Raw genomic sequence first — 144,179 nt, 5'->3', positions numbered from 1 at the left:
CCAGCCAGGCCCCATTTTTATCAATACCAGGCACATGAGGTACATTGGCAAGATCTCACTCCTAGACAAAAGTCTGAAATTGCCCAAACTCCTTTGCAGCTAGGTTTCTGGATATGAATTTGTTTCTGCCAATTGGATGTGCTTGCACAATATTTTGAAGGCAAAAGTGAAGAAGAGGCATTGTCCTGCAGTTTGGGATGTTTGCTGCTGGTGATCATGTTTGCAGAGATGTGGAGGTTTTCTGCAGTGGAATCCAGGCTGTGCACAGGCAGTTGTGGCAGAGGCAGTGCCCAGTGACCTGTTTTGTGGGAGCTGGAAAGCACTTGTGGGGGAAGCAGTTTCCTGATCCCTGGGTCACAGCTGTGCCAGAGTGTCCTAGAATTCAGTTGTGACTGAGGGGGCAGCTCCTCCCACTGGGCAGGGAGTCTTTCCTGGGGGCCCAGCCTAATACCCGCTCCTCCAGCTTTCTGATGATTTCCCAAGCACCAATTTCCTGCGCTAAATTCTTTCCTGCCTAAAATAGCAAAGATCTTAAAACATTTTGGATCCTCTACTTTCAATGAAAACAATGCTGCACATAGTCAGGTATGAGAAGTGGGTGAGGTATTGCGGAAGTCTCCCTTCTTTGAGTCTCAGCTTCCTCTTCTGTAGAAGGGAGACCAAAGATTATCTGTTCATAGTTACTGAAGACTATGGCAGCTGTGTTTCCTGGAGATGGCCACAACATTTCCTATCCCTCCTGTAGCCTTGCCACTTTCCACCATGTCCTCTCTCTTGAAGCAGGGCTGACCTCTGCGCTCTGGTATCCAGTACATATGTTGCCCGCAGAATTCCAAGGCCAAGGCTGAAAAGGCACGGGGCTGCAGCCCTGCCCACTCTGCCAGGATTTCCATCTCTGGCCCCGCTCACAGTGCTCGGGGCTCTGGCTGGTGCGGGACCTTGCCTTCTGGCTCGCTTCCCCTCCAATCGGCGGCCCAGCACCTTGCTGCACACCATGGCTCACCTGCTGGTGCTGCTGAGCACAGCGGGCAGGCTAAGAGCCCAGGTCGGGCCTCACGCCTCCTGGCTCCAGTGTGCCACTGTCCCCTGTGCCCCGCAGCCCCTATTCCTGCCACAGCTCCAACTGGGGCCAGACGCCTGGGTGCTGTGCACAGCCCACAGAGACTGCTGTGGCCACCCACTGGGAAAGCCTCCCCACCCCATCCCCAACTCTGGCTCCCTGATCCTGGGTTCACTTCTGCCAAAGGAGAGCTTTGCCTTGCAGCTGCCCAAGACCGAGCACCACCAAGGTTCCTGGACCCCAAATTTCTGCCAACAAGGCAGTTGGCTGGCTGGCCCCACCCTGATTGGGGTGTTGGGGGTGATCCGGCCTGGATCAGGCTGGTTGTCTGCCACAGTGCATATCATAGCCACGGGTCGTTCTGGTCGTTCCGCTGTAATGGTTGCTGGGTTTTTATATATAGAGATTAGGGTAGTTTTGGTATGCTAACAACACTTTCTGGTTTGTATATGACCATACAAACATACAACTCATTCACGTTTGCCTTATTTTTAAGTGGAAACCAAATGCCTGCCAGTTCTTTCTCTTTCAAAAACACATTTAAGAAAGCACAATATTGCTCTCTCAATGCATATAGAATCAATACCTGTGTATGAATAGAAAATGTTCAAAATTCTGTTGCTTATCTGATCTGGATAACTTTCAGGGGCTATCTTCTACTCAGATGAGTGTGCTATTTGGCCGAAAGCTTAACCTTCTGGTATGAATGCCACAGGATGTCAAGACACCTGCTGGCAAAGAGAACTCCTCCACTTGACATTAAGTCCCAATCCTTTTCCAGTCGCTTCCCCCGCCCGCAAATCCCTGTAGCAGCTAACAGAGTGGATGAGAGTGGTGGTGGGAGGTTGTTGGTGAGAGGTTGGAGAATGTGGCATATTACAAAAATTGTTGGATTCCATGCAAATAGGAGGGCAACTTGGCTAAATCAAAAGCATTCAATACTCATGACATTTGACAGCCATTACAAATTATATTCTTAATCAGAGGTTGCAAACTGGCAGCCCACAGGGCAAAACTAGCCCACAGATCCATATTATTATGCTTGCAGAGTATTTTTAAAACTTTGAATTAATTGCCAACATTTACACACTGGGGAGAATTCACACAAATACTAATTTTCAACATCCTCTGAAAAATTGCATTCTGATAAGACATGCTAAGTAGTAACTGCCCTTTTAGACCAAGGGCAGTTCCCTTGCTTGTTCCACCCACTTAACTTGCTGACATCTCTTGCCTGTTCCTGAAGACATTTGGGTTTGGAACCTTCTGAATACTTTGCTGCCATGAAAAATTATTCATAATATATTAAGTTGAAAAAAGGTTGAAAACTAGTCGTAATGATAGTTTTATAAAAATGATTTAAAATATGTTTGATAAATAAGGTGGTGAAGACCTGTGAGGGGTGGGTAGGGGCTGGGAGAAGGCGGGTAAAGGAGGAGAAAATGGCAGATATCTATAATACTATCAACAATAAAAATATATTTAAAAAATTAAAAATATGCTTGCTAGAAAAATTTAGAAAACATTAAGTGTGATTATCTAATGTGTATTAAGATGACAAATTTCTTTCTGTTTACTGGCATTTTGAATTTTTCTAAAATGCATGTACATGTGCAGATGCATAGCTTATAAATAGAAAAATACTAAAAGTTACTATAATAAAAATTACTATAATATGTAATAACAATATATAATAAAAACTACTATAATGTAAAAACTAATTAAAATAAAATTTTAAATTTATAAATAAACATTTAAAAGCAAATGTTCAAAGGCAACTAAACACTAAGAAGAGTAAGTTTTACTCTCTGTAAATTATAACTTAATAAACCTGACTAAAATGTGTGGGTATACACACTGAGACACACATACATGTATATATACTAGTGGCCTGGTGCATGAAATTCGTGCACATTAAGTGGGAATTAATTAGAAGAAATATTTTAATATTGCTATTTGCCCTTTCTCTATAATAGAAGTGTTAGAGATGAAAGAAAATTAGTAAAATGTATATGAAAATCTCCCTCCTGTCAGAGTCTGGTGCGCACCACGGGACCCAGAGTCAAGTCTCCACCCACCTGTGCGCACCTCGAAATTGCGTGAGACCCAGACCCGGCTGGCCCCACCCCCATCAAGCCCCACAGGGCGGGAGGGGTGCAGCCTCAGGTCCCCCGGCCCCAGCGTGACAGCATAATGACCATTTGCATATTAACTTTTTATCATATAGGCTAGTTTTCCCAGTAGTCAGTACATGAATTTCTGTTATAAAGCATATATCTAAAAATATGTTAAGAGAAAGGCATTTGTGAAAAGGAAATTATGTAATTATAACTTGTGATAGAGAAATCACGTTTTGATAACTTAAAATAAAGCATTAAAAAATAAAAGCTCTCTTTTTAGTGTGGAATATAAGGATATTGAAGACAAAATGTTTAAGAAAATGTTGACTTTCAGTAAGAAAGAGAAACTAAGAGCCTTTGTCATACCTTTGGAGTGTCCATATTTTCTGCTGTAATTCACAGATTTAGGGACTCCGTCATTGTACATTAGATAGGCGGTGTTGTTATTCTGCAGGAACATGTTAGGGTTACAATGGTGTAAATTTTCCACTTACAAATGCTCACAACATTTCTACCAACTACCTAGCCTGCAATGCAGAGCTTTCATTGATACACATGAGAAGTCACCCATTCTCCTAATGGGCAGCTTCCCCATCAGTCTGAATTCTGGGACCTACAAGACTAGGGACAGAAAGTCCATTCACACCCAGGCATGGCTTTGTCCTGTTTGGCAGGAGCCCTATGCGTTATGATGTGTGTGAGGATTACATTTCTATTTCCCTTGGTTGTTTTGGATCTATGCTTCTGATTTGACAACCAGTGTATAATAAAAAAGTAGTTAAGTATTTGTTCAGGAAATGAAGTAGGAACAACCAGTCGTTAAGGATTACACCAGGGATTTTCCCATTGATAGTATAGGCACGATGCAGAACAGGCTGTCAGGATCTGATTTCTTCTGCCTGCTTTGTGCTCTGCTGCTTGGTCGTGGCGCTGTGTTGAATCAGGATTTCTCATTCACGGCTCCTCTACCTCACTGACTAGAGAGGATTTTCCTTCGGTCCCTTTCTCTATCGCTTCATCTTCCTAAATTGGTATTTTCCTGCTTAGAAAAAGTGGTGAGACTGAAGATGTGGTATTGGGTTTCCTCTGGTAACCCAAAATACTAATAAATTCTCTGAAATTAAGCTACTATTTTGAGAGTATCTCAGTGTCATGTTTTAGAAACTTACTTCTACTTGCTCTGTGTGGTTTCATTTTATTTGTGTCATGAAGCAGTGATCTTTATTGAATCCAATAATGTCGATATTTTTAAAAATCTGTGACAACTAAAAGCAGAAAAAGACAATCCATTTCCTTAAGAAAGGCCCTTGCTTTTCTCTTTGAAAAAAAAAAAAGTCAATAACTGAATCTCTTATAGCTGCTTAATTATTTGATGTAATCTAAAAACATTTGTAAAAAATTGTGCAGTATAATCTGCATAGCGTTCTTGGCTACTGTAGTTAGAAACATCAGGGCGGTAAGCTGTTTTCTCACCCTCATTTTCCACAGTTGACCATAGCTACCGTTGGCGTTTGCATCCTTCTCTGGAGACCTCTGACAGTTCTTCGTTAAGCCTGCAGCAAATGTGGTAATGAGGGCAGAGGTGCCTTTGGGGTGCAATGTGGAGGGGCTCTGGAAAGATTCAATGAGGAAATGTATTTTTTATAATACGATGACATGTATTATTCTAACCAGGTTTGAACAACTAGCTAAGGTTATAGGGGTTGTAGCTGTAGTTGGAATAGCGGCTCTGTGGAAAGATCATGGACTTAAGAATAGGCAGATGTAAGCATGTGCCTTTGGACAGCTTTATTCCTTTAACACATATGTTGAGTCTTATTTTGACTAGTGGATGTTGAACAAGAAGGGTCAGGTCTCTGCCTCCAGGCTAGCCGGAATATAGACAGACAGGTACAGACAACAGCAACATCATTTGGTGTTATTAGGAAGGTGTATGGAAGATTCTTGTTTACATAGGCAAAAGAAGAGAAACAATTTTAAATGTAATCCAGATATTGGTTTAGGTCACCTTCACATGTGAGATTTAAAACCAGTTGGTCTGGCCTTGCATTTTACCCTCAGAAGTTCAACTCCAGGTCAAAAGGTGGGGAATTATGTTCTCACGGTCACATAGTTCCAGTTTCCAAAAAGCACCCAATCTCACCTGGATATCACCCACTATTGTCAGTCTTCTTTTGGTTCCACACCAATCAGACCTGGAAATCAGCCCCTTTACTGTAATTTCTTCCCTAGAACCATCACTCAAGGCATTGTGTATGAGCAGGTTTTCATGAAGGTATGAACATTGAATAGTTGTACATGATCATGCTGACCTGCCCCAATTTCCCTCCACGTTTCTTTTACATTTTAATTCCCATCTACCCCTTTTTCAATATTGCACAGTAGTTTAGCTCTCTTGCCCTCCTAGGCACTGGAGCTACTTTTGAGCCTCCAAATATCATTATTATATTCTGCCAAGCTGAGAACCTTCTGCCCCAACTAAGGTTGCTTGAGAGAGGCTCAATGCTGCTGTCTCCACTCCCCAACACCCCTCCCCCACCCCCATTCAGTCTCTAAGACTGGAAGGGAACAATGTGTGTATTTTATCGCTGCTGAGTTGTGTTCTGGGCCTTCAGCCCTAGCCTTGGAAAGCAGAAGCAGCCGCGGGCGATTTTGACTTTACATAATAATCTATTCAAAATGGAGTTGTTGCTGAGATAAAATATTCTTTGTAAAGCACCTAGAGCAGTGCCTGGCACATCACAGGTGCTCAAACAGCTTACAAATAAGTTTTGACTTTGAAACTTGGCTCTGAAGGCTGGTCTTAATGGCAAGTGAGAAAAATGAACATTAGCAAACACAGTGACAGCCCTCTGCACATTTTGAATAAATACTCAGATTCACATGCACAGCAGTGTCAGAGTCTAATAGTACTGCTGGGGATTAATTAGTTAATGTGTGGAAAAGCCCAGAACATTGTAAGTGCCGAGTCATTTTATGTATTTACTTCTCTGTAAGTTGTTTGTTAGCAAATGCATACCTGAGTGTAATTGGATATTGATTATTGTTTGATTTTACTCGTCACCCCTGATGGAAAGCGGTATCTTGTCACTGAACCGCAGATGGTGCCAGGGACACTGGGAAACTGCCTACGTTGAGCCAGCAGCTTACTTACCTCACGTCTCTTTTGCTGGTTAGCTCATCGCCTGATGAAGTTCAGTTAGCAGGTTTGATCTCCATTCAGGCAACTTAGATCTAGGGTCTTGAACAAGCGTCTAGCCCTCAACCTACCATTTTGAAAAAGATTAATGAGAAGAAGACTGGGTGACCCCTTACATACATAGTAGGTCATCCCCATTCGTGGCTTAAACAACTCCATAACTAATGCCACATTGATCAAAGATCTGCATTGCATTGTTCCAGGAGCGGGTTCTTCTCCATAGTTCCATTAGAGGGATGAGATAGCAAGCAATGAATTTGGCAGCCAGAAGACTTTCCTATTTAATTAGTTCACACCTTGCCCAGTGATACCATTGGATATGGTGCTGAATGTATCAACAATTTGGCATTACTGCAGAGCAGCGATTTTCAACCTTTTCCATCTCATGGCACATATAAACTACTAAAATTCTGCAGCACACCAAAAAATATATTTTTTGCCAATCTGACAAAAAATAGGTATAATTTTGACTCATGCACACAAGATGGCTATTGTTGTCTTAGCAGTTGTCATTTTTGATTTGACAATCTAAGGAAAAAGAGGTCAGTGCCCCTGACTAACTAGTCAGGTATTGCATGTTTTAAAAATTCTTGCGGTGCCCCAGTGCGCCTGACATGGCACAGCGGTTGAAAATCGCTGCTGTAGAGCCCAATGACATATTCCCTGAGGTCTTGCTCAGATTGATCCAGATTGTGAATCAAGGTGCAAGGGTTGGGGGTTGGGTGGCTGAGCAGTTAAAATCTTTTGGAAGCTTTGGATTCTGTTTTATGCATTTTTATATGATTTAAATGAATAATTAACTATCACATACCTTGGAGGCATAGGCTTCATACAGCTGTTCTAATGTCCTTCCCAAAATGCTCCTGGTGCTGTTCATTAGCTGCTTGCTCTTCCTCCAGCTTCTGGTTGTAGAGTCCAGGTACAGGTACTCTAACCCAGTCCTTCTACTTTCCTCATTTTGCCTTTTAGGTAATTTATAAAAGGTAAACCTAGCAAAGGCAATAATTATGAATGACTGACATATATTGGCTGCTTCCCTGATGGCAGCCACAGTGTTAATCACTTAAATATATCATTTCACTTATATTTCACAAAGGCCTCTGAGTATTAGGAAAGGAATATGCTCAAGCCCTCAGCCTTTTTCCCTACCCTTATTTTTTTCTTTTTTAAAATATAGTTTTTATTGCATTCAGAGAGGAATGGAGAGGGAGAGATAGAAACATCAGTGATGAGGGAGAATCACTGATCATTTGCCTCCTGCATGCCCCCTACTGGGGATTGAACCCACAACCAGATCATGTGCCCCTGACTAGAATTGAACCCGGGGCCCTTCAGTCTGCAGGCCAATGCTCTATGGGCTCCCACCCTTATTCTTGCTTGTTCCCAGAGAAGGAAATGTGAATCTGACTGGACATATTTTAAGACATTAACAGGCCTGGTGGTGGGATTCCTACAGTGATAGTCCAGGAGTATTGAGAGTGCCTTTCTCTGTCATTTCCACAGTCCATTTTGCCACACTGGGGAGAAGGCCAAGGCCCAGGCCTGGACTGGAGACGTCTTTGATGTGCTTTTTCTCTTCTGCCCTAAGTTCTTGGATGCTCACCTTTGTGACTGGCTGACTGGGTCTGAGATTTAGGTTTGGGCTTTCAGGTAGGTGGAGGCTCCCCTGAGCCTCTGGCCTAAGCCACATTCTTCAGTTCAGGTTATAAGAATGCTCTCCATTGAGAGTTCAGGGCCAAGTTAATTTGAGCTGAGCAGACAGTGAGACAGTCTAAAGCTGCTACAACTTATTGTGAGAGTTAAAGGTGGAGTAATACTGGTTAATTAAGTAGGCACCATGCTTTCCTTCACTACTGTCTCCTGTTTGTATATCTCCTTTGGGGAGGAGAGGTGGTTGGGCCAATGTAGCATGTGGGCATGTTTGGATCATCTAGCTCAGGGTTTCTCAATGTGCTCTATTCACATTTTAAGCCTGATCATTCCTTGTGGTGGAGGACTGTCCAGTGCATGGTAGCATCCCAGGTTGCCACCAATTAGATGCCAATAGTACTCCCCAGTTGTGCCAATAAAAATTGTCTGCAGACATTGCTGAACATCTCCTCAGGGCAAAATCATCCTGGTCCAGCCAAATACTCCCTAATGGTACAAACTCCACATCTAATCCTCCAACACTCACAGTAAAGCAAACGTTGTCATGAATTTACTATTACCCCAGAACAGTGTCTCAACTGCCCATAAAAGCTTCTCACTATTTACTTGGTTTTCTTTAATCTTAGGCTTCTAAGTAAATTTTTTCCTGCCCTGACCATGCTTTCTTACTTTCAGGGCAAGCTCCTCACATGTGGCAGGAAGCAAGAAAATTATTCTTTGGTGCTGACTTGAGTAAGTTGTAGCAGCTTTAGACTGTCTCACCGTCTGCTCAGCTCAGCATTCCTCTGACTGACATTGCTAAGTAATAAGTCCATTTAGTTAGAGCAAGAAAAAATTTTAAATATTTATAACAATTTGATGCCTCCCCCTTTTCCCCCCTCCCCGCAGTGAAGGGTGTGTAAACTCTCCATTTGCCATGGCACAGCAGTTGAGAACTAGTGCTTTTACATATATTTCCTGGGTGAGCACCTCCAATTACATGTTGATGATTCCCTAAATCAATTTCTAGCCCTGATCTCTATGCTGAGGTCAGATAAATCTAAATGCAAGACTGTTCCAGAGATGCTCATCATTATATTTTTGAAACCAAGTTTGTGATATTTTGCTCCAAATCTCCTCATCCCCCGCTGTTAGGGAACACATTCCCGCAGTCACAGAAGCCAGCAACCTGTAAGTCTTTTTTAACTTCTCCCTTTCTCCTACGACCTTCAGCCATCCATTTCTAAGTCTTCTCAGAGTGTCCCCTCCTCTCTGTTTCCATGACTACTTCTCTAAGTTGTATCTACTCCTCATGTGTAATACTGCAAAGGTCCTATTGGTCCTTATGACTCTAGACCAGTGATTGCGAACCTTTTGAGCTCGGCGTGTCAGCATTTTGAAAAACGCCAATTTAACTCTGGTGCCGTGTCACATATAGAAATTTTTTTATATTTGCAACCATAGTAAAACAAAGACTTATATTTTTGATATTTATTTTATTTATTTAAATGCCATTTAACAAAGAAAAATCAACCAAAAAAATGAGTTCGCGTGTTATAGGTTTGCCATCACTGCGGCTGATCCCCAGCTGTCCAGCCGTCACAGCACTGCTAGTGGGCTTTCTAAAATATGAATCTGGCCACATCACATCTCCGCCTGAAGTCCTTTAGTAACCCTTCAAAGTCAAGTTCAGACTCTGTGGGGCTCAGCACATGAAGCTCTTCGCCTATCTCCCTAAACTCACCTCCTACCATCTCCTCACCTTCTCCGTATGAGTCAGCAATATTGAACTGCTTTCAAACGTTCCCCCTTGTTTTTCGCCTCTGGACCTTCTCATTGCTCCTTCATTGGCCTGAGAAGCCCTTGCATCTCCCTTGTTTTCCTAACTTATATTTGTTCTTAAAACTTACTTCAAAAAACTACTTACTCAGAGAAACCTGTGGACTCTACGCTCCCCAATGAGCCATCTATGCCCTTCCCACATAACTATGAGCTCATTAGGGCAAATACGTTTTGTTTATATTTGTATATTCAAAGCTCAGCACAGGGCCTGCTCTGACCTTAGTAACTGTTTGCTGGGAGGCTGAGTGAATGTGCCTGCGTTCTCCAGCCTGAAGTTTACACAATGCTTGACGCCAACCACAGTGGCAAACTAAAATACCCTAATTAAAGAGTGAGAAAGTGATCAAAGCTTTAGGGGAATCCATGATCATGATGCAAAGCTGTGTTTAGTCTCTTTGATATTGCTCAAGAGGCCACTGACCTACCCCCAACTCCAATAGCTGCTTGTGCTGCCTAATAAGTGAGGCAAACCAAACAGGACTGTGTAAGATCGTGTCCTCTTCCTCATTGTCATAATGAGAAGCTTAAGCTCCAGCGTCAGAAAGAAAGCAATTGGACTTCTCTCCTTTGTCAGACTCTAAAAGGATGCTGGAAGCGTTCTGTTAGCAAAGCCACAATGCAATGAAAGGAAATTGCCAACCGAGAGAAACTGTCAGCTCTACCCCACACCTGTGCCCACCAGGGCTGCTCAGCTCTTTCTCAGGGGGGAACTCCCTCACTCAGAAGCCTATCTGGATATTTGGCCCATTTGCACCCTTTAATTTCCTCTCTTCTTAAGGGAGAGGCGGGTAGAAGTCTCCCTGGGGAACTTCACAGTGAACCAGTTTGCCTCTACACTCTGGCTTTCTATTTGCATACAAAAAACCTTACATTTCTTTTACCTACCAATCCACAGCGTCACCTTCTTCATTTCTGCATGATATTGTCGCTTCCAGGACCCCGAAGAGGCCAAGGAAGAGCAAAGCAAGGGTTGTTCTCAGAAGACTTGCTGTCATTTTCCATCTACCACCTCCGCTCAGTGCCACAGCAGAAAACTTTCCCTACAGATTGTGGAGTCTGAGTTTCAGGTCTCTCTCAGGCTGTGCTGGCTCTGACATTTGCTTTCATTTGCCTCTGCTGTTCGTGGCATTTTCAGAATGGGACGAATCCCACATAGTCCTGTGATTCTGTCCCAACACGCTAGCGTGACTCCGGATGTCTTTGTGCTGAATTGCTGACTGGTCTGCAAAGTCATCAAAAAGTTCTGGAGAGAAAAAGGGACATAACTTAACCCTTTGGAGTGAACGTTCTATAATATAAAGTTCAGTCGACAAGGGAATTCCATGTTGATAAATAGATGCTGAATTAAATATATTTCATGTTTTTCCCCTTCACGATTGTCTCTCTATGATGTTTGTGGTTTACTCATTAAATAGAAATGACAACACCTTATGGTTTAGTAATAACTAAAATCTATCACTTGTAATATTCTCTATCTTGAGAAAACAGTTCCTGAAGGGGATTTCAAAGGGTTGTTTCAAAGTAAGAGCAAACTCAGTTGTATTTTACCAAAGATGTTTACATATGCTCTCCACCTCCTGGTTTTAGCCACTCAACATGGTACTTTAATGAGGCCTTGGTGTCCAATTGGCTGTAATGCAATCAGGTAAACATATCGACCGCTTACTCTTCAGGCCAAATAAAAAAATGTTAGAAATATCTGTTTTGCCCAAACTAGTCTTTCTCATTTTTGAGACCGAATCTGAAGTAGAAGGCCAAGAGAAAATGGCTCATTACCATAACGACTATAAGAAGGTGAGACCATTCTCTTTTTAGAGGAGGGGAGGGGTAGAGAGGCAAATGAAAAGAATTCCGCTTTGATGCTTTTGAATCAGTTATTAAAGATGCTGTTATAATAAATAGCAGTTTACCTCACACTTAGAAATCCTTGTGGCTCTGATAGTTCCTATACGCATGGATCCAGATCAGAGGCACTTCAGGATTCAGATCAAACTGGACCCTTGTGAATCAGATGAGTTCTGTGGTTAAATGGGAGTTGTTCAGGGCTCTCAGGGTTTACAGGAAAGGGAGGGCTTGGGGTTCTATTTCTCCTAAAAAAGTATTTTGTGAGGGATGTCTAGACCGTCCACTCACATTTTCCCATGGTGCCTGTGAAAAGGGCAAAATTCTGGGCTTCAACTCAAACCTGCTAAATCAGAGTCCTTCCAGTAAGGCTAAGGAGCCTGCCTTTTTCACAAAGTTTTTGGCAATGCGGGTGTACCTTAGACTCTGAGACTCGCTGCCCCGAGGCCAAGGCTATGCTGTGTCTGGTAGATACACAACCCACCAAATTGGTAAACCAAGGAACAGTTTTCTGACCATTTCTCCATAGGTACTGTTTTGTTTTATATATGTTTTTACTGCATTCAGCAAAAAAAAAGGCATCTCAACAACCCCAACCTTTTCATCAATTTTAAAAGATTTTTATAGTCTGAAGTTTACTTTTCTAAGTTAAAATAAAATAAAATTAAATTAATTTTATTTATCTTGCAATACCTTTTGGCATTACAATGGTAATAGCTGAGTATGCCTGGCTTACAATTCAGTGATACATTTAGAGAATAAAGAGAATATAAGCATCTTGTTTTTAGTTATGTAGGCTAAACATTTGTTGAATAAGATAGAAAATAATTTCTGCTTTCTCCTCATTACATGCTTAGCCCATTGCCTGGCAAATAGAAAATGATCCACAAATATTAGCTAAGATGATTTTTATTACAACCTGAGCCCTTTCTGTAATTGAGCTGGGGTACATCTGAATTAAGATGGTTTTTGCTAAATCTAATTTTATTTCAAGGTCTGGAAAAATACTGGTAGGTTATTTACTTTCAAATGTTGCTTTCAGTAAGCTTTCTTATCTACCATTGTTGCTGACGAGATCAGTCGATTTCAGTCAACAACCTTCCTTATGCAATCACTAGTGGTTGCGCACCGTATTGGATGTTGTGGGGCTCCACGGATTTCAACATCACCCTAAAGCCTAGATTCCAACGTGTCCCAGCTTTTACTAAAAATAGCAAAATAATCTTGTGGACAGAAACACAGTGAATTTGGTATAGGGAGAAAATGTAACCTGGGCAGAATGTTTTTCACAATATTTCCTACCTCTTAAGCCCAAGCAATGCAATATTATAAATATACCATCTCTGCCTCACAACATAATCACATCTAAAAAATAGTAGAAAATCCCCTTGTTGTAACTTGGCCAAGTGTATTGAACAAGAAAGAGGTCTTCACTCGTTAATGGGCTTCTTATTTTATGGTTAAAAGTTTACATTCATTTGTCCAGTAATTCTAGAAAATCTCGGTCTTGATCTCTTGGAATTCTGCCTCTTCCACATTTGCTCTACTATATATTTCTAGTACATTTTATATCTCTTCCATGCCTCCTGTGCATCTGCATTAATCCCTGCTTCTTTATTTGGATCTATCTTCCAGTTCTTTCATTCTCTCTTTGATGCCATTAATCTGTTACTTAATTTGTCCCATCCAAATAACTAATCCACTTATCAATGAATTTCTAGAAGGGTCTACTGTGTTTTTTTTCAAATTTACTTGGTCTTTTTCATGGTCCCTTGTTTCTTGTTCAAGAGAAGCTACACTCTTATCTCAAAAAAAAAGATAAATTCATTCTGCTCTCTTATGTCTATAAAAATATTAAGTATACATTTTTATACTTTATGTCTGATAATTTTAATATCTGAAGACTTGGCAAGTCACACTTTGCTATCTGTTGTTTCTACAACCCTCTCTCTCTCTCATTGTGTACTTTTGATTTTGGACTATGAATTCAAGCTCCTTGAAGCTTAATCTGTGATAACTTTTTGAGACTGAGATAAAGTTAAGTTTTTCCAGATCCTGGTCTGTGCTGGCTTCATCAAAGTTTAGTCATCCTGCCTGGTTGGTGTGGGTCAGTGGTTGAATGTCTACCTATGAACCAGGAGGTCATGGTTCAATTCCTAGGCATGCAGGAGGCACGGTCCCCAGTAAGGGGTGTGCAGGAGGCAGCCAATCAATGACTCTCTCTCATCATTGATGTCTCTATCTCTCTTTCCCTCGCCCTTCCTCTCTGAAATCAATAAAAATATATATTTTTAAAAAGTTTAGTCATCCTGTAAGGACTCCTGGCCTTATTTATTTATTTTCAATAGGCTTTTAAGGTCTGATTTACATACTATAAAGTTTATCTAAGTTCAACTTTTATTTTTGTTCAAATTTTAAAAGACTGCTGATGTATGGAGTAAAATCTAGAATGTGACAGATTGAGGGAAAAAGTTGGTGCACTTGTTGAGGGAGGAAGGGGAGGCCACTTGAATTATTTTGATAAGAAGGGATGAGACAAGCAAAAAGACTCAGATATTTATAAAATAAGGAATTGTTCCTTAGAAATGTGGTTGAAGGAGAACATAAGTGGAAGAGGGCCAGAAAAATTTTATTTGGTTAATTCCTCTCATTGTTCAGGTGGTTTTGTGAATGCCAATTCCTCCTGGAAGCCATCCTGAATCTCTCTCCAACTGGCTTAGGTGTCCCTGCAATATAGACCCAGAGCTCACTGTATTTTTTCAATTAGGGTAATTATAAGAATGTGTTCTGATTACTTGATGACTTTCCTGGGTTACTTTAGAGAGCAGAGGTCAGCAAACTCCTGTGAGCCAAATCTGGTCCACTGTCTGTTTCTATAAAGAAACTTTTATTGAAACACAGTCATACCCATTCATTCATGTATTATGTAGCTACTTTATGCTATTATGGCAGAAATGAGCAGTTGCACCAGAGATCATAACAGCTTGCAAAGTCTAAAATACTAGCTTTCTGATTCCTTACCAAAAAAGTTTGTTCTAGTGTATACTCTCTATCAGGGTAGAACAGTGTCTGTCTTTTTTACTGTTGTTTCTAGAGAGCTTACTGTGGTGTTTGTCACATAGAAGAAGCTAAGAAAATATAGGTGAATGTAGGAATTTAATGGAAAAGAGTTTGGGGTTATGTGAGTTTAGAATGAATTAAAACTAATCAGAGAAATAAATAAAAGTGGTTAGGTAGGTAAAATCCCATTATAAAGAACTTCATTGTAATGTGTCAGGAAGGCAGCAGGGATAGAATGCAAATAATCAGGCCCGGGTTCCATGCCTGCCCCCAATGCTCATTAGCCAAGTGGTTTTGACCAAATGAAAATGATGAACAGCAGCTTCCTTTGGTAAAGGTGGGATTCATGCTCTCTTTGATGCCATTAATCTGTTACTTAATTTGTCCCATCCAAATAACTAATCCACTTATCAATGAATTTCTAGAAGGGTCTACTGTGTTTTTTTTCAAATTTACTTTGTCTTTTTCATGGTCCCTTGTTTCTTGTTCAAGAGAAGAACAAGACAGGTATAGTAGAAAAAGCTTGTGACATTTAGGGGATCCTAGGCAACCAAAAAAATACCAACTGCCTCTGCGGTTGTTATGCATCATTACTGCTCTTCTCGTTCCATATTGTTAGAATTCACCTAAGTGATATTAATATTGTTCATTGGAGTGCTCCTTTCTCTTATGTTAGTTCAGGATTTTCTTCCGAAGTCCTTTTGTTCACAAATGTGCAAGAAAATAGCCAGGCAAGGGGGCAAACCTGTGCAGAGAACTGGAAGAACTTCTCCGTCACATTCCAGGATTGTGACGCTCTCAGGATTTGGTGAGATGCTGTGTGCACAGCCTCTGACACATAAACAGGAGCTCATTCAATGCTGGTTCCTTCCCACCTTGTTTCCTTTTCTTCCAAGATGCACCCACTTCTTTGTCCTTACAGATGGACTAAAACCAGTCCATTGGCAACATGGTTCCAATGACCACACATAAGTCTACATCAGCCAGATAAATGTCAATGTTTAATTCAAACATAGTGCCCTGTGGTTAAAGGCATGAAGCTCAGTTTTCATCCTGCCCCAAAGGGCAATCACCCTTCGATTCTCCCCTTACTTCACAGCCTAAATGCTCTTGCAATAAACACAGAATCCATCTGAGCTTATACTTTCCCTGTAATTAAAAAAAAATGACTGAAGTGCTAGAAAAAGTGATGTTTTGGGTGGGGGTATCTCTCAGTGTTGGGTAAGTAAAATAAAACTTGACAGTCTCAGCAAGCTTTTTCTACTATACCTGTCTGCCTATCAGCTGTGTGACTTTGGGCAGCTCATTTAACATCTCTGAGCTAGTTTATTTTTATATATATATTTTTTAAAATATATTTTTATTGATTTCAGAGAGGCAGGGAGAGGGAGAGAGAGATAGAAAGATCAGTGATGACAGAGACTCATTGATAGGCTGCCTCCTGCATGGCCCCAACTGATGATCGAGCCTGCAACCCAGGCATATGCCTTGGACCAGAATCAAACCTGGGACCTGTCAGTCTGCAGGCTGATGCTCTATCCACTGAGCCAAACCGGCTAGGGTAAGTTAGTTTATATTTAAAACCAGAGGCTCGGTGCACGAATTCATGCACCAGTGGGGTCCCTTGGCCTGGCCTGTGGGATCGGGCCAAAACCGGCCCTCTGACATCCCCTGAAGGGTCCTGGACTGCAAGAGGGTGCAGGCCAGACCAAGGGACCCCACCGGTGCATGATCAGGGTTGGGGAGAGATTCGGGAGGTTGGCCAGCGGGGAGAGGCCACAGGAGGGCTCCAGGGCATGTCCGACCCATCTGGCTCCGTCCCTATTGGCCAGACCCCAGCAGCAAGCCAACCTATCAGTTGGAGCATCTGCCCCCTGGTGGTCAGTGCGGTTGAGCGGCCTTAGTATATCATTAGCATATTATGCTTTGATTGGTTGAATGGACAACTGGATGACTGGACACTTAGCATATTAGGCTTTTATCATATAGGATAGGGAGTCTGTCCACCAAATTGCAAGGTTTTTGTGAGGAATAGATAAGATACTGTAGGTCTCATTGGGTGGGAAATTTAAAAATGATGCAGAAATATAGGTTTCTGCAATAGCATGGCCATCCCCCCTCCTGTTAGGATCAGAATGCTTTTTTTTTTCCTGTTCCTAATGAGTGGAGGGGCTTGCCAGCAAGGGATGTAGGGACTCTGAGGTAGTGGGTTCTCCTCCTGTTCTGTCACCTAGTAACTGTCTGACCATGGCAGATTACCCGACCCTAGTGTCTTCCTTTGTCAAACTTGGATAATATAACTACTTTATAGGTTGTTGTTTTTTAAATAATTAAATGAAGTAATATATGCAAAGTTCATGATGCATATCAAACCCTCACTAAATGGTTGCTAGTATTATTTTCATTTTCAAGACTTATACATTAGGAACAAAATATCTTGTTGTTGTTGTTGTTGTTAAAAATATCAATGGATATTTTTCCATTGATTTTTAGAGAGAGTAGAAAGGCAGGGGAGAGACAGAAAGAGAGAAACATCGATGTGAGAGAGACACATCAATTGGTTGCCTCCTGCATGTGCCCCAACGAGGGCTGGGGATCAAGCCTGCAACCAAGGTACGTGCCCTCAACCAGAATTGAACCCATGACCCTTCAGTCTGCAGGCCAACTCTCTATCCACTGAGCCAAACCAGCTAGGGCGAGATATCTTTTAGTGTATGCATTTCAGTAAAATTTTCTTAACTGCCTTTTTGGAGGTCTTCATCAATTCTTTGTGGGGTATCCTGCCCCCCAATTCTAGAGACATCTCAGGGCCCTGATCCAGTTCCCTCCCCTAAGGCTGCTTGGTGCCCTGGAGAGGCTGGCAAGAAAATGAGCATTTCCCCTGGCATTTAGTGACGACTCTCTCTTCTTTGGTAGCAGGCAGAAGTATGAAAATAATGGAGCACCTGTAAATAAAGTCTTCATTAAGCAGCAGGTCACCCTTTCTCGCTACCATATTAAGTGTATACATTATACTGTTCCTGGAAACATCTGCTTGACAAACCCCTCTAGGGTCACCCTCTGAACATAACTCAGGGCACATCTTCCCTTGATGGCAAAAATAAACTACTCTACAGTCTATAGCCACATGACATTTTCCACTAGATATCAATATTTTCCCATGTGACATTTAGGGGATCCTAGGCAACCAAAAAAATACCAACTGCCTCTGCGGTTGTTATGCATCATTACTGCTCTTCTCGTTCCATATTGTTAGAATTCACCTAAGTGATATTAATATTGTTCATTGGAGTGCTCCTTTCTCTTATGTTAGTTCAGGATTTTCTTCCGAAGTCCTTTTGTTCACAAATGTGCAAGAAAATAGCCAGGCAAGGGGGCAAACCTGTGCAGAGAACTGGAAGAACTTCTCCGTCACATTCCAGAGGCTGTCTCCATGCATAGTTCTTCCAGTTATCACAGCACAACTACAGCTGAATCGATATTCACACTTGGGTGATGGGTCCTAAATAGCTAGCCCTTTTGTATTCCTCTCTGTTATGGAGGGTAGAGACGCTGCTCTTGAAAGAAAATTCTAGTTATTTTAAAATTTACATTTGTAAAAGTTTTGCCTCATCGTTCCTAATATTTTTCTGCCTCAAATCCATCCATGGGGCCCTGTAGAGGTTAACAGACTCCAGGCTAAGACCCCTTACCAGTGGTTCTCAACCTTTTGGCCCTTTAAATACAGTTCCTCATGTTGTGACCTAACCATAACATTATTTTCGTTGCTACTTCATAACTGTAATGTTGCTACTGTTGTGAATCGTAATGTAAATATCTGATATGCAGGATGGTCTTAGGCGACCCCTGTGAAAGGGTCATTTGACCCCCAAAGGGGTCGCGACCCACAGGTTGAGAACCGCTGCCTTGGACTGTGGTGACAGCCTCCATCACTTTCAATATGACTTGGGAATGAGAGAACACTCACTATCTCATTACAAAAGTGAAACTTCATATGATTTACTTAAAATCTCTGAGAGTTTCCTCCAACATTACTTGCGGGCAAATAATGAGTCTCCATCCTTTTGTATTTCAAAAGATGTCTAAGAAAAGGGGATTTTTCTCATGTGGAGCCAGGAAAAGATTTACTCCTGCTGATATTTTTTCCAGAGTGTTTCTCTAGGAAATCGAGTCCTTTTGTAACCATGTCCTCAAGCCACACAGCCTGGGGCAGGATGTCCTAGCAGAAGTCAGCAGAAGGCTGACTCAGGCCTCATCACAGCAGCCGTCTTTGATTTTTGCCACCCGGGTTCTGGATTGGTGTGCAGTCTGGGAATTTATTGTTAACAGTAACCATGGGACCCTTTGATGCAAACATTTGAAATAGAATTATTATTTATCGATGATAACTATAGCTAACATTTATTGAACACTTACTATTTGCCAGACATTTTTCTAAGTTACTTGATGTTTTTTCTTATGTAATCCTCACAGCAATCCTAAGAAATGTGCACTGCTGTTATTCCCATTTTATAGATGGAGAAATTTGCCTCCATTCACAGAGCTTCTAGGTAGCAGGACAAAGATCCACACCTGTCCTGCCTGACTCCAGAGCCCAGAGCCCAGAGCCCACGCTCTCAGCCCCTGACCACGCGCCAGATGAGAGCGGCCTTTGCATTTTACTGTGCAGCGGTCTCGGATGTGGATCTCTGCGCCATACTGGGCATGAGGCACAGCAGGTTCTGGCACTTCTGATTTCTCTGACTATGGAAGTGAGGAAGCCTTATTAAAAAGAACAACGTCAGCTGTGGTCCAGGCTATCACCCGTGTTGTCAGGTCCTGCTGAGAGACCCTTGGGTGTCCCACATCGTTCCTGTTCCACTCTGTTCCAGCCTCAGAAGGTTGTGTCCTTTTTATTCAGACTCATTGCTCGGCAAGCTTGATTACTCCAGCCTTGCTCGGTGCCGAGGCCTAGTCAGGAGCTTGCTAAGGACCACTAACCTCTCTCGTGTGTGACGTGCATGAACTCTGGGACGACTGCGCTGTGCTGGAGGCGCTCTGTCTGGTTAGCAATGCGAACACTTTGTGCTGCACCGCTGACTCTGTCTACACCCAGCTCTGCCCTTCCTGGGCCTTTGTTCTCTGGCCAGCTGTGCCTGTGATCTCCAGGCTGTGGTGATCAGAGGCAAGAAGGGGCCTTCCCCACCTTCCCAGGAAGAGGAACTTCCCGATTGAGCTAAAGCAGCTCTTCCTGCATTGAAATCTTTGGGATATTTTCATGAACTATTCTGTCACCACACAGGGGTGGAGGTGGTGATGCACTATTCATTCATTCAAGACACATTTATTAAGCACTTTATTAAGTACCTCTTCATGTTCCAGGCACTGTGCGGAGCACTGGGGTTGCCATAACAACTAAGATAAAAATTGTTCCTGCTTCCATAATTTACCATTCCTGAAGAAATTAGACACAAAATGAGGCAATTGCAATACAATTTGACAAAATAACTATTTTGAGAGCGCACTGAAGGGCACCTACTCCAGACCTGACGGGCTGGGGCACATTACCGGGAGAAGTGACATCTGAGATTGAAGGACGCCTAGAAGAAGTTAGGCAGGTGAAGAGGTTGGTAGTTGGGTAGTGAGGAAGGGAAGGAGTGTTCAAGAAAGAAAGAATGGCAAATTCAAAGGTCTATAGGCTGAAAAGCACGCAGAGTGTAGGCAACCTCAGTCAGCTCAGGACAGCGAAGCAGTTCAAAATAGTGTGGCAAGACATGAAGCTGGAGAGATGAGCAGGCTGGGGCTAGGAAGAGTGGCCGTCATTTAATCTTCATGTATATCACTTAGGGACCACTTGCTTTCACAGACTAACCTACTGTACCTTGAAGATTTTGTGGCAGAGGATGGAACTAAGGAATAACATTTGTTGAGTCTTACTGTGCACTGGGGACAATGGATAATTTCAGAGACTTTGGTTCTGGATCCCAGCCCATATCACCCAAGGGCCCCAAGCCAGCCAAGGGCCTCTCTCCCCCAGGTAGAATCTCTTGTTGCTCAAGGCACATCAGAGTCTTTCTTAGCTGCTACCAATAGTGCTCTCCACTCCAAAGACTGGGCCTTCTCAAGGTCCCCTTGGCTCTCTCTGCTGCTGCTGTGCCCACAGCCAGGCCGGATGTGACCACTATTATTAGGGTTGACCTGTCTGCATCGCTAGGTACTAGGAACTGAACCAGGTCTTTCACACTCACCAGCAACCCTACAAGAAGGAGTCTCTATCTTCATTGGTACAAATGGAAACGCTGAGGCTCAGAGACATCAAATTATTTGTCACAAGCTACAAAGCTATACTAGTAAGTAGGAAGGCAGCATTTGGGCCTGCTCTGATTCCAAAGCCATTATAACTATACAACATGCCCTTTTCCCTGTCACTATTATAGTTCTCATTAGGATCGCTTAAGTCTGCTCCTTCTGTTTTCTTATTGGTCCTGTTTTTGAATTATAAGTCTCCCAACGATTGGGTCAGAGGCTTTTGAGGGGTCTCTCCAAGAGTTGTCCCTTCAATGTGTCCTTCCCACAGAGAAAGGATTGAATTCAGACACCACGCATTTTTAGGGTTTATCCCCAAGATTTAAGACAGCCTCCCATCTCATTGTGACTAAGAACATTACAATAATTTCTGATGTTGGGTAGAATTTTAAAAACTTTCCCAGGGGACCTGGTGATTTTTTATGCAAACATTTGTATGCAGCCCTGGGGTTTCTTAGCATATCACCTATGTGCCATGAGCAGGCCAGTTTCCTTCCCTGTGCCCTTCCCCACATTCTCACTGAATGTTGTTTTTGATTTACTTTTGTCCCCTTCTTTCATTAAAATTTTAATGTGCAATTTCAATGCTGAAAAAAAATGTTTTTTTGTTCCTCTGCTCCCTCCCACCTCTCCTCTCAAACACCAATAAAGCCCAGGGACAAGTCCTGTGGAACCCAGCAGTAGAGACGGACGTATTAGCTAGTGAGGGCTCCAGCTTCAGACAAGAGTACTAATGACTCAATCACAAAGCTTTTATTAAGTGTCTCTTTGCTAAAGCGTAGCTTTCCCTGCGTCAGATGGCCCTGGCTCCGCACTCCTGAAGGTAATCTGGACCCTGCCACTAATTACCCTGCTTCCTGCCAGCAGGTAGAAGAATCAATTTTCAAATTGTTTTTATTGATCACAGGACATTTTCTCCAGAATATCACTCTCTATAAAAAAGGGAATACGATTATTTCCAGTTCACATAGTCAAAGCATTTTATACAAGAAAGGCTGTTTATGTAGTGGTTAGGAGTACATAACCTGAGTGTGAGTGCTTGGCTCTATCCTTTACTAGCGGTGTGCAGGGGGGCAAGTTGCTTAAACTTTTGGAACCTCAGTTTCTCCCTCTGTAAAATGGGAATAATACTAGTTCCCAGAGCTGTTATAAGGATTACCTTAGCAGGGATTAAATAAAACATAGTCGTTTAGCCCATGAAGTACAGTTATTATTATTACTTATTATTATCAAGAAAGCCATCTACCTGTGTTCAGGCCAATCTGATATAGTTTCATTGGTTACTTGTAATTCTCCTTTCTCCCTTCTTCTTCAAAAGTAAGACATGACCTTGCTTTCAAGAATACTCTGATTATTACAATTATAGTAATTCCTCACTTAGCATTGATAGGTTCTTGGAACTACAGTGAAAAACATTATTATGTAACCAGTTTTACCACAGGCTAATTGATATAAATAAAAGTTAAGTTAGTATGGCATCTGATCAATTATACCAGAACGAGGACCTGCTGTATATGATATAATTAAGGCTTAGACAAATTGCAATTGACCTTTTGCTTTCACTTAGCCTTTATCAACAACTATGTTTTCATTGCAGAACGATGAGGTGGAGTTTGTCCGAACTGGCTACGGGAAGGATATGGTAAAAGTTCTCCGTATTCAGCGAGATGGAAAATTTCACAGCATTAAAGAGGTGGCAACTTCGGTGCAACTTACTCTGAGCTCCAAAAAAGATTATCTACATGGAGATAATTCAGACATCATCCCTACAGACACCATCAAGAACACAGTTCACGTCTTGGCAAAGTTCAAAGGAGTATGTGTTATTATTCTTAGATGCTGCCAATTATGATGCAGAATTCACTATTCTATAATATAATGATATTGCTTGCTTATTTCAAGTTCCCTTTGCTTTTAAACCTTATTTTTACATTTAAGCCATTAAAAAAAGTTTTCTTTTCCATTCTAAAGTTCCCAGTCTTACAGAAAAGCTTGGTTGTTTTTGTTTGTTTGTTTTAAATTCACCTCTTTGTTCTCTTTTCTTGGATCTCAACACTTATAACACCTTTTAGATAGAGAATCCTATTAAAGAATTTTACGGTTATCTCTTGATTAGGACCATGACAAATCAAGGTCCTGAGAGCGTTTCAGATCATAAATTTATACATTTTGTCATGCATTTCTCTGAGTCTAATTATTTATTTTTTCCTCTTAAAATTTATAGAAGAAAATACCATTTCTCTTGTCGGTGTTGCTATAAAAGAAAATCTTAAGTACAAGATACACTTTGAAATATATTTGTCCAACTTTTAATGCTTTCCTGGTCTTCCTATCTCCATGACCATTTAGTATCCATATGTGGCGGCAATTATACTCTTCCAAAGGGCATTGGAACTGATAGAGTCTGATATGTTAGCACTTTCACCTCCAGTTTCTTTAAGTGAGTGAAGCTGTGCTGGTCCACCGGCAGATTTCTGGGCAATTCAAGAAAAAAATGTTTATTTGCTAAGAAGCCTAAAAAGACAAGAAATGTAGATAGTAAAGTTTCTTTTCTCATGCTTTTTGGCATGAAATCCACACCCATGAGATGAACAAATTTAACTGAAATACAAATTCTGCAAGGCATATCTCCACTCTGAACCTTTCTCTTGCTAATCAGAATGGCCCACAAGCACAGACATGGCTATGGACAAAGGCATTGCTCTCTTAAAAACATACATTGAAAACAGGTTTTTGTACTGCACCAAAAAAGAGAGCTGGGTAGCACAGATTCTTACATTTTCTGTACTGGGTGTGAGGTGAAGAGAAGTGAAGGAATGAATCTGGATGTTTGAACACCAAATTAATTCATGTTAGATAAAATGATCGTATAATTTTTTATCCAAATCAGAACACATTTTTCCTACTTTTTTAAATTGAAATATAACGGACATACGACATACATTAGTTTTAGGTGTACACCATAATGGTTTGATATTTGCCTTGATTGCAAAATGTTCACCACAGTAAGTCTAGTTAACATCCATCACCATGCAGTTACAGAATCGTTTTTCTTGTGATAACTTTTAAGATTTCCTCTCTTAGCCACTTTCAAATATGCAGTATAGTCTTACTAACTGTAGTCTCCATGCTGCACATTACATCCCCATGATTTATTTATTTTACAACTGGAAGTTTGTACCTTTCGACTCCTTTTATTCATTTGACTTCTCACCCCCGACCCCTCACCTCTGGCAACCACCAATCTGTTCTCTGTATCTGTGGGATTGGTTTTATTAGTTTGTTTTGAGTTTGTTTTAGATTCTACATATAAGTGAGATCATACAGCGTTTTTCTTTCTCTGTTTGACTTATTTCACTTAGCATAATGCCCTCAAGTTCTATCCATGTTTTTGCAAATGGCAAAATTTCATTCTTTTAATGGCTGAATAATATTCCATTATATCAGCGGTTCTCAACCTGTGGGTCGGGACCCCTTTGGTGGTCGAACAACCCTTTCACAGGGGTCGCCTAAGACCATCCTGCATATCAGATATTTACATTACGATTCATAACAGTAGCAACATTACAGTTATGAAGTAGCAACGAAAATAATTTTATGGTTGGGTCACAACATGAGGAACTGTATTTAAAGGGCCAGAAGGTTGAGAACCACTGCATTATACATATCACATTTTCTTTATACATTCATCCATTAATGAACACTTAGGTCATTTCCATATTTTGGCTACTGTAATAATGCTGCAATTAACATGGGGGTGTATGTATCTTTTTAAGTTAGTCCTTTCATTTTCCAAATCAGGACACTTTTGAGAGTGGAATGGGATGCTATTAATAATTATTCTAGGACAACAGGTAGAATATGTCTCAAAAATGTCAGATTTATCCTGGGGAAACCTGTGTAAATAGTCCACCTTAATTATAGGAAAGCCCTAAATAATCTGTAGATTATGATAACACCATCAAACATTGCCTGGAGATTAATAGGAAGAATTTGTGTGGAAGTGAGGAGCTGCTTTATGAGGGTGAAGAGCTGAGGATGGTCAACACAAAGCCTGTTTGCAAGGCAAAGACAGCTGAAGTGACCCTTCATTAACGTTTTTTTCTCGGAAAACTTGGAGGCCTATTTGCCAGCCTCATAGAGTCCAGAGTGTTTTGGAGTATAATGTAGTACTGTACCTGGTGTAGGTGATGGCAAGCTCATTGCGAAAAGCATCTGAATAAGTTACTTTTGCTCATCTCCTGATTAACACATGTCCTACAAAGCAGGCTTCTTAAAAAAAAATGATAGTCTCACTTGGTGATGGTGATTTATTAATTACACTTAGGAGCCCTTGTGAAAAATTGGAATAACAACCAATTCAGCTCTCAAGATTCTTTCTAATTCTACATTTCTCTGTCTCTAGATAGCACTTGATTCAAAAGGGAGATCCATGGATATTAAAAATTATTTTTAAGTGGGACAAGTATTTCTGATCACTAGCATCTTGTTTCTTTTTTAAAATGTTTTTTTAATCTTTATTGTTGAGATTATATTAGTTTGTTTTGAGTTTGTTTTAGATTCCATATATAAGTGAGATCATAGAGCGTTTTTCTTTCTCTGTTTGACTTATTTCACTTAGCATAGATTTATTTTTCCCCCTATTGCTCCACTCCACCTGGGCCCTGCCCCACCCCAGGCTTTTGCCACCCTATTGTCTGTGTTCATAGATAATGCATATCTATATATATAAAAGGCTAAGTGACTGTCCAACTGTCTGACCAGCTGACTGGCTGGTAATTATGACATGCACTGACCACAAGGGGACAGATGCTCAATGCAGGAGCTGCTGAGCTGTGGTGACTTGGCAGTGGCGGTTCTTGGGTGATGCATCCCGGAACCAGAGAGGAGGGAGCCCGATTCCTCATGGGGCTGTGTGATTCCACCTTTGGCCGTGGGTTATGTTGTTGCTGGGGCACTGTCGGCCCCAAATCTAGTTTACTGTGGAGCTGTGATGACTGCAGATGCCCTTCAAACCACAGTGCCACCCAGGTATGGTCAGCCTGAGAGGGATCATGGGAGGTTGGCTCCAGGGCATGTCCAGCCCATCTTGCTCAGTCTCACCCCGCCGGCCACCTTCTAATTAATATCCTTTCCATGCACACAAATTCATGCACTGGGCCACTAGTATACACATAAGATCTTTGTTTAATTTCTTCCTGTCCACCATCCTTCCTTTCCTCTGAGAATCATCAGTCTATTCTATTTCTATGCCTCTGATTCTATTTTATTCACCAGTTTATTCTGTTAATTAGATTTTGCATTTGTTTATTCTGATTTTTAGATTCAATTGTTGATAGATATGTATTTGTTGCCATTTTGTTGTTCATATTTTTTATCTTTATCTTTTTCTTCTTCTTCCTCTTCTTAAAGAATACCCTTCAGCATTTCATATAATACTGGTTTGGTGGTAATGAACTCCTTACCATTTTTTTTTGTCTGTGAAGTTTTTTATCTGACCTTCAATTCTAAATGACAGCTTTGCTGGGTAGAATAATCTTGGTTGTAGGTCCTTGCTATTAATCACTTTGAATATTTCTTGCCACTTCCTTCTGGCCTGCATAGTTTCTGTTGAGGAATCAGCTGACAGTCATATGGGCAATCCCTTGTAGGTAACTAACTGCTTTTCTCTTGCTGCTTTTAAGATTTTCTCTTTGTCTTTAGCCCTTGGCATTTTAATTATGATGTATCTTGGTGTGGTCCTCTTTGGGTTCCTTTTGTTTGGGATTCTCTGTGGTTCCTGGACTTTTAAGTCTATTTCTTTCACCAGGTAGGGGAAGTTTTCTGTCATTATTTCTTCAAATAGGTTTTCAATATCTTGCTCTCTCCCTTCTTCTGGCACCCCCATAATGTGGATGTTGGTATGCTTGAAGTTGTCCCAGAGGCTCCTTATACTATCTTCATAGTTTTGGATTTTTTTTTTCTTTTTTCTCTTCTGATTGGGTGTTTTTGCTTCCTCATATTTCAAATCGATTTGATTCTCAGGATCCTCTAGTCTACTGTTGAATTCTTGTATATTATTCTTTATTTCAGTTAGTGTATGATTAATTTCTGACTTGTCCTTTTCCATTTTTTGGCATTCTCACTAAGACCCTTAAAAGTCTCACTAAGTCCCTTGGAGGTCTCTAAAAGATCCTTGAGTAACCTTATAACTGTGATTTTGAACTCTATATCCAGTAGTTTGCTTTTTTCCATTTCTTCCATTTGTGACATGTTTCGTTGTCTCTGCATTTTTGCTGCTTCCCTGTGTTTATTTCTATGTATTGGGCAGAGCTGCTATGTCTCCTTGAGTTGATAGAGTGGCCTTGTGTAGTAGGTGTCCTATAGGGCCCAGTGGCTCAGCCTCCCCAATCACCTGATGTGGACACTCTTGGTGCACCCCTTTGTGGGCTGTGTGCACAGTCTTGTTGTAGTTGAGACTTGATTGCTGTTGGTGTCACTGGGAGGAATTGACTTCCAGGCCAATTGGCTATGAGGACCAGCTGTGACTACAGAGGGAGAGCTGCTGTGCAGGAAACACCCTATGGAGCAGGACTTGCTTCAGTGGGGCTTTTGTGTTCACTGAGTCTGCTCCTTGAGTGTGTTATTTATGGATGTGTAGAGTTGTAATCTGGTATGATCTGACACTGGGTACACTGGCTCTTGAGTCTCCAGAGAGGAGTAAAGGCAGCCACTGCCTGGGGCCACACAGCAGGAGCTATAGAGAGATCTGCAGATTCCCTTTCTTTGTATCAGGTATGGAAGTGCCCAGATGAGGCCCATCTGTGAAGCAAGGCAGGTGGGTGCTGGTGCCGGGTCTTGGGCCATTTATTGATAGGTTTGGGGCTCCCTGACCAGCTGCAGTTTGTTTGACAGATTTTAGCCTGAGCAAGGACAGGCTATTCATATGCAAAATCTGCTGCACACCAGTTGGGTGCAGCTGGAAATTGGATGAGGCAGGTCTCAGGGAATCACCAGGGTGGAGCAAACAGAAATGGCTCTCAGTCAGCCCTGTGACTGGGGATGTCCCAGCATAAGAACAATGATCCCTGCAAGTACCTCGTCTGGGAGAACACCAACCCCGAGTTCCTGCCCCAATGCCAGACAATCCAGTTCCTCCTTGTATGTGTCTGTGTCCTGAGAGCCTTGCCCTGGCGCTGGAGCTCAGAGGAAGTGGGACCTTGCAAGTTCAATTTGTCTGCCAACATTTTAGGAGGAGCAGCTGGGTCTCCAGCAGCCTCTGTGTCAGTGAGCCCCAATCTACACTGGTTTTTACAGCCGTAGTTACGGGGACTTCTTTTCCCAGCTCTGGGACCCTGGGCTGGGCATCTGTTGTGGGGCTGGGACCCCTTGCTCCTCTGGGTGGCCTCCGCAGAGACAATCTCCCACCTAATTAAAAAAGTGGCACACGTGGGTGCTGGACCAGCCCGTTCCATGCCTCCACACCTCCTACCAGTCTCTGTGTTCTTTCTTTTTTATCTCTTTAGTTGTAGGACTTCCATTCAGCCAGCTTCCTGATGGTTCTGGATAATGGTTGTTCTGTATTTTAGTTGTAATTTTGATGTGGTTGTGGGAGGCCTATGCCACCATCTTAGTCTCACCCCCATTTTGTTTCTTTTTACAGATCAAAAGCATAGAAACATTTGCTATGAATATCTGTGAACATTTCCTTTCTTCTTTTAACCATGTCGTCAGAGCTCAAGTCTATGTGGAAGAAGTCCCTTGGAAGCGTTTTGAAAAGGTTACTTTACTTATTTGTGCTCTCAGTTTAATTAAAGAAATTGGCTTTATGACATGCTGAAATTTTATTGGAAACAATGTTGGTTTCTAATTTTCAGAATGGAGCTAAGCATGTCCATGCATTTATTCATACTCCCACTGGAACGCACTTCTGTGAGGTTGAACAGATGAGGAGTGGTGAGAAAATATTTTTCATGTTTTGATTCTGCTATAGCAATTTCAGGTTTCTTTTCTTCTAAGTTATTCTGTTTAATAGGAAACTGTAGAGAATTTTGAAGGCTTTTTAATTTGAGGTGGGAATGAGCATTGTGACTTTAATTTATATTTTAAAACAATCTACTTTTTTTCTTAAAAATGAAAAATGAAATAATAGCTTTTGCAACAAATCTGGGAGTTAAATGGAGTGGATCATTTTTATTACCAGGTTTTGAGGTAAGGAAAAAAGGCCCACGCTGACAAACCCCCAAATTTCTGATCTTTCTGACCAGTACTTTAATATCATACTGTGCTTTAATTATAATAAGTATTATAGGAAATAGCTAGTAAATAACAATCAAGTTTCCCTGACACATTATTTGTGTACTATTACTATAAAAATGAACGTCAATTAAAATAGCAATGACAATTATATAATTCTTAAGAAATTTTAAAATTAATGGTGGATCATAGTTCCAATAACCCCAGGCCTGGAAGTAGCACATAGCACTTCTACTTGAGAGCAGCCAATCACACAGCCTCACCTAACTGCAAAGGGAGGCTGGGAAAAGTAGTCTAGCCAGGTACCCAGGAGGAAGAGGAAGTAGATTTAGTGAACAGCTAGCAGTCTCTGCCACTGGAAGGTGAAAAGAAGACGGAAGAGGAACTGTGCCGTTTGGCAAATAGAACATTGGTGACTTCTATAAAGAATATGTTAGCAGAGCCCTGGAGTTGGAAGTGGGGTGGTCAAATATAAGGTTCTTCTGATCATAATAAGAAACCGGCTGCTCTTCACACCCTTGTTCTTTCTAGGAATTTCTAGGAGTTATCATCAGCCTGAATTGTAGTCACCCGGCTGCTGTAGGGTGGAAAAACTAGTCACCATAATTAGGCCAGAGCTTTTTCTTTCTGCAGAAAGCTAAAGAGCTACAGGGTATTACGATCACTGTGGCAGTGTTCCCAGAAGCTCAGCTTGACTCATCTGGAATCCAGTGCCTCTCCAATATGCCCTGGGGCTGGAGGGATCAGGGGAGGGCAAGAAGCATCAGTTGCCTCAAGAGTAGGCAGTATGTATGTGCACACATATGTGAGTGCGCACACATATCTTCCAGTGTTGTGTGTATGAAGATGACATTTGTACTTTGTACCTCTTTGGAAAGTAAGGATCTGGTGCTCTTTGGGCTGCAGGTTTTAATTCTTCATTTGTTTATTATCTAAGAGTTGAAACTATGAGTTGAGCCAATATACAATTATTGTCATAAGAAATGCCCTTGTGTAGGCTTAACTGAAGAAAATAATCATTTTACACACACACACACACACACACACACACACACACCAATCCAGAGTGAAGGCTGTTGTTATAAACCCCTAAGTAGGGCTTTTGGTGGGGGGCTGGCTAGGTTGGTGAGAATTCTGCCCCCTCAAACACATGCACTTAATCATACATTCAGCCATGCAACTCCCAAAAGGGACTTTTCCCAGCAGAATATGTAACTGGGTTTCTCTTAGTGGACTGGATTCATTCTTATCAATTGAGCAAACATTTATAGAAAGCCTACTGACTCTCAAGCGCTGTTTTGGGCCCTGAGAATTGCTGTCAAACTCCCATTGCATCAGTTAGTGTACTTTAGGCTGACTCAAAGTCTGCTAGTTCCATGGGAGAATCTGGAAGAGTGAAAGAAATTTGTTCACCCAGAGGAATGAGGACTGTTATGTTTGTGACCTCCCCAGCTCTGAGAGGAGGGCTGGACCCTGCATGTGGGGTGCAGACTGTTGGTTTAGGTGTTATATGGAACCTGGATCTTCCAAACTCTTTCTTTCATGTGTTTCTGTGAGCTCCAAGCTTAGCCATGCCTTGAAGTCACTAGGATGGTTGAGTTACTAATTTAAACTCTATTGGGCCCCAAACCTCTGCATTATTTGAATCATAACTCATCAAATTTCTCCCAATCTGACACTAATTATAAAAATTCATGGCTAAATAAAGGAATGGAAGATGCAGATGAGATCTCAACTGGCTGTGAAAAATAGTCTATTAACATGGAAACGAGTGGGAGTAGGAAGATGGTTTTAAGGAAGGGATGATGACAGGGAAGTCCTGGAGGAGAATAGATTTAAGAGATGTCAAGCTGAGCAGACCATAGACGTGAGATGGGACAAGTGGGAGACTCAGGCCAGAGACAGCCATTGCCAAGAAGGCTGTGTATGTCCTTTAGATATCAAGACTAAAGTGCTCTCCAGTTCATCCAAAAGGAGAGTTCTTGGCAAACCCCAGGTCTTTTAAAATCATCTTGATTATCACCTAGTGGTACAAAAGCCCAGTTAACTTCCTTCCTCTGGGTGATGTCAGCTCTCCCCAACCAGAAGTGCACAGAGGGAGCTTTCGCTCTCCCTGCATGCTCTAAATGGACTCTCAAGGCAAATGACATTTAATTGATCTTCATTTTTTCTAGCACTTTATAAGTTTGAGGTTTTCTACTAGAATGATTTCATATAGTTTTAAAATATTCTGCTTTTAGCTATTTGTGTCCTTTTTGGAGGTGTTAAATGTGGAAGCAATTATCCTCTTCATGACAGGATTTTTTTCTTGGCTCAGTAAGGCTTTGTGCTTTGTGACACCTGATGCGTAGGTAAGGAATTGGACTTTTCTATTAATTCCCAGTGAGTGTCTTTCCCTTGGAGAACTAAAAGGGGAGGATGTATGCTTTTCTGAGAGATATACCACAATCTGTTAAGTGTGTAGGAGGACACTAAAAGCTGGAGAAGATAATATTCTAGCAAAGTGAAATGTGAAAATCTTCCTTGTGCATTACTCCATAACCATGGCAGACAGACAAAAAAATAAAAAATAGCAAAAAATTTTAAAAAGCTGATTAAGTGGTTTAATGGGAAGTAACCTAGAAAAGGGCAGTCTTTGGGGGTGAATTCCTTCTTGTTAGTCTAAATTGGAATCTTTTTTAAAGTGTGTGAGGCATCACATTTTTAGTTGATGGGTCTATGAATTTGAAAGGCTCAAGTGCTTACCAGTGTTTAGGAAGCTGGGACACTGCCAACAGAGGAGATACAATAAGCTCTCTGATTTCATCCAGAGTCTAGTGTCTGCCAAGGGAAAAAATTCACATTCAAAGAGTATAGGTTTTCTGTTGTTGTTTTTGTTCATAGAATGACGAGTGCACTGGAGTAGATGGTTTGTGTTCTGCCAAAACTGTAGCAAATAGTTAACTGTCCTTGGGAACATGAGACATTTTATTCTGTGTGAAACCGAGGCCAAAACAAATTAGAAAATGCAACTGCTTTCTCCATTTTCTTATTCTGGCAAGAAAGGAGATCATTTCAAAGTTGCCTAGCAGGAGTGACACTCCTGGAAGATGAATAATTCTCGTCCCTGGCCGGAGGTGGGTAGTGACGGCACATCAGAAATAGTTTTCAGAACCCAATGAGCCTTTGTGAAACCTGGGGAATATTTACAGGTGGTAGAAGTTTTAAGAAGAAGCCAGTTCTGGCAAAATCATCATAAAAACCTTTATAGAGCATTTCTATGGGGCAGCCATTTTTCTTTACAAGTTTTTCTTAGACATCTGTCAACTAGGAAATAAGTATGGTTACCATCTCCATTTGACAGATGAGAAAATCAAGGTAGAAAGAGTTTAAGTAACTTTCTCAGGGGAACAGTGCTCATAAATTGGGGAGGAGAGGCACAGAGAGCGCTTAGATTTGAATTTAGAGATTCTGAGGCCCAAGGCTGTGGTCTCAACCATTATGCAACAGTATCCAGGAATCCTCTTATAATTAAGACCATTGGAGGAGCCAAAGTTTTTTTTAATTACATGGATGCTGGCAATCAAGGCCAGCTGTTTAGGAAAAGATAAAATAGATAAAGTTTGCCTTTGGTTCTCCTTCACTTTCTCTTTATCTCCCTTCAAGGGTTCCCACTACTTTTTTAACACTACTTCTGATTGCAAACCCACTTTCATTTCTATAGGATATTTTTTAGAAGGGAATTACTATTGGAAATAGATTATAGTATTAATTTATAAAGGTTTAAAGAGTCAGTCCTTTAAGGGGTCTTTGTATTTCAATAGGACATTTTTAAGGAATAAAAAGTTTTCAAGACACATAGGGGCCACTCTAAAAATGTTGTTTCACATTCCATTTCAGAACAATGGAGATGGTATTTTTTCAGTCAGGGCTGTATTAGAGGCCTCCAAAGTACACTATGGAATGGGAAGTGGCAACCCCTTTATCTCCTGGAAAGACCTCTTATTGTAAAGAAATGGGGAGAGTTAAAGGAAGGAGAAAACTTTGTGTAGACGAGAATAATCCAAAAAGGAGGAAGAGACGTATGGAATCTCAAAATGGGGTATTGATTTCAAACTCCACTTCTGCCAGTTCCTATCCAGGTCACTATGGGCAAATGATGAGAAGTCCCCTGGGTAAAATTACTTATGTCACAGAGATGTGAGAATTCAGTAAGGTAATGACTGAAAAAGATAACAACTAAACTCATGCTGATAGTCAAGACATTCTTAGAGGATATTGATGCCCTCTCCCTGCCACACTCTCTATTAGAGTTGTGGGTGAGGTGATCAGGAAGGGAAACGGTAAAGACCAATGGAAGAGAACTGTCTAGAGAAAAAGAGACTAAGTTGTGAGACACTCATTTCTTGATGTGAATCAGACATGTTGCACTCATGCATTCACTCATTCAACAGATGCTTATTGATTGCTCCTACATTTCTCTCAGATTTGGGACTTAGACTCACTTGGATCAGCTCCACATTGCATTTAGAAATGCTGATTTTTCAGAACCATGTCTTCATCTAGAATCCGATAAACCCGGACAACCTAATAGCATTAAGGCATTGCTGGTGTCCTTCTCTTGATTCTTCTGCAGATATAACTTCCAATGAGAACTTCAGAATCTATATATATAAAAGGCTAAGTGACTGTCCAACCAGTAGCTATGACATGCAATGACCACCAGGGGACAGATGCTCCAACCAGTATCTATGATGCGTACTGACTACCAGAGGGCAGACACAAGATCTGCCAAGCTGTGGCGACTTGGTAGTGGTAGTTCTCTGGTGATGCACCCCAGAACCAGAAAGGAGGGAGCCCTCTCACAATCCAGGACCCCTCAGGGGATATCAGAGAGCCAGTTTTGGCTCTATCCCTGCAGACCAGGCTGGGGGACCCCACCTGCCAGAGGGACCCTGCTCACTCCGCAGACACCCTTCGAGCTGTGGCGCCACCACAGGTGTGGCCAGCCGGGGAGGGACCATGGGAGGTCCAGTCCCACCCCACCCAGTCCTGCCCTGCTGGCCACCTTCTAATTAATTTCCTTTCAATGTGCACAAATCCGTGCACCGGGGCACTAGTGTTCAATAAATATAATTTTCAGTTTTACCACATTACCTCGGAACACTCTGGTCGGAACACCTTATTTAATCAGTACATGTTTCATCAGCAGATCTACCACTAACCCCTGGCCATTGCTTTCTCTAGTAGATGCACACTTGTGGCTAGGAAAATATCAAAATATAGTCATTATTCATCTACTTCTGAAACTCCACAGCTCCTGAATTAACTAAGGTGTTGATACCACACAGATGATGTAAACCATTGGATTATTAAAGCTGCCCTGGATCATAATTGAGGATCATGAGTTACATTCTTATTCTTCACCTAAGACCATGTAGACCATAGCGATGCCTGACACCTCCAGCCCTTGATTTATTTACTAAGCAGACCAGGAAGGTTAGATATTAATCAGGAATAACTTTAAGACTGAATAGAGGTGACCTTTGTCATCCTGCCATGGCACTGTGCTAGCCGGGATGTGTCCCCAAGTGTCCCCTGAATGTCCAGCCTCACCAGACTGCACATACAAAGCAGACTATAGTGATGTTAATTCCTGAAATTTTCTGGCCTTGTAGCTCTCTCATTACAAAACTTCTGGGCCTCTCCAGCTAAACTCTCCCACCTTCTGGCAGCCTGAGGGGCTGTCTCATGTGCTCAGGGAGAAGTTGGCACCATTGGGTACAGCTTCTGCCTCGCTGGCTCTGCTCAGCATTTGCTGTGCCAGTTATCACTGCTCCTTGGGAAGAATGATGTTCTCCACAGAGCATTGTGCCTTGGGGCTTCTCAGTGTGTCACCTGAAGCTGTGGTCTCTTTAGGCTTCACCAAACTGTTGGAGCTACAGTGTGTTCCATTTAGAAAAAGAAAATGATAATTCTTCCCTCACTAACTCTGTGCTCCACCTGCCAACTGGACTCTGAGCTAAAACTGCCTGGCGCACAAGCAAACAGCTTATTCAGATTATGCCTCTCACCCCTCCACCTCCCCCATTCGCCTCACAAGGTGACATCAGGGGCTTGGGGAGAGCCACATCATCCCCTCCACTGTTTTCAGCTCTGCACTCTGTCCCCCAGGTCCTCAGGAACCAACTTTGTCCTTTCTCCTTCAGTCAAAAAACTTAGGCAGACCTATGCCTTGCATGTCATCAGCTTCATCTTCCCCGTCTCTATTTAGGCTCAGTCAGGCTTACACTGTGGTCCCTTCATGAAGTTGTCTGGCTTTGCTGAGTTCATAACCACAAGGGAACTGAGGATCTGGTGGTGACTGGCGCCATAAGTCAGTATAGACAATCCACATGAGGACTACCCCCAAACAGGGGGTCCTAGCAGCAGACAGAACTGCTGATTAAGTCATTTCAGCATGATTTTCTGTTGAAAGAGATGCAGCTAAAAAAATAGAAGGTATTTGGACTAGAAAACAACCCTACTTGTAGCTGAGAGGAAGGTATTCATTTCTGTGGGCTTCAACACAACATGGAGTCTTAGTCTCTGACCTTCAGTTCTCCAAGGGCAGGAGAGGGCAGTGAGTCGTGGAATCCAGATGGAGGGAAAGACATACCATCCTCATCATTTGGACTTCAGAGGAGTCAGGGAAACAGAAAACATGGGCAGTGATGTCGTTCTCGGTATAAGCATAGTGTGCCATGTTTTAATGACCAGAATCCTCAGGGCGAGGGATCAGTAAGAAGGCACTGATCCCCTCTTACCTTTTTACTTAAAACAGGACCTCCAGTCATTCATTCAGGAATCAAAGATCTCAAGGTCTTGAAAACGACCCAGTCTGGATTTGAAGGATTTATCAAGGACCAGTTCACCACCCTCCCTGAGGTGAAGGACCGATGCTTTGCCACCCAAGTGTACTGCAAGTGGCGCTACCGGGGCAGTGACGTGGACTTTGAGGCTACCTGGTATGAGCATGTGCTAGGGCCTAGCGCTGGCACAGGTAGTGTCTGCCCTTGTCCTTGGGGCCTGGAGTTCATGAAGTCTTCAATATAAAGGGAACCTTGGAGGCCACTCAATTCAACTTCCTCACTGTTCAAAATCCTTTTTGTTGGACAACAGAAAGCCAATGGTCTTACTTTGAGTTGATAAATCTGCACTTGAATGTCAGATTCTATTAGCCATAGTGACCTTGAATGGACCACCTAATTTCCATGACCATCTGCTTTTCATTGATGAAATCGGTAGTTCTAAAATATTATTGTGTTCACAGAATCACAGGGAAGGCTTGTTAGGATGTATGTCACTGGGCTCACCCCGCAAAGGTTCTGACTGCAGGTCTGAAGTGAAGCCTGATAACTTGCATTTCTAACAAACTCCCAGGTGATGCTGATACTGCTGGACCAGGGCCCCATGTTAAGAACCTCGGTATCAAGTGAGGATAATGATATTTGGTTTTACTACTTCATCGTAGATGCAGAAAGGGCTAAACTTTCTGCATCAAGGATTTTTCTAATTTTCAAACTGAAAGTCTCATGTCCCAGGAAACCTCTTGGTCCCCAGCAAACGGTGACAGTTGGTCACTCTAAGCTACACTCAAAATGAGATAACATTCACTGAAGCACTTTATAAATGATAAATGCCTTAACAATATCAAGGTATGATTAAATAATAATATCTTTACAAGCTATAATGAAGCCTCTGTACCCCCAGAGTTTACTTTTGGACCAGGCATCTCATTTCTTTGCTGAAGCTCTAATTGTTCAAAACTTCTAAGCTATGATGAGCTGGAATCTGCCCCCGGTAGCTTGCTCCCACTGGTAACGCTTAGCTCTGATCCTTTGATGATGTGACAGGCTGGGAAATGCTTAAAGAGAAACTCACCTCAATCTGTGTTTCCTTTTTTATTTCAAGCGTTTCCCATGGGCAGCAGCCTGATAGATTTTTGTTGAAAAGAGTACAAAATTGAGCATGCCAGAGTTAGGGTGCTAGTTGGGCCTCCCACTAAAGAGAAAGATTTCAAGTGGATTATTTAATTTTTAAGCTCAGATTCCTCACCTATAAATTGGGGATAATAACAGCACCTGTCTCAGGAATATTAAGAGAATTCAATAAAATAATAAAATAAAATATTTAGTGCAGAGAAAAACAAAAAACAAAATAAAACACCCTAAAACAACAATTCAGGGAATCAGCCATGCTGAGCAGTAAGAGTGCTGGAGTGCTTGGAAGTCCTCTTCATGGCTTCTTCAAGCACAGAAGATTTATCCTGGAATTCCCACTGGGCCTTGGTGCCAGGTTAGGAAAATAGCCCAGTGACACCCAATATGTTTGTTGAGTGGTGTGTGTGTTTGTGTTTGTGTGTATAAGGAAATAGGAAGTGAGGTTTTTAAAATATTACAAGATATTAATCTCTTCTAAAATCAACAATAAAATTGCTTTCTGAGGGACAGGAAGCTTTATAACGCATTCCTAAAGACCACCCTATGAGTCTTCAGTTCTCTTTTCTGTGTTCTAGGGACACCGTTCGGGACATTGTCCTGGAGAAATTTGCTGGACCCCATGACAAAGGCGAGTACTCACCCTCGGTCCAGAAGACCCTCTATGACATCCAGGCGCTCTCCCTGAGCCGGGTTCCTGAGGTATGTTTTATCACTTGCCCTTCTGAGGACTGAGAGAACTTGTTGTGTCTCATGTCAACTCTGAGAAAGAGTTGAGAGTTAAAATAAGAAAGTGGGAGACACATGAAAAATGACATCTGTTGTTGTTCAAAAGCTTGTTATAGCAAGTGAGGAGAGAGGAAAAAATGGAAAAAATCTGTCCAACCTGAAAACACAGGCCAGTGCTATAGTTCTTTAGCTTTGCTAAAAATTCTTTGAGTCTTTTCATCTTGCCATATTTAAGTTTCAGGAGATCCAGAAAATGAAGGATAGATGCGGAGTGATTTTATCTATCCATCCATCCATCCAGCCATCCATTTGATATTATTGAATGGTTATTACGCCTCTGTCAAAGCATGAGGAATACAAAGATACATTAGACATGGTCCCTACCCTAGAAGATAATATCTTTCGGTGAAAGAATCATATCAGTAAACTATATGCAATAAAGAATAAATCATTATTGAAATACAGAGGAAGGCACCTAATCAGGTACAGGGGATAGGACCATCCAGGCTTTCTGGAGGGAGAGGAGTTTGAGTTGAGTCTTAAGGAACAAGTGGGGGTTATCTGGGTTCACATTCAGAAGTGAGGGAGCAGAGTCGTATGGAGACAGGAGGCAGCGTGGAACAGTCATCTACTGCCGAGGGTCTGCCGCATATGAAGCTCCGCGAGTGAAAGTCTTTCCATGTGCCTAGAGGTGAGGCAGGAGCTAGATCAGGAGGGCCTCTGTGGTCTTAGTGACAGTCTGTACTGTATCCTGAAAGCTCTCAGGAGCCACCCAGGGGTTTAAGCAGGGTCTGACGCCACCATATTTGCACTTGAGAAAGATCACTCTGAAAGAAGTGTAATAAATTAAAAGGATGACAGACTTCAGACAAGAACTGTTGAGAGGCTGTGGCAGGAATCTAAAAAATGGGCCTGAACTGTGGCCGTGAGGGGCTAGATAGGAAGAGTACTACCCTTGGACCTGGGCAGAGGGGCTCCTGCCATGACCCAGCACCCTGGAGGCTCGCTTCAGGCCTTCTTCTGGCTGAGCTTCTCTCCGCTGGATGAAAAGTCAGTAAGACCAAGGCAGGAGCCCGTGCATCCCCCCATTCTCTGGATAACTGTAGCCCAGAATTTCCTGCCCAAATAACCTGACACTAATTCCAGAGCCTGAGCAGTCTCTTCCCTAGATCCATCCTCTGGAGGGCAGATCATGCCATTGGTGTGTGTACCCTTAGGCCTGAGAGTGGGCAAAAGTCAGATGTTTGCAGGAGGTGTGAATGGGACTTGATATGTAAGCTGGGATGTCCACCCACCTGACATAAGAAAGAAGATGGGATGGGCCAGGGCTGGGGACTGACTCTTCACATGCTGCCATGTCCTGGCATGGCACTGGGAGGAGTCAGAGAACTTTAAATCTGATCCTGGCCTTCCAGGTTGCGATGAAGGTATATTTGTCAAATTAGAAAGATACAACATATTTTACAGAAAAGTTTTTTTTAGCTTGATTTATAATTTCTAAATCTTTAGACATCTGGTATGTGGGCCTCCAATTATACCCTTACCTCAGGGCCCACACATGTTAGGGAAAGGCCTGGAGCATTAGGAGTAGAATGAGGAGGGAATTAGCAGCTTGACTGGCCAGGCCCAGGAGACCAGTTAGATGCTGAAGAGGTCTCCCAGGTTTCTTTCTTTAAAAAAAATTTTTTTAATGATTTCAGGGGGGAAGGGAGAAGGACAGAGAGATAGAAACATCAGTGAAGAGAGAGAATCATTAATTGGCTGCCTCCTGCACGTCCCCTACAACCCCAGCTTGTGCCCTGACTGGGAATTGAGGTTATAGGTTGACGCTCAACCCCTGAGCCACACTGGCCAGGCAGTCTCCCAGGCTTCTGATCCAAGAAGCTCTTGCTTTTCTGAGAAGCAGGTTTTGTACATGGAGAGAAGAGTGGGCCCACCGTCTAATAATAAGACCAGGAGAGGAGAACAGTGCTGGGCAGTAGAGGACCATCAGAGGTTGTTTCAGAGATAGAGGGGGAACCTGAGTAACGGACTAGTGGGTAGGTTGGGGAGGGGGTGAGTGGTGGATGGATAGATGGATCCACAGTTGCCCAAGGTGATGTATACTATGGTGGATTCCAGATAGAAGACATGGAAATCAGCCTGCCAAACATCCACTACTTCAACATAGACATGTCCAAAATGGGACTGGTCAACAAGGACGAGGTAAGAACTTTAAAAATATTTAAAGCACATCTACCCTCCCCCCGCCCTCCTTATGAACTTGGGTTGATAATGTCACCGACCAAAACTCTTGAGAGCCATTGCTTTTGGAGTATTTATAGTTGCCACTGACTAGAGCCCTGACTCTGGGCCTCTCACTCTCTGAGGCTGGAGCACCTGGAAGTGGGTGAGTGATTATAGAAGAGGGTTGGAAGTCGCCCAGAGTGAAAGACAGAGAAAGAACAGAGTGTGCCCAGGGAAACAGCCCTGAGATCTCCTTCTCTGGAAAGTGCCACACAAGGTCACAGCTTCATTATTTTCCCATCACGAGGCGATGAGGAGAAATAAAAGGTTCCATTTTCATCTCGTCCATCATCTCTAACTTTTGATTAAGTAGTCAATTCCGTAGCATACAATATACACAAAAAAAGGATGAAAGCGTGTTTGTGTTTCTACTTGCGATCACGGAAGGCACGATGGGAAAATGCAGGTTTTGAAAGGAAAGCTAGTCTTGGAAAAAGCGCTCACCCTGGCTTATTTTTAGCCGTGGCAGACGGTTAACCAAGTCAGTGCGCCTGACTAGACAGCCCGAGGTCCCGACAGGCAACCTGTGGCAGCCAGTACTGGGAGATCAGGACATCCCCCCGCCCCCCCACCCTGTTCCCCCTCCCGCCCCCCCCCCCCCCCCCCCCCCACACACACCCTCGGACCACTTTCAGAATGGCAGAGTTTCTTTATTTGATCCATCCTTCCACAGACTTCTAGCATATGAAAAACACCCATTTTGGTAGCTTTGCTTAGTGTGTGGGGGGAGGAAGATAGAGAAGGGCCATCTATTAACATGGCTCTGCTGCCATAGACTCATATCCTTTGGTGAACAAAGACCCATGAAGGGTTGTCCAGAAGGTCCTACATTCTGCCTCCTGCCCCGGGACCCAGCAGCCTTATTAGCCGAAACCCTCCTGGCCAGGAACCTTGTTTCTCTGTTCTGCAAATCACGTCGCTGGCTCCAGCAGGCTGTGCACCACCCCAGCTGTGAGGGGAGGGGCGGAGGGGCAGCACTGGGAAGCCAAGGCCAGCTCAGGTGCCTACTGGTGCTGACACGGAGCCCTGAGCTGCGGAGGACAGCAGCCCTGACCCCACTCGCTGCTCATTCAGCTGAAAGGAGAGGATGTTGATCACAATGCCGTTAATTAGGACGGGAAGACTTTTTAAACGATTACCTTTCATTTTTTTTATTTAAAAAAAAATATATTTCTTTATTGATTTCAGAGAGGAAGGGAAAAGGAGAGAGAGAAACATCCATGATGAGAGAGAATCACTGATTGGCTGCCTCCTGCACACCTCCTACTGGGGTTCAAGCCCACAACCCAGGCATGTGCCCTTGGCTGGAATCGAACCTGGGACCCTTCAGTCTGCAGGCTGATGCTGTATCCACTGAGCCAAGCCGGCTAGGGCAAAACGATTACCTTTTAAAGGAGAGGGACCTAAGTGTAATCCTGGCCATGTCCACCAACAGTGGAACAGAAAAAGGCTTAGTTCAGAGCCTCCTGCCCCCACCCCCACTGCAGAGAGAGGTGTGGCTCCTCTGACCTTCAGGCCTGCGCTGATCCCAGCTCAGAGCCTTGCCCAAGGGCTGAGGCCACAGTGTCCTTGCTCTAATAAGTCAGACGGGAAGCTCCCTCCTGGAGCCCAGCAGGGGATCTGAAGGCAAAAAGCCCTGTGTTTCTTTGGATCAGGGCTCTGCATGAAGGCACCTGAGTGACTGAACAAGCTGTCCCCGTGTCTGTGGCTGCACTGTCAGGCCCTCACCCAGCAGGTGTGTGCAAAGTGAAGGCAACACATGAGAAGCAGGGAGTCAGGACACACTGACTACAGCAGAAAAGTGACAAATGACAGGGAGGGGAGAAGAACTCCAAGTGTGCAGCTGTCTGGAGCCATTTGGCACTGGGCTAGCAGCCATGTGGCCCTCACATGCTCCTGAGGGCCTGGCGGGTGATAGCACTGATGTTCAGAGGGAGTCATCAGGCAAAAGCCGATTATGTTCACTCCACTCCATTTAAAAAGCAGGGATATTTAATGCATGTGAGAAACATTTATATCCCAATGACTAAAATTTTTCTAAAGCTCTTTAATTTTCTGGAGAATTGGCTGATCTCTCAACTGTTGCCAGAAAAATAAGGTGTGGCCATGCTTGAAGACACTGGATTTTAGGGCACATACATTTTCCTGCATAGCAAGCTGTTGTTTTTGTCATTGATTTAATATTGATTCGTAGACTCAAGGAGAGGTCTATTTTAATGTCTCTGAAGTCCCAATGTGCTTTTTCTGCAGGTCTTGCTCCCGTCAGACAATCCGTATGGCAGAATCACTGGTACAGTCAAGAGGAAGCTGGCTTCAAGGCTGTGACATTGCAGCCACCATTTGGACTCCACTCCCAGCTGAAGACTTCCTTAGGCCACTCGTGGTGCTAAAAATCATAGTATTTTTAACCTAGTATGTTGATTTATAGTGCGCATTTTCCTCAAATATGAACAAATTCTTCTACACCTACCTCAGCAAGGTGTTTTATGATTAGTAGCTGTAACATGCTTTGGGGATACAGCTTATTTCACAAATGCTGAGCAGTATTAGAACAATCATAAATTAATATTTCTTTTTAGTTGTCTTGTGTCTTCCTATCTTAGAGAAACTTGGGAATCAATTCACAAAGAATCATGAATTAATGAAAGTGTCATATCAATGAATTTGTGCACAAGTTTAAGAAGCAAGCATTGTTTTCATTCGACTGAGGCTAAAACTTTGCTTCTGGGTACTGCAGAAAATGTAAGGACGAAATCGCATTTTGAAATATATCACCACTTTGACTTCAATTAGACTGAATATTTGAATTTTTAAGAATGTTCTAGTTTATTCTTACTCTAAAAGTACTTTTGTAATCTTAATGTACTGGCTTTATGTATTTTACAAGCCTTAGAGAATATTGAGTACACATTGGGGCTGTGAAAAAAAAAAGTATAAATTGCTTTCTTTGAATAATGCATCACTTTATCACAAAGAACACATTTAATAAAAGCTAAGTCAATACACCGATGAATGAATATACATGTATAAAGAAGACTAGAGACTCTATAGATGGAAATATCAGTGGTGATGATTTCTGGATGGTGGGATTATGAAAGATTATTATTTTTGGCCATGCACTTTTCTGATTCTTTCAAACATGAACATTTACTACCTATATAATCAGAGAAATAAATATAATTGATGATTTAAAGATGCATACAAATTGGAGTGGTGATTATATCAACTGACTAACTCTACTATTGTATATATCATAAAGCTTCATAAACTATAATTTTAGAAACCCATTATGAAAACCTGTCCACTTAAACATTCTAGATAACCTTCCTCCATTTAAAAAACTCAATTTATTAATTTAAAAAATCTCCATTTTTAATAAATGCTTGCATATGAGCACTTAATATAATCTGATAATTTTGCTTCTTTAACCTTTATAATATTACTACTTAAGGATGCATGGTATAGTGTTTAATTTCACAGGCTCATGTAAATCCTGGTTCCACCTCTTAGTAGCTATATGACAAGTTTCCTCATGTATAAAATGGAGATGAAAATAGAACCTACCTCAGAGGTTTTTGAGGATTAAAAATGGGTTAAAGAATTGTAAAGTGCTTTGATAGTATTTATGCCTGTCACACAGAGATATGTATGTGTTTGTTAAAAGAAATATCCTACCTTCTTTTTCTTTGTTATTGACCCAAATAGAAAGCCATGGTTGGATTTTGTGGGTGGGGTGAGAGATGGGAGGTCTGAGAGCAGCAAACCTTAGAAGATGCTGGAGGCCATTCACCTGCTGGAGCCTGAAAGAACAGGAGATAAGAAGGATGAAGTCATTTGATAAGGAAAGCTCTGTGCTGTATCAAATACTCAGGTTACAAAATGTGCTTCCACATCACAGACCTCGCATGGCCCAATAGCTAGTACATTTTATCCTCCTACTGATTTTATAATTCTGTTCAGGGAGGAATTTAGAGTCTAACATGATTTTTCCTAAATAAGCAAACAAGAGCAAAACCCTTTTCTCTTGATATTCTCTTGGTCACGTAAGTTATAGAAACACTGGGGAGGCTTCAGAGGAGAAATCCATGCTAGAGCACAATCCTTAGAAATGCTGGCCCATTGTATACAAAGCTGCATTTGCTTCCCTTGAGCTCTTAAAACATTTATTGTGATGGGTTGCAGATGCGCTATTGTATCCCAGATGTTGTATCACAGGTGTGTGGCAGGAAAACCTGTGGTCTGTGAATTTTCCACCAGGTTCCTGTTTTGTGAAGGATGTTGTCTTGTGGTTAGGATTGTAATCTATGTGCTGCTAACAGGCTTTGGATTTCTCTTGCTGCATTCAGGCCTGGCAGATGGAGCAGGCCGCTGAACTGTAAGTACCTCTGATGTTATTTGTAATCAAACACTTCGTAATTTTGTTATGGAAGGCGACAGGGGCTGTGTTCCAATATTCTGGGAAGCAGAGCTGCTCTCACACACTCTCCCATCTTCTCTCCCCATCCCCGCCCCCGGCCCCCCACCCCACCTCCAGTACTTTCAAGGGGGAATAAAGCAGGTGCACTTACCACCTGGGAAGCAGTTTGCATAGCACACAAAGGAGTAGCCATTGTTTGGGGCTTGTGATCTTGGCAGCCAGGCATCTGGCTAAGACTTGTTCCAAATCCTCTAAATTCCATCTCCTGACTTTTCACTGAGACGGGCTTAGAAAATATGTCCTGTTCCTTTTCCTTAAAAAGAGTCAGACTTAAGGCCATACCATTCTTTATTTTTACTAACCTGCTTGTTCTCCCTTTTTGCTCCACAGTAGAAGTAACTCCTTTGGGACAGCATTTTACTCATTTGTCACTGGAAGAGAATTAATCTTTTTCAATCACCTGCGAGGTTTAACTGCAGAAACCTTAACTTCCCTCTAACCTCCTAACCCTCTGTCCAGAAAGAGCATTTCTTTTCCTTCAGACTCTGGGCTAAATGGGGTTTGCCTTTTGTCATCTTCTTTGTAAAACCGTTGCCATTTCTGCTTCCTCACCTGCATTTGTGAGAAAACCAAAGCTTCTTTCTAAAGGCATGGATTTCAAGCCTTCTAACCAGACACGCTGGGTCCTTCCTGCTTCCAAATAATGGAAACTTAATCTCTTTGTGTTTTCATATTCTTTGTTCTCATTTCCTAAAGAACTCAGCTGCCTCTCATTCTTCCATTTGCCCAGACTCTTTCCCAGACATTCTTCAAGTCTTTTTTTGGCTCTTACTGAGGCCCTTTTGAGAATATAATGGCGATGGACCTACTTCTCAGGAGAACGCTCATTCACATCCCCAGAGGTGCCATAACGTCTGCTGAGGAAGCAGTTGCCATTCAATCCTTAAAGTATAAAGGATTCCAATAGAAATTTACCACATAAGGAATATAGTCAACCAAGCTTAGAACAAGGGCATACTGATTACCTTTATATGTGAAAGGGAAATAAGTCTATTTGGAATAAAAGAGAAGAACCCAGGTGCATTGGTGTCCCGAGGCTGCTGTAACAAATTAACACAAACCTGCTGGTGTATAACAGCGGAAATGTATCCCCTCATTGCCTGGAGGCCGGAAGTCCCAAATCAAGGTGTTGGCAGGCTTGTGCTCTCTTTAAGATCCGTAGAGCAGATTCCGTCCTTGATCTTTCCTCTTCAGCTTCTGGTAGCTTCAAGGGCTCCTTGGCTTGTGGCTCCACCACCCCAACCTCTACCTCCATGTTCACACTGCCTCTTTCTCTTCTGTCTATCAGTCTCCCCTTGGGTGACTCTTGTAAGGACACTTGTCATTGGATTTGGGGCCCACCCAGATAACTTATGGTGACCTCTCCATCTCAAGATCCTTAATTTACTGACATCTAAAAAGTTCCTCTGTTCCCCATACGGCCACATTTACAGGTCTGGCAATTAGGATGTGGATATAGGACTTTGGGGCAACCACTCAATCAACTATAACAAGTCAGGGGACAGTGAGCATCTTGAAGCAGACCTATTAGACCTTTAGCTACATACAGGCTACTATTCTGTTCATATCTGGGGATGGTGACATTCCCCTTCCAGTTTGACCAGCTGTCACACAGATGTTTATAAAAGGTTGAAGAGCAGAACTTTGGATGTAGACAGTGCTAAGTTTTAGATCGGGCTCCACCAATCTCTAGCTGTGTGACCTTAGACAACTTACCTTAAACTTTAGTGCTCTAATTTTGAAATGGGAATAATAATAGTACTTACCTCAGAGTAACAGAGGAGTAACTGGGATAATGCATGTTAGTTAGAATGCTGTTGGTTTCAAGTAACTGAATACCTAAGGGTATCTTAACCTGAAAGGACATCTTATTTACTTAAGAAGTTGAAATAGGTTGACCTAAGAATGGTTTGTCCATTTGGTGATAGCACAAGTACTCAGGCTCATTCCACCCCTTGCTCTGCCATGTTCAGTGTGTGGTAGTGTTTCCCCATGAAGTGGGCAGTAAAGCTCCTGCTACAGCTGTTTTGGTGTATCACCCAGATCTCCCTTGGGACCAAAGCACTCAGCTGCCGAAAATGTTTCCCTCTGATGGCTTATAGTTAGATCCCTGCACAGGAATTGCCCTTGGCCAAAGGAAGCTGTCTCACCCAAGTTCACACCCACTCCCCTGCTAGTCAATGTGGGAGACACAAAATCCTGACCCCCTTGATTCAACTGGGATAACCCTGCAGGGACATTCCAGCTCCAGAGCTCCTGATTGGCTGAGGCCTCTATTGCAACTGCCTCACAGTTCAGCTTCTCCCCCTGGCCAATCCTGCTTCCCTTACTGCTCACAGGCATTGTTTCAGAGATCACTCCTCAATCAACCTCCTGCATGAAAATCTCAGGGTCTCACTGTGAGCTTCACAGGCAAGCCAACCTGGGATGCCATGAGTAGTTTAGGGATGGGTTTTTGGAGCTGGACCACACATTGGCCAGATGGCAATGAGCCCATGAAATGTTCACCAGAGGTGAATTGGGAGGGGTTAATGGAGAAAGGGAATACACTGGCAGGGGCAATATCTTAGATGCTTGAGAGGTTTGGGAGAAATAATTATCACAAGGACTATGGAATTTGGATGGATGTGCTGGAAACCATAAAAGCATTTAGAAAGAATTAAAAGCTGAAGATGATTAATAACCAATAGAAGGAAAAGCATGAAAGCAAGAGGGTTCTTTGGTAGTATACAGGGTGGGACAAAAGTAGGTTTACAATTGTTCATATGGAAAATAATACAATAATAAATAATAATACAAGAATAAACCCTGTTTTGAGTACCCATAACTGTAAACCTACTTTTGCCATACCCTGTATAAATAAGACTCTATGGCCAGATGTCAGAAAAATCTTAGGATCAAACACAGGACTTGATTATAAGAAGAGTTCCAAGGAAGACTGCATTCTCAACCCTGAGGTTTTCCCACTAAAACCAGGGACCTGATTGATGGACCTGGAACCTTGAATCCTCAGATTTCCCTGAATTCTCTGGCCTCTCCTCCCTGTTGAAAGCTAGCATTGCTCCCCTTTGCTTGAAGACCAAACAGAGGCTTCTGCCTTGCAAGGAAACAGTGCCCCCTGGGATTTATCTCCACCTCCCCTCCTGGCTAACAGACCTATAATTAGGGTCAAGTCATATCATAATCCAAACAGAGATATGCTGGGCCCACTCAGGGAGGAAAGGGATTATAGCTCAAAAGAATGGCAAAGAGTCAGTAATACAGGAGCTGGAGGACATACATGAGACTGAATCCTGAGGATACTGGATAAAACCCATCAGACTTTCAAATCAAGGAGGAATGGAAGCAGTTTCCATTCACATGGAATGGACCATTGTATTCATTTATGGCCTTGCTCCTAGGACTACATTAAGTCTCCTGTTGTTGATATATGGCAGTGGTCGGCAAACTCATTAGTCAACAGAGCCAAATATCAACAGTACAACGATTGAAATTTCTTTTGAGAGCCAAATCTTTTAAACTTAAACTATATAGGCAGGTACATTGTTATTAACTTAATTAGGGTACTCCTAAACTGGCCTTTGCTAAAAACGTCCTCAATCTGATTGAGGTACATTCGCTGAGGTCAACCCCTTACAACTCTCCCATCCACACTCATCTTGTATACTTGTTTCGTCTATCTCCTTTCTGAAAACTGACTTCTGTGCATGGGCCACGAAATTTCAATGGCACTGTACGTGCGCGCCCGCACATGGTATTTTGTGGAAGAGCCACACTCAAGGGGCCAAAGAGCCGCAGGTGGCTCGCGAGCCGCGGTTTGCCGACCACTGGTGTATGGGATCTTGACCATCTAGATATTCCAAAGAACATCACATTGGTCCATTGTATCCATATATTATCATGTTAATTGGACTGGAGGAGCAAGAAGTGATGCTTGTGCATCAGAGAAACCTCTCGGGCCCACCTTCTTAGTGAAGTTTTTAGGAGTGGTTTAGGGTAGGAGTTAGAAACATCTGTCCCACCACATGCATTTTGCAAATAAAATTTTATTGGAACACAGCCAGGCCCATTTGCCTATGTATTGTCTATGGTTGCTTTCATATTACAATGGCAGTTGAGTAGTTATAACAGAGACTATTGGCCCATAAAGCCTAAAATATTTATTCTCTGGCCTATTTAGAAAAAGCTTGATGATCCCTGGTCTAGGGCATTCCAGGATATTTCTTCCAAAATAAAGAACACATTACTCCATCTCAAATGTTCTACCTGTAAGAAGAAAGCACAATGCCTGGAAGACTCTTCAGATTTTGGAGGCATCGTATTCCAATGGAAATACTGGTCCAACCCATTTTCTGGGTGAAAAGGAAGGTTTCCAGTTTTGTGTGAGGCCCAAAGCAGTAAAAGGCTGTGCCGCAGGTCCAGGCTCAGTACAAACATTCCTACTCATTGGGCCATATGAATTAGCAGACCCTATTCTGTTAGAAGTGTCTCTCCTTGGGAAAGATGCTGTGCAGGGCTCACAGCAAGTCCCAATAGGAAAATTACAACATAGACTCCAAGGGTTTGGCGCATGCTATCTGTAGCAGATGATTATTCACCATTTGAAAAATAGCTCCTGGTGTGTTACTGGGTCTTAGTAAAGACAAATGTACCTCTATGGGATATAAGGGACTTCGTGGCCAGAGCTACTTATCGTTACAGGTTTCTGTCAAACCCACCACGTGTTAGGGTCTGGTGAGCCCAGCAGGAGTCCATTGCAACACAGAAATGATAGATCTGGGATCAGGCACAAGTAGGGATAGAGGGCATAAGAAAGGTATGTGGGCTTCATCCTCCATGTCATCCAGTAGTGGCCATACAAGAGGGTAGCTTTTATGACAGTGTCAAAGGGAAATCCTCCCAATGAGTAAATATTTAGGAAATGCACCAAAAGGTCATCTACTTTGTATAGAAATAAAAGTAAGAATATATAAAAACTCATGGGCAAATGGCTCAGTTGGTTGGTCAGGCTTCTAGAAAGAGAAAGAATGACAGACTGGGGAGAAGAAAGACCCTGGTGAATGGACCTGTATGCATGAATCATGTTTTTTATTCTCTGTAGCTTGTGATGTTTTGAGATGTTGGAGGGACTTAAGAACCCAGGGAGAGATTGCCCTTCCCAGGATAGCTAATTCCTAAAAATTAAAACTTATTTGGGTACATGCCTCTCATATACAATCTAACCACTTCCTTTAGCTAACTTATATACCACGCCAGCATTTCTCCTGCCCTAAGTCAACCCAGGGCCAAGAACCAAGCAGCTAGAGACAGCCCCTATGCCCCAAAGCCTGTGGCAATTATTCAAACCAACCAATCCTAAACTGTTCACTTTGCCTTGGTTTGCCTTTCCCATGGAAACTCCAGGTAAGGCTCTGACCCAGGCTTTCCCCTTGCTCCTGATTCTGCCTCCTGACCCAAACCTAATGCTTTCCCTGTGGCCCTGCATGGTGTAGCATGTCCTCTTTTTTCCAGGCAATATAATTCTTTTTAAATGGCATTGACTTCTCTATGTTGTTGCTCAGTCACCTTTATATATGAAGATGTCACAAGTCACAGTGGGAGTGGGCAATAAATGTGAAGGTATTCATATTACATAATGTCTATCAAAGGGCATCAATGATGGAAGAGGCACTGTCCAATCAAGTGAACAGAATGACTTGGCCAGTTGATGTCAGTCATCCTTTGTCACTGGTGATCCCAATGCTGGCACAATGAGCTCATGAATGTAGTAGTCATAGTAGCAGAGATAGAGGCCATATATGGGCCCAAAAGCATGGGATTCCACTTTCCATTACAGATCACAACTGTTGCCAACAAATATCCAACTTTAGAGATCAATATCAAGCGAGACTTGATATGCCACCACCAATCCTTGAGAACACTAACCAGCTACTTGGCAGCAGGTTGAATACATTGTACCCCTTTCACTCTGAAAAGGGCAGTGACTCAACCAGAATTGGTACATGCTTTGAATATGGATTTGCCTTTCCCGCCTACAGGGACTCAGCTGGCAGCACCACCCAAGGGTTTATACAATTTTGCATAACATTGCTCAGACCAAGGGACCTACTTTAAAATAAAATGACAGTCCGTATATGACCATGTGACCTTCTGGTCCTATCACAGACTGCTCCATCCAGAAGCTGCTGGCCTGATAGAGTGATGGAATGAACGGTCTTTTAGGATATGCCAGCTTGGAGATGACACCATGTGATGATGGAGTACCATTCTCCAGGATGCAGTATATTCCGCAAATACTTGTATGATGTTATGTCGCCAGACAGTAGAACACATGGGTCTGGTAACCAAAGGGTAGACATGGGAATGGATCCACTGGGAAATTCTGCTTTTCTATCCCCTCAACTCTAGGCTCTGATTGTGGGGAAGTCCTCTTCCTAAAAGGGAGGCACTTCCACCGGGGATCCAGTGACAGTGATTTCAATTCAAACCTATAGGCTCATACAGTCAGCCGACTCAACAATTCTCAAGCCCACTGTTCCCAGCCCACTGCACAGCCAAGAGAGAATCAATCAAACTAAAACCTTAGAACATTTATGAAAGGGAAATGACATTGTAGAAGATGAAAATGCTGAGTTTTCACTGAGTGGTAAAGGAGAGGAGGGACACATATAACTCAAATAATTGCATTCTCAGAAAATCACGAACATTAACTGCTAAATATAATAAACTTATGGTTGAACTTATTTATTTTACATGGGAGGCAATTGAACCAACAGATGTTAAGAGACTTGTACAAGGTCTTACAGATAAGTCAGTAGCAGACCTGGGACCAGAACCCCGGTCTCTTGACCCTTCCACCCAGTGTTTCCTTGCTCCTCCACTGTGGATTCATAGCTCCAAAGTTTTCCTTTTTAACCACATGTCCATTAGGCAATATTAACTTACTCTGCATTCTGTATGCATACCATACAGAAGACTGATGAATAACCTACATTCTGGTGGCTGGGAGAAGTCACCTTAGCATTAAAAATTCATTGCAAAATCTGCCCAGACAATTAAACAGACCTATGTCAACCTAATTGGCTCAAATAAATGAATGCAGATCTACAGATTTTAAAACTTTATTATTTTAAATTTTTTTTGCTGTTTGTTATTTACCGAAAGGTATCAGAGGTCTCCCTTTCATTAGGCTCACAAAACTATTTTGAATGTCATTGAGTGTTCATCTTTAATTAGGGATAGGATGTATTTAGAACTTACCAATACTTCAGACTAACCTCTCTAGGTCTTTGGGGATGAATAAAAACATGCATTTTGCTTAGCACATTTCCCTTAACTCGGCATAACAATTTGTTATGGAACTGAAATAATGCAAAGTTGTTTTTATGTGCCCTTATGAAGATAAAACTCTAGAACCACCCCAAATACAAAGACCTAAGAAAGTAATTGTTGCCCTAACCGGTTTGGCTCAGTGGATAAGCGTCGGCTTGTGGACTGAGGGGTCCCAGGTTTGATTCCGGCCAAGGGCATGTACCTTGGTTGCGGGCACACCCCAGTAAGGGTGTGCAGGAGACAGCTGATTGATGTTTCTCTCTCATCAATGTTTCTAACTCTCTATCCCTCTCCCTTCCTCTCTGTAAAAAATCAATAAAATATACATTTTTTTAAAAAAGAAAGTAATTGTTTTACTGTTTAGTAATATTAAGATGCATCAAATGAACAGTATTTGGGTTCTGCATATTTGTTAATCCTGTGATTTGGCTGGGTTTGAAATGGAGTGAGATCATAGTAATAAAACCATACTTTAATTCACTTTTCATATAATACTACTAGAGGCTCAGTGCACGAAATTCGTGTATGGGTAGGGTCCCTAGGCCTGGCCGGCCATCAAGGCCAGTTGGGGCCAGGCTGATCAGGGCCAGGCCAATCAGGGCCTATAGGCCCCAGTGGGGTTGAGAGAGGAGAGCGGAGCTGGGCGCAGAAGGAACGATGCCAGATGCTGATGCTGCCATTGGCACCCCGCCACCATGCAGTTCCCCACCTCCCCACCTCCTCCTTCCCTCACTGCCAGGCCGCCATCAGGGCCTGTTGGCTGGGGGGAGGGATGGGGCCTGCTGCTGGGGAAGGGATGGGGGGGGAACTGCAGGAGGTTGGCTGCCGGCCCCAAGGAGGGAGCAGGCCCTCGGCCCCCCTGGGAAAAGGGCCGCATCTGCCGCCACCCACCCCCAGTTTCCTGTCTCAGCCTGGGGCCTGAAGGCCCCAGCAGGGTTGGGAGAAGAGGCAATGAGCTGGGCACAGAAGGAATTGACACTGATGCCCTTGTTAGCAGCCCACCACTGCACGGTTCCCACCTTTTCTCCCCCTCCTTCCCTCACCACTGCGCTGCCACCACTGCAGGTGGGTGGTGGATGGGATCGGGGCCTGCTGGCTGGAGGGAGGGACAGGGCATAGGAGGTTGGCTGCCAGCCCCGAGGCCCTCCTGGGAAAGGGTCTGTATCTACCACAACCCACCTGCAGGAGGTTGGTCAGCAGGGGGAGGTTGGCTGTGGGAGCACACTGACCACCAGGGGGCAGCTCCTGTGTTGAATGTCTGCCCCCTTGGTGGTCAGTGCACGTCATAGCGACTGGTCGTTCTGGTTGTTCTGGTCGTTCGGTTCTAACAGTTGCTTAGGCTTTTATGTATATAGATTGACTGTACGATGAAGTCCAATTCAATCCTTCATCAACTTGGGAGACTGGTGTTACGGAAGGATTGCTAGCTTCCCCACAGTATCCATCCTCCTGTCATTTAGCTGGCTACTTGGCTGCCTGAAATAAAGACCACAGTTCCCAACCTCCCTTGCAGGTAGGTACAGCCAAGGACTAAGTTCTTATTAAAGAGATGTCAGTGAAAGTGCTGTATGCAACTTTTTTTCTGTTTTCTTCTTGGCTGGAATATCGTTGTGGTAACTGAAGCTAGAGCAGCCATGTTGGACCTCACAGGAAGATGCAGGATGGTGGAGCAACCCCTCTAGGAGAGGTCTGGGACCCAGTGACTATGGAATGATCATGCCAACCCTGGTCTGCTTACCTTCAGACCTCATACACGTGTTCAGGAAACTCTGTCTTGTCTAAGTTACTGTTACTTGTGTTTTCAGCTGAAAGTGATCCTAATGGGTACGCTTGAGCTGTTCTGTTCCAATGGAGATGTGCTGTAAGTATAAAATACAGTGAATTTTGAAGGCATGAAAAAAAGATTGTAAAGTATATCGTTAATGACTTTTTTTTTTTTTTTTTTTTTTTTTTTTTTTTTTTTTTTTTTTTTTTCTGTACATCAGGTTATTTATTCACTTGATTCTTAGATTCATTTGTTGATAGATGCATGTTTGTTGTTCATAATTTGTATCTTTACCTTTTTCTTCTTCTTCCTCTTCTTAAAGGATACCTTTCAGCATTTCATATAATACTGGTTTGGCGGTGATGAACTCCTTTAGCTTTTCCTTATCTGTGAAGCTCTTTATCTGACCTTCAATTCTGAATGATAGCTTTGCTGGATAAAGTAATCTTGGTTGTAGGTTCTTGGTATTCAGCACTTTGAATATTTCTTGCCATTCCCTTCTGGCCTGCAAAGTTTCTGTTGAGAAATCAGCTGACAGTCGTATGGGTATTCCCTTGTAGGTAATTGAGCCTCTTTCTCTTGCTGCTTTTAAGATTTTCTCTTTGTCTTTTGCTCTTGGCATTTTAATGATGATGTGTCTTGGTGTGGTCCTCTTTGGATTCCTTTTGTTTGGGGTTCTCTGCACTTCTTGGACCTGTAAGTCCATTTCTTTCACCAGGTGGGGGAAGTTTTCTGCCATTATTTCTTGAAATAGGTTTTCAATATCTTGCTGTCTCTCATCTTCTGGCACTCCAATGACTCTGATATTAGACCGCTTAAAGCTGTCCCAGAGGCTCCTTACACTATCTTCACACTTTCGGATTCTTTTTTCATTTTGCTTTTCCAATTGGGTGTTTTTTGTCGAATCTTTGGTTTGATTATTGTACTCCTCTGGTCTGCTATTGGGTATAATATTCTTTATTTCAGTCCGTGTATGCTTACTTTCTAATTTCTTTATCGTAGCATCGAGGGTCTCATTAGTTTTCGTGAGGTTCTGCACAAATTTATGGCAAGCCCTCAAAATTGCGATTCTTAGCTCCATATCCTCCATTTCTGTCATGTTTTTTTGTCTCTGCATCTTTTATGCTTTCTTGGTGCACCCCCTTGTGGTCTCTGTGCGCAGTCTTGTTCTAGCCAAGCCTTAATTGTTGTAGTTAACACTAGAGGGATTTGACCCCCAGGCCGACTGGCTAAAGGGATCAGCTGTATGGAAAACGTCTGCCTTCTGGGGAGGCGCTAATCCAGCCTTTGCCTGAGGCGATTGGCAAATGGCTGTGCGCAGGCTTTGGGCGGGGCGGGATCAACAGGGCGGGCGGAGGGAGCAGTTATGGCCACGCTCAGTCCTGTTCCCAGAGGCTCTGCTTCTCAGAACCCCGGCAGCCGCTGCAAACCTCGGAGAGAAAGCTGCCCTCAGGTTCCAACTGATGCCGGATAATCCCGCTTCTCCCGTTTGAGTCTGGGTCCCTAGAGACTCACCCGGATCTGGAGCCCAGAGTCTGAGACTCACTCCCGTCGTTTTCTGTCCGCTTTGCGCGCGCACCTCGGTACCTTTGTATTTTCCACACTGCGCCGCCTCTGAGCCTCGATTTGCTGTTCTCTTTCCTTCTAGTTGTAGAGACTCTCTTCAGCCAGCCTTCCTGTGGTTCTGGGTGATGTCCGTTCAGTCTTTTAGTTGTATTTTTGAAATGGTTGTTTGCGGCAGTGGTCTCCGGTGTTTACGCCGCCATCTTGGTCTCTTACCCCTCGTTAATGACTTTTGTATTGATTTCATATGGAAGTGGTACATTTGGGATATATTGGGTTAAACGTATTATTTAATTATCCTCTTTCTTTTTATTTTTTAAAATGTGACTACCAGAAAATTTATTGCATAAGTGGCTCGCATTATATTTTTATTGGACAGTGCCAGGCTGGTGCTGCTTTGCTCTGCCTCTGTATCTGCCCTTAGAGCAGCAGTTCTCAACCTGTGGGTCGCAACCCCTTTGGGGGTCGAACGACCCTTTCACAGGGGTCGCTTAAGACCATCAGAAAACACATACATAATTACATATTGTTTTTGTGGTTAATCACTATGCTTTAACTATGTTCAATTTTTAACAATGAAATTGGGGGTCACCACAACATGAGGAACTGTATTAAAGGGTTGCGGCATTAGGAAGGTTGAGAACCACTGCCTTAGAGAAAGATGAGGCACCTGAGGCTGAGGGGAGCCATACAACTTGCCCAAGTTCCCATGTCAAGTAAAGGGTGGGGCTGGATTCAAGTTCAGATTCATCTGGAACAGCCTCAGTGCTTCTACCCACTGCACCACAGTGTATCAGCTAGTGCCCCTAAGCTCGGGCACAGGAGAGAGAAGACTGCCCCAAACACTACTTTTCAATCGTAGGAGATGCTGGCTGCTTGAAGAGTTTTACTAAGTTTCCCTCAAAATGATGTTCATAATCACATGAGTCTTATTTTCAAATGGTATATTTCCCAGCATATAAAAACAGAGTGTAATCCCCTGAAAAAGGGCAGGAAACGCAATTTATGAGATGATTCTGCCACCTTTAATTCAGAAAGAAGATGTTTAACTTGAAACCTTTGCATAGATATGGCCACAGACGACAGAGCTGAAGACCCTTATGGCAGCTCTTTCCCTGGTTGCATTACCTGACTTTTCTGGAAGCTTAAGGCCTCTAAACTCTGTGACCTAAAATGCCCCACCGGTGATGCCTGGATGATAGTATGTACTATCTTTGGCACATGTTCCCTTATCTTGTTGTTTATAGATCTGGCTGCCCGGGGCATAGCCTGCTCCACAGGTAACATGTCTGTGTAGTATTACTTACACTTTTACTCACTGACCTCTCCCCTACCTGAGCTGTGATAAAGGTGACAGGTCTGCCCATGTACTTATTCTACGGAGGAGGGGCCTGTTTTCTATTTGGAGATTGCCTAACATCCCCAGCTTTCCTGATTTCTCCTTAAAGACAACTGTTGACAGGAACACCCTGCCTAGCCGAGGTAAACAGGCATTAATTAATACAGCTACCTCCTTGCTTTACTCACAGGCTCCTCCATTAATCTGCCCCAATGCATGCTGGACACAACTCTCTTCTTGAGGGTCACAAAGATATAAGACAGCCACAGTCACCAAGTGAACTTGGATGTGATCATTTTAATCTCTTTTTCTCTCTATGGAACTGCCACTGCTGGCCAGAAATGGTACCCAAGCTATTTAATTGCCTATGGAGCTACAGCATGAAGCTAACGAGCTGCTCATTAATGCAACCATGTCTCTCTCCCTTCTTCCCGTGGCTTCTATTCCTGGTTTAGAAGTAGAATTAACAAGTTTTCTCCTCAGAAGCATATCTGTCCTACAGCAGTCAGCTCTTTGAACGTTTAACTTCCTCCTCCAAATCATTACAGAAAACAGTTAATGGCTCTGCGCCCAGACCTGACCCCTGCAGATCCCATTTGCAATGACCGTCACAGGCAGATGGATCACCACCAGTAAGTACTTTTTGTATTTGGCTTCCAAATATGGCAGCGGCTGGGCAACTGTGGGTCATTAGATTTCCCCAAATTAATTTCCTCCACAGATATATTTCACTACTGCAATGGACGGACGGTGTGTGCCCTGACAGGGTACACTGAGCTCAGAGGAACACAATTTATGCTCACATGAGATATTCGTTGAGGACAGAATGAGGAGATTGCTAGCAATGGGTCTCTTTTTCATCACATTCATCATGTCCACTAAGCATCAAAAATGATGCTCATATCTGCTGCATATTCCAATGCAATACGCCAGCTTGTTTTCAATGAAATCTACTTGCAATCTCTAGTTCCTGAATTAACTCACTCTAAAGAGGCTATGTGTTCTTAGCTTTATTTTTAGATCAGGGGGTTTAAATTTCATCATACCTTCAGGGGTCCAGGCAGTTAATGTAAAAGTGTCCACCTGCTGGTTACAAAATATTAGGAATTAAAAGATCCTAATAGCCCAACCGGCATGGCTCAGTGATTGTCAACCTAGGAACCAGGAGGTCACGGTTCCTGGTCAGGGCACATGCCCGGGTTGTGGGCTCTATCCCCAGTGTGGGGCGTGCAGGAGGCAGATGATCAATGATTCTCTCTCATCATTGATGTTTCTCTCTCTCCCTCTCCCTTCCTCTCTGAAATCAATAAAAAAATATTATTAAAAGGATTGTAATAAATGGGAGCTTTCGGCCTTGCCAGGAAGAATGCAAATGTAGTTGTAAACACTCACACATTCTTCACTGGCCAAAGGAAAACATGTCAACTTAGAGTCCACTGAAAAGCGACCCGTTTGTGACCTTGCCTTTAAATCGATTCATTAAATGTCCTTTCTAGAGTCTGAAAGGGGAGGTGGAGTGGCAAGTACTTTTTAAAACTCCCTTGTGGTTCTGATACCCTGTGGGGCCCTTTGGTTGAAAATAATCAAATTCCAACATTAGATTTTATGTGAGAACATAAAAGCTACTGGCATTGAGGCATGCTCACTCCCACTCCTGAAGTGCTTCCCCTCATGGCATGTGTATTTGTGTACTAGTCGCAGACCCAGGTCACATTAATAAAAACCCAGTGCGATCTAAAAGAGATCCCACTTCTGGGAATATACCCCAAGAAACTGGAAACACCAATCAGAAAGGGTATATGCACCCCTATGTTCATAGCAGCACAATTCACCATAGCTAAGATTTGGAAACAGCCTAAGTACCCATCAGCAGATGAGTGGATTAAAAAATGGTGGTACATCTACACAGTGGAATACTATGCTGATGTAAAAAAGAAGGAATTCTTACCATTTGCAACAGCATGGATGGACCTGGATAGCATTATGCTAAGTGAAATAAGCCAGTCAGAGAAAGACAAATATCACATGATCTCACTCATTTGTGGAATATAATGAACAACATAAACTGATGAACAAAACAGATCCAGAGACAGAGAAGCATTGATCAGACCATCAAACCTCAGAGGGAAGGTAGGGAAGGGTCGGGGTAAGGGGGAGAGATCAACCAAAGGACTTGTATACATGCATATAAGCCTAACCAATGGACACAGACACCAGGGGAGTGAGGGCATGAGGGAGGGGGTGATGGGAGGACAATGGGAGGAATAAGGACACATATGTAATATCTTAATCAATAAAGAAAAAAAAAAAGAAAAACATTTTTCTAAAATTCCACCTAGTGCTAGGATTTTACTATGTAATTTGTAATACCCTTCACCACATAAGAGCTTTCTTAACACTGAAATAAAGAATGGACTTTCATTTTTGTGCTGGAAAAAAAAATAAATAAAAATAAAACGGAATCAGACATCTATGGTTTCACTGCTGTCTGGAGACAAAGGCTGCCTACCTGCTGAATTTCAAGGACTTCCAGCCGCTCTCCAGGGCCTATTTTGATCACACTGATTTTCCCCTGGACTCGGGGTGGGCGGGGACAGGAAGGGAAGCAGCTTCAGTTTCTGCCAAGGCTCTCAGGCTTGCCTGTCAAGGCCTTCATTTTGGGTGTAAGAAAGGCGGACTGTCTTTAATTTGCCAATATTGCTTGAAAGTTGTCAATGGAGGCTGAGGGGAATGATTTGATTCTTTTTGGTTTGTTTTTCTTTTTTTTTTTTTTAAAAAAATTATTGGTTAAATACTAATTTATTGTAGGTATGGTGAATGCTGTGGTGTTGTTAAGGGAAAATGAGAGCCAAGGAGCTAATACAAAACTAGAAGGGTGATGCGTGGAGACGAATGAACTCCTATCACCTGTTTCAGGTGACAAGTAAATAGAGAGGCCACGTACCAAACCCTACATCCCATTCAGCTTGTCCCGAGGCCTGCATTCTGACTCCGCTGCTCTCCACAATTTATTGGTGTTAGGGGATGAGAATCCTGCACCCTACATTTCCCAGACAGAATGTAAGGTATTGTTTTGAGGCCCCACTGGGAGTCATTTTTCATGCAATCCTACATGGACCAATCCTTCTACATCAGCATTTCTCTGCAAAATACCCCACTGCCATCCCCTGACCTCAGAATCCTTATTTCCTAGCTGACATCAAGGTTCACAATTTTCTCTCTAAAAATATGCACTTTATCAAGCTGTCTTCAACATTGATGTTGATAATACTCTTGCTTAGAGAGAAGGCTGTGAATGTCAAGCAGCCCCCAAACGCCAAAGACGAGGCAGACTGGTTGGTTAATAAGTTTGAAAGAAAGATTAGTGCAGAAACGCAGTCCTGGACAGCAGGACACTGGGGCCTCCGTGCCCACACCCAGACACAGAATTTTATGGCTGAAGCCAGGGGTCTGCGTGTCTGGAGAGGAAGATGGACAATAGTTTGCTTTTCAGTTAATTTACGCCTCCCCCCCCCCCCCCCCCCCTTTTTCTTCTGACAAGCATTTATAAAGCAGTCCAGGTCCGAAGCTTAGTTGAATTAGGTTGGGATTAGTGAACAAAGTTTCCAATAGTGGTAAAAGGTGACTGCTATAAAAACAGGCTAAAAGGAGTGTGAGCCCAAGTTCAAATCTAGAGAAAAATACAACTTAAGGACACACATTCAGTGTCATATCCCCTCCCTGTGTTCCATGGCCAGCTGACTGGTGACAGTAAGTCATCCCTCAATATTCTTTCTCTTTTATCTGTAGAATAATGGGACTTTTGAATTTTAATTGGGCCTAGGGTCTCTAAGGAAAAAAAAAAATTTCCGCTTCCCTTGCAGCTTAGTTATGGCAATGTGACTGAATTCTGGACAGCAAGATATAAGAGGAAGTATTATGAGTAATTTCTTAGAAGGAAGGGAGTATGCACCTTTCTCCTTTTACCTCTTCCCACTGGTTGAAATTCAAGTGGTGATGGCAAGAGCCAAAGCAGCCATCTTGGGCTATGAAATTCTAGGAATGAGTATCATGCATAATAGGGCAAAAAGAAAGGTGGAGTCTGTGTCCCTAACATTATGGGGGACCATACCAGGGAATGACTGATTCTGGACATTTATAAGCTTCTGTCTTGCTTACATTATCTGTGGAGGTGGGGTAAGAGCAAGGGAGGAAGGTGTTTGTTTGTTTTTTAATATATTTTTTACTGATTTCAGAGAGGAAGGGAGAGGGAGAGGGAGATAGAAACATCAGTGATGAGAATCATTGTGCTATATTGTAAATCAGAAGATGCCTTAATCCAGGAATCCTCAAACTACGGCCCGCGGGCCACATGTGGCCAGCTGAAAACATTTATCCGGCCCGCCTGGTGTTTTTGCCACCGCTGCCTGTCCTGCTTAGCAGCCGACTCGTCCCGGGCCCGCAATGTGCATGTGTGGAATGTATGAGGGACAGTGAACTGGCCCCCTGTTTAAAAAGTTTGAGGACCTCTGCTTAATCATTAAGCCAAATTTGTTTGGAGTCCTATTCATTTTCGCTAGTGCTAGTGGGCCCAGAAGAACTCTTGCTTCTCAAATTCTGAGGCCCAATATGGTGGAAGTCTTTTCAATTTATATGTTTTTCAGCTCTTTGTTTTCCAAATTTGGAATGAGACTTCCAGACCTTCTGAAAAAAAGTCCTGTTGCTGGGACAGGGCCGTGAGACCATATCTCAAGTCCTGGCCTGGCGCCAGCACTGACAACTCTGTCTGGGGCATAGTTTATGGCCTCTCTGGATGGGGAGTAGTGTTATTTTCCCTATTAAGCAAGCAAATGTTTACAGAAGCAAGAATAGCAGGGTTAAACTTTTAAACAGCAGTTTTTACCCAAGATGGAGGTTCCTATACTTCAATTGATCGGCTGCCTCCTGCAGGCACCCCCACTGGGGATTGAGCATGCAACCCAGGCATGTGGATTGACCAGGAATGAAACCAAGACCTCCTGGTTCATAGGTCGACATTCAACCTCTGAGCCACATGAGCCGGGCTGGGGAGGTGATTTTGATCATTCACAGCCAAACCCTATTCCAAGCTAATACAGGAGGTATCAGGTGGATGCATGGAAGCAGGGCCTGGACATTCCTCAAACTATCCCTCTGAGGTAGAGGGTTCAGTCATCATCACTATTTCACTTGTGGGAAACTCCTTCAGAAAGGTTAGTGAAGTTCTTCATTCCAGCGCCCTCCTACATGAGCTCCTGTCTCTTCTTTTCCACCTTTTATGCAGTGCTCCCCTTTTATCAGTCTCTCTCCTCACAATCCTTAACAATATTCTGCCTTTTACTCTCATATGTTTCTGTTTTCTGTCTCAGGTAGACTGTGAGAACTTGGGGATAGAAAATGTCTCCTTTGTGACCCCCTCTCCTACTTACAGCGCAAAACAAAGCACTACTTAAATTTCAGACACTTCATAAACTCTGTATTCCAATTAATTTGGAATGTACCTTTGAACCCCACTCACTATACTGATTCCTGTGTTTTTCACTCTCATCTTCAGACTTTGTATTCTTTAGAGAAATGACCTCCACAGGGGACTGAATTATAACACTCAATAAAACAGTGATTCTTAACTTGAGAAGAAGGAAGAGGGAACTTCAGGAAGTCCAACCACTCCGAAAAGTTTTGTATATGGGAGTATGAGCTTTTGTCTGGAAGAAGTTTCATAGTTTACATCAGAAGTTCCCTCCAAAATCACGACCTCCCCCCACCCCGCGCCACTGACCTACAGCAAAAAAATAAAATAAAATAAAATCTTTGGCTAAAAGAACACCTAAAATATGTTGTTGGGTGGGATAAGAGAATGAACAAGGCATCCTTGGACAATTCCATTTGTAAAGAAGATAAATCCACATATAAATCTCATGTTTCTTATGTCTGAAGTGTTGCTGTTTTTTAAGGTTTAACTTTCCATGGTTTTAAGAAGTAACCTTAATCCTTAATCCCAATTGCAAAAAAGATCAAATGTACACCAGGAATAAACTGAAGCAATGCTTTATTGCAACCATAAAACACAATCCAACAAGGCATCAACACACAGAGATTGAACAAATGTCTCTTTGAACAGAGATGTAGCAACCCCACCTTTTCAAGTTCTTAAAAACAAGTACTCAAACCAGGAATCAAACAAAGCATCAGAGCAATTTTAAAAATATTACACCATCATGAAGGAATGTATATAAAAATATTCTGTGCTAGTAACAAGGCTTTTTGATCTGTAACTCTTGGCAAATTTCTTCAGAAACAAATTATTATAAATACAACCATAAAGTGAAATAATGCTTTTTTTTTGAAACAACCAATTTAAAAGCAATTCTATGCAGAAAATACCATTACCCCCTGTGAAAGCCAGCTGAATATGGATGGATATCCCCAATACACAACAGAGTTTTTCTTTTCAGAGCTATGGTTCTGCTTCTAAAGGGGCCAAGATGCATGTTCATTTCAAAAAGCGCAGCATATCCCAGTGAAACCTTAATAAGGTCAAGTGGAGGACCCTCTGTAAAAAAGGGTGTCAGCAATTCCATCCCAGTAACACAAGCTCTAAGGAGCAGAGGAACTCAAGGGAGACAGCAACCCCTTTCTCTCTCTCCCCCTCCCCAAGTCTGTAATCAAACAAGCTCATCCCGTTGAATTTTTAAAAGAATTTTGGGAAAGCCATCTATGAAGAAATGAAGAATATCCTTATGACCTCAAAGCTTTTCTGGGGAAGGGTATCTACTCATGTCAAATATTGATTTCTTTGTACTCTCTTTGACAAACTCCACAAGGAAAACCATCCTATCCACCTGTTCTCCTTGCTCCTCCTAGCTGAATTCAGGTCAGCTGATGGATTGCTTAGTCTATCCAATAGGATAACGTTTCATTTGGTTGAAATTCTTTACATATACACATGTATGTATTCTGTTTACAAAGTTTCATCACATGAAACTAAATTATGTCATTATGTATTTTTGAGGTCTGAGACCCCAATTTGACTGTACTATGAAGAGTTGTTCTTTAAATGCTTTGACTGCAGAGGTTTTACATGATACTCATAGATTTTCAGAGCAGGCCCCAACTTTAACTGAAGTCCTGTCAGCACATCATTTCTTGTCATCAATAGCAGGGATTTTCCATCAATTTCCTATAATGGAAGCAGAGGGGAAAGTCAACATGTAAGTCCAAAAGCTCAAGAATAATGAAACAAAAAGGAAGTTCAAAGGAAAAAGTCATATTATTGTCTCCAAACTAAAATCATGACTTGTTCACTTATGCCAAATGGGGAAAAATTGAATCTTCTATTTTTATCTTCCATCTTCTATTTTTTGGATTGGATACAAGAGGTAACTGTTCTGGTTTTCAAGATCACATCACAAATATCTTTAAAAACTGACAGTAAGTTTGGAATACATATCCTTAAAAATCAAAAATATTGCTTCCAAAAGGAATAATGACACTTTCCACTTATAAAATATACTAGCGGCCCGGTGCACGAAATTCATTAATGGGGGGAAGCGGCGGGGGAGGGGGGGGGAGGGGAGGTGGGGTCCCTCAGCCCGGTCCATGCTCTCTTGCAATCCAGGACCGCTTGCACCTAGCTGCTCGCCTGACTGCCTGTCTGCCTGCTCACCCCTAACTGCTCACCTGCCTGCTCGCCCCTAGCCGCTCGCCTGCCTGCCTACTCAGTGCGCATCATATTGACCAGTCATTCTGCTTGTTCCACTGTAATGGTCACTTAGGCATATATATTAGAGGCCTGGTGCATGGGGGGTCCCTTAGCCCAGCCTGCACCCTCTCCAATCTGGGAACCCTCTCGCAATCTGGAACCACTGGCTCCTAACTGCTCACTTGCCTGCCGGCCTGATGGCCCTAACTGCTCTCCCCTCCTGGCCTGATCCCCCTAACTTCTCTCCCCTCCTGGCCTGATCACATTAACTGCTCCCCCCTGCCAGCCTGTTCCCCCTAACTTCCCTCCCCTGCTGGCCTGATTGCCCTAATTGCTCTCCCCTGCTGACCTGATCCCCCTAATTGCCTATCTGCTCTCCTTCCTCTCTGTGTCCTTTGGACCTTGGCACAGGCATACTGAGAGCTCTTCACTGTGGCCTTGCCCTTGTCCTGATTGGTCATTATATAACAGCATCCTGGCCAATTTGCAAATTCCTCTATTATTAGTATAGATTATAGTTTATGCAGAATTTTGGGTACTTAGTTCCTAAAATAACTCTATAAATTAGGACAGGCAGGGATTATCATCTTAGTTTTACAGGCAAACCAAGAATCAAGATTAAGAAGTTAGGAAAGGATGGCACAGGATTTGAACTCTCATCTGTCCACAGCCAAGGCCGATGTTCTTTTCATAACTCTACCTGTTTCTCTTGACACTTAGAAGTACATATGTGTTGTTTAGATGGACCACTGGGGACTTAGGTTTTCTGGAATCTTGTCAATCACAACAGTGGACATTGGAAAAATGACTCACTCACTCTGAACTCCTTTCCTGCCCTTTAAAAGGCGAACCATCCTGTCGCAACCTAAAAATCAAGCTCTCATGCTGAGGGCCCCACCATACTTCCTCTTAATGGATCATTGAGATTCCAAATAAGGTAGTGAGGGGCAGTGCTCTGCCCACCACAAATTCCCTCCTCTGTTCTCAGAGTCCACTCTCCATTCCCTTCAAATACCCAACCAGGTATCGTGCACCTCAGCTACCCTGGAGACTACAGAGCTTTGGGGTAAATAAAAATGGGCTTCTCATGCAAGATATGAGGACACAGAGTGTTGAAAGTGGTGTGAAACTTTTGGAAAGGAAACACTGAGAATGCTGACTGCACCTTATGTTTGTTATCACTTAATTGTGGGGAAAAAGCTGACTAGCTTTTAGGGAACCTGAAAGAGATGAACCAGCTGTGCATGCTTGGTAAACCTCGACACATCTGTTTCATCATTCTACCCATGCACATCTGTACCCACCTCCCCCAGTGATGGACAGACAAGGGGACACACGTGCACCAGGAAGAGAAGACACTGCTTTCATTACTATACAATGTAGCTACATAAAACTGTGACCCCCTCCTACATCAGGACCAAGGGGGCCATTCCTTCACACTCTCTCATGTACTTTGCTAGGCCAGGCAGAATATTTGCTTTGAAGGACTCTGTGTGGGGGAGAAATAGCACTGGGCTAGGGGGCTGGAGAAACACCCACTCTGTGACCTTAGGCAAGTGTCTTGCTCTTCTCTCCTCGGTAGGTAATAGGGGATATGGGATTTGGACAGGATTCCGTGAGATACCACCTTTGCAAATGCTCCCTGAGCTGTAAGTTATACAATTACTTGTCCTTATTCCTCCACAGAACCATGGTCCTCATTTCAAATACCTAACATGAACCACAGCAAAAGGACAAGGAATTACTTCTAACTAGTCTGTGGTGTTTCTGAGTGTTGGAAACCTTTGTTTCATCATCTACTAGAAAACAAAATACCCCCGTTAATATGTAGGAGACAACTATTCAAAACCATAGCGCATAACAAAGCAATTTGTTGATAGGGCAATTGGAAAAGTAAGGACATAGGGATGGAATTTCTAATTCTAAAGTATTTTTCTTCTTTTTCAGCAGCTAGTAACCCCAAAGATGGCCCATCAGTCAAATCTGCAAGTATGAGAGTTGGCAGAGGAGCTTCCAACACCTGGAAGTCACAGGAGCTGTTCTGAAGGCACTGTGAGGTCACAGGAATCTGAGTCACAGGTCACTCCAAAGCGCATGCTCTCGCTTACGCGCTGAGATGACACAGACCTACTTGGAATGCTTTAGGAAGCCGCCAAGCCCTTCCTGCTCTCCATCTTTCCTTTGCTGATGTCTGCTCCTACTTCACTTATTACATATTTCAAACCGGCACCAGGAAGAGATGACACTGCTTTCATTGCTATACAACAAGAAAATTTCCTTGATTAACTGAAAGTGAATTTTTAAAAATCTTTGCTGGCAAGAAGTCCTACAACTCAGCATTTCTGTCAAAAGCCAAGTATGTCTGTGAAAAATGCTGAAATTGGGATTTTATTTGAGACAAAATGGAAAATCATATTCCACACTCCAATTTGATTTTCCCTTTGTTCAGTAGCCACACTGTAATTCACCTCGGACTGGGGTTCAAAAGAAAGCTCTACTTGGAAATCCTCATTTTAAAACTTTTGAAATGAATAGAGTTCAACAATAGAAACTTCCTATTAAATCAAACTATAACAGCTCAGATGAATGGGAGTAGAATTCAGCATAATGGACATGTGAGCTTCCAGGTCAAACCACAGTGTGAACCTTGTCTCCACAACTTACTGTGTGACCCTGGGTAAGGGACCTAACTTCCCTAAGCCTCAGTTTCCTCACGTGTGAAATGGAAGTAAACCCATGAAGGATTCTGGAGATAAAAAATGATGCATTCATGTAAGGCAACTAGCACAGTGCCAGACATATAGGAGACTCTCAATGCTACTAAGTGGAAATGTTCGGGCTTTGAAAGAAAGGAGATATATTTCTATTCCAAATCCATCTTCTGCTTCCTTTCTGGAAAAGTGCTCTCTACCTAAATGCTACCCTTGGCCAGAGGGATGCAGGACTATTCCTGTTCAAGTTTTAAAAATTTATTAAAATTTGCGGAAACCGGTTTGGCTCAGTGGATAGAGCGTCGGCCTGCGGACTGAAGGGTCCCGGGTTCGATTCCGGTCAGGGGCATGTGCCTGGGTTGCGGGCACATCCCCAGTGGGAGATGTGCGGGAGGCGGCTGGTCGATGTTTCTCTCTCATTGATGTTTCTGGCTCTCTATCTCTCTCCCTTCCTCTCTGTAAAAAATCAATAAAATATATTTTAAAAAATATAATAAAAATTTATTAAAATTAAAAAAATTCAAAGACTCATAAAACATTTGTCTCATAAAAATCGCAAACACAGGAATACTCCTTGAATTAAGAAAGCTACTCATTTGTTATGTAACGTGTATAAAAGTTTGCCAGTCTGTATGGTGCACTAGAATGAGCCTGAGAGTGGAGACTGGAATACAGGAGTTCTAATGCAGACTCCAGCAGTAACTCTGCACAAGGAACCAGTTCCCTGGACCCCATTCATTTAGTATAAATGAAGAGTCTGAAGTGTGACCAAATCCCATGATTCCATGTATATCATGATTAAAGCCCAAATAAAAAGATAATTCACATCTTGGGATCTTGTTCATATATCCGTGTTAAAGGGATAATCATTTGCTAGTTTCAGTGAAACTTTTTTTTTAATATATATTTTATTGATTTTTTTTTTTTTTTTTTTTTTTTTACAGCGAGGAAGGGAGAAGGATAGAGAGTTAGAAACATCAATGAGAGAAAAGCATCTATCAGCTGCCTCCTGCATACCCCTTACTGGGGATGTGCCTGCAACCAAGATACATGCCCTTGACCGGAATCGAACCTGGGACCCTTCAGTCCCCAGGCCGACGCTGAGCCAAACCGGTTAGGGCAGTGAAACTTTTAACATTACTTCTGTCTTCTGTCTTCAGGGAAGAATAACCAAGTGCCTACTGGGCAATAATATTTAAAATGTTTGCAGACTTAATAAGTTCCAGCAAGTACTCATGCATGGAAGTAAAGTTTAGAGATGACAGGTATAAATTCCCAATGAGGACAAGACCCTAGATCTAAAAATAAATGAGTAGGATCCACAGATGTTATAACTCGGTAGATAAGCATGTTTTAGAGCAGTGGTTCTCAACCTGTGGGTCGCGACCCCTTTGGTGGTCGAATGACCCTTTCACAGGGGTGGCCTAAGACCATCGGAAAACACATATATAATTACATATTGTTTTTGTGATTAATCACTATGCTTTAATTATGTTCAATTTGTAACAATGAAAATACATCCTGCATATCAGATATTTACATTATGATTCATAATAGTAGCAAAATTACAGTTATGAAGTAGCAACAAAAATAATTTTATGTTTGCGGGTCACCACAACATGAAGAACTGTATTAAAGGGTTGTGGCATTAGGAAGGTTGAGAAGCACCTTTTTAGAGCAAGACACTATTTTATTGCCTACTAGGTTGGGCCAAGGACAAGTTACTTAATCTCTCTTAGCCTCATTTTTTTATCTATATCATGGGGGGAAAGTTGCTACTGTATTTCACTATTGAAGTATTATTGAGGTAACATATGTGAAGTAGAATTCCTGACATCTGCTGAGCACTCAATAAATGCTATTAAAAATGTATGTGAAAAATCTTTACCCATTTACTTTTCACTCTTTCTCTCTGCTAACAATCCACACCTAGGTAACTCTTTCAATTGAGCCTAATTTTGGTATGGTGCATTGGAAATGTATGGTAAGAAAGATGAGGTGGGAAGAGAAGAAGCTAAGAGAAAGGCTAGAAAGAGAAAAAGAGTGATCATCAAGAAAGTGGCACAATAGTGAGGTAGAGCAGGAAAAGAGTTGAAGGTAAGTCAATGGGGTTTATGAGGGAAGGACCCTGACTCAGAAGGTCATATTCATGGTGGTGGTCTCTAGTGTCCCAAATATAGTGCAGGGGGAAAGAAGGGTCAACTTAGAATTAGAAGACTTGGTCCTAAATTAAAGGTCAAACTCTGCTGCTTCCTAGTTCTTTATGTAACATATGGCCCATTATTGTCCTCCTCTGCAAAATGAGATGTTGGGACTAAGCTGACTGCTGTCCATTCCAGTTCAACACACTCTCAGATTCCAACTCTGGTCTCTGATAAGCATCTGACTCACCAGCCTCACAGGAAAGACTGCTGTAAAAAAATATTGCAGCAACTCCTTACCAACGACGTAGAGGAAGCTGATGAAATGGACTTTCTTCTTCCACTTCAGTCTTCTCTCTCACATTTTCTCGAACTTTCTTTGTAACAACTCTCTTGCCATTCACTATCTGGCTGCAAGTGGTGACCAGTCTGAAGTTTCCCATTCCACTGCTTACAAAGGGGACAAATTTCCCAGAGGAAGGGGAATCTGGTCTGGAGCCCAGGGATACAAAAGTGGAAAATCCTGTGTCCAAAATGGGAGTCACATTAAAAAAGGAAGAGTGGAATCTCCTGGATCTACCCTCATGGCCAGTGGGGAAACAATCTCCCGAAAAGAGGTCTTTATCTTCAAAGGCATTGTGGGAGCCACAGTGTGGTCTCTCAAACCACTGTTCCTCCTTCAAATCGTTTTTGTTTCTGCCATCTCCTCTATTTTCTCTTTTGATGTGGCTCCTTCTGGACTTGTCATAATTGTTGCGTTTCTCGGCATCAGACAAGACTGCATAGGCCTCAGATACTCGTTTGAATTCCTCCTCAGCTGCCTTTTTGTTTTCTGAGTTCTTGTCTGGGTGTACCTGAAGAGCTAACTGGTGATAAGCCTTCTTAATATCAGAGGAGGAAGCATTTTGAGGCACCCCTAGTACTTCGTAATAATTCACCATGTTTCTTTAAAGGATCTTTCCTCACCAAGACAGTTTACTTTCTGAAGAGTTTCCATATGATTTTGAAAAGGAAGATGGTGAGCTACTCAAGTCTATACCAAGACACTTTGAATCTTATCACAGGGTTCCTGGAACAAAGTCTCTTTTGGGAGAAATTCCTCTTTGCTGTAGGTGTCCTTTGCAGTGCCTCCTCCCCTACCTGCCCTCTGCAGCTCACTGTGGGTGGAGTGATTGTGATGGAACATTATTAGCCAATGACTCTTGGCTGATGCTGTGCTTGCCTTGTATTCCTATTGGTGGAAAATTTGGGGTGGATAATATACATGCTGGGGAGATTTCACCTAATTTAAATATATATATATATATATATATATATATATATATATATATATATATAAATTTCAGAGAGGAAGGGAGATAGAAACATCAATGATGAGAGAGAATCATTGATCGGCTGCCTCCTACATGCCCCCACTGTGAAGAGAAGCTAAGAGAAAGGCTAGAAAGAGAAAAAGAGTGATCATCAAGAAAGGTGGAAAAATAGTGAGGTAGAGCAGGAAATTGAGCCTGCAACCCGGGGAATGTGCCCTTGACAGGAATTGAACCCGGGACCCTTCAGTCCCTAGGCCGACACTCTATCCACTGAGCCAAACCAGCTAGGGCAGATTTCACCTAATTTAAATATCCAACACTGAGAAGCTTGTTAACAGGGAGAGAACATTTGTGTGGCTCTAAAAAGAAGTCTTACCTCATTTATTAAAGTAACAGTCTGAAGCAAAATGGGTCTTGCACTTAAATCAGGCGCAGAATTTATTTTGGATCATTTGAGCTGATGCCTTCAGTGACTTAATGGTATCTTTCTGTATTATTTAATATTTGCTGCTGGCACAAAGTGGGTGATAAAAGCATTCTATCTCACAAAAAAATATTGTACACATTTTTGATGAAGGAAAAAGTATGAAATTCAGTTCATCAAATGAGGTAACTGGGTTATAGAAATGTCTGACTAGATTTTTAAAAAAGAGTAGGTTTAAGGAACAGAATTAGAAATGAATGTTGCCCATGCATGATCAGATAAAGCTTCTTCACTTCAGGTGCTTTTTTAAAGTTAGCCTTTTTGAAATTTCTCTGTATTTAACTAAGTAACAATACCACAACAAGAAATGCTTTAAAAATGGCTTTAAAGTTCAAGTGTAGCGAGGGCTGCTGGTTGCTTTTTTCCTAGGACACACAACTGCACATTTCCCAGACTTCCTTGCAATTTTGTGTGGTCATATGACCCCATTCTGGCCAATGAAGGGACTGATGTGCACCTCTTTCAGGTCTGGCCAATGAAACCACCTACGTGAACTCCTCCTTGCTCTTTATCCTTATAGCAACTAGATAGCAATACCCAGACAATCTTGAAAACTTCTGGTTGAAGATGACAGAACCTCCATCCTGGATCCTTGAATTACTATGAAACAGACACCCCCAGTATGGACTATCTATATGAGCAAGAAATAAACTTCTACTTTAATTAAGTCATTATACATGTTTTCATCTATTGTGCCAGCAGTTAGTCTACTCTAATACACCAACCATTTCTACAACTTCACCTTCACTCTTCATCAACCAGAAGAGTCCTACTTCTACAACACTGAAAGTTAAATATCTGTTCTCTCACTCCTCACTCCCATTTATGCCCACCTTTTCAATTCAACTCCACTTTCTCACAGTGGTTCTCAAACTGTGGGTCGCAAACAATGAAAACAGATCCTACATATCAGATATTTACATTATGATTCATAACAGTAGCAAAATTACAGTTATGAAGTAGCAACGAAAATAATTTTATGGTTGGGGGGTCACCACAACATGAGGAACTGTATTAAAGGGCCGCGGCATTAAGAAGGTTGAGAACCACTGCTAGGGTCAAGAGTCCCCTCAGGATCCTCTTTCATACTAAGTCTGCACCCTCTGGTTGGCCCTCTTAGGCTATTAGCCCTCTACTGTGCTCAAGCCACAAACCCCCCATCCAGGAACAATGTAGCTTTTCTACTTCTATACATGGTGCAGCTGAGGGGGAAAACCAAGAAATCATGAAGATGAAACATTGTACTTGTGCAGTGTACCAGTATCACTCGGGTATAGAATACCTTAGCAGTTCTCTTATTTATCCTTGGTCAGCTCCCTCTTCCATTTCCCTTGGTGGTCATTCTTAACTTTCATTTGCTCTCCTCTAGTTCCTCATTAAAATTCTACCCATCCTGTCCACTCTAGGCAGAGGAACTTAGCTCTTGTTTAACCAAGGAAATAGAGACTGTTAGGAGCTACCTAATGTCTCTGAGGATGAGGGCAATTATAGCTGTATCTACATACATCCTCACCTATGCCCCAGAGCATTGGAAGGATAAGGAGGATAGAGGAAGATATCCTTGTCTTGCTCAGAATTAATCCTTTCATATTCTCTCTGTTAAAAAAATAAAATAATTGAACTTATTTGAACCACCATGTATGTTATGGCTGACATTACATTGTATTGTGGTAAAATATATATAACATGAAATAGGCCAGATTAACTATTTTTACATGTATTATTCAGCATTAATTACATTTGCAATGTTGTATAATTGTCACCACTATTTTTCAAACTCTTCTATCACCTTAAACAGAAAATCCGTTAAATAATAACTGCCTCCTCCTTCTCAGCCCTTGATAACCTCTAATGTACTTTGTGTCTGTATAAGTTTGCCTATTTTAGGTATTGCATATAGTAGTAAATGGAACCCAGGCACTATTTGGTTTATTTTATTTAGCATACTTTCAAAGTTCATCCATGTTGTAGCATGTATCAGAAGTTCTTCCCTTTTTATGACTGAATAATGTTCCATTGTCTGTATATACCACATTCTGTTTATACATTTATCTGTTCATGGACACTTGAGTCGTTTCCACCTTTTGGTGATTGCTAATAATGCTGCAATGAAGGTTGCATGCAAGTATTTGTTTGAGTCCCTCTTTTCAATTCTTTTGTGTGAAATTTCTGGGTCATGCAGTAATTCTACACTTAACTTTTTGAAGAACTGCCAAACTGTTTTCTATAGCAGCTATACCATTTTGTATTCCAACCAGCAATGCACGGGGGCTTCAATTTCTCCATATCCTTACCCCTCCATACTCTTTTGACCTCATCCCTTTCCTTATCCTCAGAGAGTTTAGCGTAATTTAACTGTCCTCTATTTTATTCAATTTTAACTTGTCCAATTCTTTTGGTTACTTTCCTGCATGTAAATCAGATTGTCTCCTCTCTCATGAGGAAAGAGCCCTCATGCTTAGAGGACCCTTTAACTGGTTCTTCCTCCACTTGCCTACATCCCATGTCTCAAGTCTCAAGTCTCACTCACTCAACTTGGAGGAAAGTGTCATTCATATTCCTCCTCCCAACTCCATTGTTATGCACAAGCTCCATTGGGCTTCACCTTTTTGATGTATTTGACCCTGTTAATCACTGCATTTTCCCTGAAACTGTTCCCTTTATGAGTTTCTATACAACCTCTCATTACTGGTTCTCTGCCCACTTCCCTGAGTGTTCTTTCTCAGTTGCTTTTTCTGTTGCCTTTATTCTCCTATAAAAACCATGGTGTTCTCCTTGGCCTTTTTCTAAGATCCCCTTCAAAATGCCTCTCTCATTCTTACTCCCTCCTATGAGTGCTGATGACTCTCACATTTCTGTTTCTAGGCCTTACTTGTGGCCTGAGCTGTATACTAGATATATCTACTTACAGGCCCTCACATTTAATGCACTCAAAACTGGGGTCATGCCGAAACCGGTTTGGCTCAGTGGATAGAGCATCGGCTTGCGGACTGAAGGGTCCCAGGTTCAATTCCGGTCAAGGGCATGTACCTGGGTTGCAGGCACATCCCCAGTAGGAGATGTGCAGGAGGCAGCTGATCGATGTTTCTCTCTCATCGATGTTTCTGACTCTCTATCTCTCTCCCTTCCTCTCTGTAAAAAATCAATAAAATATATTTAAAGAACAAACAAACAAAAAAAACCCAAAACTGGGGTCATTACAGCCCTCTAAAATTTTCCCACAAACATCCTGGTTAATGGCAGTACTTTATAACCACCAAACTGGAAACCTGGCAGTCACACAAGTCTTCATGGTCTCCCACCTGTGAGCACTGAGCTCAGTCCTGGGGTTATAACAGAGAACCAGGATAGGACAAATCTTCAATCTCCATTGTTAATGTTCCACTAAATTATTCTGATTGCCTTCCTAGACTCTCTAATCTATCTCTTACCTTCCATCCCCAATGGAACTGTTATAGCATCTTTCTCATCTTTGGTCTCCATGTCCTCCAAGCCACTCTCCACACTACCACTAGACTGATCTTTCAAAAACACAAATCTCATCATGGCACTCCCCACTTACTATCCTCTCTTAGTGCCTGACAGGCACAGTTCTCTTAAACCAGACTGTCTGTTAACTAGACCCCTATTTACCTTTCAGTCCAATCCCTGGACATTCCCTGGACCACTCCTCTTACTCCAAGGTATTTGGAGTTCCCAAGATAAACTATGTTATTTCATGTCCCCATGCCTTGTTTTTTTTTATCCTTCCTCTGCCCAAAATCCTCTGTGCTTCCTTTAAATGGTTCTCATATCTATAATGGTTTCAGGTGGTTTTTTATTAAACCAAAAGAATCTACACCAATAAAAGAGAAACAAAGCAATAAAACAATTTAAAATAAAATAAAATAAAAATAAAAGAGAAACATGCAAATTTGTGTCACTCTGTTATGCCCACCAGCCAATCACAGTGACTATGCAAATTAACCCACCAAAGATGGTGGTTAATTTGCATACCCAGGTGCGGAGCGAAAACTGAAGGCTCCAGCCAGAATGAAGACTGAAGACTGAAGATGCTTGGCTTCTTCGCTGCGGCCAGACCAAAGGCCTGGGTCCCAGGTGCTGGAGGAAAACCGGTGCCAGCAGCCAAGGGAAGGAAGGCCTATTGTGCGAATCTTCGTGCAATGGGCTTCAAGTACTTACAATAATTCTTTTACTGTAACAGTCTTATATTTATTTTAATGAATGTTAGAAAAAGCTGCAACAACCATGGAAACAATATGAATAAGTCAAAGAAGCACCAGACGCCTGTCTATATCATAATGTCTTATAACTGTTCTCATTTCAAGTGAATGACTTAAACAACCTGTTAGGATTTTTGGTTTATGGAAATCTATTTCAATCAAGAATTCAAAAGATTCTTTCCTTATCAGTTTCACTTTCAATTATCTTGGCCATTTTCTTATTTGCTTTTTAACTTTTTTCTACGTTTTTATGGGCTGAAAAAACATATCAGCAGAGTGTGAGCTGACACTTCCCGTGTTCATTATGCTACAAAATCTTTTAAGCATTTCAGAAGCCTTCAATTGTGAAGAAATATCAGGTAGCAGAACACCTTGACTATTTTCAGTACTTAGTACTATGAAATGCTGATAAAGTAATAATAGTTATTTCCAATTTGTGGGGTTTCAGCTGGTCTGATTCAGAGCTAGATTTACCATGAGGCTAATGAAGCTTAAATTTGCGGGGGTCCTGAGGTGGTCTGCTAGAAATGTGTAAGCTTTAGGCACCCCTCCCCACAAAGCCTGGCTTTGTCCTGAGTCTTATTAGAAACGACAAACCTGGTGCAAAAATTCATGCAAGGGTGGGGTCCCTTGGCCTGGCTGGTGATTAGGGCCAATAGGGGTGGGGGGCAGGACAGCCTGCCAGGGTGAGGGACCATTGGAGGTTGGCTGGCTGGGGGAAGGGACCACAGGAGGTTGGCTGTGGAAGTGCACTGACTACCAGGGGGCAGCTCCTGCATTGAGCATCTGCCCCCTAGTGGTCAGTGCGTGTTATAGCAACCAGTCGACTGGTTGTTCAGTTGTTTAGGCTTTTATATATATAGATTACCCATCTGAAATCACCACAGTTGAAATCCATCTGGCCATGACTTAGAACACATGCTCAGGGTCGCTCTGACAGGCTTCCCCACTCGACTACTCCATCTGATGTGGTTAGTGTTACTTGGCACTCTGTAGCAGTAAACATTTTTACTTATATTTATTATGTCAGTGGTCTCAGAAACATATCAAAATTTAACCAAAAGTTATCTGAAAAGAAATGCCAATATCTGCATTTCAAATTAATGGCTTAAACAACCAGTCAGGCATTTCAGAGTGAAATACTGTTCTTATTTGGTTTGGGGGAAAGGAGGAGATAACAGAGAGCAAAATTAATTTGTCACCTTGCATTGCATATTATTTTGTCATGATGCTCTGAGAAAAAATTATCTCATTGATACACACTGTTCTTAAAACAGAATCACTGATGTCATTTACTTATAAGTTTGAGGAATCTGAACAATGTGAATTACATGACATTGATTAAATGGCACATCTTCTTTAGAGTATGTATTCAGTACATATGAGTATGTGAGTCAGAAAAAGGTAGAAATGACGTGACTACACTACAAATGGGCAGAACTATCTTTGTGGCTTGCATTTGGGGTCCAGTTTAAGTGATAAAGTTGCTGAACTGTACTGCAAGAATGCCTCCACTGGCCACTGCAAGTATTGTCAACAGAGGCAGCTTTACACCAAAGAACAGTGCTCATTTAGCCTTCAGAGTTTTACAAAAATGAGTCTGATCCTCATTGTTCTGGGAGGAAGGTGGCAATGTTCTTGAATTAGCTTAGTTAAAAGGTCTTCTCTTAAAAACTAATGCTCTTAGAAAAGTAAAATTTCTAAAGTTTTTTGACTCTTATATCCAGGGGCAAAAGCCAATTTGCTATCATCTAGTCATGAAAATTCAGCTGTATATACCACAGCTGAAATGGTTCTGTGCCTTATGCTGTGCCTAAAAGCATACTTCATGAGGGCAAGTTCTAAAATAACAACTGACTATTAAAGCAGGAGCTTGAGCATATTCTGCTTGGTTAACTCCACAGCCACTATAGAAATCTGACTCCTAGAAAAGCAAACCCTCCAGGATCACCCAGTGAGTGAGTCAGTCAGGAGAAAAGAAACCAACAGTCATGACTCTCACACATGCCCCTCGCCATGGCCTAACAGGTCTGTCTGTTAGAAGACACATGGGAAAACAGTCACCATACCACCATGTCTGTGGGAAAGAGAGACAGGAGTGACAGTGCTGGAATCACTGCCCTCTTTAGGAAGGGCTCCCACTGCCTCCTGCTCGATGGGCCAGTGAACACTTTGAGCACAATGTTAACGCAGCCAGTGGACCCAACTCCCTTGATGACACAAACTACATGCCAGCTTGAGAGAGAATGACATCACTGATCATAAGAGGAAACTGGCCAGAACAGTAACACAACCAAACACACACACACACTATGGACACTAGATCACTGGTATGGGTGTAGACAGGGGATTGTGCAGGAGCCTAGGCCTTCCCTTTTGACAGTTAGGCCTGTAGCTGTTGCTCACACAAAAGGCTCAAAAGAGGCTTGCCAGAAGAAAACTTCATGGAAATAACTGTACCAGAGGGAAATTTAATGGAGATAACTATCATGTGGCAGTTTATCTGCACAGAGAAAAGGAGGTTACACAAAGATCACCAGCTTATTCCAGATGCCTCTCCATACCACAGGAACATGGATACCTTTCCTGTCTTTTGGACAAATGTCACTCAATGGCCTGACATCTTCCAATGGAGCATGCTGCTAGAAAACCACATCAAGTCTAGTTGCTAAGGCAACACAGTATCCAGTTATGTACTGTGAGACCACACCATGAAGACAGACACTCTCCTAAAAGTCAGCCCATCTGAGTGGGGACATGTCTGGCATCACTGTCAGTGCAGACTGCTATAACAAGACACCACAAACTGGGTAGCTTAAACAACAGAAATTTATTTTTTATAGTTCTGGAGGCTAGAAGTTCAAGTTCACAGTAGCAACGTGGTTGGGTTCTTGTGGAGGACCCTTTTCCTAGCTTTCAGATAGTTACCATCTTGCTTTGCCCTCACATGGCAGAAAGAAGGAGTAAGCTCTCTGTTCCCTTCTTTTCAGGGCACTAATCCCATTATAAGGGTTCCATCTTCATGACCTCATCTAAATCTAATTATCTCCCAAAGCCCCCAATGCCATCACATTGGAGTTAAGGTTTCAACACACACATCTTGGGGGGACACAAACATTCAGCCCATAAGACATAGCCATGAAACTAAGCTCCCACATCATTGGCAACCATGCCACCCTCTCCGGATTTGGCCTTTTGTAAGGTCATTTAGGGGATGCTCTCCATGTGTTCCTGCTTAATCTAAAGGCAGGGCAAAGCTTTCCCTGAGGATATTTAAGGATCTGCCTGCTGTGACCTAGAAGATGTGCCTGGGAAGGTCACGTGTTTGGGCTGGGGGTGGCCTGTAGTTTTCCCATCTAGAAGGAACTTGGTGAGTCACTGCTGACTGCTTGAGGTTCATTGCCAGGAAGGTCCTTGGAGGTGAAGCACTGAAGGCCTCTGAAGCATGATGATGGGGGAGGGAGGTTAATGTGGTGGAGGATCCTAACCCTCAGTCCTCATGAAAATCACAGCAGCTACTTGTCTTATCAGCCTTTCACCCTCTTTTAATGAGCAGAGAAGGCAATGAGAACTTCACAGCAGGAGGAAGAGTTGGATCACTTCTGGAGAATAATTCAAGGCAGACTCTTTCCCCTACCCAACCACCCTTCATTGAGAATGAAGGAACTCCAGCTTCTGCACCATGTTTGCAAAACTTCAGTCTCCTGGGAATTCTTTTCTTAGGCTTCTGAGTTCAGGCGGGTTCAGCACAGTAGCAAGATGATGCTCCCCCCCGCCCCCCCCCCCCGCCCCCGCACCGCCCCAAGGACTTCTGAATGAAATGCTTTGGGAGAGTCTGTTCCCTTTTGCTTCCAAGTGTCTCTAGGGCCAGACTGATGTCATCCCTGGGATAAGGGCCTGCTCCTGAGCCAACCTCGAAGCCGGCCAGTTCCATTTCTGAGGTCTGTACAGAATCCAGAAGGCCCAAAGAACACCCCCACTTCAATCTGGGACATATGCCTCTGAGAAAGTCTGAGTAGAAGCTTACTCTGAAAAATGCTTTTGGGCAGCAGGGAATCTGGCCAAGAGACCTTTTTTAGCTAAGTCCTTTTTTTGTTTTTTTTTTGTTAATCTTTTGCAATATTGTTCAAATTTACTCAACTACAATGATACAAGTGGACTTTCTACCATTACAAACCATAATAATTTATGTTCCAGTTGACCAGTCTTTCACTTTCCAACCTGAGCTATTTTCCCCACAATTTTATGATAAAAACTTCAAATATAAAGAAAAATTTCATGTATATTATAATGAACATCCATATTCTCACCACCTAGATTTATAATTAACATTTTCTCTACTTACTACCCATCTACTCATCCCTCTCTCCAATTGTCAATCCATATTTTGACACATTTCAAAGTAAGTTATATACATCAATAAGTTATAAACTAAATACTTCAGTTTGTATGCCATTAATTTTTGAACTTTTCAAATAATTCTTTTCCTTTTGAGGTGATGTAATGCACAAATCTGAATCATTTGTATATACTTATGCATACGCAGTGACAATGCATACACCTATAACCTAAACTCTGTCAAAACATAGAAACTGTCATCACCCAGAAAGTTCCCTCATGCTCCATCCATCATTCTACTCTCCCACCTATTCAGAGGCAACCATGGTTCTGATTTTTTTCTACCACTGACTCATTTTCCAGTTTCAACCTTTATCTAAATGAGACTGCTATGGCCTGAATGTTTGTGCCCTTTCCCCCCCACCCCAATTCATATGTTAAAACCTAGTCCCTATGAGGTAATAGGGGTATTAGTAATGATATTAATAGGTGGGGCCTTTGAGAGGTGACAGGTCATGAGGGCAGAGTCCTCATGAATGGGATTACTGTTCTTATAAAGGAGGTGAAAGAGAGCTCTCACTCCGTCCTCCCTATGAGAACATAGCAATGCTCACTGTCAGGAAGTGAGCATTCACCAGACACAAAATCTGCAGCCGCCTTAATCTTGGACTTCCCAGCCGCCAGAACTGTGAGAAATAAATATTTGTTGTTTATAAGCCACCCCATTTATTGTATTTTTGTTATAGCAGTACAGACAGACTGAGACAGGAACCATTCAGTATGAACTCTTTTGTGTAAGGCTTCTCTCACTCAGCATAATCTTTTGAGACTCACCCAAACTTATATTCATCAGTAGCTCATTCCTTTGATTACTGAGTAGTATGCTATTGTATGACTATAGAGTTTGTATTTGCATTATCTTATTAATGGCACTTCAGTTTCCAGTTCAGACTATTATAAATAAATCTACTAAGAACAATTTTGTACAAATAGTTTGTGGACATATGTTTTCATTTCTTTCTGGTAAATAGGAATGAAACTGCTGGGTTATGGCATAGATGTATGAGTGTTTATGTTACACTCCCACTGACAATGTGACAGAGTGTGGTTACTCCACATCCTCACCAACATTTGGGTTTATCAATCTTTCTAATTTTAGTTATTCTGGTGGGTGTGAAGCGACTCAACCTGCTATTTTGGCAAATGTTCCAAATTTAAAAAAAAAAAAATAGGGATCAGCTTAAAAGAAATACTGGTTGAGGAAAATCTAGGGGTTGGCATATATGATATTAAAAAAGTTCAACTATCCAAACCCAACTTGAGAGAATAAGAAAGGGCTAAAAGAATATGGAAGAAGCAGGCAGACACATTCTTCAGTTCATAATATTCTCGATTATATTATATTATAAGATTTAATGCTGGGGAAATGGCAGCCTTTATTGATAGGGAGATAGCTGGCCCGGTGTGGACCACAACCTGCTTCCCCAATTTGCTTCCTCTTGGCAAAGCCCCTCAAGCACTATTCCTACAGATCTGAAAAATAGGGCCAGGGATCACCCAGACCATCAGGAGGGACCCCTGCTTCTCTCTCTCTCTTCCCAATACCAACCCTGGACCTAAGGGAAGGGAATGAACATTTGGGGGCATCGACACTGTTAGGGCCTATCCTAGGCACTGTGCACACATTGTCCTTGAATCCTCACACCACCCCCCATCAAGTGAGGCATTGATAGCTTCATGTTGTAGATGTGAAGCCAAGACTTAGAGATGTAGTAACTTGCCCGGGTTACACAGTGTGAGAAGAACCAGGATTTAACTAAATCCTCTGCTCTTTCCACTCTACTTTGCTAAGCACTGGAAAGCAAATTGGAGGGGGTTATTAAGATCAGTTGGTGCAAAGGCCACTAGTAGATAGGGCTGCATGTCTCTGTCAGATTTGTCTCTCCTTTTTCATTCTTTTCTGTTTTCTGCTTTCTAGTGTGTTTGTGTTGGAGGTAGGGCTGTTGCATCTTTCAGAATATACAGATGTAAATGAGCTTTAACCCTCCTCTCTGCAGCTGTGATTGTCTCAGGGCCTGAGTGTTCCTCTTGCACTTTTAGCTTGTCACTTCTTTTCTGCCCTTTCCCACCCTCCTGGAGTTGTTAAGGCCTAATATGGTTAGGACTTGGTATGGAGGACACGCAGAGAGCCTACGGATCCCTCACTACTCTCTGGTCCTCTTCCTCCTCACTTCCTTCTGCTTCTGTGGGAAGGGAGGTAATTGTATTCATCATGTGTTTCTCTAGACACAGTTACCTGTTCTTGAAAAGCATTAGCTTGTTCCTCAAATCCTGCTGTCCGGAAGTAATTGACAACATCCACCACAGCCCAGTCTGCAGGATCGGGTGGTCTTCCGTTATCCAGGGAACTGCAAAACACAAATCCAGACTGCTGTCAGGGCAGAACATGCCAGCGTGGATCCAGGCTCAGGACTCAGCCTCCCAATAGCAGGCCCAGCCAGCTCTTCCCTGGAGGCCCAGATCCCAATTCACCTCCCTCAGGACTACAGTCATGCTTGTGTTTCTTGGGTTCAGAAGATCATTCCTCTCACTGGCTCGGTCACTGCTTTCCTAATACACCATTAGACTTTCAATATAAAGCATTTCCTCATGTACTGTTTTTTAATCCAGAGATACAAAGAGTGGTCCAGTGATTCTGGCAGCCCACAGCCTGAGTCAAGAACACCAGACCCTTTAAAAAGTAGCACTAATGTGCCTGTCATTTTCCATCTCCTACCACCTTCCTCATCCCCCTTCCCATGCATCCTCTCTGCCACTGTGAAACTGCAGGGCTAATGCCATTTACCGGTCTGCCATGCCCTTTACAGCTCTGGGACTTTACACACGCTGTTCCAGCCACTTAAATGCCCCTTCCCATTTGTTTCTACCTGGCAAAACCCACCATTCTTTCCTAGTTCATCCCACTTCAAATGCTTCCTCCTCTGTGAGGCCTTTTCTTATTCTACCAGGGGATTGTTTTAGCTATGGCCTCCTCTGCATTCAAGAACTCTGTACAAACTCCCCTGGTATCACTTCCCATGCTGGAGTATACTCCCTGCTTATCCAACAGTCTCCCACCAGGGCAAGAGATGTGGGCTAGAGATACACATTTGGACCTAGACCATTTCTGACTTTATTGTTCCTAGTGTCAAGTGAGAAGTTAGGAACTCAATCAATGTTCAAGTGCCTAGATAGATCAAGTAATTGTTTTCGAGGGTTGGTGGGTGAGCTGCTGGGCTGGATTTTAAAAAAATTTTATATATATATATATATATATATATATATATATATATATATATATTTCAGAGAGAGGAAGGAAGAGGGAGAGAGAGAATCATTGATCAGCTGCCACCTGCATGCCCCATACTGGGAATTGAGCCCGAAACCTGGGCATGTGCCCTGACCAGGAATCAAACCATGACCTCTTGGTTATAGGTCAATGCTCAACCACTGAGCTACACTGGCTGGACTGGACTGGATTTAAAGAGGAGGAACAGGAGAAGTGGAATAGAGAAAGAATGGCAGGGACCTTCAGTTACTGTGACTCTGCCTCACTTCTCTTTGGGGAGTATTTGTCTGATATCGCTACTCCTCATCCAAGATGATTCTTCCAAAGTAAGCATCCAATCACACTGTTCCTGCTTAAAATCCTCCAAAGACTTCCCACTGCCTTTAAGATAAATTCCAAATAGATTAACTTGGCTTAGGAAAGCCTTCAGTACAGAGCTCCTGCTGACTTTCCAGCTAGGAACACACTGGTGAGTAAACAGACATGGTGCTTGCTCTGTGGACCTTCAGTCCAGTGGGGAAGACACTGATCAGTAACTATACAATTAAATGTGCAGCTGCACACTGTGGTCAGTTTAAGGGGTCAGGGAGGCTTTTCTGTGAAAGATTCTTTTGAAGTATGGTCTAGAAAGCAGCCAGAAATTAACCAGATGAAAAAGTCAGGAAAAAGATTATTCCAGGCTCTTTAAGAGGAATATACACTACAAGGGAGCTATGTAGTTCCTGGAGGCCACATTGAGGATTCTGGATTTTTGTGCACCAGCAATGGAGACTTGTTAAATGGGCTTATGCAAAGGGTATGACCTTGTAAGATTCACATTTTGAAGAGCATTGGAGAGGAGCCAGAAGAAAAGAAGGGGTGCCAGTGAGAGGTCTATTGGAGTCACCTGAACAAGAGATCATGGTGACCAAGACTAGAGCAGTGGCTATAGAAAAGGAGAAGTGTGCAGACTTAAGATATATTTAAGCAATAAAATTAGCATGACTTGGTGGTGGACTAAACATTGAGAATGAAGGAAATGTAACTGGATGAATGATTACTTCACTTAGATAACACCCTCAGGGTTAGTTGGATGCACTGAATTTAGGGTACCATCTATAGTCAAGTAGAGATTTAATGTGGGACATGAGTCTGGAGCTCAAAGCAGCTGAGTGGGCTAGAGGTACACATTTGCAAGGGAGAAGCATTTAGATCAGCAGTTCTCAACCTGTGGGTCGCAATCCCTTTGGGGGTCGAGTGACCCTTTCACAGGGGTCTCCTAAGACCATCAGAAAACACATATATAATTACATATTGTTTTTGTGATTAATCACTATGCTTTAATTATGTTCAATTTGTAACAATGAAAATACATCCTGCATATCAGATATTTACATTACGATTCATAACAGTAGCAAAATTACAGTTATGAAGTAGCAACGAAAATAATTTTATGGTTGGGGGTCACCACAACATGAGGAACTGTATTAAAGGGTCGCGGCATTAGGAAGGTTGAGAACCACTGATTTTGACGGTAATTGAAACCTTGTAGAGGATAAGAGAAGTGGACCTGGAACTAAACCTGGGGACGTTCAACATTTAGTGAAAGTTGAAAAGATTCATATTACTTTAATGGAAATCAAACATCCCAAACTTCCAAAAATCCAGGGTCTAGCTGTACCTCAGCTTCCCTTTAAGCACAATGTTTTCCTCATGGTAGGAACTTAAAATATTTGATGAAAAAAACAAACTTCTGTCCTAGCTTAAGAAAACGGAGTCATTAATAATGGCACTTGTGATCAATGATTTATCACCACAGCACTTAATTTTAAACCATTTAAAGTGAATGTTTATAGTTAGAGGTATCTTCCATTTGGGGGTTAGGGACTGTGAATCCATAAACAATGCATGCCCATGCACACATACACTTGTAGACATGCCTGCTCACACGTGTACACACACACACACATACATACATCTTTTCTACTATTAAAGAGGCAATCTACATAGGGAAAAACCTGCTTTACACCATAACATTGTCAAACATTAATTATGTATTTTAATATCAAAGCTACATAGGTTTTAAAAACATTATACACGTGCTGGGATTTTCTACCATTAACATAGCAACATGAGCGAACACTGGGGACCCTCTTTGAGGCACCATTTTCCTTCTCTTGCTTAAGGCAGGCTTGAAGAATGTTTGGAAAGGAGTTCATTGTTCTAACAAACCTTTTAAGTCTTCTAATCAGCTCACTTTCTAGCAGTGAGCACAGAGTCCCATCCGATACACTTTTAAGTGCCACAGAAAACATCTGAATTCACTCTCTCTGTGGATGGTTTCAATTAACTATAAAGAATAGTTATCTAATTACAATAACAAAGTCTGCTACATTCTAATTTTAGGGTGGGAGGCTTTCCTGATTCTTATTCTGCTGGGATATGACATCATCTCATCCATAATTCTGAAAGATTCTTGAGTACTAGCAATGCAGCAGAGAATAAGAACTTGGCAAAACTGTTGGCGGTGTATCATGAAGAACAGGAGCAGTGGGAACTGGGTGCTCTCTCATTCTTAGGGTGGGGGATTCCACGCAGAAGAAAGAAGGAGTTAGAAACCAATCAATGCTTTTAATAAGTAATCAACCTAAATTTAAGACTGATAGCTCCCTGCCCCCTCCCCCAAAATAACTTAGAAGAGAAATCACCATGTTGGATTATTCACATCCTGAAGGGAGAAACCTGTCTATCTTCATCTCTGTAGCTCTCAGCACCTGTAGCATAGGTCTGATGGTGCATAATCAATAAACAGCAAAGATCTGTTACATTAATAGACTTGCAACCAAAGAGCACTTAAGAGTCTAAAATACGCTTTTCACTCATTACTTATTATCAGCCTGCCAGCTGCTTGTGAACTGGCTACTGTATCCTGTTTTTAGAAAACTAAGGCTCCGAAAGGTTAAGACACTCGCCCAAAATCACAGAGTAGACAGAGCTAAGATTGGATTCCCTATATGCTTGCCTCCAAATCTATGCTTTTCTACTCTTCTTATCCACTGATACAACAAATATTTACTAAAAGTCTTCTCAGTACTGTGCTGGATGCAGGGCTGTGGAGATAGGAATGCATGGGCAGGCCCTGCCCTCAAGCAGCTGGCAATCTGGGGAGAGGAAGCTGGCATGTGAACAGTGAACTCTAAGTCATTCTAGCACTGAGGGGCGAGCAGGTGCCATTGAGGATGCATGCACTGGAGGGCCCATATAGTTTTTTCCGACCAGGACACTTGAAGATTTTCAAAGGCTATTTTGAAGGTTATCTATTGCTCCAAACACCCTAAATTAGGCCCTGAGAGGGGAGGCTTGCACACGCAGATACATACAGGCACATATGGTCACTTCACAAGCATGTCAAACTTGGGGTCAGCGGGCCGCAGGCCGCATTTATTTAAAGGAGGCATGTGGCCCACTGGCCGCAAGTTTGACATGCTTGTGAGCGTGCTGAATGATTTCACTAGGCCCTTCCAACAGTTTTAAGGAGAAAACTGGAGATGATCCAAGGCAACATGATGGCAGGCTTGGCGAGGCCAGAGTGCCCGGGCTGGGAAAATAATGAGAACACTGCAGAGGAGAGATTTCAGTGTCACTTTTCCCCACTGGGAAAGCCACACTTCTCTTCAAGGACTGCTGTTTGTGGCCAAACTGGGACCCTTTGTTTCCTTTTAAATGGGCCATTCTCTCCACATCTTTTCTTATAACTTGTGCATATCAAATTCCAGAAGGAATTTAAGAGTGCTGTTTAAAACACCTCCCAAATCGTGGTTCCCATTGTGGCTGCTAATTTTGCACTGATGAAATGAGATGGCAGATATAAAAGTACTGTTATCATTTAATATTTATTATTCACTAGCGTCATAGCAAAATGTTTCTTAGAATACAATGTATTAAGGTGATCAACTCCTGAATACTTTTCCAGGAATTTTACCTTATTATAAAAAAATAGCAAAAAATGTGGGCAAAATTTGTCTACCATCCCATCACTTAAATCAATGTATCCGTTTAGCCCACTCACCTTTTGGTCCCTGTGGATATGGTTAGGTACATCATGGATTGATAAAAATTATATCATGTGTGAATAAGTGACACTGGGAAATGATTATCCCTTAATTAAACAATCACCTCACTTTTAAAGAGAGCTAGAGAGACATCATCCTGGGAACAGAAATGCAATAAATAACAAATTTGGCAGATATATGCAGATTGGGACCTTATAATGAGCGTTTTCATGTTCCCACATTATAATTTTAAGTGCTGGTAGCAGTAGTCTCTGTTTCCTCTTTATTTATTAGTGAAGGCATATGGAAAATAGTTGAAACTCTTTCTCTGAATGTAGTATGTGTATATTTTACAGTACATAATGGAATTATAGAGTTTGAAGGTTGCTCAGACCAAGAGAAAACTGGATAAATACAATCCATATGTGATTCAAAATCCCATTATACTCAGTAATTGCATTTGTGCTTTAAAGTTCAGAGCAAAAGTTACTTTAGACACTGGTTAATATATTATGGTGATATATATATATCACATTACTCTTCTTATAAAGCTAATTCTCTATGTTACTTAAATTTCCACTCAGAAATGCACTCTAACTTTGTACTGCCTTGACCTTTATAACTTACTTTCAAAATTAAATTAGCTTACTCTTTGCCTGTCTTAAAATAACCTCTGGCTAAACGCAATATAATTCTGATTGTAATAAATTAATATTGATCTCTTTGCCTATGACATATCTCAAAATGTAGCAACTAAATGAGCTTTAGCTTTATCTCCTTTCCTTTCTCCCTCTCCCTTCATCCTAACAAGCAGGGATCTGGCTACAAGGCAGGCAGGCCCCAAAAGAGAATGATTCAAAGGTTTTTGACAGGCCATTTTTTATTTTTAAGTATTCAGATAAATAAACATTGACTGCATTTAGCTGCAGCGTACCCAAGCAATGAAAACATTGAAAAGGCAATTCTTCAAGCCTTCTGTATATTTCAAATCCTTTAGCTTGGTATTCAGGGATTTGATTCAGACATAACTTTCCAGGCTTATTTCCCATCCCAAGTATGTACCGAAATCCAACTGAGAAAAATCCTGGACTTTCTATGGCCCCCACTTTGGTCATGCCACTCAAAGCTCGTCTGTTCAACTTCCAGGGATTAGCACCTTACTTGTTTTTAAAAGGTACTGGTTCGCCCAGCCTGGGTGGCTCAGTGGTCGAGTGTAGACCTATGAATCAATCACGGCATATACTTGGGTTGCGGGCTCAGTCCCCAGGAGGGGGTGTGCAGGAGGCAGCCAATCAATGATTCTCTCTCATCATCAATGTTTTTATCTCTCTCTCTTCCTCTCTGAAATCAATAAAAACATATATTTTTTTAAAAAGGTACTGGTTCAATGTCCCCATAGGAATATCCCCAGTCAATCTTGTATTCCAATTACTCATTACCTTTAACCTGCCTATTATGAGCCAGTCACTTGATGAGTCTCAGAAACATTCCAGCAAAGAGGAAAGTCTCAAGTCAGCTGCGTGATAAAGAGGATCGTGTGCATTCCCTGTCTTATTCCAAAAAGCGGTGAAGGAGCAGGAGGAAGAGACAGATGGGGGAAGGGCACAGAGGTAGAAGTCATCACGGCAATGTGAATCAGGCCGTGCTCGGTGTGGGGATGAGAGGCTTTGGAGGCCTGGATCTGCAGCAACGCCAGGAGCAGGTCCCAAGGACAGAGGGGTGACTCCCTGCATCATTTCTTTCCACTATAACAGTTCTCTTCCCTCAGGCTGATGGCTTTCCTCTCAAGTGGCATAACACACTGTCCTTGGATATGTCTGCTGGGAATGTCTCCCCAACACCCTACCCCATCTTTCTGAAAAGAAAGGATCGTACAGCTGCCTCTTTTCCCACCTGTTCTTAACTTTCTAGTGCAAATGAAGGCCTCTGAACTTGTGTAAATAAGGACACTCCTCTCAAGAGGACTCAATGAACTTCCGGTTTTTATTCACTATCAGATACAATTTATGCCAAGATTCTTGCTAAGCACAAACATATGAATGTTTCATATCCCAAGCATTAATACTAAAGACAATTATGTAAAGACTAGAGGCTCAGTGCATGAAATTCATGCACGGGTAGGGTCCCTAGGCCTGGCTGGTGATCAGAACAGATCTGTGGGGTGACCGGCAGGGCAATCAGGGGCCCCCTGCTGGCACCACCTTGGCCAGCCTGGTGCTACCTGCTCGCTGGCCCCGCTTCCTACCACTGCTGCTGGTCGTCTCTCTCTATGGGATAACCGGCAGGGTGATCAGGGAGTCCCTGCTGACACCCGCCTTGGCTGGCCTGAGGCTTGAGGGCTGGGGGCAGCTCCTGTGTTGAGCATCTGCCCCCTGGTGGTCAATGCGTATCATAGCGACCGGTCGTTCTGCTGGTCGGTCTATTTGCATATTAGGCTTTTATTATATAGGGTTGCCCGAAGAACTTCCCCTCCCTGCTCTGAGCCACAGCACAGTGGCACCATTTCAGAGGACTTAGTGTGACTTCATTGCTTAGACAAACTCAGTTTTCTTTCTGTAAGGATAACAATAGCACACCAGAAACTAAGTAGAAAACAGCAACCATTCAAGACTACTATTGTATAAAAGATAAATGATGCAGGTTTGTGAATTCTGCTGGCTTGATGGAAGCTCCTATTATTTTCATACTTAAAATATGACATTATGCTTAGCTGACTGTAGTTTTATGCATTTTACACTTTTGAAATGTTTAATGTATACTTCTTTAAGACAGTTATTTGCAATGGACATACTGGTATAAATCAAAATAGTAAACACAATTCTTAATTCAAGTTATAATTTGATTTAGGGAATAATCAAACATTTATCATAAGACAATATGATAAGACTGAATGTGCAGTCCCCTCTCCAATCCCTATGTTGAAGCCCTAACCATCAACGTGATTATATTTGGAGATAGGGCTGTTAGGAAATGGGACAATTAAGGTTAAATGAGGACATAAGGGTGGGGTCCTAATTCAGTAGGCTTGATGGTCATGTAAGAGCCACATGCATGCACTGAGGAAAGTTGGTGTGAGGACATAGTGAGAAGGTGGCCATCTGCAAGCCAGGAGGAGCACTCTCTCCAGGAGCTGAATCAGCCAGCATCTTGATCTGAACCTTGCCAGCCTCCAGAACTCAGAAATAATTTCTGTTGTTTAGGCCACCCATTCTATGGTATTTTGTTATGACAGACCAAGCTGACTAATACACCATATATCCGAATGAAGAGCCAGCCATAAATTATTAAGGAATAAATTTTAGCTTCACGAAGAAAACTAAAACTGTACCAGTTACAAGTATCACTGTTAACTCCATATATATCTGTATTCAAGAAATATAGCACTCAACTTGTCCCACCAAACATATCTGCAGAAGGGTTACATCAGATCCTCATTGGAAAGGTCATTTTTCAGGTTTAAATTAGTGGCTCAGCTTTCCTCCCCTCCCCTCCCTTCCCCTCCCCTCTTCTCCCTCTCCTCCCTTCCTCTCTTCCTCTCCCCTCTTCTCTCTCTCCTCCCTCCCTCCCCTCCTCTCCCATCTTCTCTCTCTCTCCTCCCTTCCTCCCTCCCTCCCTCCCTCTCTCTCTTCCTTCCATCTGTTAAGAAGTATTTGGTATTTAGCCACTTCAAATGTCTTAGGAGTTTTATTTTGTTTTTCTCTAGAAAGAACAGCATCCCAGGAACCATCACTCACTGCATTCAGGTAGAGTGGGGCAGGCAGTGTAGTTGTGGGGTCTGGGAACGGTAGACAGAACAGATAAGAGGGGTAGGATTGGGAGATTATATCTCAGAACTACCTAGCAAACTAGGTACAATCCCTCATTGCTTTCAAAGAATATACATCTAAGGACTGCTGATTATGTATGTGATACCACAAAAGGATAGGATTAAGAGTAAATGAATGAAAGCTAGAGCCAGTGATCAGACACACAAGTGCTTCTATCAGTTTCCTCTTCCTCTTTCCTTAAGGAGCCAGGTAAGGCTTCCAGGCAAATTACCAAATAACCCATGAGGTTATTTATTCAATCCTAGAGCAATTGCTTGCCACACAAATGGAGAGCTGACTGATGTGTAGATTTCTGTACATGTGAACATTGTTAGATTGTAATGAAGTAAGTAATAGTAGCCATTGTTATTGTTATATGAAAAGTTTCTTGATGATAATTCTACATTGAAATCAGAGTTTTGGAATTTTAGCATACCAATAATAAATTCTAACTTGACCGTAACATTTTACTTTTACCTTCATCTCCTAATCCTCTAAATTCATGTGGACAAAAATGATAATTTATTTAACTTAATACTTAGCTTAATAAATGGTGTTGGAAAAACTGTACAACCACATGAAAAATAATGAAACTGGACCATTATCTTATACCATACATGAAAATTAACTCAATATTGATTAAAAATTTGAACATAAGACCTGAAATTATAAAATTCCTTGAAGAAAACATAAGCAATAAGCTCCTTGACGTTGATCTTGGTGATGATATTTTGGATCTGACTCCAAATTCAAAGGCAACAAAAAAAAATAAACAAGTAGGACTACATCCTATATCAAACCAAAAAGCTTTGGCAAAGTAAAGGAAACCATCAACAAAATGAAAAGTCAACCTGCACCCTCTCACAATCCGGGACCCCTCAGGGGATGTCGGAGAGCTGGTTTCAGCCCAATCCCGCAGGCCAGGCAGAGGAACCCCACTGGTGCACGAATTCGTGCACCGGGCCTCTAGTATTTAATAATAAGCAGCAACAAAAGCAAAAAATCATGAAAATATTCATAGCACAATTTCCTGAGCTGTTAACAACATGAGGTTTAGCAGTAAACTGACTCATACACATGCATTCTCTCCTTTGTCATCAGACAGATGCGTGACTGATCACACAGGTTATCAGCATGAAAGGATTGTCAGGTCATGAACCGAAGTTTTGTTAGACAACTGAGACATTTTTCCATCAAAAACCGAATTGTTTGAGGTGGGAGACATTCGAGAACTGAGGTTTGACTGTAATACTATATTATATATTTGAAAGTGGCTGAGAAAAAAAATTGTAACTCTGTATGGTGACAGATCATGGTAAACATTTCACAATATATACAAATAATGAATCATTATGTTGTACATCTGAAACAAATGTTATATGTCAATTATATCTCAATTTTTTAAAAAGCTAATAGCGTAATATTAAAGCAAGTTTAAAACATTATAACCTTCATTACTAAGAAAAGTTATCACTTTACTAATTATGAAAGAAATGTTAGTTCTAAAATTTAAAAAAAATCTTTCATAATGAAACAACACACTGAGCACAAAGACAGAGAAAGACAGTGGGATACACATGTAACAAAAGGCATGACATTAATAAGAAATAGATTCTTTTGAAAGTCCTTGCTAAATTGTCGTTGTGAACTTTCTATTGCAGTAGAGCTTCTCCATTGAGGGGTAAGGGGCTTGGTGGTGGGGAGATAAACTGCTTCCTGTTGAAAAGGGAAGAAGGAAAAAAAGACCAATTGATGAAAAAGAGAGTAAGATTAAGTGAATGTAAAAAACTGACACTGAATACTTGTGATTTATACAGATATAAATATACATGTAAAATACCTAGAATTGTTTTCAAAATTTAGTAAAAATTCTAACGTGGATCCAAGTATGGCCAAACATAGATTAATGATAAGAGTGTCAAGTACCAAGGTTTATGATTAATTCAAAATTTGTGCATCTGAAATCCACCAAAAAACACTATAATTCCATTTGTTCAATAAAAGCTTATTTATGTGTTCTTCGAATATATGTGTATTTTGTGAATGTACTACATATGAATACATGTGCATATATGTGTACACTGTTGTGTGACTATCTATATATAAAAAAGCCTAAGCGACCATTATGACTGAATGACTGGAACAACCAGAATGACTGGTCGACCAGTCGCTATGATGCACACTGACCACCAGGGAGCAGACGCTCCACACAGGAGCTGCCCCCTGGTGATCAGTGCGCTCCCACAGCCAAACTCCCACGGTCTCTCCCCCTGGCTGGCCAGTTCCCTGATAGGCCTTGATCACTGGCCAGGCCAAAGGACCCCCATCAGTGCACAAATTCATGCACCAGGCCTCTAGTGTGTATATATGTAGATAGATAGATACAAGAGTATTTGTACAGAAACTGTCTAGAAGAATATATCCCCAACTATTAAAATGGCTCCCTCTTAGTCATTTATTTTTCAATTTAATAAGCACTCATGAACCCACCAGGCAAAATGAATGCTAGAATCTTGACAATAACTAACCCAGCCCCACTCCCCTGACCCAAAATCATCCTCATCCTCAATCTTATACTCATGTAACCCTCCTCTTGATGTATGTGTGCAAGGTTCTCTTGGCTACATATCTGTGCAATATGGTAGCAACTAATTACATGTGGCTATTAAACATTCAAAATCTGACTGAGGAACTGAATTTTTAATTTTATTTAATTTGAATTAGTTTCAATTTAAGAAATTGAACTGGTACAAAATATGTTTCTGTTAAAAGCAACTTCATTGTTTTGGTGTGACATTTCACTTTAAACGTTGCATCACTTAGGATACTATTATTAAATTGAAGTTCTCTTATCAGATGCCTGTGTCCTCTCTAGAATTACACATATATACATGGCCAACCTAGTTGGTGTCAACAGATTGATTCAGTTTAAATGAATTTTCCTATGTACCCATGTAACGTTATAATGTGTTTGATGCAAACAGCAAAAGTTATAAGGATCTCTCTATGTTGTAATTGGAAATTAAGTTGACATTCTTCCTATTTTAAATATAATAAAATGTTTTTTAGTTAAAATTAGTTTAAACAAATTTTAAGATTTTAAAAAAGAGGTATACTCCTGATGCAGAATCAAAAGGTGATGCACTAGAAATTAGCACTAACAATAAAGAGAGAAGAGTGAGTGAAAGCATATTGGAAATTTCATGATGAATAGCAATTGCAATTTGTTGGAGCAGAACAAAAGGAAAAAAAAAAAGCTGTTTGTTATGTAAAAAATGGCAAAGAAAAAAATGGAAAATATTGAGAGACATTTTCAGCATATATAGTGAATTTTGGTAACTTTTTTTCTCAACAATCAAAAAGGAACTGATGAAGTCAAGTTGCGTGAAATAAAAATTTAATGCCCCACAAAACATTCTGAAGTGGTTTTTAAAGAATCCAAGCTTACAAATTTGTCCAGCTATACACAGATTGGTTTCTGGAATAAAAAAAGAAAATAGTTTTTTTGACGGATATGTGGTTATATTCAGATTTGTTACAATATTATGAGGAAAGACTAAAAAGGTACTTCACAAAAAATGAAAGGTTCTTTCATCAAACCTCAAAAAAATTGTGTGAAGAATATAAGATTTACTTAACATTATCTAATATCAATTGATTTTCAAAATTTGAAAAACACAATTCCTTTTCTTTAGTTTTAGATGAATAGTACAGCATAAAAGACACTGCTCAAATAACTTGGAGTGTGCTTTGTCTCAAAAGACTCCCAAATTTATGAAGAAATTATGTCAATTTATGGCCTGAAAAATCAAACTCATAGTTTAAATATTTTCAAATCTTTTACATCTAAGAAGAACTTTAGCTAGATTGGCAAAAATTAAATTCTATCCCAATGGATGGAACTTCAGCCACATTAGGTAAAAAATAAAATCTGGATTTAATGTAATTTTAAAACAAGTGACCTATGTTTTTCTTATTGCTTCATTCTACTGTATGATATTCATGTTCAATTTTCAAAACAGACTTGTGAAAAGTGTCATAGATACTATTGTTAAATGAGTCAGTGTATATTTGCCAATGCTATGGATGAATGCCAGATAATGTAACTCTTAAAAGAAATAGAATACAATAAATGTAATAGTCTGTGTTCTTTGTCAATGATTGTTGGACAAGTCATGGAAGAATTTTGCAAAGACCCATTGTACCGTTAAGTCCAATTCAAGACTTTATTAAAACAAAAGAAATACTTGCCAAATATTCAATAATTAAAGAAAAAAATGCCAGAGTAATTTATATTTTCTCATTGATATCAGACTACGTATAAATGATCTAACTTGAAGCTAATTTGTGATCTATTTAAACAGGCACAAAATATTGTATGGAAATGGAAACTTTACAGAATACAACACAAATAATTTCACACATTTTTCTAACATAAATCAATTTTTTAAAAATTAAAGAATGATTTATTGATATGACAAACTTATAGTTGCTTATAAATTTTTACAATACCCCTTTAATTCTATAACAATATATATTTTTTAAATATATTTTTATTGATTTTACAGAGAGGAAGGGAGAGGGATAGAGAGTTAGAAACATTGATGAGACAGAAACATCAATCAGCTGCCTCCTGCATGTCCCCTACTGGGGAATCGAGCCCATAACCAAGGTACATGCCCTTGACCAAAACAGAACCGAGGACCATTCAGTCTGCATGGCCCTTTCTCCAATGAGCCATACCGGTTAGGATCTATGATAATAATATTAACATATGAATTAGTATATTTAACTTGGATAGGAGTAGTTTCAAACTGATAATGCGTTTGCTTCAAAGTCAAATTAGATAGTTTATAAAAGAAGAAACAGTTGTGTCAATGTGTATGCATATATTAAAAGAAAATAACATTTTGGTACTTGATTCCTTTATTGAAATTTTTAAGTATGCTTGGAATTATTGGGGTATGTGATTCTACTTTTTCAATTAATTTTATTAAGTCTGATACAGATCAAAAACTGCTAATAAAAAAATTATAACCAAATTGAGAAATACTCTAAGTATAAAATATACAATGGATTTAGAAAATTTAGTATAGAAATGTAAACTATTTTATTAATAATACTAGAGGCCCAATGCATGAAATTCGTGCAAGGGGCTCGGCCCTCACAGCCCCAGCTTCATCTGGAAAGTCATCTGGATGGTTGTTCTGCTGTTTGGTCTAATTAGCATATTAGCTCTTTATTATATAGGATACTATGTTGGTTACATGTTAAAATAATATTTTGGATATTTTGAGTCAAATGTAAAATATATTAATTTCATCTGTTTAAATATGACCACTAGATAATTTTAAATTACATATGTGGCTCAAGTGTTATTTCTATTTAGCAGCACTAGTATGTATCCAGAAATAGAATGGTTGAGTTACAAAATATTTGATTTTTCAATACTTGAAGATAATATGAAATTTTTTTCCAAAGTTGCTGTACCAGTTTAAACTCTCATCACTACTATATCCTATAAATCCATATCCCAATGATTGGTATAGTCAGATAGTAAAATTTTTGCCAAGTGAATGGGCATATTACTGTAATACTGATATTTTCTTGGTCAATAAAGATATTGAACACCTCTTCATATGTTAATTTGTCATATTATTTCCCCTTCTGTGGAATGTTTGCTCATATTTTGGTAACTTTTTTTTGGAAAAATCATTATTATTTTTTAATTACAGTTGACATATAATATCATATTAGTTTCAGATGTACACCCCAGTGATTAGACATTATATAAATCATTAAGTGATCTAGTACCCATTAGACCCCATACATAGCTATTAGGATATTATTGACTATATACTAGAAGCCCGGTGCATGAAATTTGTGCACGGTGGAGGGGTGGGGGATCCCTCAGCCTGGCCTGCACGCTCTCCAATCTGGGACCCCTCTCAATCCTGGACTGCTGTCTCTTAACTGCTCACCTGCCTGCCTGCCTGATCGCTCCTAACTGCTACCCTGCCAGCCTGATTGCCCCTAACCGCCTCTGCCTTGGACCCTGCCACCATGGCTTTGTCCAGAAGGAGGACTGGATGACTGGAAGATGTTGGGTTGACTCAGTCTAATTAGCATATTACCCTTTTATTAGTATGGATTCCTTTTGCTGTACTATATATCCCCATGACTATTCTGTCACAACCAATGTGTACTTCTTAATCCCTTCACCCTTTTCATCCAATCCTCCAACTCCCTTCCATCCGCCAAACATCAACATGTTCTCTGTATCTATGAATCTGTTTCTGTTCTGTTTCTTTGTTTGTTTTGTTTTTTAGACTCATTGATAGATATGTATTTATTGCCATCTTATGGTTCATATTTTTTCCTTTTCCTTCTTCTTTCTTCTTCATGAAGACCCTTTAACACTTCATGTAATACTGATTTGGTTGTGATAAATTCCTTTAGCGTTTTACATGGCCTTATATTCCAAATGATAGCTTTGCTGGGTAGATTAATCTTGATTTTAGGTCCTTGATTTTCATCACTTTGAGTACTTTTTGCCAGTCCCCTCTGTCCTGCAAAGTTCCTGTTGAGAAATCAGCTGACAGTCTTATGGGAGCTCCCTTGTGGGTAACTGACTACTTTTCTCTTGCTGCTTTTACATTTCTCTCTTTATCTATAACCTTTGGCATTTTAATTATGATATGTTTTGATATGGGACTCTTTGAGTTAATCTTGTTTTGGATTCTGCACTTCCTGGACTTGTATATCTATTTCCTTCACCAAGTTAGGAAAGTTTTGTCATTATTTTTCAAATAGGTTTTCAATCTCTTGCTCTCCCTCTTCTCTTTCTGGCAACTCTTTGATGTGAATGTTGGTATGCTTGAAGATGTCCCAGAGGCTCCTTACACTATTCTAATGTTTTTGGGTTCTTTTTGCTCTTCTGTTTGGATGTTTTTGCTTCCTTATATTTGAAATTGCTCATTTGATTCTCAGCTTCATCTACTCTACTATTGATTCCCTGTAAATTCTTCTTCATTTCAGTTAGTGTATCCTTCATTTCTGACTTTTTAAAATGGTTTTCATGTCTTTTTTATGCTGTTGAAGTTCTCACTAAGTTCATTGAGCATCCTTATAACTAGTGTTTTAAACTTAGCATTTAGTACATTGCTTGTCTCCATTTTGTTTAGTTCTTTTCTGGAGTTTTCTTCTGTTCTTTCATTTGGTACATGTTTCTTTGTCTTCTCATTTTGGCCGCCTCCTTGTGTTTGTTTCTATGTATTAACTAAACCTGCTATATCTACCAGGCTTGGTAGAGTGCCATTATAAAGAATTTGTTCTGTAGGATCCAGTGGCACAGACTCCCCAGTCACTCAGATTGGGTACTCGAGGTGTGCTCCCCACTACCGATGTGAGCTGTATAGCCTCCTATTGTAGTTGAGCTTGATTTACTATTGACACATCAATGGGAGAGATAAACTCCAGGCCAATCATCTGCAAGGACTGGCTGCAACCACCAACCACAGAGGTGGATCAGCTGTGCAAGGGCCCCACCACAGAACAGGACTTACTTCAGCCAGGTTCTGGTGCTGATATAGTCTGCCCCTTGAATGTGTCCCTGGGGAGGTGGTTTGGTAGTGCTAGAATATGATCAGAAGCTGATCACTGGGTATGCTGACTCTGGAGCCTCCCTGGAGGTTCAAGTCAAGGTCAGCTACCACCTATGTTCCGTCCAGGGCATCCCATCATGAGCTACAAAGTGATCTGCAAATGGCTGCTATTTGTGCTGGGCCTGGAGGTGCTGAGACTAGGCCAAGCTACAAACCATGGGCAGCTGTTGCTAGTGCTGGGCCTTGGCCTACTTAGCAAGAGATATGGGGCACTCTGAGGCCAGATGCTGCTTGTTTGAGAGATTTTAGGAAAGTTTGAAGTGTGAGTCAAGACAGGCTATTACTATGGAAAAGCCACTGGAAACAGCTTGGGTGGGTGGGTGGGCCTGCAAGTCTGGTGGGGACAAACTGTGATAGCCTAGTTGATGGAGAGTCAGATATGGCCCCTGTCTGCCAGCTCTAGGGGGAGGACTCATCAAATGAATAATGACCTCTGCCAATACTTTTGTCTAAGAGAAAGCTGCCTCACACATAACTCTCACCCTCATGCCAGACAATTCAGTTCTTCCCTTTATGTCTCTGGCACCTTTTGCGCTGTGATCCCAGTGCTGAAGCTAAAAGGGAGTGAGTCAAAGTAAGTCCATGTGAGGGCCCTTTAAGAAGAACTACCTGGGACTCTAGTAGCCTTCCATCTCAGCCCCAATTCCCGATGGTTTTTACAGGCAGAAGTTATGGGGACTTCTCTTCCCAACACTGGAATCCTGGACTTGGGGGTCTGGTATGAGGCTGGGACTCTCTTGCTCCTCAGGTGGAATCTCTGCAGCTGAGATATCCCTCCTGATTTTTATCCAACACATGTGGGTGTGAGACCAGCCTATTCTGTGTCTCTGCCCCTCCTACCAGTCTCAACCTGGCTTCTTCATTTTCATTATTTTTATTTTGCTAATCCTCACCCAAGGATATTTTTCCATTAATTTTTAGAGAGAGTGGAAGGGAGAGATAGAGAGAAACATCGATGTGAGAGTCACATCGATTGGGGTCATAAGAGCTGGGTTCAAACCTAAGCTTTGCCACTTTCTCATGTGAACTTCAGTCACTTCTCTGAGCCCCAGTTGTTTGCTTGAAAAAAGACTGCAATAATATTTACCATAGCTTATGTTGCAAAGATTAAAGGAAGTAACATTTGTGAAGGCAATTAGCAGTGTGGTTCACAGTAGGTGCTCTGGTGCTTTATGAATTGGACTATGAAGACTGTCACTGCTCTATCACTTTACAGTCTAAAGTGTCTTCTTTTCATCCTCACAACAATCCTCCACTCCTATTTTAAATCAAGAGAGCCAAGTCAGAGGGAAATTAAATTATTTGCCCAATAATTATTCTTCTGCTAGTTAACAAAAACCAGGTCAAGCCCGACTGCACAACCTGACTGGACTCTGTCCATTGCTTTCCAATGTCATGCTTAATTTCTCCCTGGTGTCCAAATCTGGGCTGGAAGTTTTGTTTCTGTCAGGTCCCAGTCCCTCTGCCAGAGACTGGACTCCCTTGGACGCCAGGTATTTGACAGAAAGCCATGAGAAGTTGTGGGTATATGAGAGTCTTTACTGTAGCCCAAATAGCCATTGCTATGGCAGGCACTATTAGACAAAGCAGTTCTTCAAAGTAAAGTGCCATAGAGTAGCCGTACACCGGCTGGGTAACAATACATCTTTCCTACAAAGTAGTTGTAGCCTCCAACATAGGAGCTGTACAGGAGCCATCCTTAGAGCTACTGCCTCACGAAGCAGCCGCCTCCAAGCGAGCTGCCTGCTGGTCAGTAGCATACTTTAATACTAACTTAGACAAAGAGGCTTCTTTCCAAACAGTGACCCCACTATTTTGGGTTATAGAAGGGCACGCTTGCGCAGTGCACGTATAGTACGATAGCTGTGTCCTTGCTTCTTGCACCTGCACACAGCAACTTAGCCTTGAACACTCCTGATTATGATGGCCTCGAACATTCAGTGCACTCTAGACAGGGTCCCCACACTTTCTTTCCTAAAGGAAGATGAATTTTCCTTCTCAACTAATGAATTGGCTAGATTTTTTTAAATCAGACTTATAACTGAAAAGTTGCAAGAGTAGTGCAAAAATCCCATATATCATCACCCATAATCCTTCAAATATTTACATTTCACCACATTTGCTTTATTCTTCCTCTCTTTACTATCCCTTCCCTTTCTATATTAAGCAAGAGGCAGAAAAAGAAAGGCAGAGGAAGCTCCACACTGAAATTCATGGTCTTTTAAGAGTCTTAAGCAGAAATGACAAATATAAATATATTAACTAGTCCTGATACCTAAAACCACCCTGTTACACATTTCTCATGCTGAGCTTAGCCTAGAGCAGTGGTTCTCAACTGGGTTGATTTTGTCCCCAGGAAACAATTGGCAATGTCTGGAGACATTTTTTATTGTCATGATCAGAGAAGGTGCAGTACTAACATCCTATGGGTAGAGACCAGGACACTGCTAAACATCCCACAATGCACAGGGTACACCCCCACCAACCCCAACAAAGAATGACTTGACCCAAAATGTCAATAGTGTGTAAGTTGAGCCCTAGCCAGTTTGGCACAGTAGACAGAGTGTCAACCATGGACTGAAGGGTCCAGGGTTCAATTCCAGTCAAAGAACACGTACCTCAGTTGCAGTCTCAATCCTTGGCCCTGGTCGGAGCTCATGTGGGAGGCAATCAATTGATGTGTCTCTCTCACATCAATGTTTCTCTCTCTATGTCTCTCCCCTCCCTCCACTCTCTCTAAAAATCAATGGGAAAATATCCTTGGGTGAGGATTAACAGCAACAACAAAAAATAGTGCATAAGTTGAAAAACCTTGAGCTATCCTAGTTCAGTGGTTCTCAGAACATCAGCATCAACATCACCAGAGAACAAGTAAGAAATGCAAATTCCTGGGTGCACCAGAGGCCTAGTGAATTAGAAACTCTGGAGGTGGGGCCAGCAATCTGTATTTTAATACTTCTTCCAAGTGATGCAAACTAGTTTGAGAAATAACTGGCCTAGTGTACTTAGCACAGACATTAAAATATTCTGCACTTACAAGAAATATACCATTTTGGAAAGGGAAGTCCTATCTTTGCTAAGTTATGGTTATATTATTAGACTAGAGGCCCAGCACGCACAAAATTGTGCATGGTTAGGGTCCTTAGGCCTAGCCTGGCCTCCATTGCATGGCCTCTGCCGCCCTGCAACACTATGTGAAGCTCCCCGCCCCTGGACGCTCTGCAATGCTCGAGGCCCCTCGACTGCTCTGCGAGGCTCCCCCCAACCCCACCACTGCTCTGTGAGGCTCCCCCCACCCACCACTGCTCTGTGAGGCTCCTCCCGTCCTGCCATGCTCCACAAAACTTGCCCTGCTCCACCACTGCTCCCAGAGGCTCCACGGAAATTCCCCCTGCCCCGCCACTGCTCCAGGACCCAGGACTGACTTCCACAGCGGGTGGCCAGGACCCAGGACAGCAGTTCAGACCACTTGCCAGTCCCCACCCACCAGAGCCTGCTGCGTGTGCAGCCTGGCATTTGGTCATCCGTTTGGTCGTTTTGGATGTTACGGACCTTGGCTCTTCATATATAGAGATGTTTGCATCCATCTACAAATCTTGAAAACAAACAAAAAAAGGGCTTCTACAGCTGCACGCTTGTAATAAAAGTGACTGAGAGCACCTCTGACAATCTCATCACTGCAGTGCAGAAGAAAGCAATTGGGCTTCAGAGCCAGCCTTCAATCTGAAACCCAGTCCCACCACTTAACTTACAGGCTGTGAAATCTTAGAAGGCCTTTAACCTCCTGGAGCTTTGATTTCCTCAGCTATAAAATGGGAATAACAACACGTACCTCAAAATAGAATTAACAAGGCTTACACAAAGTGCTAGACACATAGAAGGGACTCCATAAATAGTAGCCTTGTAAAACTGAAGCTCTGATCAGGAGCATGTGGCCAGTGAGTAAGGTCTATTATACTAGGCTTCTTTGGAAATGACCCTTTGTAACAACAGTACATTCCCCAGTAAGCAACTATATTTTCCATACCTAGAAAGCAAATTGGAAGCAACTGTAAGCCCCAATTTTGGTAGATCTCAGAAATAGCATTAAGACTCTATGTTTAAAAAAAAAAAAAAAGACTATGTTTTAAGCCTTTGGGGATTCTACGATATAATCTTACTCTGCCCTGTCCCATAGGTTAACCACTAACCACTTGTTGCTATATAAATTAACTGGAACTTCTATTTGTCTAGAATGGAGTAACAGGGCCCAGATTTACCCTTCTGCCTAAAAAAACTAAAAAATAGACAAAATATATGAAAGAATGACACTCAAGGCATTGGACATAGGCAATAAAAAATAGTGATCCCCGAGGGATGGGAAACAAGCAAGGTAATCTGTATCCAGTTACTACCTGGAAAATGATTTTAGGCTGTGCACAGGGTAGAGTCCTAGAAAAAGAAGAGCTACACAGAGAGAACTCTGGACATCTGAAGTTCTCAAGTACTTAGAGTAATGATTATCACATACAAGTGAAACTAACTGAGGCTAGAGAAAGAACCACTCAAAAAAAGTGGAACAATCCTTGGAGATCATGCAGGGATGGGAATAGTGTCTGTTTTCATCTGCCAGAGAGAAAAACCTCATAATTCAGGAGCATTGGCTAGAGTGCAAAGGTGAGTCTTACCTCGATGAAAGGGAAAAATACCCTTAGCCTAAACCATTCTTCTTCTACTTTTTTTAAAATCCTCACCTGAGGATATGTTTCCCATTTATTTTAGAGACAGGAAGGGAGGGAGGGACAGAGGAGAAAGAGAGGAGAGAGAGGGAAAAGAGAGAGAGGAGAGAGAGGGGGGGAAGAGAGAGAGAGAGAGAGATCGACCAGTTGCCTCCTGACCAGGATTGAACCTGCAACCTGGGTATGTGCCCTGACCAGGAATCAAACCCTCCACCCTTCAGTGTACAGGACGACACTCCAACCAACTGACCCACACCAGCCAGGACAGTCTAAACAATTCTTAAAAGCAAGACTTAACAGGATCAAATTACCTGTTTCCTAGTAACGTAAGCACATCCCAGGACAAAGAGCAAGAATATTTATAGAAATACAAAATACCCAGCACTCAACAAGGTAAAATTCACAATATTGATATTCAATAAAAAATACCAGGTATGCCACCACTATGGAAAACAGTATGGAGCCTACTCAAAAAATTAAAAATTACTACCCATATGACCCAGCAATTCCACTTCTAGGTATTTATCCAAATAAAATAAAAACACTAATTTGAAAATATATGCACCCATATGTTCATTGCAGCATTATTTACAATAACCAAAATTTGGAAGCTACCTAGGTATCCATCAACAGATGAATGGATAAAGAAGATGTGGTATATATTTATATATAATGAAATATTATCAATAAAAAGGAATGAAATCTTGCAATTTGTGACAACATGGATAGATCTTGAGGGTATTATGCTAAGTGAAATAAGTCAGAGAAAGACAAATACCTTATGATTTCACTTATATATGGAATGTAAAACAACAAAACAAACAAAACAAAACAAGAACAGATTCATTGAAACAGAACAAACTGATGGTTGCCAGAGGGGAGAGGTGTAAAGGGATAGGTGAAAAAGGTGAAGGGGAATAAGGAGTACACACTTCCAGTTATAAAATAAATAAGCCATGGAAATGTAGTATACATCACAGAGAATGTGTGTAATCAATAATATTGCAATTAACTTAGTATGGTGACAGATAGTTACTAGACTTAGTGTGGTGGTTATACTGTAGGGTATACAAATGCTGAATCATTATGTTGTACACCTGAAACTAATACACTATTTTTTAAATATATTTTTATTCATTTCAAAGAGGAAGGGAGAGGAGGGGGAGAGAGAGAGAGAGAGAAACATCAATGATTAGAGAGAATCACTGATCAGCTCCCTCCTACATACCACACACTAGGGGCCAAGCCCACAACCCGGGCATGTGCCCCTAACCAGAATGGAACCGGGGACCCTTTAGTCTGCAGACCAACATCATGAGAGAATTATTGATAGGCTGCCTCCTGCACGCCCCACACTGGGGATCGAGCCTACAACCCAAGCATGTGTCCCAACGGGAATCGAACCATGACCTCCTGGTTTGTAGGTCAATGCTTAACCACTGAACCACGCCAGCTGGGCAGAAACTAATACACTATTGATGCCCACTGTAATTTAGTATAGTTTTAATAACAAAAATTACCAGGCATGCAAAGAAGCAGAGAAATGCAACCCATAAAGAGAAGAAAAAGCAATCAACTGAAACTGAGTGAGAAATGACAGAATCTGTAGACAAGTAGATTTAAACATGTATTATGAGTACATTTCATTTGCTCAGAAGCTAGAGGGAAGACTGAATATGTTAAGTAGGGACATGGAATATATGAAAAAAGGTTCAAGTTGAACTCTAGAGGTGGAAACTACATTGTCTGAAGTGAAAAATATATTGGGTGGGATTAACAAGAGATTATTCAGTTCAGAAAAAATGTATTAGTGAACTTGAAGGCAAAACAATAGAAACTATCCAAAATGAAACACAGAGATAAAAGACAAAAAATTAATTGGCATTAGTGAATTGTGGGACAATATTGGGTGATCAAATATACCTATAATTGGAGTCCCCAAAGGAGATGTGGTGGGAAACCAAAATAAAAATTGAAAAATGGTTAAAAATTTTTCAAATTTGATGAAAACTAAGCCTACAGATAAAAACCAACAAACAGATTTTAAGCACCAGAAGCATGAAGAAAACTACACCAAGTCTCATAATTAAATTGCTTAAAAATCAATGATAAAGAATAAAAGTAAAAGCAGACAAAAAAAAGACATACAGAAAAAGAAAGATTTTTAAAAAGATTAAATGTTTTCTCTGAACATCAGGAACAAAAGTAGGATGTCTAATCTCACTACTTCCATTCAACTTTTTATTGGAGGTCCTATTCAGTGCAATAAGATAGGAAAAAGAAATAAAAGGCATCCACATCGGGAAGGAACTAGTAAAACTGTCTTTTCTCAAAAGACGTAATTGTCTATGTTAGATACCAAAAATCTACTAGAAGTAATAAGTGAGTTTAACAATGTTGTGGGATACAGGTAGATATAAAAATCAATTGAATTTCTAGATAGCAGCAAACAATAAAAAATTTAAATTTAAAAAGCAATACAATTTATCATAGAATAAAAATATAAAATATGTAGGGACATATATGAGAAGAGGTGTGCAAAACTTGCACATTGAAAACAACAAAACATCGCTGAGAGAATTAAAGAAGACCTAAGTAAATGGAGAAAAATGGGTTGGGAAACAGAATATTGTAAAGATTTCAATTCTCCCTTGTTTGATCTATAATTCAATGCAATGCCAATCAAATAACCAGTAGGCATTTTTTAAATAGAAATTGACAAGCTGATTCTAAAGTTCATATGAAAATGTGAAGGACCTAGAGGAGCCAAACAAGTTTGAAAAAGAAGAATAAAGTTGGGTAGATAACACAAATTGATTTTGAGACTTATTATAAAGCTATAGTTATCAAAATAGTGTTGTATTGGCATGAATATCTACAAAATCATCAATAGACTATAAAATAGAGTCCAGAAATAGATCCACACATATATGATCAATTAATTTTTCAACAAAATTGCAGAAACAATTTAACAAATGCTGGAACAATGGGATCTCCACAGGCAAAAAACCAACCACCACCATCAACAGAAATACTTTTATTCCTATCTCACACCATACACAAAAATTAACTAAAACATCATAGTCCTCAGTCTAAGAAATCATAAGAGAAAATCTTCCTGACCTTGGGTTAGGTAAGCACTTCTTAGATATGACACTAAAAACACTATCTATAATGTAAACACTTGATAAACTGGACTTTATCCAAATGAAAATCTTCTGCACTTTGAAAGACACTAAAGAAAGAATGAAAATAAAAACCACATACAAGAAAATATTTTCTAATCACGTTTGTGAGGATATAGACTGGAATGCTCATGTGCTGCTGGTGGGAACATAAAATAGCACAACCGGTTTGGAAAATAAGTTTGGCAGTTTCTTAAAATGTTAAACATACACCTACCATACAGCCCAGCCATTCCATTTCTAAATATTTATCCAAGAGAAATAAAGCATATGTCCACATACAGACCTGTTCACAAATGGTCTGATCAACTTTATTTCTAACACCTAAAAAATGAAAACAACCCAAATGTCTACCAACAAGTGGAAGGATAAACAGTGGACAAATAATTATATATTTATGCAATGAAATATTACCAGCAATAAAAAGTAATGAACTATCGGTACACACTAGAACATGAATGAATCGCAAATTAATCATCCTGGGTGAAAGAAACTAGACCCCGCCCCGCCCTCGCTGAAAAAAAGTACATTCTGAAAAATTTCATCTGCACAAAATTGTAGAAAAAGTAAACTCAGCTATAGCAACATATCAGTGCTTGCCTGAGGATACGGAGCAGGAAAGGATGGTGGGGTTTGGGGTGGAGAATACAAAGGGTCATGAGAAAACTTTGGGGGTGACGGGTACATGCATTATCTTAATTGTAATGGTTTCATGAGTGTATGTGAATGTCAACACCTATCAAATCTTGTACTTTAAAGATATATACTGTATTACATGTCAATTATATTTCAATAAAGCAGTTAACTTTTTAAATTGATTAAAATGGAATAAAATTAAAAGTTCAATTCATCAGTGACCCTAGTAACAGTTCAAGTTTTTAATAGTCACATGAGGCTAGTGGCTACCATTATGGACTTCACAGAATAGAACTTTGCCATCAGTGCTCAAAGTACTATTGGATAGCACTGACCTAACACATACATATAAAAGCACCTGTTCCTTTCATTCCCCCTACATCTACTTACCCCAAACTTCAAGAATGGGAGTAAGCATGTCAGCAGGACACTGATAAATGAATTACCTGGGAATTTTAAAAGGCATTTTTATTAAGTTCAATGGAACTTTAATGAACAATATACCTTCATTCATAAACACATAAAGCACAGTGTTTCCTCATTTAGATATTACAGCTTCTATAGATTACATTTAATTAGTTCCCCCCAAAGCTCAAGATGAAGGCAATTTTAAACTAAATGACATGGAAAGAACTGAAACAAATAACACTGGATTGGAACTTACTTTATCCTTGTAATCAAAGTGGTTATAGCTTTAATATAACTCCTAAGTGAGAATATACATTTTTTTCATATACTCACAGATATCTTTGTGAGTTCACTTTTGTTTTGTTTCAGAATATGCTACACAATGCAACTGAATTTTCCTATTTAAAAAAAAATCAAGCATATAACTCACAGCAAATATAATCAAAGTTTCAAATGTGAGAACAGACCTTAAAATAGAGTGCTACGGTATACACTGAAATCTTAACCATTGAAAGAAAAGTTCATAAAATTAGGACAGGAAAGTTGTTAAAACTTCGTATTCTCGCTGAATGCCTTTGTCCTTCCCTCATTACAGCTCTCAGTTTTGAGAGAGGTAATTTTATTTAAAAAGACATGGAAATCAATAAAAAATGAAATTAAAAGACTTGAACTCTGTTTTCTGCCCCCACCGTTGTAGCCTATGGACTTGGAAGGCAGAGTGTGCCTGCTCGGTGTTTTTGTTTCCGTACACAGAATGCAGGGCTGAAATCCTCAGCCGTCCCTGTTCCAAAGCCTGACCCACTAACCCTTTCTGCGTAGTTTGATGTCTGGGTCACCTGTCTCAGACATGGAATATGGAAAAAGACTTTTGTAAGGGGGAGAAGGGAGGCTGGTGGCCAGTGCAGACCAACCAAGTACAAGCCCCCACCAGTGTCTTGCAGTAGATAAGCAAGAGTATAAAAATAGAAGCCAAGTCCCTCTGTTGTTTGCAGAAGCAGAACTCACAAGCCAGTTTCACTTACTTTTTTACACCGACAGAGCCATTTTCCTTGTTTTCCATGTCAACAGATAGCATGGGAAGGCTGCAGGGTTCCTTTACTTCAGCAACTAATCAATAAGGGAGAAAAGCTTGTGTTTAATTCTTAGAAAGTGAGAGAAGAATATATATTCTGAACCGGAAACATAATGCTTCCTTCACAGCTTCACACCAGTGCACGTATGTTTGTTTAAATCTCCAGCTCCCTCGGCGATTGGAGAGATGTGATTAAACCTAAGGAGCTGGAGGAGTCGGATAGGGGTGCTTTCCTCTGTGCTGGCACTCCCTGCCTTGACAATAAGCATTTGCAAATGAAATTGAATCCTTGTTCAAAACAAGTTCTGTGTGAACTGGCACAGCTTCCTCTGGGTGCAAGCTCTCACTTAAGACATTGCAACTCACAAATGAGCCCAAGTCCTGGGAAAAAAAAACCCCACAAAAAAACAAAAAACAATCCCTCTTTTCCTGCCCCTTCCCACCGTGGGCTGCACTTTTCTTTTTTCTTATTGCATTTGTTTTGTTTGCTCCCACTCTTTCTATATTTTTTTTTCCATAGCAATGCCAAAGAGCACTTAAAGCTTTTGTCAGCAAGTATCCTCCTACCTCACATACTCTCAATGAAAAAGCCTCAAAACCCTGGGAGATGGCCATGCTGGAAGCTCACAAAAATGTCAGATAGCCCTCAGCACAGGAAGGTGGTGCTGGTGGGAGCGTGTGCGTGTAAGAGAGGGAAGGCAGCTAATCAGATTTATGTTTGAAAAAAAAAAAAAAAGAAAAATCACCAAAACGTTCAAGGAGATAGAAAAGCATCCATCACTTTGTCTTTTTGTTTAGTAGGACAAGGACTGTGAAAAAACAAACAAACCAAAAAAACCCCTCCGCAACTAATATGCAATTAGCAAGATGAAAAAGCTATGAACAAAACTGCTTTAAAAAACAAACAAACAAACACAAAAAACAAAAACAAAAACAAAAAAACTAGTTCTGAAACGAGCTTGCTCTTGTACAACTGAAGCCATAAATTAAAGACATTTCCTCTCCCATCACTTCACACTCCTTCCCCGGGGGCGACTCTGACACGGCAAGTGCATCCTTCGGTGCATCCGCGAGCTGTGCCCAGTCCGAGGAGGGGCGGGTCGGCAAACACGCCTGCGAGGGGCTCGCCTCACCACGCGCACACTCATCACACTCACACTCACACTCACACTCACACACGCCCCCGCGCTGGCCCTCCGACACCCCTGGAGGGAGCCAGCCGCGCACCCAGGTGACCAGCACCCAGACGACCAGCGCGGACACCCCGCCGCGCGGAGGGGCCGAGGGGCCGGAGGCTGCCCCCCGCCCGCCCGGGGAGGCTGTCACTGCCGTTGCAAACTGTGGACAGAGTCACCATTTTCTAAGCATCTCAGCGAACACCACAAAAACAAACCACTCACAGGGATACTCGGTAGCACCCCCCTACACGGTCTTATTAATATTTGCTCTTTTTGGGGGGGGGGTGGGGGGGAAGAGTAAAAAGAAAAACCTACCTAGAAGCAACTAAAACATGTCACTTTTTTTTAATAGGCTTATCAAGAACAGCCAAAGAAACCCCAATGTTTTCTTTCACAAAGTAGGCTGGCAAAGGAATTCAACAAGGAGGGACAATTTGACACCGTGAGGCAGCACCGGGCTGGCGCGCCGCCAGCGTGACGTTGGGACTCGCACACGAGCTGCACCAACTGCCGGGCGGCTCATGGCGGCCTTTTTAAAGCGACAGCGCCCTTCCCGCCCGCGGCCGCGCTCAGCGCGCCCCCCCCCAAGCCCCGCCCCCTCCGCCCGCCCCGCCCACCGGGGAGGGCGCGCTCCCAGCCCCAACGCCTCTCCCTGCACCTGTATCGCGCAAGGAAAGCCCAGCTGTCTCAGTGGCTTTATTTCCTCCCTCCCCTTCATTGGTGCTGCAGGATCAAGTGTGTGCTGCTGTTCTGAACATCAATGTCATGTTTCAAACTCTCTCCCCCGCGAGAGAAAAAAAAATGAAGAGACATTAAAAGAAAGAACCTGGTGCTTAGGGTCTGCTCTAACCAGTGGACGTGCAGAAGCGGCCGTCCTGAGTTACTCTCTCTTCCTAACAGACACTTGTGGACACAGTTCCCAGGGCTGGCTTTTAAGCAATCTTCGTGAGGATAAGGAAAGCAACGCCCAGCAGAAAACCCTTTTACTACATCATGCAGGAAGTAACATATTTCAGAGGATGCACAGATGACCAGACCTCCTGGGAACGCCCACATTCTTTCATTGAAGTAATCATCCTACCAGATGACATCAGAAAAAAATTCTAAATGAAACAAACCTTATTCTCCAACAAAACAATTCGTTCTGGGAGGTTTAATTTTTTTTTTTTAAATCCTCACCTGAGGATATGCATATTGATTTTAGAGAGAGGGGGAGGGAGGGAGGGAGAGAGAGAGAGAGAGAGAGAGATCAAAATGAGAGAGAAACATCAATCATTTGCCTCCCATATGCACCCCAATTGGGGATGGAACCCACAACCTAGGTATGTGCCCTGACCAGGAATACAACCTGCAACCTTTCTGTATACAGGGTGCTCCAGCCAACAGAGCCACATCAGCCAGTGCCTGGGAGGTTTAATTTTAACTGTTTATCGAAGTTGCACAAAAAGTGTAATTCCATACATTCAATTACCTCTTATATCTATGAGCACCTCTATTAGTTACATATGAAAAAGAAAATATTGTGTCAACCCCCAAATTCATAGTATCTACTACCATCCTAAATCCCAATTCAAGAAATTGGGAGGTGGGGTAGAGACTGGGCATGGTCTTTTGATGAAGTTACCCAGTTCTCTTGCTTGGCTTGGGAAACCCCCTGTAGAGATAAACATTCCCATTCCACAAACATGCTGCAGACAGTCATGAAACATACATAGTTGCCACTGAAATAAACACCAATCAATATTTGGAAACTTTTAGGCCAAGATGTAAACAAAACCACTCAAGATAGGGCGGAGAATACAAGTTTCCAAGAAGTCATCTGCTGCTGTAATACAGTATAGATTTCGGGCAGAATTCAGGAGAAATCTGTGGCTCGCCCTTTTCCTTAGTAATTTTCAAGGGAACTACAAGATCAGCAATTATGATCTAAATTTGGAACCTGACATTTAAAGTCAAATTTTTTCTCTTATTCCAGGAATATTAGAAATTTCCAACTTCTTGAAAAATCATTGCTGAGGAAGATGTCTCTCTAACCATTTTTTGCCACTGCCCCTTGAAAAGGCCAACAATAATTTAGGGATGAATTCTAAGTGTTTATATATTTTTGAGCACCATTAATTGAGCATGAGTCAAATGGGTGGGTCCTTTTACTACAGCTGATCAAAATGATGAACTCTTCTGAGTGAGACAGCTCTTTCATCAGCAGATGTTACAGACCTTTTGGAACTGAAATTCCTGAACTGTTCCCCCAACTAAACTCAAATGGGAGAGGGCGGGCCTACGAGTCCTGGGGGCGAGGAAGGTGTCCTGACAGTATTGTCCTGCCGCTACTCAGAACAAAATGAGGTTCAGCTCTCTGCTCTTGAAAGGAGAGGCAAAGAAAATGAAGTTACACCCAACTCTTCCTTAGACACAATCTCAGGAAGAAGGACTCTGTGAAGACTGTCCAAGAACCTTTTCCTACATATAGGAAAGGACATTCCCCCTGCCCCCCGCTGCCCCCCTTGCCTGCTGTGATCAAAAGTTTGCCTGTTAGACAAGGGAAAGGGTTTAGGAAGGTGTAGGAAATCAATTCTATTTTATAAAAAAAATGAGCCACAAAGGCATTCTAAATTCTGACACCAGCTAGTTTCTAACTTTGGAATAAACTGACATTTGTGGGTATAAGTATATATACTAGTGCTCACCCACTTCCTCCTCAGTCCCTTCAACAAAATGATATTAACCTTCTTTTCTGCTAATAAAAATGATGTGTCGTGTGTGTATGGCGTTTGTGTGTAGCATAAATGGTGTGTGTGATGCATGTGTGAGCAATGTATGTGTGATGAGCGTCATAGTTGTGCTATGTGTACTGCGTCTGTGCATTGTGCCTGTGCGTGGTGTGTGTGGTATGTATCTGCAGAATGTGTCGTGTCCATGGTGTGTGTGTGTGTGTGTGTGTGTGTGTGTGTGTGTGTGTAAGTGAGGGTCTGAGATAGATGCAAACGAACAAGACTTTCTGTTCCAGGATATTGTGGAATGTGCTTAAATACCTTCGTTAATCCTGGGATTCTGGAGCAGAACTTTGGGGCACACTTGGGAATGGGCTCAGATGGGGGGACGGGTCAGGAGGGGATGGAAGCGGGTGCCTCGGATAGGCGTCTTTTATTGATCAGCAGTCATCCCCCCAGAGAGCAGCCTGGCCCGGAAAGCCAGCGCCTTCCCGGGGAACCGCCGCCCCTGCCGCCGTCGGGGAACCAGCCCGGAGTGTCCAGCCCGCATGGCAGAGCGCGGGCGTGGGGCCCTGTGGCCGCAGAAGAAATCTTGAGAAGTCACCCCGGGCACCGGGGGCATCTCCAGGGAAAGCGAGGGGCGGCCTGCAGAAGGGGCGCTGGGCGCGGACCGAGGGCAGGAGGGGGGGCACAGCAAGCCTTTGGGACCAGCGGCGCCGTCCAGAGCCAAAGGGCACGCGGTGGCCCCGGCGACACGGGGAAAAGTTTCTGACCAAGACTTGTAAGAAGACACGGTTCGCTCTGAGTTTGGGGGCTCCCGGGCAGCCTGTCGTTGGAAAGGGTGTGTGGGGCGTGCAGCCACCCGGTTCCATTCTGCGAGCTCTACCCCGCTCTCCGCCGGGCCGGGCACACGGCTGCCTCACGTCCACTCCAGGGCGACAGGTTCCTCGCTCGTGGGTGCAACAAGCTGCAGAGGCACCGGACACACAGCAGAGACAAGGGAGGGTTTTTATTGTGGTTTTCTTCGTGTCCTTTCACACTGGAGAGGGAGAGGGCGGGGCGTCCTCAGTGCCCTCGAAGCACGAGTGGGTCACTTACCTCCCCGCGTGGCCGGCGCCAGGAGGCTTTCTCCCGCGCAGAGCTCGGCGGCCGCCAGGCGCCCAGCCCCCAAGCGGCCGGCCGGGCGCGCGAGGCACGCCGGGACTTGTAGTCCTCCGCGGGGCGGGGCAGGGCGGGGCAGGGCTGGGGTCCTTGGCTGGGGTCACCAGGAAGGGGGAAGGCCTGCAAGTGAAGTGATGTTGAAGACCTGGAGAAGGGGTCTTGTGAACGTAAGGGAGGACATTTTTTAAAATATATACATTTTATTGATTTTTTACAGTGAGGAAGGGAGAGGGATAGAGAGTTAGAAACATCGACGAGAGAGAAACATTGATCAGCTGCCTCCTGCACACTCCCTGCTGGGGATGTGCCCACAACCAAGGTACATGCCCTTGACTGGAATCCAACCTGGGACCTTTCAGTCCACAGGCCGACATTCTATCCACTTAGGCAAACCAGTTAGGGCAGGGAGGACATTTTTAAGAACTTAAAATCCGCAGGGAGCTAGGGGAGGGCAGCACTCCTAGAAAGATTTTAAAATTGGGGCTTTTCAGGCGAATACCACACTTTACTTAGTGGGTTTTGGCAGGAACGAGAAAGCGATTTCCTGGGCCAAATTTATATTCTTTAGGGCCATCCTCTCCCTTCACCTCCAACATACACTTGGCATTCCCTGCTTGAAATACCTATTCTGTTGCTCACAGAATAACTCAGTTGTAGCCCTGATATGCGAAGGGAGGGTGAATAATTGCACCTTATATTGTAAAGCACTCTACAGTTTACAAAGAACTTTTTATTTAACTGGTTCATTATACTAGAATTAGAAAGCAACACTGAGTTAGGCAGAGAGAAACTCAAAATGTAGGGGTTTTTTGTGTGTGTTTACTGGTACACATACCAAGGTTGGCGCCACTCACTCTCCATTTCCTTCCCCAACAGTACCTTGGTGGGGGAAGGGGGGAGGAGAGACGGGAGAAGCTGAACTGCAGACAGATGTGGAGGAGCCTGCTGTGAAGGACTTCCTTGAAATAGCTGATGAGTAAGTCCTTACTAAACAAGGACCTAAGTAAAACCAGAAGAAGAACCTATGGATTGGAAGAATAGGGTGGGAAGGAAAAGGCAGGTGGGATAGGAATAGAGACTGAGTAGAAGGTTGTGATTAGGCTAGAGGCCATAGGAAAGTTGTATGTATATCCAAAACAAACAAATTTTAGAAGCCAGATAGACCTGGAATCCTGGTGTTGTCACTTCCGAGCCAGCGCTGTGACCTTAGGTAAGTTATGTACACTCCCCAAACTTCATCTTTAAGATTCAAATAATAGTTCCTACTTTATGATTGACTGTGCAGATTAAAAGAGATAGAAAAACTTAGTATAGTGTAATTATTATTATTTATTATTAAGTAAGTAAAATTTAAAAGTATTAATATTATTGTGGTATAATAAATAGTTCTACTCTTACCTAGAGGCTTGATGCATGAAATTTGTGCAAAAGTAGGCCTTTCTTCCCCCAGCTGCTGGCACCTGCTTCCCTCTGGCACCTGGGACCTGGGCTTCCCTCGCAGCCCCAGCTTAGTCTGGAGTGTCGTCTGGAAGGTCGTCTGGTCTAATTAACATATTATGCTTTTATTATTATAGATTATATGCCAGGTACTATACTAAGTATAATAATAACATTATATATATACTATTATTATCTGCAGAAACTCCTTTTGTGGAAGCACCAAAAGATGAATTGGAGTAGAAGTACCAATTAGGCTATGAAAAGTTTCTAAGGAAGGCAGCAACTATGAGATACTTCAGAGGGAAAATGGACAGAGCAGTACAATCAATTGGATGTGGGGAAAGAGGACTAGGGAATGAAAGATGGTTGTCATTTCTAGATTGAGTAAATGGTTATTGTCATTCACATAAATAGGTACAACTGATGGAATAACAGGTTTTGGAGGAAAATGACTAGTTTGATGTTGGACACGTATAACTGGAGGCTTTCTGTGTATGAATGACAAAGTAGCAATTGGAAATATGGATTTGGATGTCATGTGTAGACTGGAACTTTGAGAGTCAATGACTTAGGTGAGTCAGTTGAAAATCAGATAACGAGGAAAAAGGAAGGGCACCAGAGGTAGGTAGGCAGGAGGAGGTAAGGACTTACACAATGACACAGGCAGGAATTGGGGGAGGAAGGAAAAGGAAAGTTACAAGTGTAGAAGGAGGGGTTGGTGGCAGGGGAGGAGTGAGGAGGAGCTTGTCAACAGGTCAAATCTTATATGGAGGAAGCCAATGACAACAGATCAAGAGTCTATTGGGATGGAACTCCCTCCAGGAATTGTTTGGAAACTTACCAGAGTGATTTTGCTTGTCCCAGTGATTGCAGAAGGGGAACTACTAGAATGCAGTTGGTCAGCCAAAGATACTCAACATCTTGCAATGCCCAGAACTATCCTGCATAGCAAAGAATTGTCCTGCAGCCTGTGTGACTTGACCTTCCTACTGCTCATTCATGTAGATGAAAAACCTGTTTATATTTACCTGAGCTAGAATCTATTTCATATGTAAACATAAAGTATCTTTCACACAGTTTAAGATATATTAAATTTTCCTAGAATGTGGTGATAAATCGAATGGCAATGCCATTCTAGGAATTTGAATGACCAGTACAGTCCATTTTGTGGCTATTTCACTGCAATTCTAAAGATGGATGCAAGCATCTATTCCATTGTGTCTTTTAGTTTAGGCATGCTCGAGCAGTTCCATATTGGATCACAGATGTACTTTATCCTTTATGTTATAGTTAAGGCATATCTTTGAATTTTTAAAAATTACTTTTGTAGGTACTTTATGATTTTCCCCTCCCACTGTTAAACATTATGTGTCCAATATTTGTTATTAAAAGGGGCATTAGGTTTGACCAGGCTGAGAACCACTTATTCAATCATCAATCAATATCTTTTGGGTGCTGACTATGTGCTAGGCATCATTCTAGTTTACTGCCCTCATGGAGCTTACATTCTAATGTGAGTGTGGGAGAGCCAGACATTAAATAATTAACATAAAGTAAATAAGTACATTCTATGGTACATTCCAAAGTGATTTGTTACAAAAAATAAAAGAGGATAAAGGAGATTGGGAATGCAGGAGAGAGTGTGGGATGATATGGTATCTACAGTGATCAGGGTAAACTTTATTAAGAAGGTGACATGCAAAAAAAGATCTTGAGTTGGCAAGAGAATGGTCCTGGGGATTTCTGAGGGAAAAACATTCAGAAAGAGAGAACAGTTAGGCCTAGGCCTCAAGGTAAATGTGTGCCTGGAGTTTTCAAGAAACACCAAGGATGCCATTGTGGCTGGTTTGGAGAGAGTGGGGAGGGAGAGAACTGAGGGGAACCACTGGGTTGGAACCGGTGAGGTAGGACTGATAGGGCACTGCAAGAACTTGGGCCTTCACGTGGAATGAAATGGGCAGCAGCTGGAGAGTTCTGAGCAGAGAAGTAACATGATCAGGCATATTTTCAAAGGATTATTCTGGCTGCTCTCACCAGGATAGGTCATAGAGAGCAATGGTGAAAGCAAGTAGGCAAGAAGCTATTGCAGTAATCCAGGCAAGAAACACGAGTGGCTTGAACCAGTGTTCACTGGAGAGTAGGGATGAGTGTTTGGGGTTGGAGGTGAAGAGGTCTGATCATCGGATGGACTCTGATCCAGGTTGGTGGAATGTTGAAGAGGGGAGGACTCAGTCCCTGGGCAATGCTCACTCATGACTTCTGCCCAGAGAGGAGCTGACTTGTTTAGAGTGGATAGTCTTCCCCACTTCTGACCTTGATCTTTTCCATGGAGTTAACCCCTTTGATGAAACTGAGGGTTTGGGAGCAAGCTGGTAATTACTCTAAGTACAAAGACCCATAAGCAATATCGATCCGATAAAAAGTATGTCTAGAAGAGGTGGATTTGGAATTGTGGCAATGGAGGATGCAAGACAGAATTTTGACAAAGAAGGGCAGGGGGAAGCTAGGCCCTACGGGTAAAAGGATGCTCTAGGATTGGGAACAGGACACAACTAACTATGCTTATAAGGTGAACTGAGGAAGCCAGTACAAGCTGAAACATGAACATTCAGAGCATGGGGATAATTGATGATGGAACTAGGAACTGTTTATTCTTGGAAGGAAGGTGGAACAGTATTTCCTGTCAGAAAGGAAAGAAAGACAATGGACTGATTCAGGAAAATTATAAAGAGATAAGGACATGGAACATTTAAAAATCTTATTTGTTTATCACGAAAAACGAACTATGTGGTAAGAAATTAAAACAACCAGAAATTAGTAACAGAATTCCCAATAAATCTGTTCCTGGAGTTTTCAAGAAACACCAAGGTTGCCAAGTGTGGCTTGATTGGAGAGAGTGGGGAGTGAGAGAATTATCCCTGTGAAGTGTTTGGTATATATTGTCTAAATTTTTTTCCTGTGACTCTGATTTCTTTTTGTAGATGTTACATGCGAACCTACAATATTAGTATTTTTTTTCTTCGTAGGCTATAAGATTGATATAAGTATTTATTGAGCATCTATTTTTATAGCAGATATTACCATCAATCTTTTTTGACCCTGTTATTCACATCTTCTATAACTATGCATAATTTTTCTCTTCTTAATTTTTCAAGAATCAAAAAAATTCACTAAGATCTCCCAACTTTTCTTTTTCCTCTTATTTCTTGAAGTTTTTCATTGTGTATTTTAATGCTATAGTATTTGATACATGAAGATTTATATTAGCAATACCTTTATTGTGAGCTGTATCCTTTGCCATTATAAAGTGACTATCTCTGTCCCATTTAATCATTTTCTAAAAAGTTTATTACCCACTTGAAATTATTTAATTAGATATGTTTAATCTTTTTTAAAATCATCACCAGAGGATATGTTTTCATTGATTTTTTTTTTGAGAAAGAGGAAGTGGGGGAGGGGGAGGAAGGGAGGGAGGGAGGGAGAGAGAGAGAGAGACAGAGATCCATCTTAGAGAGATTGGTTGCCTCCCATACTTGCCCTGACTAGGGATGGAACCTGAAACTTAGGTATGTTCCCTGACCAGGAATGGAACCTGCAATCTTTGGGAGGACAGGAGGACACTTAAACCAACTGAGCCACCAGGCCAGGATGGTGTGTCTAATCTTATCTGTTATATTTGTTTAAATTTTGAATCCTTATCATTCCTTGGTTTTCCCTTTTGATTTATTATCTGTTTTCTTTGGTCTTTTTGTTTTATTATTTTTATCTTCCACTGTGAATTAGTTATCTATTTCTGTGTAAAGAACCACCCTAAAATTTAGCACTTTCTGTGGGTCAGGAATACTGGCATGGCTTAGCAGAGTCCACTGCTTTGGGTGCTCACAAGCTGTAGTCAAGACTGGACTGGCTCTGTGTTCAGCTGAAGGCCACACTTGGGGGAGGAGCTGATGTGGTTGTGGCAGGATTTAGTTCCTATGGGCCCTGGAGAGCCCCAGTTTCTTACCACCCGGGGCCTCTCCGTAGGGCAACTCACAACGTTATCAAAGCAAGTGTGTGAGAAATGTCAGAGAAGCCATGTAAGCAAGACAGAAGTAATAGTCTCTCATAGCCTGATTTCAGAAGTAAAATCCATCATTTTGCCACATGCTTTTTAAAAAAATCCTCACCCAAGGATATGCTTATTGACTTCAGAGAGAGAGGAATGGAGGAAGGGAGGGAGGGAGAAGGGAAGAAGAGAAAGAGAGAGACAGAAAGAAACATAGATGTGAGAGAGAACACTGATTAATTTCCTTTGAGGAATCCCAACCAGGAATCAAACCAGCAACCTAGGTATGTGCCCTGACTGGGAATCAAACCCTATACCCTTTGGTGTACCGAAGGACTTTCCAACCAACTGAGCACACTGGCCAGGGCTGCCACATGCTTTTTTGGAGAAGCAAGTCATTATGTTTGACCAACACATAAGGCCATGAACACCAGGAGGTAGAGGCCATTGGGAGTCACTTTAGAATGCCATACTATACTTGGGCAATTTGGACATTGTAAAGGGTGTTAAATAATATGTTTATATTTATATTTCTCAATTTACCTTAGAAATGAAATGATGAAAGATAATGAAATTGATCTACATAGACTATCTTCTTTTTATTAGTTTGGAGAGCAAATATGATTCCTGTTTTAATGTATTGTCATCAAAATATTATTCTTTATATTATGTAATTTTTAAAGCATTATAACAATTATATTTAATTGTTATGACTTAGGATACTGGTTATTTAAATATAATTTTAGGTATACGTAGACTCAAAGCTCATTGCCAAACCTTTTGTACCTCATGACTTTTTCATTCATTTATTCATTTTGTTATTCACCTGTTTATGGTCTTGAATTTTTTCCTGAAAAAATTTTCAGAAGTGCATAAATGTTATGTTTTTTCAGTTTTGCATATTTGAGAATTTCTTTCTCTTACAATTGTATGTGAAAGGTGATTAGACCAGGTATAGAATTATTTTCCCCTTCAATATTCATTAACCACTGTTGCATTTTCTTCTAGCATCTACCATTGCTTGGAATATATCCAATTTTTTTGTTGTCAAAGTTGGCCTTTTCCCCTCTGCCTAGATGGCTGCAGGATTTTTTTTTTTAATCCTTGAAATTCTAAGAAAAAAGCTCTTATTAAATTTTCTTGGAATGTAGTGAGCCCTTTCAAAATGTAATTTTAAGATCTGCTTTCTTTTAGAAAATTCTCCTATTATGTAAATTTTTTTCAGTTCCATCTATTCATTTCCATCTTCAAAGACAGCAGTCAGTCCAGCAATCAGTCATTTGTCACTTCACCATTGTCTGTTAGCCATATCTTTCATCCACTCTTTGATCACTTTCATTCTATGCCATTTTCCACTAAATTCTATGTGGTCTTTTTTCAACAGCTTTGTTAGCAGTGGAAAAACGGCACCCAGGTGCTAGCCTCAGTTCAGCAACCTCAGTTCTTGAGTTCTGGCAAAGAGAAGAATTCATAGCCAGGACTCAAATTATAAGAAAAAGTTTATTTGGAAGTCACAGAGGTAGAAGAAGTGAGCTGTATAAGAGGGAAGAGGAGAGGAGAGGGGAAGGCAGGGGAGGGGAAGGCAGGGGAGGGGAAGGCAGGGAGGGAGGGAGAAGAGGGGAGGGAAGGAAGGGGTGAGGAGGAGAAGAGAGGAGGGGAAGGGAGGGGGGGTGGGGAGGGGAGAGGAGTGGAGGGGAGGATCCTGGGGGGAAGAAGGGGGTGGGGAAAGTCCCATTGGGCATGCTCCATAAACAGAGCCTGCTAGGTCCTCTATCCTGAGAGCTTTTATCTGAGGTCTCAGGGGGAGGAGCTCAATAGAATATTCATGAGCTTTTCCAGTTTGTCTTCTCAGGGTCTCCATTGATTGGTCGGCTCCAGAGGGTCATTAGTCAAGGGATCGGGTCCTGATGTCAGCTATGACACTACTTTGTCTGATTTTGCTGCTTCTCTGGGCCTGGAACTGAAACACAGTGGAAGCCTAGATGCCATCTTCCAGGGGTTAATGCTTAAGGGAGTGGTTGTACAAGGGCTTGTAGTTTTGCCCATTGTTAGTTAGGCACCTAGGGCTCTCCGCCCTGGTGACCCTCTGTACCTGGCCCATCGTTCCTGATCTGCTCATGCCCATCTGACTGTCTACTACAGCTTGACTTCCATGTCCAATTTTCTTTAGTTTACTAGTAAGTTCTACTTTTGGGGGGCTTTTAGTGTGAATTTCAGTGATTTAATTTTTTCTCCTTGTTTAATACCTCTGCTTTTCCAGATTTCTTTTACTTTTACTGTTGCATGAGTCCCATGTTCGTTCTTTCTTTCTTTCTTTCTTTCTTTCTTTCTTTCTTTCTTTCTTTCTTTCTTTCTTTTCCCTCCCTCCCTCCCTCCCTCCCTCCCTCCCTCCCTCCCTTCTTTCTTTCTTTCTTTCTTTCTTTCTTTCTTTCTTTCTTTCTTTCTTTCTTTCTTTCTTTCTTTCTTTCTTTCTTTCTTTCTTTCTTTCTCTTTGAAGGAAGTCAGTTGATTTACTCAAGAATAAATTGAGTGATTGTCTTGCCTCCCCCTCCTTGTTTATCTGTGTACTGTTTGGATTATGCACCTGAAATGTAAGCTGGAGAATTGAATGGTGATGGCTTATAATCTTGAGTCATTCAGTGATGGATGAGCTGGGACAGAGGGAAAGTGCTGTGAAGAAGAAGAGTGGGGACAGAGAGAGAGAGGAGAGGGAGAAGAGAAGAGAAGAGAAGAGAAGAGAAGAGAAGAGAAGAGAAGAGGAGAGAAGAGGAGAAAAGAGGAGAGGGACTTATTTATTTAGGCTTTTTTTCCTACTTACTAGCTACATTTTGCAAAAGTATTTTAGTGACTTGTTATGAGAACCATCTTTTAAAATTATATACCGTCCAAATTAAAATAAATGTCAACATGAGAGGAGAAGTAAAAATGCAGATCATGTAGCTGCAGCATCCTACGTAGTTATTAAAATTTTTAAGCTTCCTGGCAACCAAAGCAAGAAGTAACACATAAATAGATATATGATTCTCAGTGACTTTAAAGGAAAATATCCAAGTTATTCTGGGGGAGAATTTTTGTAACACTTAGTTCTGGGGAAAAAAAATCAAATGGGGCAGGGTTCTTAATGAATTAGTAAATACAGTAGTGACATTCATCATGCTTTTCATTATTTTTTTTTTAAATTTTCATCAGAGGATATTTTTTTTCCATTTTCAGAGAGAGTGGAAAGGAGAGGGTAAGGGGGAGAATGAGAGAGGGGGGAGAGAGAGAGAGAAACGTGGATGTGAGAAAGACACATTCATTGGTTGCCTCCCCCACACACTCTGACCAAGGCCGGGGATGGAGCCTATAACCAAGGTGTATGCCCTTGACCTGGGATCAAAACCATGACCTTTCAGTCAAAACCATGCTCTAATCACTGAGATAACTGGCCAAGGCTCATGCTTTTCTTATAGCATTGTTTAATGAAAGGTGAAAACCTGGCACCCAAACGTAGTACAAAGAAAGCAAATTCCGATGATTCTAAGACAGTATAATCCAAGCCTATTTGGAAGACATAGTCTTCTCTAGAAGGAATAGTGTGTGTCATTGGGTGGAATTGTGTCCACCCAAAAAATATGTTGAATTCCAAATCCACACTACATTAGAATGTAACTTTATTTGGAAATAGAGTCATTGCAGGTGTAATTAGTCAAAATGAAGTCATAATGGAGGAGAGGGGCGGCCCTAAATCTTACGGACTGATGGCCTTGTAAGAATGAGACAGAGAGGAAGGTGTTATGTGAAGACACAGAGACACACAAAAGAAAGACAGAGGTGAAGAGTGGAGTTAAGCTGTCTCAAGCCAAGGAACACTTAGGGCTACAACAAGCTGGGAAAGTCAATGAATGATCCTCCCCCACACATGTCAGAGGGGTCTTGGCTCTGTCAACACCTTGATTTCAAACATCTCGCCTCCGGACTGTGAGAGAATAAATTTGTGTTGTTTTAAGGCACTCAGTCTGTGGTACTTTATTATGGCAGCCTTAGGAACCTAATAGGTGTTCAACAATCTATATATATAAAGAGCCAGGGGGTGTCACATCTGAAACAACCGAACGGACGACCAAACAGGCTGAGTGGGGCGACAAGGCCGGCAGGGAGGTTAGTAAGGGACAACCAAACAACTGAGCAGCAGGCTGCATGGGGCAACCAGGCCGGCAGAGGGGGGCAGTAAGGGGTGACCAGGCTGATGGCGGGGGGGGGGGGGCAGTTGGGGGCAACCAGGCCAGCAGGGGGGGAAGTTGGGGGTGACCAGGCTGGCAGAAGGGCCAGTGAGAGGTGACCAGGTCACCTGGGGGGGCAGTTGGGGGCAACTAGGCTGGCAGGGGGGGCAGTTAGGGGTGGCCAGGTAGCAAAGGAGGGCAGTTGGGGGCCACCAGGCCAGCAGGGGGGGCAGTAAGGGGCAACCAGGTTGACAGGGGAGGGCAGTTGGGGACAATTGGGCCAGCAGGTGAGCAGTTAGGCATCTATCAGGCTGACAGAGGAGTGGTTAGGGGGTGATCAGGCTGGCAGGCAGAAGCAGTTAAGGGCAATCAGGCAGGCAGGCAGGCGAGCGGTTGGGAGCCAGCAGTCCCGGATTGTGAGAGGGATGTCCGGCTGCTGGTTTAGTTCCAACTAGCAGTCGGACATTCCTCGAGGGGTCCCAGATTGGAGAGGGTGAGGCTTGGCTGAAGGACACCCTCCCAGTGCACGAATTTCATGCACCAGGCCTCTGGTGTTTATACACACACACACACACACACACACACACACACACACATATACAGGAGACCTTGTGCACAAAATTTGTGCACTGAAGAGGGGAGGGTGTCCCTCAGCCCAGCCTGCACCCTCTCTAATCTGGGACATCCCTCTTACAATCTGGGACTACTGCTCCCAACCACTCACCTGCCTGCCTGCCTGATTGCCCCTAACCACTTTTGCCTGCCTGCCTGATCACCCCCTAACCACTCCCCTGCAGGCCCTGTCACCCCCCAACTGCCCTCCCCTGCCAGCCTGGTTGCCCACAACTGTCCCCCCCCTGCAGGCCTAGTTGCCCCAAACTGCCCCCCCACTGGCCTGGTCACCCCTAACTGCCTCCCGCCAACGTGGTCAGCCCTTACTGCCCCCCTGCCAGCCTGGTCTCTTCCTACTGCCCCCCCTGCTGGCCTGGTCACCCCATAACTGCCCCCTGCCAACCTGGTTGCCCCTAACTGCCCCCCCCCCCCCCCACCGGCCTGGTCACCCCTAACTGCCTCCCGCCAACCTGGTTGCCCCTAACTGCCCCCCCCTCTGCCAGCCTGGTCTCTCCCTACTGCCCCCCTGATGGCCTGGTGACCCCCAACAGACGTCCCCCCCCCCCCCCCCCCCCCCCCGCTGGCCTGGTCTTCCCCAACTGTCTCCCCTGCCGTCCTGGTTGCCCCACGCAGCCTGCTGTTCAGTCGTCTGTCCAGTTGTTTCGGTCGTGTTGGCCACTGGCTTTTTATATATTAGGATTAGTGCTCTCAATCAAGATTTGGTATGTGTTAGTAAAAAGTTTGATAAGGAACTAAAGCAGGTTTTATGTGCTGATATCGAGGATAGATCCATATGCTTTAAATAAAAAAACTAAATATTGGTGAGGTAAACATTTCTTGTGAACATTGCCATACCTACGATTCACACCTGGAATGCTGGCTATCACTTCTACATGTAGGAAGTGCCAAGTAAGTACTTGAAAACAAATCGAGGTGTTTTATTTTTATCTTTGTTTTAATAGTGTGGGGGTCTGTTTTCTTGTATGAAATAAATGAACTTTGCTGAAATTTAGTCTAGGCCAAGCATATCAAACTCGGGGCCTACAGGCCACATGACTTGTTTATTTGGCCCATGTTAGCTTTTGAGTTTGACATGCTTGGTCTAGGCAGTTTATAAAATAAGTGATACCTGTCCCTTACTGCAAGAATTGGATTGACATATGATTACAAGCCATAAATCAGTTAGAAAATGCATGATAATTTTGGTATAGTTGATAAGCCAGTACTTATATCAATGAGTACATAGCAGATCGAATTGTCTTTTGAAACTATCCCTAATTAACGAAAAGATGTCATTGGAATACAGGATACCTCAGTAATAGGAAGTAGGGGATAGGTCTCTGAGAGTTAAAAATAAACTCCTGAATTAAATTAATGAAGTTTGCAGTAGCCATATGGCCAGTTGGAGACAGACTCAGTGACAGGAGAAATATACATTAAATAGCAGGCATGGAGTGATATTGGTTTACTTACCCGTGTTGTATAGTGAGAGCTGGGTCCATAGTGATGGCTGGACCAAGACATCTAGGGGCAGGTAAGGATCCAGTGGTAAGATTCTTATATGCTAAGCTATAAGCATTTTTAAATAATAAGAATATTAAGTAAAAATATATAGAGGACTCCTCTTACTCTGAAGCAGTTAACATGAGTGATAAAAATATATATCATTTAAAAATTCTTTTTAATAAGTTCAAAAGTAAATTGAGTGTATTTAACATGTTAAATTATAAAGAAAGGAAAAATGTGAGGAAGGTGAAACAGACTATAGAAATATCCATTATATTTGAAACATAACCATATAGAATGTCTAAAAATGAAAAATGAAAAGATTGAAATTAAACTTCCAGTGGAAGTATTAACAGCAGAGAAGACCACAGCTGAAGAGAGAAATGGGGAGTGGAGAGTATAGATTGGAGGGCCTTACACAGAATGCAGCACAGAGAGACAATCGCTGGAAAATACAGCAGAGAGGTTAAGAGTCATTGAGGACAGAGGATGTAGCTTTAATATGCCTCTAACCAGAATTTCAAGGACAAAGCAATATTTGAAAAGACAATGAATGAGACACTTTTGGAATTGATAAAAGATAGTAACTTCAGATACTAAAACCTAAAGGGTCCCCAGTGAGATAAATCTCAACACACACACACACACACACACACACACACCCCTAAGCACATTGTTGAAAAACTTCAGAATACCAAAGACAAAGAGAAGTTACTAAAATTAGCCCAAAGGGAAAAATACAGATTATGAATCAATAAAGGAGTAACAGTGAGACAAAGGAATAACAATGAATTCTCAGCAACAAAAATGAAAACAAGATTGGTAAGTACACACCCTGGTTCATAGGCAGCTAGCTGTCCTTTGTCTCCTCACATGGTGGAAGGGACAGGGAGCCCTCTCAGGCCTCTTTATAGGGCAGGAATCTCACTCATGACCGAATTACCTCCCAAAGCCCTACCTTCAAATTACATCACCTTTAGGATTAGGATTTCAACATGTAAATTTGAGAGGGGTGGGTGGGTGGGAGAGTGGGGGTGGGGGTGGGTAGGACAAACATTAGGACCATAGCAAGCTGCAATGACATTAGCAACATTTTAGAAAAGTGATTTCACTGGGTTTGCTGTTATGCTTTGTTATATGTATAACATATGTTATTTTGTAAGTCCAAATATTTCATATTTTAAGAAATAGGTGGGAATAAAAAGAAAAAAAACCACACCTAAATGTTACCAGAATGTATCATTGTCTTACGGTGTTTAAAATAATGAACTGAGCTGTTTGAGACGTTACAATTGATGAGGATGCTCAAATGAGCATTAAATATGTTATTTTTACATAAATTCAGCAACTGGGAATTACTGAGACTTAATTGGCAGCTGATTCTCATCCAGAGCGTCAAAGCCAAGAAGCCAGCAAAGGCAGCCGTCTTGTGGAGAGTGACTTGGAGGCCAAACAGCCTTCCTAGTATCATCTCTAAATACTGGTCATCGCTGATTGCTTAGTCAATGAACTGTTCTAACCACTTACAATCTTCATAGCAACCCTTTTGAGGCAGGTATTATTATTCCATTTTACAGATGGGCAAACTGAGGTCCACAATGGTTAAATACCTTGCCAATGGTTAAATACCTCTGCCACTCAGCTAGGAAGTGGCAGAGTCCTGATTCAAACACAGTTTGAGTCCAGCCCTATGTTCTTATCTATCACTTTATGCTCCAGCTCAATTTTTCTTTCACTTTATTGCAAATAAGATTTACACTGAAGCATTGGATTAAAATATAGGTTCTTCTGACATAGTTGCTCTAAAGTTGATATTCATGAGCTCTGAGTGGCATCCTAAGCATTTGCCACTAGTTTGACTTCTATCTAATTTATCCTTCCCACAAATCTGACCACATTTCTGCTCAACATTAAGCCTCAAATTTAACTCTCTTAGATTAGCACGTAAGACTACTCAAGTGCTGGCACCCTGAGCATCCCTTTTGTACCACAGCCATCTATTCCCCTAAACCCTTTCTTTACTTCCATCACCAAAACCATGCATACTCGTGTTTCACACCCCCATGCCTTAGTACACTCTGCTTTCTCTGCCCAGAATTGCTCTGCCTACCTTCTTCTAGCTAACCCCTATACATCCTCAAACTTCTGAAACTTCACTCTATACCTACTTTCAATATTGATTTGGAAGCCTACCCTCTGCTCTTCAGCAACACCTCATGCTTTTTGTATCAGCATCCTCGGATGTGTCCTCCTCAAATAGTCTGTAATAACAGTAATACATGTTACTTATGGAGCAGCCCTAGTAAATTTACATGCAACATTTCTAATTCCAAGTACAACTCCAAAAGGTATCCATCTTCAGCTGCCTTTTAAGCATTAAAAGGTTGAGGAAACTGAGGTTTAGAGAGTGAGTTAGCAGGCCCATGGTTATACCATTACTAGTGGCTCAGTGCATGAATTCGTGCACATTGAAAGTGAATTAATTATGCCCTGGCCAGTTTGGCTTGGTGGATAGAGTGTCAGCCTGCAGACTGAAGGGTCCCAGGTTCAATTCCAGTCAAGGGCATGTGCCTTGGTTGTGGGCACATCCCCAGTGGGGGGTGGGGGGGTTGCAGGAGGCAGCTGGTTGATGTTTCTCTCTCATCGATGTTTCTAATTCTCTATCCCTTTCCCTTCCTCTCTGTAAAAATATATTTTTTAAAAAAAGAAAGTGAATTAATTAGAAGAAATATTTTAATATTGCTATTTGCCCTGACCCCAATCGCTGTCCCCTCCCTTTGCCTGCTGGCACCTGCCTTGGCTGGCCTGGCGCTGTCTGCTCTCTAGCCCTGCCCCCTGCCAACTGTTGTTCTGCCCTTTGGTCAATTTGCATATTACCCTTTTATTATATAGGATAATGGCAGCATCACACTCACATCTGGTTCCATATGTCTCCCCAGCGCCTGCCATTAGTGCTGACACTTTCCTGGTTAGATGGATGTGGATGGATAGATGACATGGGTTGAAATAGATCCAGGTTTGTAAGATAGAAAAAAGCCAAATTTGAAGTCACCGTGCAAAGACTTGCACTTAGGCTCTGCCTCTGCCTAGCTGCCAAAATAGGAGAGTTCCCCGTTGCTGAGTGTGTCCAGAGGTGATTACTGTCAAACGGGCTTCTGGGAAGGGGAAGAACTTGGCACTAGAGGCTGAAAATCAACAGGGATTACAGAAAGAGTTAACCCAGAGGCAGGGTGCCCATAGTGCACATCTTTGGGGAAGGACTATGTTGTCATGCAATCTTTATCGTAGCTCCTCAGATGGGGAGATAGCGATTTGCTATCTCTTCCTGCAGCTGTGACCAGAGCTTGATGTGGGTTTGGTCTCAGTGCGAGTGCGTGGACACCACCTGCCTTTTGGTTTATGTCCATGGCTGCTGTTTTCTGAAAATAGAAGCTGATATGCCTCTGACTCGCTCCCTTTCATCTCATGATCTTTTTGGTATATTTGTCCTAAATGTATCAACCCATCTCTTTCTTTGCTACATGTCAGATTTGTAAAATTTGTGAAATTGGTAAGTTATTGCTGAGAGATTTAAGCTTTCTTTTATTAATTCCTGGAATTTGGTGTCATGTGAAACAGAAGAAATATATGTCTTTGCTTATGTTGCCTCCCTAATGATATACAAGGTCATGGGGCCTCCTTCACCCTGAATCCCTTGACTAAAGTAACAGAGTTTGTTAAGGCCACCCCCTTGGGGTTCACCCCACCTCAGTTGGTCAGGGGGTGAGGGTCTACTTTTGGATTAGCCTTCTTCACTTGCTGTGACATGCTGTCCTCTCTTAACCCCCTCTCCACATGGCTCCTCAACAACCTCTCTCCTTTAATATCTTCCCTTTAAGTGACTGTTTAACAAGGTCCTCCCTGCACCTACGTAACTAGAAGTGGAAATACTGCAGGTTCTGAGCGCCTGCAAAGGCTCCCTCAGTTCTAGCCAGTGGGTCCCCAATCTCCATCCGGCACCTCTACAAAGACCGAGTAGGATTCTAATTCTCCTGTTCCCCCCCGGGCCCTGCAACACCACCCCACAAACTATGAGACAAACAGTGATGATCATTTTTCAGCTCATTTTATAATTTCATCCACTGGTTAGACTCTGGGCATTTAATTCCCTATGATGCAAACTCTCTTAGTTTTATGTAACTAAGTTTGTCTATTTCTCTGACTTACTATCTCAATCAATATAGTGTTGATTGGCTTAACAATGGAACCATTTCTATTTTGTACCTCTATCTCTCTTCTCTCTGACAGAAAAATCAGAGAAATGGGGCAGGCAGGTATTTGGTACATTCAGTGACTAACTTTCTCCCCTTTCTTTCTTTCTTTTTTCTTTTACATTAGGTATTTTTATTATGAAAGTAATAACATGCTCACCATCAGAAAACAATGCAGAACTATACAAATTTTCCAATCTCCTCTCTCACTAACAGTTCTTCCAGTTATTCTCCAGGCATTTACTAAAATAGAAATAAAATAAAATCACATACAATACACACACAATGCACTTTATACACAATAGAATGCTACCAAAGATACTATTCTGTAATTTGACTTTTTTCATTTAATAATTACTGTGATCATTTTCTATGCCAGTATATTTGTTTGTCTGTTATTCTTTTTAAATACTTACAGAATAGTTTTATTACTTAGAACATGCTGGTTTCAAGTTGCAGAAACGCAACTCAAACTATCTGAAGTCCCAAAGAGAATTTATTGGTTCACAAAAGTGGGGGAAAGAACGACAGGGCTGGCCTCAGGAAGGGTTATGTTCAGGACTCAATGATGTACTCAAGCTACCTTCTCTTCCCATTTCTCAGCACTGATGCTCTGTTTTTGCCTCATTCTTTTCTAGAGCATCCCCCTGCCTCAGGACATTTGCACCTGCTGTTTCCACTCCTAGAAAACTTTCTCTTCAATTATCTGGATTAGTTGTTCCTTAACCTTCTCTGTACTTTATTCAAACATCATCTTCTTAATAAATCTTATTCTGACCACCCTACTGGAAATTGAATTATTCATCCACCTCCACTCCTGTATTCACGGAGCCCCTTTTCTAATTCATTTTTCTCCATAATGTTTGTTGCTATGTAAATATATATATATATATATATATATATATATATATATATATATATAGATATAGATAGATATATAAAACATTTATTTTTGTTTATTGTTTAACTTCCCCTCTAGAATGTAGGAGGTCAGGGAATTTTTATTTAAAGCTGTGCTTCCTGCATCTTGACCTATGCTTGGAACACAGTAGGTACTCAACAAATATTTGCTGAATAAATACTGAATAAATTTTAAGAGGCCACTTAATTATACAGATGAAGAAACTGAGAATAAGTGGCTTTCTCAGGGTCTTACTGTGAGTTAGGGGCAACTAATGGGTAGTTAGAGTGGAATAAACTTAGTTTAGACTAACTACAGCAAGGCCTTTGAAGCATTTCTTCAGAGAGACCGTGCCCCTGGCCACAGGACAGCTCTTTTCCTTCTGTGTTGGTGTAAAATTCTGTGCTGGGCTGCATATCTGGTGCTTCGGCCAGATGGGTCACGCTGTGCTCTCTGTTCCTAAAACACATAGATAGGAATGTGCTGACGCTTTGGCCAGGAGGGGCATGCTGTGCTTTCTGTTCCTAAAACACATAGATAGGAAGGTAGTCACTGTACTGATACTGTACTGTGTCAGGAACTAAGGTTTTGTAACTTTGTGGTTTTTGCAAATAAAAATGCTGTAACTCCAGTAGTCAGCACTGCAGTTCAGCCTCTGCTTCGGCAGGGTGCTGTAACTGTAGTCGCTGGCCAGCTTAATAAAGGTTCCTAAATTTTGATCTGAGTCCCTGGTGGTTGTCTCCACGGGTCACCCCATTACAGTTCCAGCCTAAGCTGAAAATAATTTTCTAGGTGCCATGTTCATATTATTATACTTGTAATTACCATTTTTTGGATGCCTGCTGTATACCACACTGCTTTGCACCTTACCCTCATTTATTTCATCTTTGAGATCTGTAATGTTATTATTTTCTCTTTATAGATGAGGAAACTGAAGTAGGTACTACCATTGTTCCATTACACAGACAAGGAAATAGGCTTAGCTAGTGGAAATAACATTGCTCAAGGTTACATGGTGAGTACATGACGGACACAGGTCTCAAATCCAGACCTTTGACTGCAGACCTGTGCCTTAATTGAACAGCCACTTGCCTTGAGCTTTATGGAATTAGAGACACTCTCCAGCAGGCCCTGGGGTGAGGTGGAGTGACGATTTACAACCTGATGGTGTTACAGACAACAAATACATCAAGCAGAGACAAGGCCAGAAATCCACATATGCAGTGGTGTGGAGAGAGTCGAAGGCCCTCTTTCTGTTAAATTCACAGACATGTTGGCATATTGGCAATGTTTGCTCACTGCTTCCTGGGACTCTCTCTCAAATTTTTGCCATTTCTAAAATAAATTTTAAAAAGTTAGGGATTGATTTTATTCACTTAAAAAAACACGCAACAAATTGTTCGTTTTCTTGTCACAGGAAGAGAGGGGGCCCTGGATCAGCCAGGCGGCCTTTCAAGCTTCAGATGGATGCACAGTGAGTTTCCCCACATTCAGGTTTCATTAGGAAGGAGAAAGGGGGGTGGCTGGATGAAACAGATCACTTCTTTTGCTTAAAGAGCGTTTCCACATTGGCAAACAACTACCAGACATTTCTTTTTGTAAAATTCAAAAAACTTTTTTTAAAGTTCACATATTGAAGGTTATGCTATGGAATTTAAGAGGAGATAAAGGGAATGCCAGTCAGGCCCAGTTTTGTAAATGGCTCCCAGACTACTCACTGTGAAAGGGAACCAAAGTTTTGCCATCCTGAAACAGCCTTTTGGGATGTTGATTTTAAGCTGTTAATTTAAAAACAAAAGACTCAGAAAGAACCTTTGACCCTGCCCCCTTTCCTTCCAAAAGATTCATACAGTAAACCCTGCTTCAGGAAGGAGATCGTAGGATGTTCATCTTAGCCTATCGAATTCTGGCAAATAGGAGAGCTGTCCCCGCATTTCTGAGTTGCCTAGCAAGAATTTGTCTGCCATGTGTGTTCCGCTCTTCCTCAACTTACCCGTGAGTCACCCATTCTCACTTCTGAGATCTAATAATCCATTTCCCCGCCTTTTTTTGTCCAAAACGTCATCTATACCCAATGTTGCCTCACTGTCTTTGAGATTTTCATGCCTATGTGAAGTCCCTGTGCACCTGGATTAACATTTTGATGTTTTTTCTTATTAACCTAACCTATCTTTGTTAATTTGATTAGTTAGCCCAGTTAGAAGAGTTTAGAAAGTGGGAGAAGAAGGTTTTTTGTTTTTTTGTTTGCCCCTACACTGTCCTAGAGAAGAGACCTCTGGACCTCAGGCTTCCCGCAGCTCAGTGTGAGTGCAGGTCCCAGGGACAGGCAAGAGAAACTTCACACCTATCAACTGGAATGTCCCCATAAAGCAAAAGACAGGCTAAATATAGGCTTTCACCTTGAAATGCCACAAAGGTAATAAAAACAGGGCATGGTAGTTTATGACAGGTTGACTTGCAACACTCCCATTTCACCATTTATGTAACTTTCCAAGCCATAGAACTTATTGAAACTAGAGAAGTAGGGAAGTGAGTTGATGAGTCTGGAGGGTTTGGCCATCCAAGTGCACCAGACAACACGGGGCACCAGAGAACTGATTGTCCCATCTCCCTGGCCTGAGCTCCTCCCCACCATCCTGCCTCTCCACCCCACCATCCTCTGAACCTGTAGAAACCTCCAGCACATAGTAGCTGTCCAATCAGTACTCATCTCCTTGCCTTCAGGGATACATGATACTTTTGCATGTCGATTTATTTAGGAACCATCCAACATTAATAGGAAAATCAGTTTCATCATGATTTCCTTTGATAATTTTTAGTTAGGCAAATGAGGCAGTACAGTATTTACGGCGAGTCCTAAGTTTGGGGTATGTCATTACTCAGCTTTTGGGACACAACTCTTCTTGTTGTGTATAGCTCATAGGCTTTAACAGCATTCCTGATTCTGGTTTAGCATTTCAAACATTACCACTTAATTAAAATTAATTTAATTAAAACACACCAACTGAGTTTTCTTTCTCAACTCATTTTAACACAATTCTTTTTACTTCTAACTTCTATTTTTCCTTTGAATGAAATGTATATTCAAAGAAAGAAAGAAAATTATGAAGCTTCTCTAGTCTGGGTTAACAATTTGCCCTTTGGTTCCTGTAAAAATACTTGTTTGTACTAACATCAAATGGGCTAACTACACACAAACAGGCTAAGGAAAGCAAAAAGTATATAAAAACTGCCTAACAGGAAACTAGTTCACATCTCTGGAGGCCCACACTAATGAAGTCAACTGCTGAATATACTTATATTAATGTTGGCACGCTATTACCACATATTCCACTATTACTAAGTTGTCATGGGAGATCAGTTGAAGGCCAGAAGTCAATCAGTCCAAGGACAAATCCAGCCTTCAGTGTGAAACCCTTTTGCCACAATCACAGAGACCTTTCAGGCTCTGGATGCTCAGCACTACTGGACACTAAGACTAGGATGTTAGCACATGTTGGCTACCTCTAGGGAGAGGAAGTGCCTCATGCCCACATGTGGCAGGAATACTCAGGCCTCTGAGGTCCAAATGGAACCAGCCATAGAAGACCCAGCACCTCACTGACTCTAGTTTAACTCATCAGCTCCCTCCAATTTATTTTGCTAGTTCTTCCAATTTAATAACTCCATTCCCACCGATGGGCTCCCTACTTCTAACTTCTTCTATTTACTCTATTTTGTCTCCTATTCTTTGATCTGATGCTTTCTGAAGACACAGGTCTTGGTAATTGACCTCTTCTGGGAGCGCTGCTGCAGTGGGCTGCGGACTTTGCCCCTCTGGGGCCCACCTCAGTGCCTCAGGGAGGACTCAGCCAGCCCCCAGGTGCTGTAAAGATTTTATTTATTTATTTATTTGGAGTCGTTTTAAGTTCACAGCAAAATTGAGAGGAAGGTATAGAGATTTCCCATCTACCTGCTGCCTCAATATGTACATAGCATCCCCCACCAGAGTGGTACATTTGTTACAATGAATGAATCTACAGTGACACATCATCATGAACCCAAGTCCATAGTTTACATGCGGGTTCATTCTTGGGGTTGTGCATTCTGTGGGTCTGGACAAATGTATGACTTGCATTGTACATAATATTTTCCCTGCCCTAAAAATCCTCTGTGATCCACCTATTTATCTCTCTTTCCTTACCAACCCCTGGCAACAACCATATCCAGAGTCTAGCCTATTCCAGAATGTCATATAGTTGGAATCAAACAGTATGTAGCCTTTCCAGAAAGGATTCTTTCAATTAGTAATATTCATTTCAGTTTCCTCCATGTCATTTCATGGTTTGATAGCTCAGTTCTTTCTAGTGAGGAATAATATTCCATTGTCTGGATGTATCATAGTCTATCCATTCACCTACTGAAGGACATATTGGTTGTTTCCACATTTTGGCAATTATGAGTAAAGCTGCCATAAACACCCAAGTGCAGGTTTTTCTGTGGACATAAGTTTTTACTCCCTTTGGGTAAATACTGAGGAACAGGATTGCTGGATCATGTGGTAAGAGTATGTATAGTTTTATAAGAAACTGCCAACCTGTGTTCCAAACTGGCTGTGCATTTTGCACTCCTATTAGCAATGCCTGTGAGTTCCTGTTGCTCCACATCCTCACCAGCATTCAGTGTTGTCAATATTGTGGATTTTAGCCATTCTAATGGGTATGTAGTGGTTGGTATCTTGTGATTTTAATGTGCATTTCCCTTATGACATATAATGTGGAACATTTTTTCATGTACCTTATTTTTTTCAATACAGAACTTTTATTGCATCTTTAAAACATCACAATGATGTCCTAGGAATCATCATCCCATCATCCCCTTAGGGCTGACAGACGGCTAGGGTCAGCTCACTTGGGTATTTGCCTCCGGCAGGCCAGGTAAGCTCTGATAGCACCTCAGCAGATTACTCTCTGGTTGCCTGGTTTCTCCTGAGGCCAGGCCTTGTTGAGACGAACAGAGCACTCTGGTATAATGCAAACTGGTTCCTTTTCCCTCTCCCTGCTGGAAACCTGAGGTTATATTTCTCAGATACTTGCTGTGAAAACCTGGCCAAATTCTTGGAGAAAAATCTCACAAAAGCTTGCCATCTACTCCTCACACCCCAAGACAGATTCTCCTGGCGTGTCTTAAAAAACAAAACACATATTTTTATTGATTTCAGAGAGGAAGGGAGAGGGAGAGAGAGATAGAAACATCAATGATGAGAGAGAATCATTGGTAGGTGGCCTCCTGCATGACCCCTGCTGGGGATGGAGCCCACAATCTAGGCATGGACCTCCTGGTTCATAGGTCAATGCTCCCTGATGTTTTTAATGCCTAGAGGTATCCACCTTGAGCCTTCTTTAACTCATTAGTTACAGCTCAGGTTTTCCCACCCAGCACTGGAACCTGGGAGGGTCCCACTCCTCAGGCTCTGCTCTGGTGAGTTGAGACTCGCTCTATTTGCCTGTCTGTCTCTCCAGTAGGAGGGGCAGCAGTTTGCCCTGTGTCTTCCCCTTTCTCGGGAATCTGAGAAGAGTTGTTTCTTGTTCAGTCCATTCAGAGTTTTATTTGCCCTTAAGACAGAGCTCCTTACATGCTGAACCATGGGAGGGACCAAAGTTTTGCCATCCCAAAAGTATGCTTTTGAGCTTAAAATCTTAATTTTAAGCTGGTTATGAAGAAACAAAAGCCTCAGAATCGCTTACCTGTCTGTAGGAATTTATATAGATAGACCTGCTTACAGGAAAGGGGCATCAGCATAGCATTGTCATATAAACTAAACATGGCAGACGGAGGACTCTAGCAAAGCCCCTGTGAACTTCCCTGTGTGTCCCATGATTTCCCGCAGCCCAGCAAGAATTTGTTTATTACGTGTTTGTTCTTTCCCATCCACCTGCAAGTTGCCTGCGTTCCCTTTGGAACCTCAGACCCCTGCCTCCTTCTCTTTTGTCTAAAACTGCCCAGTGCATCTTCAGGTCCCATATTGTATGGTACCACATTCGTCATATGTTTTGGACTTTCATATACATTCGTAATAAAATTTGGACTTTTTTCTCCTGTTAATCTGTCTCATGCTAATTTGATTATAAGCCCAGCCAGAAGAACTTACAAAAGGTGGGAGGAAAATTATTTTTTTCACCCCTCCCCCCTAACTGGAAATTATTCCCCCGGGTTTCTTACTCGGGCTGGAGGAATTTATGAATCTCCAGGCTGCCTGAGTCAGTGGTCTTTCATCTGCTCAGCGAGGCCCCGGAAGAACACTCCCATGCAGAAGAGAGTTCCCTGCTCAGAAAATTGGATGGAGTCCCGCCTGGGCGGAGATCCATGTGCCACAGAGACACACAGACACACAGTGTGGTCCAGGCAATGGATGGTCCCCTGGCCAGTCACCAGTCCTATGAGCCTTGGCAGAGAAACCCCCATTCCCAGAAATGGCATCTGATCCCTAAGCTTTATAATTTACATCCCCCCTTTACTGAATACATTTTTTAAATCTGCCTGAGACTCCACTGCTTGGGGGCTTCTTGGGTGACTTCGTAATCTACCGCTGGGATGTGAGCTCCCAGGAGCCTCTGCTCAGAGGCCTCTTCTATTGCCATGAACCTGCTGACTGAGAATGTGGACCCAGTGTGTCCGCATAGTCTTAGTCTATTTTTTTCCCCAAGGAAAAATGGATATCTGATTATTTATTTATTATTGTGGTAAAATATACATAAAATTTACCTCTCTTTCTACCTCTTTTATGATAGCTGTCCTTATGGGTATAAAGTGGTACCTCAGCGTGGTTTTGATGATTGTTTCCCTAATGGTTAGTGATGCTGTGCATCTTTTCATGTGTTTATTGACCGTTTGTATATCCTTTTAGAGAGATGTCTATTCATGTCCTTTGCCCATTTTTTAAGTAGGATTATTTGTTTTGAGTAGGGTCAGAAACCTGATTTGTTTAATGGTCACACCCAAATGTTAAATATTGGTTACTAGGTAAACTTTTTTTAAAAAAAAGACTATGAAAAAACAGCAACAACAACAACAAACACTGTGGAGGTCAAACAAATCCTGTCAGGTGGTGGCTCCGGCCTAGTGCTGCCTCTGCCTTAGCCGGGTACAGAGGCTTTGAGGTGTGTTGTCCAGGAAACAGAGCATTCACTGTTTAACATGCAGTGCTTTCCAAAGTCCCATTTGCTTCCCTTTTATTACCAGAACCCATACACCTCACCTGCACTTTACAACAATGGAAGCCCAGGACATACTTGACTTTGGCTAAAGGAGGGCCTCCCTGGTGAGGAGTCAGAGAAAACTTCCCATGAACCGAATGTGAAGCATTAAAGACCTTTGTCCCACTGCACAACTTTTCACTGAAGAATATTCCTTCATACTCATTCATTGTTTACAAGAGGAGAAATCAGCACATTAATGTGAAAGTACATTAACGAGGTAATTCAAGGAGACGGCCACCGCCTCCATGCTGACCTCTTCCAGCCCCGCTGGCAAAGGTGCTTCCCGTGGGCTCCGTGGAAACGCCCTGGTCCGGAAGGTCCCAGGGTTGATGCCTGCCCCTGCTGCTCTTTGTCTGGGTGAACTTCTGCCCTGAGCTCTGCTTTCTTCCCCCATAAGACGGGCTTAATAATACCTCCATGAAGGACTAAAAGCTTTCTTTTTTAAAGTGGAAGTGTTTTTTTTAAACAATGTTCTGTGCAGTGCTTACTTTTAAACTCTCCTTTTTCATGTCCTCCTGGTTTGGGGAAGAGCGTGGGAGTGGCTGACACACACAGTGGTGCTTGGGTGGGCCTAGTCGAGTGTTGTAACTGGGTGCCAAGCCCCCTGGACCTTGCCCTCTGAAGGCCAATGAAGTTTTTTTAGGCTGTAATCATTACTGTCCTTGACATTTCCCACTTGGCAGCTTGCATGCCTCCTCCGGGCTTTCTTGAAAGCCACGGCCATCCCTCTCTGACACATCCCTGGCAAAGGCACTGCTGTGGTTAGCCAGCGTGGCCCTGGCCTTTGCAGCGCCCACCGCCACAAGCTCAGTACTTGCTTCTGAAGCTCCTGTCTACAGCTGCTCAGGGCTGACAGGTGTCTCCCCACCAGCAAGCACACTTCTCCAGGCCAAAGTCTGAAACTCTAGCAAATTACAGGCCCTTCAAAGGAGGAAACAATCGCACAGGCCCTGGCAGGACATTTGAGGGCCTCCAGGAATCTCTGGATCCCAGGTAGGGAACAGTGTTCCAGGATCCCCAATAATAGAAACCAGGAGGGCACATGACAGACAAAGCTAAGGCCTTAACCCATCCAGACCCTCTCCTTAGCCATATCACTTTAGGAAAGTTTACCTTATATCTTATCAATATGACAAGAGGGCTAAATGAGACCTCAAACTTAAAGTGCCTGGTATTCAAGAGGAGCTTAACCAAAGTTACTTCCTCAACATCTTCGAGGTAGAGAAAAGAACCAGAGACAGGGCCATGAAGTGTTTGCCAGGTACCAGCCAGAGGTGCCACCTGCACATTCTTCACGTCCAAGGAGCCAGGGACTGGGAGGGGCCCAAGCACGGGGCATCCTCAAGCCATCCAGTGAGTGTCCTCTCCATAGTGGGTGGCTCCTTGAGAGGTGGGAGGGTTGTGTCATACAGGCCCACTCTCTCTCCTGCACCACGTCTCCTAAAAGGCTTAGAAGCTCTTATACAAATACAACTGCTGGGTGTGTACCCAATAGCCAAATTGTTCCAGAATGGGTATGAAGATTGGGGTCCTCGCTGTGCCTTTCCACACAAATGGCCATTGCTATGATTATGCAGGGCTGAGCCTGTGGAGAAAATTGTGTAACTGTGCAAACTAGGGCCAAGTCAAATTCATGGCGTTCAAAATCAGTAAACCCTTAATGATCCTTTTGTCATGGCTCAGCCCCTTTTCCTATTTCCCTCAGCTGCTCTTCCAAACCTTAACCCTTTTCCACAAGTTCCCTAACTTACCTCTGCCCCATCCTCTCTGCACGCGCACTGGCTTCCACGTCTCCTGGAAAGCTGGTGTTCCAGGTATTGACTTTCCCGTTCCCACCCTGCATCTTCAAAGTTGTCCACTTTGGCACCAATCTGTCCCTCCTCTGCTCCAGTCCGAAGAGAACAGAGGCATTTCTTTCTTTTCATGGGCATCCGCTCTATAGTGGACTCCCAGTGTCCCTTCTTCTGGCTGAGAAACCAAAATTGCCTTTTGGGAACCATCCCCTTCTGTTCTTAGTCCATGTGGTGAGTTACTATTGATCCCACCCCAACTCCTGCTCCAGAGGTGGACATGTGACCAGTTTGAGGCCATTCAAAACACCCCATCTCCCTGGCCACTGTTAATGGGTAAGAATGGACACATAAATGAAACCTGTACAATCAGAGTTAATCCAGAGAATCTTGGTAGAGCCATTGACTGAGATATATCTAGTCTATTTATTTTATTGAGACTGTAGGCCTTATGGACCCCATAATGATGAAAATAGTGGGAACCATGTTTGCTACCATATGAGGAGAGAGAGAGAGAGAGAGAGAGAGAGAGAGAGAGAGAAAATACCCTGAAAACATTTTTTTATCTTTGGAGGTAGCCATGCCAGGATTTTTCTTTTCTTTTTTTTCTGTTACATAAGTTGCTCTTTCTCTCTTAAGCTGGTGGGTTTCTCTCACTTGCAACTAAAAAGAAAGGAAGGAAAACACACTCTCTTCTAGACTGTAAATATCACTAGGAAAGGACCATAACTGTATCTGTGTTGTTCATTCCCAGCATTTAGGTCAGTGCCTAGCACATAGTAAGGTGTCAATAAATAGTTATTGACTAATCCTACCTGTGACTAGTGTTGATGATCCCATTTCTTTACCTCGCCTCTATCTTTATTCCTTTATAATTTTATTTCTTTTGTTTTAAAACCTCTCTCTTCCACAGATAGTATATATATTCAAGTCCCCCTAATTCTCAAAATAAAATCAAGCACATATCAACAAAATAAAACATCTTCCTTCATTATGACATCTCTTCTTAGCATCCTGACCTAATTTCCCAACCCTGTTGAGCTTTTCAAAAGCATTTTCTTCACTCATTGCAACATGACTTCTGTTCCAACTAGTTATCTTAGTGGTTCCTGACATCACTGACATGAAAACATATAGTCAGCACTCTCTGTCAGTCACTCATTACTATTCACACAGTTGATTGATCTTCCTTCTTCTTAGGAGGCAGGGTGTCCCTCAGAATCTCCCAGACTCCACCCTCTGGATCTCAGCTCATGGCCCTTCTGCCTGAAAGTTCTACTGGAATTCTAGTCTTCCATTCAATGCAGAGCATTTGGAATTTTCTTCTTGCATTGGAACTTCAGCCGTACAACACTGTCTCTCCTTGTCCTTTGTAATTTGCCCCAGAAGGCAAAGTAGACCAGGCCTGTGTCACACTCTGTCACCCAGTGTGTTGAGGGCCCACACTAATGTCACGATTTGAACGTCAGAGTTATACCAAGTGTAGGAAGGCCATTGTGACTGGCTCATGGGTGCCCAAGGCTGGCACTCTTAGCTTGATAATTTTCAGAGGCCAGTCTCCTAACTCAGCCCTTTAGGTATTTAACTGGGAGTATTCTCTACAACCTCCAGGATCAGGTTAGAGATAGTTTTCATTTTATGTTGGCTAATGTACTCTTACCAAAGGCCATTTCAAGAAAGGACCATGAAATGAGGTGCCTTGTCACACAGATTGGTGAGCCCCTTGGGGATTAATCCTGGCTGCTTCTGATGACCTGACAAGCAGTAGGAGATTCCAGGCATCTAAGTAGAAAAATAAAACTTCACCCACATAACTAGAGAATGAATTATTTAATTTATACAGGCTTAAGAGAGAAATGATCTCTGTTCATCCTGCCAAGCTTTGGAAAACAATGGAGTCCTCCAGGGGCTACAATTCATTTTATTTATTTATTCAGCAAATATTTGGCAAGCACCTACTACCTCCTGTGAGGAGTTTATTACCCACATAGGGACAAAAATCATGCAGATAAATATCTTTAATAAAATGTGACATTAAAGTTCAAATGGGTTTTCTTCTGTTAAAAGGCTGCAAAGAGCCTTAGAAGTAAGAGTTAAGTCAACAAATGTGAAGTACTTATTTAATCTAGTCAAATATCAGGCCATCTCCGTTAGGGATGGCTAGACTTATCTCTGTATCAGAGCCTAAAACAGTAGCCTGGTGTGGACCCTGGCAACTGGAATTTCAAACAATGTCCCTTAGTTAGTCTGACTGCCCCTCGGTTTAGACATCATTGATAAATTCCAACCTTTGCCTTCAGAACTGGACTTCACATCTCAGTGTCATTTGATAGCATCCCCTACTTGAAAATGGTCATCTCTAGATGATCTAACTGCACTCCCTTTTGTTCACTCCTCTCTCTATGGCTTTTCTCAGCCCCTTTCCCTGTGTACTCCTTTTCTACCAGCCATGGAGGAGTTTTCTATGGCTGTCATAAGCTTCAAACTTAGTGGCTTGAAAGAATGCAAATTTATTATTTCACTGGTCTCTAGGTTAGAAGTCTCACTGGGCTGAAATCAGGGTGTCAGCTGAGCTATGTTTTTTCTGGAGACTCTAGGGAAGCCTCTGGTTTCTTGTCTTTTCTAAAGGCTCAAGGGCCTCACCCATCTTCAAAGCCAGCAATGGCTTGTCAAGTCTTCCTAACATCTCATTATTCTGACCATGCTTTAAAAGTCACATCTCTTTCTCAGACTCTCCTCTACTTCCTTCCTCTCCCACTCTTAAGGACTCTTCCATCCCTCTGTTTTCAAAGTCAGCAACATGGGGCTGAGTCCTTCTCACACTGCATGACCTCCTCTTCTGTCTCCCTCTTTCACTTTTAAAGACTTAATGTGATTATATTGGGCCCATTTGGGTAATCTACACCCCCCCCCCCCCCCCCCCCCCCCGCCTATTTTAAGGTCAGCAGAAGAACAACCTTAGTTCCATCTGCAACCTTACTTACTCTTCGCCATGTATCCTAACCTCTTCCCAGGTTCTGGGGATTTGGACATGGATGTCTTTGGGGGCATGGTTCTGCTGCTGCAGGCCCCTTTTCTGAGGCTGTTCTCTAGCCCTCTCTCTGCAAACTCAGAACTTCAGGGGCCAAATAGGTGGTGTGAGTGAAAATGGACAGGGAGACAGAAAGCTGAGCTGGATGCCCCTTTTAAAGGGGAAGTAGTTCATCAGGCCTGTCCAGTTATCACTATGAGAATATGGGCTCAGTGTTGCCAGATACTCTGATTTTTTTCCAGAAAATCTCAAACTTTAAATTTCCTTCTTTGTTATATCTCCCAATTTTTAAATGTTGGCAATGCATTTAAATATTTAAAAGCAGTGTGCAGGCCAAACCAAACATATCTACTACTGTATTGGGCCTTGAGCTGCTCATTTGTGATTGCTGCTCTGTATATTCCCCTAAGGATTCAACTCCCACCTGGACTATGCATGATGACTCCCAAACCTATATGTCCATCCAGACCTCTCTGAGGAGCTGAGAACATCTCCAACCACATTCTCAACAGCCACACCGACTCATGCACAAATCTGCTTCTCAAGCCTAAAACCTGGGAGTTCCTTGCTTTATACTCCAATGGTCACCAAGTCCTGCAATCTGTCCCCTCCTTTGCACTTTACTTGGGACCTCGAGTGCCTCTTTCCTGGATTATAACACTTTTTACTCATTTCTTAGGATCCATTCTTCTTCCTAATCCCTAATCTTTACCTAAGATCACATTCTACATAATGTCCTTCAATGGCTTCCAGTAACCTACAGGGTGAAGGTCAATGATCATAATATGACATTCCATGCCTCTCAAGTTGTGAGCCTATATGACCTCTCCAACATCATTTCTTAACACTTTCCAGTTGCTCTCTGGTATTCCAGTATTACAGAATATTAATTACAATTCCCTGTATACATTCCCTGTATACATACTCTCTGTTCCCTTTGACTGGAATGCCCTTCCCCACTGATATACCTAGAGACCAATTCATCCTTAAACCAAAGCTCAGCACCTACTCTGTGAAATGTTCCTGACAGCCTTTCTGCAGCTCTGCATCCCAGCTATCACTGTGCTTTGCTTATGCATTTCTTTGCACTTGTCTCATGTGGCTTTAATCACTTGTTCACGTATATGTCCCCCATCTTTGTGTCTTATCATCTTTGTATCCTGAGTACTGAACAGAAGGTCCTCACAACTGACGTGCCTAATAATAATATTTCTGAATGAACACATGAATGAATGAAGAAGCCATGCTAGGCAGATGGCATCTATCCTATTTATAATCAAAATTGCCCTGAGGAGTTGTAATTCTTTGATGAGCTTCTCATTCCTCTCTTCAAATAAGTTTCTATCTTCCGCCAGCTGCAGAAGCTCTTTGACTGATTTAAAATGCAGAATTCAAAATTAGCTGCCAAGAAATGCCACTTCATTTCCTTCCTAGAATAACACAATTTTCCACATGACCCAGACAAAAAGAGCAACCCTTGGCTAATGTTCATAAAAAGGGCATTTTAAAAAATATAGAGTTTTATTGGTTTTAGAGAGGATGAGAGAGGGAGAGAGAGATAGAAACATCAATGATGAGAGGTGAACCATTCTTCGGCTGCCTCCTGCACACCCTGAATGGGGATTGATCCTGCAAC

General features: G+C 42.1%; 3 protein-coding genes across 3 annotated transcripts in view; 1 reads left to right on the top strand and 2 right to left on the bottom strand.

Annotated features, from left to right (window-relative positions):
- The window catches only part of DNASE2B (deoxyribonuclease 2 beta), a 16,214-nt gene extending 5,220 nt beyond the window's left edge, over window positions 1-10,994 (bottom strand). The window contains exons 1-3 of the mRNA XM_070403392.1: window positions 10,736-10,994; window positions 7,191-7,368; window positions 3,547-3,628 (exon numbers count right to left, since the gene is read on the bottom strand). Of these exons, the coding sequence (XP_070259493.1) occupies window positions 3,547-3,628; window positions 7,191-7,368; window positions 10,736-10,845 (370 nt within the window). The 5' untranslated portion in view covers window positions 10,846-10,994. The remainder of the gene's footprint in view (window positions 1-3,546; window positions 3,629-7,190; window positions 7,369-10,735) is intronic.
- Window positions 10,995-11,536: 542 nt separating this feature from the next.
- LOC139001865 (uricase) lies at window positions 11,537-43,832 on the top strand. Its single transcript, XM_070403391.1, has 8 exons — window positions 11,537-11,644; window positions 22,635-22,853; window positions 28,680-28,796; window positions 28,894-28,972; window positions 36,075-36,258; window positions 37,809-37,932; window positions 40,081-40,164; window positions 42,496-43,832. Exons 1-8 carry the CDS (start codon window positions 11,537-11,539, stop codon window positions 42,568-42,570), a joined length of 990 nt encoding a protein of 329 aa, XP_070259492.1. The 3' UTR covers window positions 42,571-43,832.
- Window positions 43,833-62,805: 18,973 nt separating this feature from the next.
- SAMD13 (sterile alpha motif domain containing 13) lies at window positions 62,806-139,653 on the bottom strand. Its single transcript, XM_070403717.1, has 5 exons — window positions 139,474-139,653; window positions 109,648-109,816; window positions 108,429-108,513; window positions 81,927-82,038; window positions 62,806-63,898 (listed from the first exon to the last, which is right to left on the bottom strand). Exons 1-5 carry the CDS (start codon window positions 139,651-139,653, stop codon window positions 63,755-63,757), a joined length of 690 nt encoding a protein of 229 aa, XP_070259818.1. The 3' UTR covers window positions 62,806-63,754.
- Window positions 139,654-144,179: the final 4,526 nt, after the last annotated feature.

Source organism: Myotis yumanensis, unplaced genomic scaffold (assembly GCF_028538775.1).
Source record: "Myotis yumanensis isolate MYYU_CA2020_CCGP unplaced genomic scaffold, mMyoYum1.0.hap1 SCAF_2, whole genome shotgun sequence".
Lineage (NCBI taxonomy): Eukaryota > Metazoa > Chordata > Mammalia > Chiroptera > Vespertilionidae > Myotis > Myotis yumanensis.
The sequence above is the reverse complement of the archived record's forward strand: the minus strand, read 5'-3'. Positions and strand labels throughout refer to the sequence as shown.

Coding starts and splice junctions, on each gene's coding strand:
- LOC139001865 (XM_070403391.1), top strand. CDS start 11,537: ATGTTAGAAATATCTGTTTTGCCCAAACTAGTCTTTCTCATTTTTGAG. Junction 22,854..28,679: donor TCTTGGCAAAGTTCAAAGGA/GTATGTGTTATT, acceptor TTCTTTTTACAG/ATCAAAAGCATAGAAACATT. Junction 28,973..36,074: donor GGTTGAACAGATGAGGAGTG/GTGAGAAAATAT, acceptor TACTTAAAACAG/GACCTCCAGTCATTCATTCA.
- SAMD13 (XM_070403717.1), bottom strand. CDS start 139,653: ATGCCCATGAAAAGAAAGAAATGCCTCTGTTCTCTTCGGACTGGAGCA. Junction 82,039..108,428: donor GGCTCTGTCGGTGTAAAAAA/GTAAGTGAAACT, acceptor TGTGTTTTGCAG/TTCCCTGGATAACGGAAGAC. Junction 63,899..81,926: donor CTAATGCTTTTCAAGAACAG/GTAACTGTGTCT, acceptor CTTCCATTATAG/GAAATTGATGGAAAATCCCT.